This window comes from Ovis aries, chromosome 21 (assembly GCF_016772045.2).
Source record: "Ovis aries strain OAR_USU_Benz2616 breed Rambouillet chromosome 21, ARS-UI_Ramb_v3.0, whole genome shotgun sequence".
NCBI lineage: Eukaryota > Metazoa > Chordata > Mammalia > Artiodactyla > Bovidae > Ovis > Ovis aries.
The window spans coordinates 41,480,215-41,589,279 of record NC_056074.1 but is presented as its reverse complement, the minus strand read 5'-3'; the positions used below and the strand labels follow the sequence as shown (position 1 = coordinate 41,589,279).

General features: G+C 42.5%; 1 protein-coding gene and 1 non-coding gene across 6 annotated transcripts; both read right to left on the bottom strand.

The window, feature by feature from the left end:
* Window positions 1–3,067: 3,067 nt before the first annotated feature.
* On the bottom strand, window positions 3,068–94,984 carry KDM2A (lysine demethylase 2A). 5 transcript variants are annotated; one of them, XM_027959724.3, is made up of 21 exons: window positions 94,187–94,984; window positions 92,833–92,956; window positions 43,358–43,496; window positions 42,545–42,623; window positions 42,093–42,139; window positions 37,501–37,679; window positions 34,426–34,532; window positions 33,994–34,087; window positions 32,677–32,830; window positions 32,460–32,575; window positions 28,867–28,993; window positions 26,636–27,030; window positions 16,815–16,898; window positions 15,442–15,711; window positions 14,772–14,903; window positions 13,129–13,218; window positions 10,253–10,965; window positions 8,219–8,382; window positions 7,485–7,643; window positions 6,697–6,912; window positions 3,068–6,259 (listed from the first exon to the last, which is right to left on the bottom strand). In XM_027959724.3, exons 2-21 carry the CDS (start codon window positions 92,872–92,874, stop codon window positions 6,078–6,080), a joined length of 3,489 nt encoding a protein of 1,162 aa, XP_027815525.1. In that variant the 5' UTR covers window positions 92,875–92,956; window positions 94,187–94,984; the 3' UTR covers window positions 3,068–6,077. The 5 variants fall into 5 exon arrangements, with proteins under 5 accessions (XP_027815525.1, XP_027815526.1, XP_042093626.1 ...); XM_027959725.3 differs by having other exon boundaries at window positions 92,833–92,935; XM_042237692.2 differs by having other exon boundaries at window positions 92,833–92,932.
* Window positions 28,544–28,615, bottom strand: TRNAE-UUC (transfer RNA glutamic acid (anticodon UUC)). The gene has a single exon. It is a non-coding gene; the product is annotated as a tRNA-Glu (tRNA).
* Window positions 94,985–109,065: the final 14,081 nt, after the last annotated feature.

Sequence of the window (109,065 nt, the reverse complement as noted above, 5' to 3'; positions counted from 1 at the left end):
TCCTCTCTCTGAGCCTGGGCTCTGTTATCTGTAGAGCGAAGACACCTACCCACTCCCTTCCTTGGGTGGAGTTTGAGTGTGAAATGCCATTGCTTGTACACAGAGGCTAGGAAGTGAGGCGGATAGGACTGACTCTGCAGCCAGTCTCCAGGTTTTACTAGCCAAGACACTCCAGGCCAATGTCCATAACTCAAGTTTTTCATCTTTAAAATGAGGGTAGGGCTTCCCTGGTGGTTCAGTGGTAAAGAATCCACCCGCTAACGCAGGAAACAGGGTTGATCCCTGATCCGGATCGCACATGCTGTGAAGCGACTAAGCTTGAGTGCCCCAAGTATCGAGCCTGTGCTGTGGAGCCCAGGTACTCCACAAGAGAAACCTCACAACGAGAAGCCTGCACATCGCAACTAGAGAGTAGACCCTGCTCTCTGCAACTAGAGAAAAAGTCCATGCAGCAACGAAGACCCAGCACAGCAAAAAAAAAACAAAAACAAGATAACAACAGTAGAGTTGCTATGCATTTACAGTAGCCAAGACATGGAACCAAAGTAAATGTCCATTGACAGCTGAATGGGTAAGGATGTGGTGCACATATACAATGGGATATTACTCAGCCATAAAAAAGAATGAAATAATGCCAGTTGCGGCAACATGGGTGAACCTAGAGATTATCACAGTAAATGAAGTCAGGAAAAAGACAAATACCATGCGATATCATTTATATATGGAATCGAAAAGATGGCACAGGGGACTTCCCAGGTGATCCAATGGTCACAATGGGATGCTTTCACTGCCATGATTCCAGGTTCAATCCCTAGTCAAGAAACTAAGATCTCGCAAGCTGCATAGCACAGCCTAAATCAAGGCAATGTGACAAGTGAACTTATTTATGAAACAGAAACAGACTCTTAAGACCTAGGAAACGAACTGTTGTTCAGTTGTGGTTATCGAAGGGGAAAGGGGGTTGTTGTTCAGTTGCTCAGTCATGCCCGACTCTTTGACTCCATAGACTAAGCACGCCAGGCTTCCCTGTCCTTCAAAATCTCCTGGAGTTTGCTCAGACTCATGTCCGTTGAGTCATGAAAGGGTCTAGGGAAGGGATAAATTAGGAGTTTGGGATTAGCAGGTAAAAACTACTAACTATATAGTAAATATAGCCTGTGCCACTGTATAGCACAGGGAACTATACTCAATATCCTGTAATAAACCATAATGGAAAAGAATATGAAAAAGAATATTTATATATACGTGTATAACTGAATCACTTTGCTGTATACCAGAAATTAACACAACATTCTAAATCAACTATACTTCAAAAAAAAAAAAAAAAAAAGGGTTGCTGTAAAGATTAGGAGTTACCATGTGTAGATACTTAGACCAGTCTGGGTCAACACATAGAAGGCTCAGTAGATGCCCGCTGTTTTTATTTTGTTGCCTGTGAAAGGTATAATGTCCAGGTTAATCCCTTCTGATTGGAGGAGAAACAGGAAGGGCTTCTGGAGGAGGTGGTGAAGGAGGATAGGTTTTCATAGCTGTGCTGAGGGTGACACGCCCTGAATGCAGCGACCCTGGGGGCTACAGAGGCGCCTGTTCAAGGCCTCTGGAAGCACCTACCACCAGCCTGGTGCCAGATGATGGTGGTTAGTGATGCAGAGATCAGTGGTACATGACCCTGGAAAGATACACATGACAGCTTAAGATTCCTGTATACAGAAGGTGTATGGAAGGTGTACCAGCAGAAGGCCCAGAGATAGTGGAGTTAGTTACAAGGGTGAAGAGGAGTTGCTTAGCTGCCAAGTTATGTCCGACTCTTTTGAAACTCCATGGATTGTAGCCTGCCAGGCTCCTCTGTCCATGGGATTTCTCAGACAGGAAGACTGGAGTGGGTTGCATTTCCTTCTTCAGGGGAATCTTCTTGACCTAGGGATTGAACCCATGTCCCCTGCACTGGCAGGTGGATTCTTTACCACTGAGCCACCAGGGAAGCCCGGAGAGGAGGGGGTAAATGATGAGGGAGCTTGAGAACTTATCCTGAGACAAACACACCAATGGGTTTTAAGTAGAGAAGTAGTCAAATCTAAGAGAAATGTTCTGGCTGCCAACAAGGCAGATGGGGGTTGGACTGCAGGCTAAGTCTCAGGGCTCCTGCTGGAGTCTAGGTTCTGGAAAATGGTAGCTTCAACTAGGGTGGCAGGCATGAAGTTATCAAGAGGTAGATGGGTTTCTGTGATGTTTAGAAGGCAAAACAGACAGTCTGCCTTCCTTGGCAATGTCAAACATGGCCACAATGGCAGCCATCCTCAGGAAATGGACTTGGAATTGGCTGACTGTCCAGGATCCCTCTTCTAGAATGTGCAGAATTGGAGATGGTCCTTAACAGCTTGGCGAGGAGAATGGGCAGGGACCCCCCAGATCCCCTGAAGGGAGAGATGCGAGTCTTCTCTGGATCTCCTGGGTGTCATCTCAGCTCTCCTGAGATGGCACGGTCAGGTCTGAGGTCAACAGCGGGCAGCATGCAGGACACTCGTCTAAAGGTTGGAGCTTGTACTCAACAGGCAGGACCCAGTGGGACAAATGCTGATGGAGCCGGGCACAGACCTTGCTTGGTGGCCTTGAGGAGGCACTGTCCTTGAGAGGCCTGTTCTGTAGCTGCAGTGGATGGAGGTTGGCCGTGGCCTTAGCTACTGGCTCTCCAGGGATGGCCAAAATAGAAATCCCCAGGCCCGTGCATAGGGGAGCACCAGAGTCCTTCCAGCTCTCCCCAAGGACTGACTCAGCAGCACCTCTCTAGGCACTGCCTTGTGGGGAGGAGTCGGGGTCAGGTAATCTTATGCCTAAATTTCCACATCTATTAAAAAGTTCCCTTTGATGCTGTAAAATTTAAGCAAGTGCTGCCTTCGGACATTAAAAAAAAGGCAAAGCAAGTCACAGAGGCACACAGCACTTTCGCTGCCACTCAGGGATGGGGGAGGAACTGCGGGCCTCAGGGGTGGGAGGCTGCAGCACCTTCAGACTTCCTCTTTCTCATGCACGCGCGCACACACACACCAAGGCAGAAAAGTTTTTGGTATTTTTGTTTTGGTTTTGAAAGCCTTTTTATTAAAAAAAAAAAAAAACAAAAACAAAACCAAAAACAAATAAAAATATTTCCCACTGGAGGCTATTTCTTTTTTTGTCTTTAAAAAATTTTTATTACACAAATATCTCCCATTCCCACATGTCAGAGGAAAGATGTCCTTGCTCTTTGTAAAACCAATCATGGAGAACGTTTAGAAAACAAAAGTCCACCTAGCTTCCCTCCTTTCCCTGGCCCCGAATAACCCCAATGTGTCAACTGAGATAGCGTGACTTGTCCTCTTAATGCTTACATTTAATTTTTTTTAGCACAACATTGGAGATTGACTCTAAACCAGCAAGAAAAAAATATATATTTACAATATTTCTCGGAAAACAAAAACACAACCAAACCCTTTAAACATAGTGACTTTAGGAGTTTTATTTATGGAGCAGTTATTTTTTTTTAATCACCAAGTGATTTTATATTATATATATATATATAAATTTTCTTCCTTTCCTTTGTGGTTTTTCGCCCCGGTGCTTGGAAAGATGGAGGCAGGGTGTCTGGTCCTGTGGTCTGCAGAGGGCAGGCTCTCCTGGCAAGGCTGTGTCTACGACCAGATGGCAGGAAATGTGGTGGAACTCCCGGGTTCCTCTGTCCCCAGAGAGAGACATTTCTGTCCTCCACATGGACCAACCCTCACCTCTAAAAACCATTTTCTCCCTCACAGTCCCAGAGAAAGGGAAGCACAGCAAGGGCCCAGATCCACTGGCTGCCACTCCTGGGCTCCCTTTTCCTCTGACCAACTCACGTGCGCGGTAAAAATGCTTGTTTTTCCAAACGCAAAACAACAAAAATAAAAGCCAAAGCCCAAAACAAACCGTCAGCTTGGAAATCTCTGTGGGTGAGATGTCCCAAAGTCAGAGGCACTCTCCCGGAACAATCCCTGCTCTGAGGGGGTCTCTCCACCTCCCCTTTTATAAAAAGACAAGAAAGCAAAACAAAGTCATCTTTTCAGTATTTTCCACAGGAGCAACCGAAAAAAGGCAGGAAGCTTCCAATTATAGGTCATTAACAATAACATTAATAAGGTTTTTGCTCAATACCCAGGGTTCTTGACAGAGAAGTTCCCCTAACTGAGGCACTCTGGAATAGGTCACTGGCATTTCCTCAAGGCTTCAGCCCCAGGTGGCTGGGGCCTGGAGACCATGGAAGGGGCAGAGGGTCAGGGCAGCAGACTGCTGCTCTAAGGTGCAGCAAGAGAATCAGCAGATTGGAAGAAACCGACACAACGCCACCCCCTCCCAAGACCCAATTTTCTCTCAGGAGGCCAGTCAACGCCAGGGTCAAAGCTGGGCTAGGTGGCAAAGAGGGAGCCCCTCTGCCTCTATTGCTTTGGAAGTGGCAAGGGGGCACGTGGCGTCTCTCCTTGGGGCGGCTCACACTTCAGACCCCTGGTGCCTGGGCTCCTTCCCTTCCCCCACAGGGCTTCAGGAGGAGGAGAGCCTGAGGCTGGGCTGCAGGAAAGGGGCTGGGAGGGGACGGGCTGGGTTCCACATGGTGGGGCAAGGTTGTGCTATTGCCTTCCTTTCAGATGGGGAGCGGCGTGCAAACCCGCGTCTATCGTTTATCAGCTCTTGCCACAGGCTGCTGCTACTGAGCATCTCCTCACACACTTAAATATTGACCCAAAAGAAATCCCGACCTTTCGTTCCATTTTTTTTTAAAGTGCAAAAAGCTCTCTGCTGCCCTATAGAGAGGATCTTTGGACAGGCCGTTCAATGCAAAGTAAGAGGGGGCAGCTGATGGGGCTCGACACAGGGCAGTGGAGAGGGAGATGCCAGGCTCCCCTCCTTCCCTCCACACACACGCTTAATACACTCAGCCACACACACAGAGGCACATGCACACCCCCTTCCATGGCTGCAGGCAGAGGGCAGGCGACTGGCTTCTAAGCAGGACTCCCCACCCCTCCGAAGGCGCCGGATCAGTGAGCCGTTGAAGCTAGACACAGGCGTGGGCTCGGATGGCTACAGGACCCGAGGCCTGGAGCCTGCCGGGGGCAGGTGGGGACTTGGCCTAGTTCTCTGACCACCCCCAGCTGGGGGAGACAGGCTGCTCCCTCTGAGAATAGACATCCTGGGAAAGCCCTATTCAGGCGGAAATAAGGAAGTGTGAAAAAGGGCAGGGCAGGCCAAAGAGGGAAGGGATGGGGAGATCGTGCCTGTCTCAGGATCTGCCTGGGAAGCAGTAAAATCGGGTGTCCCTGGGGTAGACAGTTCCAGCTCCTCTGAAGAGCCTCAACCCCAGTAAGTGCAACAAGGACTTCATAGAAACTAGCAGGAAAGTCTGGGGTGGGGGAACCTCATTCTGCGAACTACCATGAGCATCAGACAGGATCAAGCTACAAGGAGAGGAGGGAGAGCACAGACACGGACAAGAGGTGCGGACACCTCAACAGCACCAGTGTGATCTGCATGGGCCTGGCCTTCCTGGGGCCGCTGGCCCCTCCTGTGTAAGCCGGGAGAGTGTGACGGAGGAGAGACACGCACTGGACACCACGACGAGAACCTGGCCACGGAGACAGGGCTGCTTTCTTCCCTGGGAGTTTGCTCAGAACCAGGCACTGCTGGGGACCATGGATGGGGAGGAGGGCCCCAGGGCCCAGTGCAGGTGACGGCTGCAGACACCCCAAAGTGAGAACCCGGCCTCCTGGCCGACGAATGAGTGGGCGGGTGGGCGGGCGAGCAAGCGAGCAGGCACTGTGGCAGCACACAGCCTGCGCTTTCCCCTTGGGTCAATTTGCTACTCCCTTCTCCTCAGGAGGGAGAGGAACAGGCCGCTAAGCCTGGGGTCCACCCCCTTCTCTGCCCTGACTGTAAGGGAAGGGCTCAAGGGACAGGAGAGCAGAGAGGGAGTGTGACGCTGGCCTCGGAGCCCGTGCAGGGGCGGGAAGAGAGGCTCTCCTGGCTGGGGAGTCAGGGGAAGATCGGTTTCCTATTCAGTCTGGGCTGGGTGTGTCTTAGCTGATCTTCTGTATCAGCTTCTCGTCAGACAGGCAGTAGAGACTATTGATGGACAGGTCTGAGATGAAGTGCTCGCAGGCTTTCCGAGTGATCTGCTTGCATCCTCGAAGGTCGATCAAGGTGACGTTGGCGATGCGCCGTAGGTAGATCAGGGTCTGGTCTGTCAGTTTATTGCAACCTGTGGGGAAAGTGACCACAAGGACAACACTGCGTACATACACTCAAAAGAGCCTGCTTCTGACGCTCAATTTCCCAGCTTTCCTCAAAAGGCTAAACAGAAGTCCCTCTCTTCCCCTTAACCACCGGGCTCAGAGCCTGGATGTGCTATCAGCACGGCAGCCCCGGAAGGCCCCTGCCACCTACTCCCTGCACTGCAAAGCCGCCCGACCTGCAGCTGGGTGCTGCCTGTATCCTTAGGGCCCTGACAACTGCTCAAGGCCTTGGTCCCCGCCAGTTACAAAAGGAACGGAGTTCCATGTCTTGTCCACATGTGACGAAAAGAATTAACACGGTTTAGTCAACAGCCCATGTTCTTTCTGTTCTACTGGTCAAACTCCAAGAAGGGCTGGGCTTCCAAGGGGCAGGGGCACCATCTGTCACAAAACAGTGCCATACCTGCCATGTTGAGCTCTGTGAGGGAGTAACGAGTGGAAGACCCAACAGCGGTGAGTAGATTGGAGGACTGGTCTGTCAGGTGGCTGCAGTGACTGAGGTCGAGTCGAGACAGGAGGGGCATGTGGCGAATGATGAGACGAAGCGTGGCATCTGTGATGTCAAGGCCTGCCAGCCGGAAGTCGGTCATGTTCCGGAGCTTGCTGCGATTGTCCTGGCCTGCAAAGCCAAGAGAAAGACCTAGGTCTAGACTCTTAATTCTAGTTCAGCTCAAGCTGCAGGCAGCCTCAGTCATGGATACTTGCTGGCCGGGCTGTGCAGGGGTTAACAAGCACAACTGCCCACACCCAGCCCTGCCTGCAGGGAGCGAGCAGTGTGTGGGGGCCGTTTCCAGGAAACCAGACACGTTTTCTTTCTTCTCAGCTGCTGGATTGTGCCTCACTCACACTCACACAGCAAAAGGGTATGTGTGGAATGCTCCTCTCCTTCCCACTCCCCCACACTTTTCTGAACCATCAGGGAAACAGCCTTCAACGTTCCACCTCAACCATGAAGCCTTCCCAGACTTCCTCAGGCTTATACTCTCTAACCCCCAACCTCCACTGACCCACAAAATGGACTCACTCCTTCCTTTGTAGGTAGTTATCTGTAAATAGTTAACTGTGCTTGTACATAGTCCATCGTCCTGTTTTCAACTTCCACTTTTCTACTTTTCAACAGTGTTATTTCTGGGACTACCTAAGCTTCTGGGAATGCTGAAAGGAGCACAGGGAATCAGGCCTAGAGCATACCCGGTTTATCTGCTGGTGGAGTCAGCAAGTCCCGAATTTGAGGGTCCTTGATTCCTACTGCCCACCGAAGATCAAGGGTCCTGAGAAGGGGGCAGCTGGAGGTGCTGAGGGCAGAGACTGCAGACCAGGAGCAGCCTGCTAGGAGGAGGTCTTTCAGTCCTGCAATGGAAGGAGACAGACATGCAATAATACACTCTACCAGCCATCCAAAGCCTCAGCTACCAGCTGATCTGACCAAGGTAAACAGATCCCCAGTCTAATGGAGGGAGGGACCATATCCTAAACTTATTCTAATAATCCTGCTCAAAAACTTCTATGCCCTCCTATACACCTAACTCTGGTGGTAAAATGGATTGCTCGGTTTACAGCAGAGTAACAAGTATGTGTGACTTCTAAGACCTCAAAGTGCGTAAGGGAATCCTTACAAGGGGCTAATCAAGGTGACATCTTACTCACATTCTCTCTTCAGGGACTATACTGAGAATACCTGCAGAGCTGGCGGCAGCGCCTGACCCCTCTCCATCTTCCTCAGCGACTGGCCTGCCAGCCCACAGTGGCACCTTGGGGACTGGCAGTTAAGGTGGGACCGGCCAGGTCTCTTGCCAAGCAGAAAGGCAGTGATAGCACAGACTGCTGCCCTAAATTGCCCGAAAGAAATTCTAAATAGCGCTGCCAATAATGCAGCTTTCCTCGCCAGCCCTGGGCCCCTGGAAGGACAGCGTGGGGCTGCTCACCTGGCAGCCTATTGACGAGCCATGTCAGCTGTTTTTTGGAGATATTGGTCCAACTGAGGTCCAGGCTAACTGGCTGCCTCTTGATGATGCCACTGAGAGCCTGGGGTACAATAGCCTTACACCTACTCAAGTCAATTTTTGTCCAAAGTCTCTTGTCACAGCACCTGTAACAGAAGGAAAGAGAACCAGCTGTCAAGACCTGATATCCCTTGTCAGAGGAACTTCACCACAGGCTGCTGGAGGCTTCTGGGAAAAGCAGAGCCTTGGAGATCACCCTCCCTAGATGCTTCTACATGCATATAAGGATCATACCTTGCCATTTTTTGCCTCAGAGAATAGAGATTACTTGACCAGTCCACCCCAATTTACTTTGGCTGGGTTGAGAGCACAGAGCGACTGTCAGAGACACACAGTAAAACAATATACTATAACCCCTCATTTGCATTAAAATGGCATGGCTCCCACCAAAGTGTATACAAAGGGACATTAAAAAAATTTCTTGACTTCTTACTGTTGGAAGCTACTGGGCTTCCCTCTACTCTCCTCAAAGTCTCTCCCAGCCGCTTGAGACACAGGGTGGTGCTACCTGGCACATCCAGCTCATTGTGCCTTGAACTCCAGAAAGAGCCCATTTCATGATCCGGTCACAAGAGGCTCTTTATTAAAATCAGGCCTGGAGAGTACTCCACCACCCTTAGGTTTCTGCCTCAGCGCTATCTTTACTTTCTCTAGCCAGTCTACATCAGAACAGAAAGGGAGAGGCCTGCCCTTCCGCGACAAATCCACAGGCCACAAAGAGCACTGCAACACGCGGCTTCTCTTTAATATTTTAGTCTCTGCTCCCCAGCCTGGCTCAGTGTCTGGCTGGCAGGGCAAGAGGAGATGGCACATAATGGGAGTTTTACGTGGCTCGGCCTAGAAACTGAGGGACAGAGCCACCACTAAGCCCTACAAAGACAAATTATTAGGAGAATCTGGGTGGATCACATGTCACTTCAGATTTGGGAAGTAAACTTATGGTTGCAAACAATGGAGTCTTCACTTAGAGACTAAAAAACTTCACCCAGGGCACATAAAACTTGTATGGCAAAAACAAGAGCACTAGATTTCAAATTTTTAATGTGTATCAGAATCCTCTGGTGGAGAATTTATTAAAAACAGATTGCCCAGCCCCACCCTCAAGGTCCTGATCAGCAGGTCTGAGATATGCCCTGAAAACCGGTGTTTCTAACAAGGTCCCAGGTATGACACTAGTTTGGGCATCACACTTTGAAAACTACCGCAACAGGATTTGACCCAGATATAAAGGATTTATCCTAGGGTTTAGGAAGTTAAGGAAAAACAATGTCCAGTGGAAATCTTCGTTCATCACCTCTAGGGATGCTCCCTTATGTCTTACTGTTTAACTTGAAAAGAAATGACAGGTTTCACTAAGAAAGCCAACTAAGTCTCAGGAAGCTTCAAAACTGAACCTTGCTTGCTGGAGAAAGGCATTCTGGTCTAGGTTTAGAGTATGAGATTTAGAACTGTGGAAAACTGTGAGCCTGTGAGCACCTGCTAAGTTTCTGAAAAGCACATATACCTTTCTCGGGAGACGGACACGTAACGGGGCAGGGGTGTAAAAGCAGTCGTCTGTAAGAGCAGTCGTCTGTGTCCCCAGCCCCAGGAGTGACTGGCGTAACAAATATATGATGCGTTCAACCAACTGGGGACAGAAGGATTATGACTCCGAAGTTTTAGGACACACTGTACAAACCCACCCCCAAGCCCCAAGGTACAAATCCATTCAAAGTCCAGTAAGGAAAGACAGGAAAGTACAGAGCAGGGAGAAGAGGCCAAGGGCCAGATTTCCCTGATGACACCTGCAGGTAGAACCGGCCACATCTAGAGGACCTGTGTCCGGGAAACAGACTGGGTAGATTTAATCCCTTAGGGCCCAACCAGCCTCCAGGAGCCAAGACACATGCTGTTCTCACATGGAAAGCTGCCACCTACGCCCATACCCCTGTGCCTGATCCCTGTAGCCCTGCTCACCATTTATACCACGTCTTGCACACTCGCATACATTCACAAAGTTCTCTGCGGCTGAGGTAGCGGAAGACAGACATCCAGACCTCCCGCTGCATCCAGCTTTCGTCTCCATCCTGAGCCCAACTGCCCCGGCCATTCAGCCTGGCCGCACCCCCCTCCTCTGCACTGTCATCTTCCTCCTCCTCCTCCTCCTCGTCCTCCTCCTCTCCCCCCAGCCCCTCCTCATCCCCGCGCTGGGGGGTTCGGGCTGGGCAGTGCTGGACCAGCACACGGGGGGAATGGCGAAGGTTGGCAGAGGAGGCCGTGATGGCCTGCAGCTTGGGCACAATGGATGTCCCGTGGAGCTCTTTGGTGGGCCTCTGCAGCGTGACAGTGAGGTACGATCCCCGGATCTTGGCTTTCTCAACTTCAGACAGCTCCTTTTTGCCGCTGGGGTTGTTCTCCTTTTCCCGTACCATGGTGCGCTCTGTGGCCTGCAGCCGCAGCAACTGCCGCCGTTTGAAGCGCTCATCGCGGCTGGCACTGTGGTGGTCGCTGGGGCCGGCCCCAGGGGAGGACCGAGTCACCACGCCCCGGGGGGAGGCCGGGTCGTGGATGAGCTGCAGCATGGAGGTGGGCGAGTGAGGTGGGGGCGTGAGGGGCTCGTCGCAGCTCCGCAGGGGCCGGAGGACTTTGGCTTGCACGGCTTCTTCGTCACTCTCTTCCATTTTCCGCTTCTGCAAAACAGGCAGTCATGTCAGTGCCTCCTTTCTTCAAGACCCTCTGCACATACAGGATCAGCCTCTCTGTTGCTCTTGGGGACTAGCGGAGGGCAGGCCGCTGCTTTTCTATGGGGGAGGGACCTCTGTGTGCTGCAGGGTGGTCATCTCCTCACTGCCTGCAAACCAGACTGTAACTGAGCTCACATCTGTGCTCAAGGCAGCTGATTATAGAGCAAAACCCTCAAAATGGGTTGCTTGTGAAATCTACCTGTGACAGAAAGGTCTGTGTCCAAGTGGGAATGGGATCCACATTTGAGCTACATGATTCCAACGCCTGCTTTACTCATCTCCTGTCCCAATTTTTTGGTTATAATATAATTCTCTGGATAAAGAAATCCTTTAAGGCTGCAACTCCTACCCCTACGCAATCTGACCATTTTAAATTCTGCCTCTAATTCAGCTCTTCACCCAAGAGATGCTTCTGCTGGAAGAAAAACAGCCTAAATATACATGTTTGAACTAGGATGCAGATTCTGATAGCAGTAAACCTACTGACTTTTAGCCCTATACAGGGTCTGAGTGCAACCCTGCCAGGCTGCTTCTACTCAGCACCCCACACTGTCCTGGGAGACCAACCACAGGTGAGAGATTAAGCCTAGAATGAGAAACCGCACTGCTCCGGGAGGAATCTCCTCAGGATGACAATGAGGAATTCGAGTTTGGTGAAGCCAATATTCCACAATAAAAGCACAAGCTCACCCTCTGCCACCTGTGCTCTCTGGTCTCCTGTCCCTTCCTGGAGCCCACCTTGGCTATGACGCAATGAAGCCTGACCACCATGTTCCACTAGGTATCAAAGCAGCAGTTCAGACTCCCTTAAGGAGACGTTCTATGTCCCTCTGCAACTATTCTGCTCCCTTTTCTCCTTATATTCTTAGATCACTGTGGCTGAAAGAGAATGACCAATTTTTGGGTGCTGGCTTTTACAAGGCATTAGAAGGTAACACTAAATACAGTATCTGCCAACCTGTCTGCTACAGCAAGCATCCTCTACCACCACCACCACCAGTGAAGAAGACAAAAGTAAAAGTTACTACTAGACAAACCTGCTGCTAGTTAGAAGAACTTGAAATGAGAACTCTGCTGCTGCTAAGTCGCTTCAGTCGTGTCAGACTCTGTGCGACCCCATAGATGGCAGCCCACCAGGCTCCCCCGTCCCTGGGATTCTCCAGGCAAGAACACTGGAGTGGGTTGCCATTTCCTTCTCCAATGCAGGAAAGTGAAAAGTGAAAGTGAAGTGGCTCAGTTGTGTCCGACTCTTAGCAACACCATGGACTGCAGCCCACCAGGCTCCTCTATCCATGGTTGTCACTGCCTTCTCCAATGAGAACTCTAGCACTCGTCAACTCCAGAAATCCTTCTCATCAGACCTATTTAGATTGAGAAGTTCAATGACCTCAGTGCCTGAGTGGGAAGAAATAGGAAAAAAAAAAAAGAAACAAGGAAACGTGTCCCTACTGTCCTGTACAGGGTACCTGGAGGAGACTGCCAGGGCGTGACGACTGGCCTGAGGCCAATGGCTGCCTCTGTGCATGCCCTCAGCAGATCATGTCTTCCTGGCCTGAGAGACCAGTCCTTCTGGCCCTCTGACATTACTGGCGGCCACTGACCAGCAACCATAGTAGCTTGGGGCCAAGGTCACAGCACTGGTTTCCTCTGGAAAAGGGACTGCCTCTATAGGACACAACTGGGCACAAGGGCAGGGCTTTTTGCCACAAAGGTGAAGCAAACAAAAATGTGAACCGGCACAACTGGAAACTCTAGTACACGACCATATACCAGCTGACTCAGGTTGCTGCCTCCCCTCAAGTTTCACTCCTCACAGACCACGCTCACCTCATTTCCCTCCTCAAACAGCTCAGCTGTGGCTCCTCTTTTCCCAAGGGCCCCAGGGTGTAAAAGAACACTGGGAATTTGCAGAGTCCCGGAGAACAATACTCAATAATACAAAAAAAGAAAATTCACCAAAAGAAAAATAGCTAAACAAAGGGGAAAAAAGATAACAAACAAAACAAAAAATAATCTCCTGGGTCAGAAAAAACATGCAAAGGCAAACGTTATTTCCAAACTTGACACTTGCTTTCCTCTCACAGTGCGAGACTGGAAATGTTCCCTTACCTGGGCTTTTTCTGAGCTGTCCTCTTGGTAGCACTTTGGACACTCCCAGCAATTTGGCAATTCCTCATTAAGCAACCCCTCTCCATCCATCTACAGGCAGAGAGTGGTTATTAAAAATCTGTCTCATTTAAAAAACAGACAAAACCCAATCTGTGTCTTAAGTTTCCTTTATCAAACAGTTAACACAGACATATGGTTGGTAAGAGTTACTCACTCCTAAACACATGGGTCTATAGGGGAGGGGGAAAAAAAAAAAAAACACCAAAATCAAGAGCCATTTGGCCTCACTCTAAGCCAGTGGGATACTGGCCACCCTCACTCTGATCAAATTTAGACTCCAAGAGAATATTCCCAAGAGTCTGAGACAATCTGGAGTCTCTTCCCCTGACCCATACATTCTCCTGAGGGTCCCATGCTACTCTACAAGGAACTGAACATACAGGAATGGTGCCAGTGTGATCATGAGTGTGGGGCATAATGGTTATGACGCAGTTATGGCTTTGGTTTGGAGACTAGTAACCAGGTCTCTATGACTCAACTGTTAGGTGAGGATAAATAACAATATCCACCTTACCTGGTAATGGTGAGGATTGAATGCATTAAATATTATATAAGATGCTCAGAAAAATGTGTGGCACGGAGAAAACACTTTGTACTAACCATTGTCATCATCATGACAATAATACCCTATTTTATCAAATCCAAGATGCATCTTTTTTCACATTTGAATTGTCTGAAACTGGGCTGCTTCTCACAATTAACAGTGTCTTATATAATCATTATCAGCCAGGTGGCAGTCATGACATAGCTGACACCTTCAGAAAGACCAAGAAAGTACCAGCACCAACCAATGTACTTTAGATTTACAGAAAATCTAAGATACACCCAACTTCACAGAGTTGTCTTAAAGATTAAATGAGGAGTCATACACAACTGTGCTTCTCCATTCTGGCTGCACATTAGAATCTCTTGGGGAGCTTTTGAACACACCTGAGCCCAAGGTCCATGACAGAAGAGTTGACTCAATATCTGAGGTTAAGGCTTAAACCTCCTTATTACTTTTTTTTTTTTTTTTGCTGAGCTGTGTTGTGTGGCTTGTGGGATCTTAGTTCCCGACCAGGGATGGAACCCGGGCCTTTAGCAGTGAAAGCCCATAATTCTAGACACTGGATTCCCAGGGAATTCCTATTATTACCTGGGGTAGTGCACCACCCCAGGTATGCACAGAGCCTGATACAGACTCAACACACACTAAATGTCAGCTGATAGTATTACTCTCACCATCTTTCAGGAACTAATAACCCGCAGATACAATGAAGTATGTAATAGAGACGCTTAAAAAATGTGAGGCATTCCAAAACTACGCTATTCCATGATGGCTGGGGACTCCAGACATACCCACCAAGGCCAGCCTGTAAGCTCCACGAGGGCAGAAACAAGGACTATTCTGTGTACTAGCTTAGCCTCAGGGTCTAGCACAGTGCCCAACCTGAACACAGACACTGAATCAAGAGCAGACGGTGGACCCCTCTGTGACCCTCAGCAGCCTCTCGTGACAGATGTCCCACTCTCCTCTGCTCCACTGAGTCTTTACAGACACTCTGTTAGCTGAGACCTCATGGGCCCCTTAGGCCTCTCCTCACCTGGAGGCAGCCAGGATGAACAATCTCGTTGCAGATACAGCATTCCATGAGTTTCTTCTCAAAGTCCTGTGTTTCCTCGTTTTGATCCACCTCTCCACAGAGGGAACATGTGACGGAGTGAGGCAGTCTGGGCTATAAGAGGACAAAGACAGAAACCAAAAAAAGAGCAGGCTTAGATCCTTATCATTCAGCTTCCCTTTAACTGAAGGTGGACAATTTGGTTCCTGCAATTCTCCAGTAAACACTTAAGAGAGCATGGAGATCAGGTGGAAAGAAGAGAGGTTTTGGCAGGAAAATGACTAAGGAAGAAGATAGGAAGAGTCAACTAGCTGAGGAGAGACCAACAGCGAACAGTTTATTTTCATCTGGCCTATCCTTGGCCTCCCAGGTCCTTCCTTTCTAATCCACTTAAAGAGGGAACAGACTGCAGTGATCTGTCCTTCAAACACTAGTCTCTCATTAGAAAATTAGGCAAAAATTAAATTAGATTATGTTAAATATTAGATACCTTCCTTCTAAATCCAGAGACAAAAGGGACAAAATGAAAAAAGCCATAAAGACAGCAAAACCTTTTCTTTCCAGCTCTGCGGGTCTACACTATATGTATATTTCAGCCCCACCCTCAGCACCACACCCCTCCCCCATATTCTTTACCCAGCAGATCACTCACTGCCAAGCACTGCCGGAGAACACAGGACTGCTTCATGCGACCAGGCCCCCCAAACTTCTTCATGTCCCTGCAGTAGTGACAAACACCACACTCTCCCTGCACGCAGGCTTTGCATTTTCGACAACGCACTCGTCTCCGTCTGGCTCCAGACACGATGGGAGAGGCAGCGGCTGGGCGCACAGGTGTTAACCGCGGCGCTGGTTTCATAGTGTGAGGCTTTGTGATGGGGATGGTAGGAACCCGCACCTTTGGCCGGGTTGGGAATTTAAGCTGGAAAGAGAAAGCAGTGAGGTCAAACATATAAGGTAGCCCTCCAGTATTTCCTTATCCTAAATATTATTACTCAGAATACACTCCTGAAGAAGACAGGAAACTACTTGAAGGAGCAACAAGTCTTATTCTTTATTATTCTAAATTCAACCCTACAATTTTGGCACATAGCAGACACTCCAATAACAGCTGAGCATGAATAAATTTCTCAGGTATATGTTTATAATTTTAGCAGCTGTATTTTACCATGCTGGTGATCTTTTTAAGAACAAAGAGTGTGTCTTCCACTTCTTTAATTTCCACTGTGCCTTAAACACTTTTTGGACACAAAACACTCAACAGCCAGGGCCAGAAAGGACTAAACTGTTTTGCAGCAGCCCCATGTGGCCAAGGAGAAGCTAAGTGGGACAGAAGCACTAAGGAAGGAGGAAGTGGTTCTTCAAAGACATATTTTAGACAAACACCTTTATATTTTGCCTAAATGTTCCTGGGATGTGATAGCTCTGCAAGTTGTAGCTGGAACACCAAAGAAGGGCCTAACTTGCCAGACTCACTCCCAAGATCAGAATTCTATGACTGATCTTGACAAAGGACAATATGGGATAGAATTATGTAGGACCTGACTGAAGGGACATGAAAATTCATAAGTGACAATCTATTAACTAATGGGTAGCTGTTTTCATCCCTTCTCAATTCAATACTGAAGTCCAAATCAAGGGGAACCTTGAGAGTGTGGTCTCACTTCAATGAAGAAACGTTCTAGCCTTTTAAATGTATGTCTAATTATTTTAACTAATTTTACATCAGATCTATAAAAAGAATTGAGTCACTGGAGCAGAAGGATAGGAACCGATGCACTCTGGTGAACAAATGCACATGCTGGCATCTGAACTTGGATGCAGGTCTTTTGGTTTGACAGTCTGTTAAGAGAGTCACCTCCAAAGATAGCTTGACTGAAGAGTCAAAACAGAACTGAGTAATGATTTCCTGTCAGTTCACATTAATGCACCAAAACCTGTCTGCCTCTGGTTGTTCTTTTTCTTCCTGGAATGGTAATGGTTAGCCAGCAAACTTTTTCAGCAGCTTGAAGAGTAGTTTCTTACCTTATCCCTTTTCGGCCACTGTACTATAGGAACTCCAGTGAGGGCTAACTTGGGATCACTGTTGGCAAGCTCCTCCAGCAAAACCTAAGGGTGAGACAGGAGAGAAGAGGGGAAGAGAGGACACAGTGAACAGAGAGTCAACCACTCCTAACAACACCCAGACAGACTTAGCCTCAGTTCCCCTAAGCACCAAGGTGAAGAGCAGGCTGGGAACTTTCGACATTTTCCCTTCATATAGAGACCCACTGAGAAACAAACAGGACGGAAGAGAACTCCAACTATCAGGACTTTAAACTTAGCTCTGCTTCCAACCCTGCACTTGTGTGCTCACTGTAACCACGCTACTGCTGTCAAGTGTTGTCACACAGTTCTGTACATGACAATAAAACTCTACACCACCTCTTTACTCTTCTATACCAGCTAACGAGTACCACTGTAGTTAAAAGAATGCCTTTATTCTGTCGATGTTATTAGCAAATACTGACTGGCAAAAATAACAAAAAGGATTGGCTAATACAAATAGCAGGGTCTTAACATCTTGATTTCAACCCAGGACTCCGTTCTTTGAAGGCTGATTAAAGGAATCTCATTCTCAAATCTCTCTCCCTCACACCCACATGCACACACACATGTACCCATATGCACACACACGTACCCATATGCACATATGGTCACTTATTTGCGTTTATTCCTATAAAGGGGGCAGAAACAATCTCAGGGGCAATAGTTCTCATGCCTTCAGCCAATCTAGTTTGAATACCTCAAGGAACAATTCTACAGTAAGAAACTGCCACTCAAGTGAGTCACACTGGTTATTATTTTGAAACAAATCTTTTATGTTTTAGACAGAAATTTCTCAGTCCCAAACCTTCTAGCACAATGAAATCTCTCCTCATCTGACCTCATGAGCCCTAAAGCAATGGCAACTGCAAAACAACAACGCCCCCGACACACACACAGATCCAGAACACAAATCACACGATTTCTTTCTGATTGCTTTAGATGTATACAGGATATCAACTGTTTCAAAAAAAAAGTAAACTTTGATCCTAGACAGGCCAGCATGCCTGGGCCATTTTAAATAATCATTCTCAGAATCCTGTGGGCTCTATGCCTAGAGACCAGGACTCTTGAAGCATTTCTCTACGAAGTTTTTTCATCCTTAACCTAAGGATCACGCTCCAGATCCAGAGCTGGGACTCAGAAAGACCCTTTAACTAGTACCCACCAAGCTCCTCCAGGATGAGTCCCTCTGCCAAGTCCCCCAGATGCCTCTCTCCCTCCCCCAAACTGATTTCCTCTGCAGACGTTTTATTTACTTCGAGTTGCTATGGCATCCTATTCTGGAGCCTCCTGTTAGCACCACACTGCGTGGGGGTGAAGAGGCGGGGTGCGGTGCCACGTGGGACCAGGCTCCGGCCTGCTCCCAATCTCCCTGGGGTGAGAAATTCAGGTCCATTCAAAATGTGTGCTAGGGAGTGCGAGTTCCCCTCCCCCACTTCGCACTGCTGCCGGAGTAGGACTCTGCCCATTTCCTCCGCCCCTAGAGCACTGAACTGTCCACAAACAGGGACTTTCCACTTTCAGCAAAACAGACTGCACAGAAAGATCCGCAATTGTTCAAGAGTAGAACAGGAACCTAACTATCACCAAAAGCAGTCTACCTGCAAGATTTCTGTAGGGGACAGGGAAGGGTAGGTGGATAAATTGTGTCTGTGTTGGGGCGGGGGTGGAGGGTGTGGGGGCAGCTGTTCACACAGGCACGACTCAGTTACTAGGGTCTGTGTGGGTGTGGAGGGAAATGCAGATTTCCTTCCAAGCCCTATTTCACTGGGGCCATACAACCAAGCACGCCCTGCTTTCATCAAAAAAGGCAGACTCCAGCTGAGGCCCTTCAAGAAACCATATAAAGAAGCCACCACCCTTCACCAGAGGGGGTTTGGGACAGGGAGCGGGGGTGGAGTGCGGAAAGGCTTACGCCTATCTAGCCTCCTGGCATGAGAGAATGTTCAAGCGCAAGCCCACACCCGACACAGCCCAGGAAGGGGACGAGAACCGCGGGCGCCTGGGTGGAGAAGGGGAAGAGACTCCCAAAGGCAAACGACCCAATTCGAAAGCATATCCCACCGGGACAGGGAACAAGTGCAGTGGCGACGGCAGCACCGATACCTCAGCACTAATCCGGATTCGCCGGCAGGCAGTTCTCCTGCCTCTCCGCCGCCGAGACCGGCCCCTGCAGTTCCACACACCACACACCCCAGACCAGGAGGATTCTGCCGCCCGCCCGCCCGCCCGCCCGCCTGACCTTGTGTTTCCCGTCCTCTGAAGCTGCCGAGCTCTTGGATGAAGTTTCCCCAGCGTCTTTGTTTTGCTTTCTGTATTGGAAGTTGTGCTGAAGGAGTTAGGTGTTCTGCCTCTAGGAAAAATCCCAGTTTACTTGAAAAAAACCTGAAATCTCCCAGGGCACCTAAGGCAGGGCAGTCGGGCGATCACCTTTCAGGCTACCCGGAGGGAGCGGCGCGCAGCGCCCTGCGCTCCTTCTTGAGCCCCAGAGCTCAGCCGCGGCTTCCTGTGCCTGCGAACAATGCTGCTGCGTCACCCACATGCAGCTCCCAGAAATGCTTTGCAACGGAAGATGGCAGGAGGGGAGCCGAGCTCGAGTGAGCGAGCCAGCAGAGGGCCCAGCGTCCTGCGGCAGAGTCAGGAGGGGGCGTGCTGGGCCGCACTCCCGGCGCGGCGATTGGAGGACAGCCCGCCGGGAGGGAGCCGCCGCCCCGCCCTCTCCCTCCCACCGCCCCGTCAGCGCCGGGGCAGAACCCAGGGCCGGCCCCCAGGGCTCTCGCCGGCGACTTCGGAAGGCGCCAGCGGAGGAAAGGGAAGGCTTTAACCCGTGCCGAGTCGGGTCCCGCGTTCGAACGTCCTTGCCGCGGCCCACACCCCGGCCCTCAGGGTCACCTCCCTGTCTCGGCCGCGCTCCCCTGGGCTGCACACAGGGCTCCCCCCGCGCCCGGGCAGACAGCGAGTCGCCTGAAGTTCAGCCTCTGCGGTAGAGCCCGGCCCGGAGCCGAGCGCCTCTGGAGTTACCTTCTCTCCCCACCAGCGGCCCGCCTCACCTGCCCCCGCCGCCCCTTCCCTAGCCCGGAATCCAGAATCAGCAAAGAAACAGTTTCCAGAAACACCTTGGATATGACACATACCCACCAATACTGAGGGACCTGATACCATCCGTCTGTTCATCTCAGCTACTTCCACAACGGCGGCGGCCTCTGCCCCAGCCCGCACCGTGAGAGCCGCCCCGCTGCGGGCGGCGGGCCGGCTCCCTCGTGACCAAGTCAAACAAGCGGAGGTGCACCCTCAGGAGTTTCACTCCCCTGCTTCGGCATCAGGCACCGGGAACCTAGGGCCAGCACCGCCTCCGACTCCACACCTGGCGGTCTCCTGGGGCCTCAGTTATCAGCGCGGACTATGCCTCTCACTACCCCATCCTCAGGACACCAGCACCCCCTCACTCTTCCTATTCCTGTCGTTTGACATTGCCTGGATGAAGCAACCAGTCTCCCATTCGGTCACACATCTTGGTGCCACTTCTGACAGCCACTCAAGTGACACGTGTCACCTACTCTGTACTCACCGATCCACAGTCAGGGTTAAACTCAGACTGAAGGAGCACTCTTTACTCAGGCTTCAGCATTCAGTATATTGGGGCCAGATTTATGTAACTTTTAGAGTCTAATAAATGTAAGTTGGCTTTTTGGGAAATTACAGAAGCGGCTTTGAAATAAACACCTCAGGCCACTGAGAACCTAGCTCTTACCACTGGAAACATACTTATTTATCTAGCTTATTAACCAGGACAGTTGTTTCCGTGAATTCCCCTGCAGAGTCAATGGCCGAGTCTGCTCTTTGAGGCCTGGGGCTCTCCTGCCAGGGGCAGCACGTTTACTTCTGACATTAGTTTACCAAGGGAAGGAGAGACTTTTGTACTGTTCTGTGGAGCTCTTCCTGGAAATGTGTGAATGGTCATTCTAATCCTAAACTTGTACTTTTATGATTCAAAGACTCTCTGTAATTAGCCTATTATGTTAGAAAAACATTCCTTAACATTGTGAGAGGTCCTCTTGGAAAATGCTTATTTAGGTCTTAATGCTATCCAGCCTAGAGGGATGCTAAAACTATGCACAAATTCTTAAGAGAAACAAGTTACTCCAAAACAAAGCAAAAGTCTGAGTTGTAGCAAGCACAAATTCTAGAGGCCACCAGGAAAGAACAAAAATCAGACAGGGCACTAGGAAACTCACTTCAAGTAAGTTCCCAAATCATACATTATAAATAAGGCCCAATTTTTTCCTTCTTTTCATTCAGAATAAAAGGTAGGCAACAATGATGAGAATTAGTAAGAACGTAACATTACATAATACAGGACTATAATGAAAACATTTTTAAAGAACTGTATCTGTTTTAATCTAACTTTATCTGCCTTGTAGCTGAGTTATTCAAAACTTTTTACTCAGTAAGAATGTGAATTATTACAAATATCAGTAAAAACTACAAATGAAGTTTTATTTATACAGGTTCTTTTTTTTCCCCTCCTCATCTGGCTTAATGGATTAAAATCCAATTATACTGGGCTCTCTATCAGCTCTTCTCTTTGTTAGTGTCAGAATCACTCCCAAAGTGTCAGATGAAGGAACATTTCTGATTCGTGTTTCTGTATTTATTCACAACCATAACTCTGCTTCAGTCCCATCATCCTCCTGAGGTGGAGCTTCATATAAATTCTTAGATCACAGTTACAAAATAAAATGCTAGATAAACTCCTAGATAAGAGCATCAGTAGCCAACTGTACCACAAAGGAAGAATTTCGAATTTATAAATTTGGAGTTTTTATCATTTACATAATACTGTAATCATCAGTTTGCATCATCTAACAGGAAAGGGATTTAACCGGTTAACTAAAAAGAAGGGCGCCTCCTTCCCTCAGGACAGAATCTACCACCAGTCCTCAGGGTCAGGTCCAGCACCTGTAACCCTAGAAGTCACTCACTCACTTTCTTAGCCCACTTAAAATGCCTGCTCCTCTACTGGACTTTAGTAGGCCCCCTGAGGGTTTGGTCCACAGTATGTTTGCATATTTATACCAAACACTAAGCCTGGTTCTTGGCAGAGAGCAGGTAGGGATTACTTACAGTAGTGAAATAAGTGAATTTCAAAGATTTGTAATTTTCACAACATCTCCACTGAGGTAGATGTTATTTTATAGAGGAGAAAACAGGCTCTTACTGATCTAGTATCCTGCCCGACAGTCACATTTTTGCCAAGCGTATCACAATGTCTTAGAGAAAATAGGAAAGTAGAAAAATATTCAAAAACACTGAAATTGTTTCATTAACTGAGTTGGGCAGCCAGATGTATTGATATATTAAGAGCCTCTTTTTATACATATATTAAGAGCTGCTTTATTACCAAAATAAACAGAAAACAATAAAGTCTTATTAAAAATTCAGCCTTCCAGCTGATTCCCACCACCTTGCTATGACCCACGGTCAGTAAGTGGTTAACATGCCCACTCCAGGCCCACTGTAATTTTAGCACATACAAAGATACCTTTTTTAAAACATTAATGGGATTGCACTATACACTATACATACTACTCCAGGTCCTGCCTCTTTACTCAACATCTCTCAAGGACATGGCCTCTCAATTTTAGATCAGGAGTCAAGGTTACATTACACCCCCTCCCAAACAGGACTTTATATATGCTCATTACTTTCCCCTAACTCTGCCAATAAATCAACCTTTTTTAATGCCCCATATTTCATCTAATCCCCTTGCAACTCTGTATGATTCTTTCTTCAATACTGTAGAACATTTTTAGAAGCTTCAAAGCCCCTTAACCACATCACTAGAACTGCTTCTCCCAGGGAATACGTAATTATGGGTATCTCATCCCACCAATGTTCCTCTAACCTCTTCTCCTAGTTATTTGTGAGAGCCACATCGGCTACAACAAGAGACCATCCCTCTCTCTTACAGGAAGTGTAAACTCTGGGCTTGCTTTAGTCTTTCACTGCAGTGTAGCCTTCTGTGCTACCACAGCACCAAGCTCTCTAGCACTGCAGTCTCCAGCTGGGCAGTGATTCGGCACCCACCCGATCCAACACTTTTTTTCCCGATCCAACACTTTTTTTCTTTTTGGTGGTGTTCAGGTTTTCAAAGTATTCAAGTCTGAAACTATTATCTAAAGCTCAAATTAAATATAACAGGTCAAATACAGGAATAAGCAATCCATTTGATCTTAACTGAAAGTACCTGCAGAGCTGGGCTCTAAATCCTCTGTCTTCTGTCATCAGCTGTATTTTGATATGGTATCGGGTAAACAAGGGAGAACTCAAACCCTGCCAGTCTGTGCAGTCATCCTGCTGGGCTACTCATCCTCTTATGGCCCAGTCTCTATGCCACCTCTGTCTTACTGAGCAAAGGCAGCCATGTTTTCCATGATTCCTGATAAATGGCAAGCTCTCTTAGGACACTTGTCACAGTGTTAACAGCTCTCTCAACTTTTCTTAACTCATTCCCTTTCTTGCTGCCTCCTTTTACTCTGCCTAAAGTATGACACAAATCTTTGTACATTTTCCCCTACCACTCTGCCTCTATAAATATCCTTATTTAACTATATTACTTAAGAGTTGTTGTTGTTCAGTCGCTAAATTGTGTCCAACTTTTTGTGACCCCAGGCACTGCAGCATGCCAGGCTTCCCAGTCCTTCACTATCTCCCTGAGTTTGGTCAAATTAGTTAATAGTTTGTTTATTTCTATCATGACATTTGACCTGTACAACTGATTAGCGAATTATAATATGACTTCCTACAACTGGATTCAATGAAATCAAATCTATCTATAGACATCCCTGAGGATTAAAAAGATATTTCTCTTTTTTATAAATTAAAAATGCAGATCCCCAGGCTAAAAGAACATTAGTGAGAGATTAACTTTTAAAACCTTCCTTCTTAGGGTTCCTAAAGGCAATTATACAAGTTAGTAAGTCACCAAAGTCACAATTTAATGATTTCCACATCCATGGTGGAATATCTAGGAAAAAAGAAACTTCTGGACTTTCCTGGTGGTCCAGTGGTTAAGACTCCAAGCTCTCAATGCAGGGGGCACAGGTTTGATTCCTAGTCCGGTAATTAAGATCTTGCACGCCACAAAGTAGGGCCAAGACAAAATTTTAAAAAAAGAAAGAAGAAACTTTGGGGAAGTTCCTTGGTGGCCAAGCGGTTACGAATTCAGACTTTCTCTGCCATGACCCGGGGTTAGTCCCTGGTTAGGGAACAGAGACACGCAAGCTGTGTGGCCTGGCCAAGAAGAGAGACAAACTTCCATAGAAAAAAAAAAGATGCTATACTCAAACTCTCAGGAAAATATATATGTCCCATCACAATGAAAACAAAACATATAGTGTCCTTTGTTCACTCAGGGGTGGGAAGTGAGTTTGGGAACTGGCTTGTGAATATGGAAAAGTATGGCTAAGTTTGTTCTGGTGCACTGTTATCAATCATCATTGACAGGACCACACCTACCTGGAGCTTAGTTAGTTCCTCCCATAAACAAGGCCACAATACCACCTGCCTTGTCTACAACAATGTTACAAAACTAAACTGTAAAACCAACTGCCTAGGTTCTATCACTATGGAGAGGACCAACCTCACTAGGTTACCAATACTTTCAGTCTCTTAAAGTTTTTATCATTTCAATGATGCATAAATAATAAGATATAGTCAGAACGTCAATTGAAGAAAGAAAAAAGTAAAAAATTAGAAGTCTAGGTCTTAGCCCAGTCTTTGGAGTTCTTTCCTGAGCTATCTGGCAGAACGTAGCGAGAACCTCAGCTGGTTGTTTAGTGGTAGCCAAGAAACACTTGTATAAGGATCAGGAATAAAAACGTCGTACTATAAGATATTTAGCCCATCTTCCTTAAGGTCACATAAAATTATTCCTTATAAATTATTCTGGGGCTTAAAACAATCTATACAAAAGGTTTTAAAAATAACACGTTACAAATGGTAAAAGGTTTTAAAAATAACACGTTACAAATGGTTAACCAGCTTTCTAATACACATACCGATGCTCACATACTGAAGACAATTCCAAACAGTGATTTAAAGACTTTTTTGTGTTTGTATTAATGGTTACTTTTTGGGGGGCTACACAGGGTGGCATGTGGGATCTTAGTTCTCTGACCAGGGACTGAACCCATGTCTCCTGCAGTGGAAGCTCACTCTAAACCACTGGACCTCTGGGGTAGTCCCCAGTGGTTTCATATGAGATATATAAGGAGAGATTTACTAGAACTCTCTCCAGTTCGAACAGTTCAAATCTGGATTTCCTAAAAATAAATTCATTTCTTTGAGACCAATATTTGAGGAGTGGGTTGGACTTTGACGATTACTAAGCATCAAAGCTATGGTTTTTCCAGTAGTCATGTATGGGTGTGAGAGTCAGACTATAAAGAAAGCTGAGTGCTGAAGAATTGATGTTTGTGGTGTTGGAGAAGATTCTTGAGGGTCCCCTGGACACCAAGGAGACCCAACCAGTCCATCCTAAAGGAAATCAGTCCTGAATATTCATTGGAAGGACTGATGCTGAAGCTGAGACTCTTCATACTTTGGCTACCTGATGTGAAGAACTGACTCATTTGAAAAAGACCCTGATGCTGGAAAAGATTGAAGGTGGAAGGAGTAGGGGATGACAGAGGATGAGATGGTTGGATGGCATCACAACTCAATGGACATGAGTTTGAGTAAGCTCAGGGAGTTGGTGATGGACAGGGAAGCCTGGTGTGCTGCAAGTCCATGGGGTCGCAAAGAGCCAAACACGACCGAGTGCCTGAACTGAACTGAATGCTGGGAGACTTACTGAGAAAGAAGAAAAATATACAAAATGGTGAAACTCGATTTGGCAGTAAGATGAATTACATTTAAAATGACACTTTTCTCAGACGTTGCCCCAATGTATTTAGGTCTTAATGCAGATAAATCTGAACCTCAGTTCAGTTCAGTCGCTCAGCAGTATCCAACTCTTTGCGACCCCATGGGCTGCAGCACGCCAGGCCTCCCTGTCGATCGCTAACTCCTGGAGTTTACCCAAACTCATGTCCATTGAGTCAGTGATGCCATCCAACCATCTCATCCTCTGTCATCCCCTTGTCCTTCTACCCTCAATCTTTCCCAGCATCAGGGTCTTTTCAAATCAGTCAGCTCTTCGCATTAGGTGGCCAAAGTATTGGAGTTTTGAGGGAAAGAGTTAGAAGTGGGTGACAGAGGATGAGATGGTTGGATGGCATCACTGACTCAATGGACATGAGCTTGAGCAAACTCCAGGAAACAGTGAAGGACAGGGAGTCTGGCATGCTGCAGTCCATGGGGTTGTAACAACAACAAATGTGCTTGGGATAAGACTGCTATAGATTTTACTGGCCAATTTTGTTCTGAAATAGGCCTCTTTATCAGAGTGTAACAAGTTCTAAGTAACATTTCTTAATATAAACATTTTTCTCAGGCTCACCCTTTTTCTAGGGTCAGCCTGTAATCTGCATTTTTAAGATTAGATTTAAATCCTAACTGAACATACAAATGTTCGCATTTTCCTAATAGGGACCTAACCTCATTCTAGGAACTGAAACACTGTACAGCCCAAACACACACACACACTCTTCTTTCTGGTTGAACCAAGATCACTCCAAACTCCCGAATCTTCTCTCAGAATCCAGAAACTGTCCTAGCCAGATTAGCAGCCGTTATGCAACACAACGAACCCTTACCTTCACATCAGCAATGAGAGCGTCTTCGTCTTCTATCCCTGTAGGGACGCATTTCTTGTGCAGTGGCAGAGATTCCAATTTATCTACAAGGCAACGAAGGCCTTCAAGCTCAAAATGGGTCAGATGCACCTGTCGGTCCTTTCGGGGGCTACACTGGGAATCCCACACTTGGCCATTCTGGGAACCCCGGCTAGAGTCAGAGGATGAGTCCCCAGACAAAGTTTTCTTCAGACTTGGAAGACTTCGGCAGGTTTTGCCCAGTCCATCATAATCCAGGCTGACCCCATTGGCCACAGGGCTGGTGAGGACAGAACGTCTGCTGCTCAGGCGCCGGGGCTCTCGGTCTACTGCTTCCTCGTCCCCATTTCCAGACTCCAACCCATTTAACTCCAGATCTGCCAGTATGAGGAAAAGTGCGGTATGAACGTGCCACTTGGCCATGCGGTCAACAAGAGAACTAGGTAGTACGGGAGGGGCCCTGAGGTTATGAATGACAGTCACCCGGGTTTAAAAACGGTCTTCCCTATTCCAAGCCATCTGTCTACTGCTGAAAATCAGTTATAGGTAAAAACAGGATCCTGAGTTACTAGGACAACTGAGGCAACAGTCAATTGGGTTTTAAAAGACTGGGAAGGGTGCAGTCTTTAATAAACAGTCTGCTCAAAATAAGTTACCCACGAAAATAGCTATAAGTGAGTTTCAAGTTCAAACTTAATTTAAGGATTATGATCTCATTATCTTTTAAAAGACTAGTACCAATATGAAGCACATTGGCTTCCCTGATGGCTCAGTGGTAAAGAATCTGCCTGCCAATGCAGGAGACATGGGTTCGATCCCTGGGTCAGGGAAGATCCCCTGGAGTAGGAAGTGGCAACCCACTCCAGTATTCTTGCCTGGAAAATTCCACTGACAGAGGAGCCTGGCAGGCTACAGTCCATGGGGTTGCAAAAGAGTCAGATATGACTTAGTAACTGAACAACAAAAACACGAAGCACATATATTTAAAGACCACCTTTGTTCAAAATTTTGGCCATAAAATTAAGCTTTGGAATCAAAGTCTTAGCAACATGGCTAATAAAATGAATATTTTTTAAAAGAAAGATTTTGATAGTCAAAACAAAAGAAAGTTTTGAAAGAAGAATTTTTAAATGTTAACTAGTCTTTTATTATGAAAGTAACAAATGCTGACTATTAATAATTTAGAAAATACAGGAAGGTGCAAAGAAGTAAGTCATCCTGTATTTCTCTATCCTTGGAGAAACTCAACCGTGTGATGGATTGTCTTTCCATCTTTTTCTATACATATGTGTATAACTACAACTTGACATATTTTTAAACAAAATTAGGATCATGCTATATATACAATTCTGTATCCTGCTTTCACATATTGTTGAGCATGTTTTATTTTCAAATGACAACATCAATTATCCTCAGATGAAATGCTAAGGCAAGAAGTATTTTGCTTACATGACCACAGGATATGGCAGTGTTGGCTCCTCTTTATTTTCAAGGCATAGAATAGCCTAAAAATGTATAACAAACTATCTTGACATCCAATAAAATATTTCTCCTGATGTAAGTTAGGGAGACATTAAAACTCAGAAGAATACACATTTTACAATCTTACCAACATGATTTAAGTTGTAACATTCCCATTTATTAACTCTTAGATCATGAGCAAGTTTTTTAATTTCCTTGAACCTTGATGTCACCATTTGTAAAATACAGATGATATATACACCTCACAGGCCGTAACAACTTAATGTATACCGACTGTTTACTTTGGTGCCTGAAGAGTAACTCTGATGATGCAATCCTAGTTTTGATTGTGCCAAAGACCATTCTTTACACAATAAAACATGTTAAGACTTTTTTTCTGCCCATACAGAGCTGCTTGCAGGATCTTAGTTCCCCAACCAGGAATTGAACCTGGATCATGGCAGTGAAAGCACAGAGTCCTAACCACTGGACCATCAGGGAATTTCCAACTGACTACTTTCTTGAAGAGCAAAGTACTAACACCAGATGAGATCCAGAATATTTCATTTAGCCCTAATAATTCACATCTGGGTAGGAGGATCAAATGTAGCCATATTAAACTGGTACTTCTAAGTAGATAAGTAAAAAGATAAACCATAAAAACAAAACAACTGGGGAATGGCCTTTGGAATATCCCTGGCCTTACCCTCAGTCCTGTGGAGTAAGAAAGTTCATGTAGGTGGAACACTTACCCATGCTAAGGGACTCTTTCTGAAATTCCTTAGTTAGGTGAGAGCGGTTGGTTATGCAGTACACATAGCGCTCCAACACGTACCAACACATCTCATAGTAGAATGGATAACGGAACTTATTAGGAACCTAACATGGGAACAAAATAATGAGAAAATCACGCTAATAACAATTTTTCAGGAAAGAGGGTAACAAACAATCACTCCAATAATTAGCCCAGGAAAAACTCTCTCTAGTTAACATGTAACCCTAGGTTGCCATGTGGAGCAAGAATTTAAGTGAATCTCTCAACTTAAAAAATGTTGGTCTTGGGAAATCATCACTAAAGATAACAGGTACTTGGAAAGACCATTTAGAACTATCAAGAAGCTGTCTTATTGAGTGGGAAACCATCAAAAAGAAGTTTTGAGACAGAGAGTAAAATGTTAGTAAGGCACAATATACTTATTGTATATATCAACCATTCTTGCCGGTACCTCAATCAGAAGGCCAAGAAACACAGAATATAATGGAAAATGTTTTTGTTATGTCCATACATACGTGAAAGTACGATTAGAGATGCATTCCCAAGCTATACCTGATCTACGACACCAGACTGAGTATTTCCTCCCACTATTAGCTCTCAGCTTGCCTGCCTTATAGTTTGTACTCTACCAAGATGGTATGTCCGCAAATCAGTTTACTATTCCATGTGGCCTCATCAGCTGCCATCTTTAGCTTTCTTTCCATTCTTCCCCCAAATACTATGAAATTATTCCAGGTGAATTATAATAAAGATAATTGCCCTTTAGATTTATCATGGTCAAGGAACCCGCAAATCAGCATGGATCAATCACTAAGCAAGATCAACCATGGAGATTATCTTAAATACAGGCATACCTCATTTTACTGTGCTTTACTTTACCGAGTTTCACAGATATTGTGGCCTGTTTTTTTTTTTTAAAACAAATTGAAGATTTGTAGCAACCCTGCATTTGTCAGATGATGACTAACACTGTTTAGCAATAAAGTGTTTTCTTTTCCTGTTTTAACTCTTGTCTACCTTTTGTTTTTTTAATTAATCATTTTTTAATTGAAGGATAACTGCTTTACAGAATTTTGTTGCAAGTATTTTTAAATTAAAGTACATACTTTTTTTTAAAGACACAATGCTACTGTACATTAACAGACAAGTAATGTAAAAATAACTAACAGACTATGTATAATGTGAATATAACTTTTATATGCACTGGAAAAATAAAAATACTCCTGTGATCCAGTTCATGGCAATATTCACTTTACTGCAGCAGTACTGAACCAAATGTGCCAGATCTCTGAGGTATACTTGCACATTCTGCCTGTCTTCTTTCAAAAGGATAAGGAAAACAATACTTTTAGGATTGCTCTGAATATGTAACTCCTGAGAATGTTTCCACCTACTTTTCAAAGCTCCATGTTAGGCAATCTTTCCAAATTGGGGAGACTCAGATGGACACCCCTTTTCAAAACCCTTCACTAGGTCACAGGGCATCACTGGGGAGTAAGATCACTTTCCTCATTGCAAGGCAGGAGAGATATGTACTTTTCATTAGCTTTCCAATGCAAAGGCTTTAGGTTCTGAATCTTAGTCTCTGGTGCCACTACAGCTTCAACAACTAGAAGAGGGTTCTCCTCCCTTGTTTGAAAATAAAATTAATTTACTTCTGGTACAGCAGGAGGGAACACAAGAATTAATAGATACTTGATCCCCCCCCAATTAAACATAATACAATGCACTTCTCTGTTTGCCTTTTAAGTTTTAAAAAATAAAATAAAGTAAAATAAAATATAAAATGGGCATTACACTTTTAATTTTTCACTTGGAACTCAAGAGACTGAGCTAATAATAGCCAGGACATCATACACCCCAACTACCCCATTATATTTTACCTATGCTGCCAGACACCACAAAGCACATCAATTTCTAAGGCTGGGTTAGAATTTTCAGAAAAAAAAAGTTTTTAATATTCATTATAAAATTATTGAACCTTTAAGCACTATCAATAGACTTACCAATACTCAATTCAAATAGTATATTTCTACACTGGCATGGCAAAAGTAACTAACACATTGCATTAAATTTATAACATATCTTATATTTCTTTACTAAAGCATTCTCTACACATTCTCTTTTATGTTAAACTTTGTTAAGTTTAAAGAAGTTGGTAACATAATAAATGTATGTCAGGTTGGTACCGGCAATGTAAAAGCTTGGGTGTAGAAAGCAAAAAAGAAAAAAAAGCCTCTGTGGACATGTATAGAGGACCCAGTGCAATTTCACGGAAACACAGAGAATTCCTTATTTGGAAGGAAAGAATTAAGTCATATTTAGGAAAAATGGAACAGTATGTCAGTTAGATACTGAAATTTGACATTTTCTGATAAAGTCTAGGAAAATTAGATAGACAAACCAAGATTAGTTATTACCAGTTTAACAGTCTGCAGGAGACTTTTTCATGCAGAGTTAAAATTACCTACAGTATTGAATATATATCCTCCCTTTCTTCCCTCAAACTGAGCAAACAATTAAACAATGGGTATAATGGCAATTTTTGGCCAAAAAAGGGAATGCTTTTAAAAAATATTTTCAGATTGAATCTTACAACAAGGTAGATGGTATTATTGAAAAATGATTTTGAGTTAAATAAGAGTATTTTACTATGAAATTATGTGATTTTTCTCTTTTAAAACATTTTAACTATTTTTACTGTTACTTTAACTTCAAACTTAGTAAACCACTATTATATCTTTTGTAGTTTCACTACTTTTAACAAACAAGCTATAAAATTCTATAAAATTCACTTTGATAAAATTTATTTTAAAAGCAATGTATCCTCTCTTAATTCTAACAGGGCAATCTCTATAACTCCGACAGCAACAATCTTGTCTCTTATGTATAATATTTATATAATAGGTAGCTCTAACCAAAATACATGTTTCAAAATAGGCACCAAAATGATTAATTATTTTTTGATTTTTAATCCTGAAAAGTTTTAATACGCCAAAGAGTTTATAGAGCAGTACCACTAAGACTTTCATAGCTTTTCCAAGATTCATCAATCATTAACATATCATACTTTTAAATGGTGGGGTGTAAGGCAGAATTTAACTAAAAGAGAATTTTGTGACATAAGAAAATTATATGAAATCAAATTTCAGTGTCCATAAATACAATTGTATTATATTTGAGCCATCCTCACTTGTTTAAGTGCTTCATTCCAGAAGGCAGAGTAAGTGCTTGTGACAGATACTGTATGGCCCACAACGCCTAAAATATTTACTGTCCGGTTCTTTACAAAAAAGTTTGTCAACTCTTGCCTTAAGGTATCTACTGCATGTAACTTTTCCCCTATATATCCCGGATGATTTATCAGCTATGTAACACCCTGTGGAAAACTGACAAAATAAGACACACAAATCATTTTCTACAAAGTTTAATTCTCTCATGGAACCCCAGTTGAGAAAGGCAGTGTACACATTATATGTTAAAGTATAACAGTTTGAGTGTTACACAGTAAGCAGAGTAAAAACAGATATATGAAACCTCTTCACATTTAATTCTTACATAGTTACTTACCCGTGTTCGATCTTCAATGTTGTATATTTTTAACTGCATGGGGATATTGAAGCTATGCAAAAAATTGCCTCCAAACACCAATGTGTCTGTAGGAGTATACACAGCGTGAATCCAGCCTAGGAGAAAGGGAACGGAGGGCAGAGGTTGTAAGCACTCACTGTAGTGTGGCTCTCTCAGAGGCTAGAATAGACAACTCACTTTTTTCCATCTTGCTTACCTGAGGGAATGACGAAGGTATAGCCCTGCTTTAGCTCAATGCGTTGGCAATCTGATACCCGGTCACCCAGAAAGATGTCTCCCTGTTTCCCTGACAGCAGCCAATTCTCGTACAGCTCCAGGTTGTGGGCTGTAGGGGGGATGAGCCAGAAGACCTGTGAGTTAAAAAACTCCAGTCTGTTAACAGCCATTGACATGACCCAGTCGTCTCCCTCAACTGATAAAACAGGTACAAATTTAAGACCAACAGGTACAAGAGAAGCAAGCAATCCTCCCAGCCTACAGAACTTGACCATTTGGGAAATTCTAGAGGCCTCAGGGAAGTAGACCATTTCTGTCCTCCACTTGATCAAACAGCATTAGGACTTCCCTGAGGTTTGATTGTAGAACCCGGAACCTATACAGGATTCAGGGTGAAGGAGGGCATTAAGCTTGCCACCTAGGCAGTCCCTTCCTTGCCCCTAGCTGGCTGGCCTCAGTTAGTCAGGTATACAGTAACTTCAAAAGAAAGGCCTGGGTTGCTCGATTCCAAGGTAGTAACCAAGATCAAAAGGACAAAACTCAAGACACCATTTAAATAGATTTAAAGTAAACAAAGTGACTCTGGATTTGTCGATATAGCTATTCTAATTCAGCCCTCACTTAAAAGCATCATCTGTTTTCATTCCAGTTCTACTTCTCTCTCATAAATGCTTTCATTTCTTACAAGAAAAAAAGGGTATCAGTAAGAGTGTAATACTATAAACCTCTGATATTAATTCTACATTTCCATTCTCCAACAGCATTCAGAAGCACTCTCAGAAGCTGGCATATAAGGCTTTGTGAATGAGGATAATCTTTTGAAATCTATTTATATCCCCATACAGGACTTAAAGGCTTCCTCTGGCTGCATTTCAGACCAATGCCTCTATACAGGGAAAAGTGGTCTGGATCCCAATCGACTGATTTCATTGTCAATCTAGCCGCACTTTGTGTTCCCTTCTACTATTTACTATACTTCCATGTAGACAAGTTATCTTTTCCTCTTAAAACCACTTCCTTGCCTTCATTTGGAGAATTCTCCTTTGGGAATCTAGAAACAGGACTGTTGAAGTTTTAAGTACTGGTGACAATATTGGCAAAAGGAAAATGGACGAGATGGACACCAATTTCTACTGGATTCTAACCAAGAAAGTCACTTAATCTATGATTCTCTCCAGATAGGTGTACGTGTATCTCCTAACAGACTAGTTTTCAGGGTATATGAAGCATGCATGAACTGAAGCTAAGTCATATAACCAGCTTCAGATTCCGATCCCCATCACAACTGTGACCATACCTTTCCCCCTTGATGGATATGATACCAAACAGAGGTACCACCGAAGTCCACATGGAAGTCAGTATAGCAGCCTCGAACACTCATCAGACAGTACCTGACCCAAAAAAAGCAGTAGCGTTAGTGCACTGATGAGAAAAAGGAGACTTTTCCCACCACAATGCCACACTCTCCCCTGTGTACTCCCCTCCATCTTCCACCTGATATAAACTCCCAGCTGGTGAGAGGAATGCAATCTCAAGTCATCACAATATCAGAAGAAAAGTTTGTTTTCCTTTATGTTACCACGGCTATGGGGCTCTTACATACACTCTTCCTTTGGAACTAAACTTGACTCTCTTGGGACAGGAAGCAAGGCTGTAAGGGAGGACCCATTCCTGGGTATCACTCTGGCCTCGCACAGCACACTGCGGAAACACAGGGAAAGCCACTTACTTCTGCACTTTAGGGTACTGCATCTCCAAGATGGCATTGGTTGATTCAGTCTGACTTTCTTTCAAATGCCTTGGCCACATATTGTCCACCCAGTCAATGAAATCCACCTTTAAAAGGAGGAAGGACATTTAGGTTGGGATTAAAGAGAATGCTAAAGTCAAGAAAAACAGAAATTCTCAAAACACATACTGAAAGACTACAATTCAACTTCCAGCAAGCAAACAATCTTTTGTTAAATTCAGAGTCAACAGGCAAACATTCTAGATATAATTATTAAGTGAAAATGAAGACTAATGGTTCCACGAGCATGATCACAAAGATAGCACTGATCAAAATAAAGTCACTTTTTAAGAAGTCATTAAATGACGCAGTAGTACCCAATAGAGCCCTCTCTGTGTGGCAGATCGGCCTCACCAGCTATACCGGCAGGGGTGGGGGCTGCAGGGTGGAGATAAAAGGCGCTGTCTGGAAGATTCCTGTAAACTTATTGAAAGACAAACTGCTAGAAGAGCCAAGATACCAAACATTTAAGAAAAGGAAAGGAGAAGGGAGGAGAAAAGGAGAGGGGAGGAGGAAAGGATAGGGGAGGAGAAAAGAATTCCATAGGGATTTGCAGCCTTATATGAGCAATGTGCTATAGAACCTACTGGGTTAGGAATCAGAAGTTCCAGGTCTATCATGTTTTCTCAAGATCTTTTGTGAGGCTCTGAAACTTATCTGTAAAATGAGGAAAATTACCTCAAAGGAATATTGTGAGGATTACATGTAAAAAGTATTAAAATTTTCTGAAATAATGTTATCAGAGTTTAGGAATCTGGTTTTTTCCTTTGGCCACTCCATGCAGCATGGGGAACTTCCCCCACCAGGGACTGAACCCATGCCCTCTGCAACGGAAGCATGGAGTCTCAACCACTGATCACCAGGGAAGTCCAGGAACTTGTTTTAAATAATATGTGCTGAAAGAAATGAGAAATGAAAACTGTATGAACTTATTTAAACACTTTACACTGAATTGTAACATGTCCTATATCTTCAAATGTCTGCATCCAACCACTGAACTCCAAGAAACACTTAAGTAGCTAAGTGTGAGTCAAACAACCATGGATTCAGCAAAGCACTGGTGCTGCAGGTATCTAACATGGCTATAAAAAAGATGTACCTGGTAAGCTTTATAACTTACGTCCATATATATTCCATCATTTATTTCTTTACAACATATATCTAGATAAATGCATACAATCTGTGTGTAATGATGTAGGTGAATGTTGAGTGGATACTCAGATGTAAACCGTGAGTTTCTGGAAGGGGTCACTGATGACACGCAAGTTTAAATGAGCAAGATGAACAACTATGAAGATTCAGTTTCTGTCCCATTTCAAAGAAGTTCCACTCAGGGATCCAACAGCTTTCACCAAACACCCACGGGGCCTAGGAAGACGGACTGGGCTCCAGGTTTCTTTCTTCTCATCCAACAGAACCTATTTTCCGCTCTCTTAGTGTAGTGGCCATGATCTCCCATCTCCTGGAACTGTCCTTTGGAAAGCCTTTACCAGAGTAAAGGATAACTGACTTGTTCAATATACTTACTATAAGTTCTTATGTTTGGACAGGAACAGAAAAATTAGGAACACATGAGTGTTTTTTTGTTAAGTGTTCACTCAGAGATAGTTGGATCTTTTTGGCTAGAATCTCACCTGCAGCAGTAAGTCACTCTGTCCTCTTTCTGTTTGATATTATTGGGTATCATCTGACTACCAAAAGAATACTGTAGTAAGGTGTTCATACCTTTTTCTTAGGTTACTCTTTAGGCTCTGGATAGGCCTTTTGCTAAATGGTCACATCCGTTTGAGAACAAGTCTCCAGGACGGATAATCACCAGTTTCTACCTGTTCTGTACCAATACAGGGCCTAACTGGGACATAATCAAATCATACACTGCAAAAACAGCCCATGGCCTTCCATGAACTAATTTCCCCATCACCAAACAAACTTGCACATTATATCTGCTACTTCTTCATCTACTTCTAAGTTACTGCTGGGATGATAGCAGAAGCCATCTCTCTCCTCTAGAGAGAATCTCACTTCATGCTACCACCCACAATGGACAGTTCAAAGTTGCCCAGCTTAATCTCCTTGCATCTACTTTTGCACATACTATTCCTCCTGCCTGGGATTCTGGTCTTTCTTCTCTGCCTCATTTCTTCTTTCATGTCATGACCGGGGCTCTCTTTACATCACACTGACAGAACATTTTCCCTTGGTCTGTACATACCAATGTGTTAGTGATAATAATGCAACTACCTAGTAAGTTGAAGGTATGTGTGTGTGTGTGTGTGTGTGTGTGTATTTATATATTTATATATATATATAAATGACATTATTATAACCAATTAACCACATTTTAACTTTGAAAGTCAAAGGGTACAATTAGGATCATTTAAATGAAAACAGGATAAAACACTGAGACTTTAATATGATGTTTAAAATAATAGTACATTCCAAATGCCATTGTTCCAGATGGAATACTTGACTCAAGTGAGTTCTGAGACAGGAATAAAAGTGGTCAAAAAATGACTAAGGATATTTTAAAAGTAAAACCAATCCCCCTCAAGGAAAGGATCTTGTAGATAGCCACTTTCATAAGAGAGGGGTTAAATCAGTATCTACCTCAGGAAAGCTAAGCACCAAAAACTAACTTTCCCCCATGTTGGGTTGTCAATCTGTTGCTACTAATCATCCAATAGCATCTACTCACCTGCCTCTAAATCATTTTTCTCCCAAGCATCTCTACAAGTATAAACCTATAGGATAGAAATTTACTTGGCAAACTTCCTAGTTACAGTTCTTATCAGAGTGAACATGCAAGTGACAAAGTTCTAAAATTATCAGAATGGCCTCTCCCTATAAAAAAATCAAGTGATGCTGGAAATGATAAACCCTCAAAAAGTACAAGTTACTCTTTTTAAATTTTCTTGTTCATCTTCATCTTTATCCCGCTATGTTTAAGAACTTCTCCCAGTGTATAAACAACCGTCCTGGTGACAAAGACAATGTGGAGACAATGATTAGACTAACCGTGGAGGGCCTCTGCACCATGTTCTCCAGCCTGGTGTGGCTAAACTCTAAGCTGATGACATTATAGAGTTTTTCTCGCTCCTCCTCTGGGGTCTCATAGTAGCGTGTCCACTGAGCCATAGTCATTTCAATGCCTTTCTGTGTGTTCACATCCATGACATCCACCATACGACGACTCCCTGCCATGAAAGATGCATTGATCATTTCTACTGAGCCACTGATATCCTTAAATATATTAAGAATATAAGATACAAATGAAAGTAAACAAACTATTCTTTTTCCTTTACAGTATTCAGCAATAAATAGACAGGAAATAGCTGTCACTTGAAAGAGGTAATCAACAGAAAACCAAATCAGAAAGAATGAGAATGACAATGATTAATACCAAAAACAATAATCACTCCCTATGGCATGTTTACTACATGGTCAGGCACTGAATCTTTATTCAATATCTCAATCCTAACAATTTTAAGTACTAAGTACCATTCATAGATGATAAATTTCATACATTCCATAAATATTTACTGAATGATAAAGACATCTTAATGGACACAACCACAACAGAAGGCAGAATGCCAAAGAGGCCACATGAAATAGCAGGGGGAGAAAACAACAGCCTCAGAGTCAAAGAGACCGAAGTTTAAATCTCAGCTCTAATATTATTTAGGCAAGTTATTTAATTTTTCTAAACCTTAATATTTTCTTCTGTAACTAGGGGATAATATCACCTTGTGGGCCAATGTGAGGATTCAGTCAATGAAGTAAAATGTTTGACATAAAATAGATGCTAATTGATTAAATGGTAGTAAAAATGAAAAATCAAAAGAAAAAAATTGTTTTAACTAGACTGATCGGAGAAGGCTTTTAGAAAAAGAGAGGGAAGAGGAGACATTTGAGTTGGGCCTGGAGGACTAAACAGAATTTCAGTAAGATTCAACACTGTGAATTCCACACAGAGGTAATAGCATAAGAGAAGATACAGAGAGGCAGTCCAGCTAAAAACTTAAGAAAATAGTGGTTAAGGAGGTGAGAAAAGGAAAAGCTGCCATTGGAATATTAAAAGTACTATTCAATTTGTAAGAAACTAACAAATACCTACTATATATACCTAGCCTTGGAGGACAGACCAAGGATACTGTTAGGATCTGGTCCCCTGCTCTCAAGGAGTTTACGGTCTAGTTAGATATAAGAGATAATAGGCAAGATGACAAGAATATGGTCACAACAAAGCAGATATGGCAGGATACATATAAAAAGATAACTGATAATGTAAGGCAACAGACTAAACCTTCATTACTTGGAAGAAAAGGCGAATGCTAAATCAAAACTGCCTTGGGATACCACTTCACACCCACTAGGATGGCAATAATAAGAATAAAAGGAAAATAACAAGGGCTGGCAAGGATGCAGAGAAATCAGACTGTCCTGGGTGGAGTGTAACATGGCACAGCTGCTATGGAAAACAGCTTAATGGTTCTTCCATAAATTAAACCTAGAATAACCATATGACCCAGCAACTCTACTCCTAGGTATATATCCAAAAGAATCAAACACAAATGTTCAAACAAAACTCACACATTAATGTTCTTAGCAGTTCTAATTACAATAGTAAAAAGGTAGAAATAACTCAAATGTCCACAAAGAGATCAATCACTTAGCAAAATGTGGCATACCCACACAATGAATGGATTATTCAACCATGAAAAGGAAGTATTGTTATATGCTACAATACAGATAAACCTCAAAAATATTATACTAAGTGAAAGAAGTCAGCACAAAAGGCTACATGTTTTATCATTCCATTTACATGAAATATCCAAAATGGGTAAATCTATAGATATAAAGCAGATTAGTGGTTGCCAGGGCCTGAAGGAAAGCAAGAGCAGGGAATGACTACTTAATGGGTACTGGGTTTCTGTTTAGGGTGATGAAGGATTTCAGAAAGTTGGTATTAGTGATGGCTGCAGATTGTGAATATATTTAATGTCACTGAGTTGAATACTTTAAAATTATTACAATGATAAATATTAAATTATTTGTATTTTACCATAATAAAAAAAAGTAAATGCTCTTCTTTAGGAATTTAGATCAAAGCAAACACCATTCTGCCAAGGCTACCAGAGCACTTAAAAGAATGACAGTCAGTCATAGTAATAGCTAACATTAACTGAGCACATACTATGTGCCAGACACTGTTCTTCACATTTAAGTAACTTCCCCAATGTTACAAATGTAGTAATTAGTGGAACTGGGATTTGAAACCTGTCAGTTATGAGTCCACACTTTAAAAATCAACATATCCCCTTACATTAAGTTTCCACGATAGAATGCGGAAGCTTTTCTTCTTTGGGGGACATGAACTGACACTGGAGATGTAACATTCTTTAGGTAGAAAAGAATCAATTAGCCAAAGTATATTTAGTAATAATGGGTTATGTAATCACCAATATGTTGTTCACTGAATTTTAACAATCATCCGTTATCCAAGAAAAAACTATCCACACTTCAAACAATTTGGGCACAAAGCATAAAGCTGAAATTTCTGATAAGTCTTGCCAGTTTAAATATAATCACTGCTTTATTTAAATCACAACAAAGTTATCTATGACCATCCACAGGTCTAGCTGGAATATAAGGTTAGGAAGGGCTCCAACCATTTTTAGCAGTATACATACAGAGGACACGAGAAAGTAGTAGGAAGTAGGAAGAAATCCACAAGAAAACTAGTGAGTAAATAAGTCTCTATATTAGTATAGCTCAGAAATGTGGATCCTTTAAGTCTATCCTATCCTAGATAGGATCTAGAAGTCTATATTTTTAACAAGTACCACATATGATTCTGATGCAAGTCATCTGTGGACTATACTACTGCTGCTAAGTCACTTCAGCCGTGTCCAACTCTGTGTGACCCCATAGACAGCAGCCCACCAGGCTTCCCCGTCCCCAGGATTCTCCAGGCAAGAACACTGGAGTGGGTTGCCATTTCCTTCTCCAATGCATGCAAGTGAAAAGTGAAAGTGAAGTCGCTCAGTCATGCCCAATTCTTAGTGACCCCATGGACTGCAGCCTACCAGGCTCCTCCATCCATGGGATTTTTCCAGGCAAGAGTACTGGAGTGGGGTGGACTATAGACCCATAAGAATGCCTGACCAATAGAGAAAAGCTGTGGTGGCTCATTAACTTATGGATCCAAAGAATTACTTCCTGGAGGTCATTAGGAAAAAAAGTCAAGTAACAGACCAATAAGTACTCTACTATTAGGTTTTCTGAAGCCCCCTGAGAACCCTGCCTTGTGAAGAGTAACTACTAAACAGATTTACTGAGTATCTACTACACCCCAGAGACTGTGCTGAGTAATAGGAAATACACAGTGACAGGAAGAAAAGCGGCATCTAACAAAGAAACATGTAGGGGAGTGAAAAATACAGCGATTTAGAGAACCTTCCTCTACCTCTGACATTCACCCCTTGGATAAAAAGTTTTTCAGCTGTCTAAAAAAAGCCCTCAAGTGGCCAAGAGACAGTACTGCAATACTTCATTTCAAAGGGAGAGCCTGCACTGAAGCTTCGGCACAGAGGACGAGGCACAACAGAAGCTGTCAGGGGGAGAGCATCCAAAGCTCCTTTCATTTCACGTTCTGTTAGAAATACTTCTAAAACATTTTAATCCACTTTACTGCCTGATCATGTATATGAGAGTAACAATCTCTGAATTCCTGAGGATCCTGGCATGTCTCAGGGCCACACTGAACTCCAATGATGTGCAGAAAATTGACCCAAAGCCTTTCCTGGTGGTTCAGATGGTAAAAAATTTGCCTGCAATGTGGGAGACCAGGGTTCAGTCCCTGAGCTGGGAAGAGCCCTTGGAGAAGTGAACAGAACCCACTCCAGTATTCTGGCCTGGAAAATCCCTGGAGTCTGGCAGGCTACAGTCCATGGGGTTGCAAAGAGTCGGACATGACTGAGTGACTTCACTTAGTGACACCAGAAGTTTTCTTCTTTAATTACACTGCTCTAATTTGCCTTTTCCCCCCTAAATTTTGAATATAATGAAATACAAATCTGATTAAAGACTCAAGTTAACCAAACACTGATGAAGAGATATTTTAATGTATTTACTTCGCAGTTTACGAAGTTTCAAACCTTAGCCATGTTGCCAAATGTAGCGTTAGTGAAAATTTTCTGGAAATTTCTCTATGGCTTTTAGGGAAGGACGAGAATCATAAATGAGGTTTCATTCTTGACTCAGAGAAATACAATTCTACTTTTGAAATTTTACCCTGGAAGGCAGGCTCTTCATGGAGAGAAGGAAGTGCACAGTGGTAAAACTGGAAGGCAGGAAAGAGGCAGATGTTCAGATGCTGTATGTCTCATGAGAAGTACGTCTCAATGAAGCAACTTCGGTAACTCCCTTTGAGAAAATTCTCAGTTGCTAAATAGCAGTATCTAATCAAGACACTATTTCAAGTAGTATATACTTCAAATAAATAGTTTAATGCTCTTAAACCTTAAAATCTCAGTAAGAGATTTAAGACTCAGCTGTAAATCTTATATCTTTGCCTCAAAGACAAAGGCCTCGAGTGTAACACTTACCCACACACATTTTCACATCATTCACAGTGAAGTCTGGATCTGGCATCCTATGAAACAAACACCAGTAAGTATAATGGGAAGCACAACTATTCTAGTCAGGGTGAGTTTTTTCTTAAAGAACTAAGAATTCCCCAGTCAAGCCCCATCAATCTTCAAATTGAGGATTAAAAAATATATTTTAAATATAAATGCTTATATGTATATAAACAGATGTACATATATATGTAGGAAAAAATATATGAGAAAAGGTTAATAGTGATTATTCAGGGTGGTAGATTTCAGGAGATTTACATTTATTTTCTTTATAGTTCATCTATATTTTCTCATTTACGTATAACAACACACTTCAGACAGTTTCAATGATCTATGCTTTGGATTATCAATACTGCACTGTCTATAGCCCTGGGTGTAATGTGGCCACTTTGCAGCCAAACCCAACAGTGAACACTTACTTTATTCCAAGTCCATCGGAATTCTTAAAAATCAGAGGATCTCTTAAGCCACCCCGCTGGATATACTCTACATTAAAATCTGTCACCATAAGAAAACAATTGTTAGAAAGGCCAAGAGGTTTAGCTGGAAAAAGATAAAAGGAGCTATGTAATACAATAAGAGATGGTGTTTGCTATTTCTGTGTATACAGTTTTGCTGTTAGGTAATACATGCTTGTTACTAAGAAACATCTCTTGAGGTATAGGGAGAGCACACTGAGAAGCAGGACTCAAGGGCTTTGCTAAATCTATATTCCCACAATAATTCAGAATTTAACCAACAGGGGATAGTACTATTGAGTCATCTCATAAATCCCAAGCAGAAATCACATCCTGTGCCTTAACAGCCTAAAATTTAATTCTGCCCATTGCAGTACGTATCATGACATCCTTGTCAGTTTGCCCAAGAACAAAGCTGCATGACACACATGGAGCTCAGTCATGGTGGCGCAGGTACATGCTTAACTCTTCTTAATTAAACCCAAACCAAGGGATGAGAGAAGGGAGAGGCCTTTAGGAAAAAAATCCCAACATTCCTGTCCTAATAAACACTTGCTTCTTCCAATATAGCAGAGAATGACTCATGGGGTAGGACTGGGGGACCAGGGGAGGCTGGTGCATGAGTGGCATTGTGTAACAAGAGAAAATAAAGATAAACAGCATCACAGCATTAACAGGCAGTATTTTGGCTGCAGACATGCTGAGCCCACAGCTCCCAGAATCTACAACCTCCTACATCAAGTGGCTGCAGGTCTGAATCCAAATGATACTGACCTTTTCCTTCCATAAAAGTAACAAAATTTGCATTATATTTGTTGGTGTGGAGTTTCTCTTCCAAGTCAAAAGTTCTTTTCCCTTCAATTTCATCATCTGAAATGCCATCATCTTCATAGCGTCGTCGCATGGTACCACGCTGGGGAGAGAGGGACAGAAGGATGAAATCATATACCTTTTCAAGATTTTCAGTTGCTATGTTAAGCATCCATTTGCCTTGCTTTGTAGATCTTTTTCTCAAATAAAGGTCAGCTAATATTCTCACAATGTACGAAATTTAAAATGAGTCACTAAGTTCCCCACTTGTAAATTTTACACTGCTAACTCTTTGAGCCTATAGATAAATTTACAACAAAAATATGACCAAATAGGGTCTACTAAACATTTTTTTTTCCTGGCTGCACCACACAGCATGAGATCTTAGTTCCCTGACTAGGGACTGAACCCACACCCCTTGCATTGGGAGCACAAAGTTTTAACCATTAGACCACCAGGAAAAGTCCAATGAAACATTTAATTTATCTACCATCGTTTATCAGAGGGTGGACAAACTGTCTTTATAGACTTTACAGACCAGGATACAAAACATAATTTTTTTATGGGGAAGTCTACTTCTGGATTAGCTTTCTAAAACAACCTTTGGGAATAGACTAAAACATTTTAATTAATGAAGCAAAACCTCTTTTACAGCAGATAAAGTTAACCTAAGCAACAGCATTCCAAAGAGCAGACCATCAATACTTAGCATTAAAGATAATGTCTTCCCAACGAAAACATACGAATGGTCAACAAGCACATAAAAAGTGCTCAGGATCACTGGTCATTAGGGAAGATACAGATTAATACCACAACAATATACCACTTACACCCACCAGGACGGCTATTACCAAAAAAGGCAGACAATAACAAGTGTTGAAGAGAATGTGGAGAAACTGGAACCCTAACATAATGTTGAAGGTGAAGGTGAAGTCGCTCAGTCATGTCCGTCTCTTTGTGACCCCATGGACTTCTCCGACCATGGGATTCTCCAGGCAAGAATACTGGAGTGGATTGCCATTTCCTTCTCCAATGTTGATGGGAATGTAAAATATTGCAGCCATTCTGGAAAAGTTTGGCAGTTTCTCCAAACATTAAACAGTAAATCATGATTCAGCAATTCTCCTCCTAGGTGTATATCCAAAACAATTAAAAACATATCTAAAATGCAGATGCTCAGAGCAGAACATTATTTATAACAGCCAAATGGCAGAAACAACCCAAATGTCAGTCAGTTGATGAATGGATTAACAAAATGTGGTATATTTACACAATGGAATATTATTTGGCCACAAAAAAGAACAAACTACTGTTATGTGCTACACATGGAAGAATCTTGAAAACAACATACTAAGTGAAAGATGCCAAACACAACAGATCCAGTATTACATAATTTCATTTTTTATTTTAATTTTCTGCTGTACAAATGACCTTTACTGTGTACAACAGGAAGTGGAAGAGGAGGAGATATAATAGCTCTGGCTCATGGGGCAGCTCCACATACTCAGTCACTACCCTCAAAAAGCCATTTTCATTTTCATGAAATGTCCAGAACAGGCAAATCCACAGAGACAGAAAGTAGATTAATGGATGCTAGGGGCTGAGGAGACAGAGGGATAGAAAGTAACTTAACAACGTGGGCTTCTTTGGGGAACAATTAAAAATGTTCTAGAACTAAACAGTGGTGACATCTGCACGACCTTGAATATACTAAAAACCACTGAGTTGTACACTTTTAATTTTTTTCTTAAGATAACATGTTGCTTACGCTGCAAATTTACCTTTTGGTATAGTTAGTTTAGTTTAGCCAGTATTAAAACTTGCTGAAATTTCTGTAACACATGCACATGGGACTTGTGTGGGCGGCAACGGTGAGGCAGCCCAGCTCCAGGCTGGGCTGTGCTTAGTCGCTCCACTGTGTCCAACTCTGTGCAACCCCACAGACTGCAGTCCACCAGGCTCCTCTGTCTAGGGGGATTCTCCAGGCAAGAACATTGGAGTCGGTTGCCATGCCCTCCTCGAGGAGATCTTCCCAACCCAGGTCTCCCACAGTGCAGGCAGATTCTTAATCACCTGAGCCACCAGGGAAGCCCTGTTAACATAAAACCCCAGGGTTCAAGATAACTGGGGAAAGATGCGTGTGTCATGGGAGAAGATCAGAAGCCAAATCTCAGAAGGCAGACTAGCAAAAGAAGGATTTTCAGAGAGACATTCCATGGCTTCCTTCCAATCTACAGCTAAAGATACCTGCCACTGCTTACACAAGGGCCTGCCTAGCCCAGACCCTACCACCACCTGGTTACACCCAAGCGGAGCTCCTCACTTTACCTTTCCCAGATCCCTCTGAGTATTAAAATAGTTTAAACGAATAAAAAAATATCTACCACCCCACTCAGAACACCCCTCTCCCTATCAACACAAATAGAAGAAAACAGGGAGCACAGCATGCCTTGGGTTAAAAAATAAATAAAACTGGGAATGGAAAAAGAGGCTGGTTTGATCCTTAGTTTCCTGGTGAGGTTCCCAGGGCCCTCTGCTGCCCATCATCCCCACCCCCGACCCCCACCTGCTCATCAACTGAGGTTCCAATGGGTGGGGGAGGTCTGGGTGAGAAGGAGTATGTGCTAAGAACAACCAAACCTGGAATTTAGATACTGATGATCTAGAATCAATTACACAGCACCAGAATTTATATAAACACGTTAAGAAAATGAGACACTGGAGAAAAGTCTCTTAGGGAATGGGACCAGGGAAAGAGCAGAAATAAGAAATTAAAAGTAAATAAAACTGATGGTTACACACCAGAGGAGAGCGAGATTCAATTTACCAGTTTTAGGTAGAAACACTGATGAATACCTGTTATCTTTCCCAAGTTCGGCAAAAAAACCCCTTATAACACTCTTACCTAGGAGTTTGTTGTCATAAGTCACAGCTTAAAGGCCAAAAGATCTATTTTTAGTAGACCTCTTACTCTAAAAATGCCACCAATGCTCGAAAATACTTTTAGGTACCTTTATATTTGAAGGGAGGCTGGTTATTTTCGCTGACAGATTTCTTAAACGGGTTTGTGTTTTGAAAGCCATCACTCAGTTCTCTTCCTCACCTCATTTCACATATGTGTCTTAGAAAATAACTCCAAAAGATGAGTTCCAAGCATGTCAAAAAGCAAGAGCAATACCACTGAAATAAATATGGTTTTCCACAACAATCATTTTTAGAAAGCATTCATTTGCACACAGAAATAACCTCCTCACATACAAGGTCAATTAATTTATGACAAAGGAGGCAAGAACATATAACAGGGAAAGGACAGTCTCTTCAATAAATGGTGTTGGGAAAAGTGGACAGCTACACACAAAAGAATGAAACTGAACCACTATCTTTTACCATACACAAAAATTAACTCAAAATGGATGAAAGACTTAACCTACTAGGTAATAAGTGCTGGTGAGGATGTGAAAAAGCAAAAGCCTCATACAGCCTCCCATAGCTAGTGGGAATATAGAACAAGACAACTCTATGGAAAGAGAGTCTTGCAGTTCCTCAAACTGGTTGAGAGTTACCATATGACCCAGAAATTTCATTTCTAAGTATCTATCCAAGAAAATGAAAACATGTCCACACAAAAACACACATACTAATGTTCACAGCAACATTATTCACTACAACCAATGGATGATGACAAATGGGAAAATAAACTATAGTCTATATCCATACACTCTCTTCCGACAACACAAGAGATGACTCCACACAGGGATATCACCAGATGGTCAGTATCCAAATCAGACTGATTATATTCTTTGCAGCCGAAGATAGAGAAGCTCTGTACAGTCAGCAAAAACAAGACCTGGAGCTAGCTATGGCTCAGATCATCAGCTCTTTACTGCAAAATTCAGGCTCAAATTGAAGAAAGTAGGGAAAATCACTAGGCTATTCATGTATGACCTAAATCAAATCCCTTACAATACAGTGGAGGTGCTAAATAGATTCAAGGGATTAAATCTGGTAGACAAAGTGCCTGAAAAACTATGGATGGAGGTTCTAACACTGTATAGGAGGTGGTGACCAAAACCATCCCCAAGAAAAAGAAATGCAAGAAGGCAAAGTGGTTGTCTGAGAAGGTCTTACAAATACCTGAGAAAAGAAAAGTGAAAGGCAAAGGAGAAAGGGAAAGATATATCTAATTGAATGCAGAGTTCCAGAAATAGCAAGGAGAGATAAGAAAGCCTTCTTAACTGGCCAATGCAAAGCAACAGAGGAAAAAAACAGAATGGGAAAGACTAGAGATCTCTTTCAGAAAACTGGAGATACCAAGGGAACATTTCATGCAAAGATGGGCACAGTAAAGGACAAAATTGGCAAGAACCTAACAGAAGCAGAAGAGATTAAGAAAATGTGGCAAATATACACGGAAAAACCGTACAAGAAAGCTCTTAAGGATTCAGACAACCATGATGATGTGGTCACTCACCCAGAGTCAGACATCTTGGGGTGTGAAGTCAAGTGGGCCTTAGGACGCATTACTACAAGCAAAACTAGTAGAAGTGATGGAGTTTCAGCTGAGCTATTTCAAATCTTAAAAGATGATGCTGTTTAAGTGCTGCACTCAATATGCCAGCAAATTCGGAAAACTCAGCAGCGGCCACAGGACTGGAAAAGGTCAGTTTTCGTGCCAATCCCAAAGAAAAGCAATACCAAAGAAAGCTCAAATTACCACACAATTGCACTTCTTTCACATGCCAGCAAGATTATGCTGAAAATCCTTCAAGCTAGGCGTCAGCAGTACGTGAACCAAGAACTTCCAGCTGTACAAGCTGGATTCAGAATAGGCAGAGGAATCAGAGATCAAATTGCCAACATCTGTCAGAATCATAGAAAAAGCAAGGGGATTCCAAAAAAAACATTTAATTCTGGTTCATTGACTATGGTAATCCCTATGATTGTGTGGATCAAAACAAACTGTGGATATTCTTAATAAGATGGGAGTGTCAGACCACATTACCTGCTTCCTGAGAAACCTATATGCAGGACGAACAGCAAAAGTTACAGTTGGACATGGAACAATGGACTGGTTCAAAATTGGGAAAGGAGTACTTGTAGGCTATATATTGTCACGCTGCTTATTTAACTTATATGCAGAGTATATCATGAGAAATGCTGGGCTGGATGAAGCACAATCTGGAATCAAGATTGTGGGGAGAAAAAAATAAATAAAAAATTTAAAAAAATTGTGGGGAGAAATATCAATAACCTCAAGTATGCAAATGATAACACTTTAAGGGCAGAAAGTGAAGAGGTACTAAAGAGCCTTTTCATGAAGGTGAAAAGAGGAGAGTGAAAAAGCTGGTTTAAAACTCAACTTTCAAAAAGTGAAGATCATGGCATGTGGTCCTATAACTACATGGCAAATAGATGGAGAAAATGTGGAAACTGTCAGATTTCATTTTCTTGGGCTCCAAAATCAATGCAGATGGTGACTGCAGCCACGCTTGAAATTAAAAGATCCTTGCTCCCTGGAAGAATAGCTATGACAAACCTAGACAGCGTATTAAAAAGTAGAGATAATCATTTTGCCAACAAAGGTCTGTATAATCAAAGCTACGGTTTTTCCAGCAGTCACGTATGGATGTGAGAGTTGGCTCATAAAGGAGGCTGAGAGCTGAAGAACTGATGCTTTTGAACTGTGGTGCTGGAAAAGACTCTTGAGAGTCCCTTGGACAGCAAGGAGATCAAACCAGTCAATCCTAAAGGAAGTCAACCCTGAATATTCATTGGAAGAACTGGTGCTGAAGCTGGAGCTCCAATACTTTGGCCACCTGATGCAAAGAGCTAACTCACTGGAAAAGACCCTGATGCTGAGAAAGATTGAGGGCAAGAGGAGAAGACGGCGTGAGAGGATAAGATGGTTGGATGACATTACTGACTCAATGGAAATAAGTTTGAGCTAACTCAGGGAGATGGTGAAGGACATGGAGGCCTGGAGTGCTGCAGTCCATGGGGTGGCAAAGAGTTGGACACAACTTAGGGACTGAGCAATACATCCATACAATGGAGTATAGCTAAGCAATAATAGAAGGGAGTGAAGTACTGAGAAATGCTGCAACCACAGATGAACTTCGACAAAGACACTAAGTGAAATAAGCTAATTACAAAAGACCATATATTTTATGATTACCTTTATCTGAAATGTACAGAATCTATAAAGACATAGGCTGGAGAGAAGAGAGATGGAGAGTAACTGCTAATGTGTACTGGGGTGATGAAAATATTTTAGAATTAGATACTAGTAATGTTTTCACAGAGGACTTCCCTGGTGGCTCAGACGGTAAAGTGTCTGTCTACAATGCGGGAGACCTGGGTTGGGAAGATCCCCTGGAGGAGGAAATGGCAACCCACTCCAGTACCCTTGCCGGGAAATTCTGTGGATGGAGGAGCCTGGTAAGCTTCAGTCCATGGGGTCACAAAGAGTTGGACACGACTGAGCGACTTCACTTGAATGTTTTCACAACTTTGTAGATAAAACTACTGAATTGTGCACTTTATTATTATTTTTAAAAATATTTATTTGGCTGTGTTGGGTCTCAATTGACGTATGTGGCATTGTCACTCTTTGTTGCAGTATGCAACCTCTTAGTGGCGGCATGTGGATCTAGTTCCCTGAGCAAGACTGAACCCAGGCCCCCTGCGCTGGGAATGTGGAGTCTTAGCCACTGGACCACCAGGGAAGTCCCTGAGTTGTACACTTTAAAAGGGTGAATTGAATAGCATATGAATTCTATCTCAATACAAAATAATGGTGGGCAGTCTATAACAGAAAAAAGGTTAATACAATGCACATATTAAAGGCAATGTATTTTTATAATAAAGACCAGACCAAATCTTGCCTAATAACATTTTTTGAGAAAGCAAAATTTTCTTCTAAATTTTCATAGCCATTTCAGTTGACTTTATATGAAAGGACACATAGATAAGTGACTTAAAAAAGTCCTTAAGTATTTCATGAACCACCATGCTGTGCCAGAAATGCAAAAGCAGTTTGTTCTAAGAATTTCAACTCCATCGACTAATGTCATTTACCACATTAACAGATTAAAGGAGAAAAATTAAAGATCAGCTAGATCTGAGCTGTCCAAAATGTTAGCTGCTAGCCACACGTGGCTGTGAGATTTAAGTTAAAGATTAAAAATATTTTCAACAAAAGATGCAAGGGAAACTAGGTATCTGCATTCAAGAGAATGTGTCAGACCCTTACCTTAAACCATTTCATTTGGTACAAAAAATTAACTCAAAACACATCAAAGACCTAAACTAACAGCTGAAACTATAAAATTCTTAGAAGTAAACAAGGGAAAATCTTCACAGCATTAGCTTTAAAGAGGATTTTTTTAAATGACATCAAAAGCGAAAGGAAAAAAACAAACAGGTAAACTGGACTTCATCAAAATTTTTAAAATTTGTGCAAAAAACACTATCAACCGAGTGAAAAGAAACCGCAGGAGAAAATATCTGCAAATCATACATCTGACATGGGATTAGTATCTAGAATATATAAAGAACTCTTGTAATTCAACAACAACAAAAGAAACCACCCAATCCAAAAATGGGCAAAGGACTTAAATAGGAATTTCTCCAAAGAAGACACCCAAATGGTCAATATGCACTGGAAAAGATGCCAAACATCACCACAAATCAAACCCATAGTGAGATACTACTTCACATCCTTTAAGATTCCTATCACCAAAAAAGAAAAAACAAAAAACAAACAAACAAAAAAAAAACACCCACAAAATAACAAAAGTTATCAAGGAAGTGGGGAACTAAAATGCTTATGCACTGCTGGTTGCAGCCTGTGTGAAAAAAAAGTACAGCAATTCCTCAAAAGATTTAACACAGAATTGCCATATGATCCAGTAATTCTACTTCTAGAACCAAAAGAAAACAACCAGAAGCAGGAACTCAGACACTACAACACCAGTGTTCATAATGCCATTATTCATGATGGTCAAAAAAAAAAAAAAGGAAACAGCCCCAAATTTCCATTGACAAATAAAATGTAGTATTTATATATATACAACGAAATATTATTCAGCTATAAAACAAAATGGAGATCTGACACCTGCAGCAACATGGGTAAACCCTGAAGACATCATGCTAAGTGAAACAGGTCAGACAAAGATAAAATATTGTATGATTCCACTTATGAGACACCTAAAATAGACAAATTCATAGAGACAGAAAGAGATTAGAGATTACCAGGGGCTGGGGGGAGGAGGAAAGGGAAGTCACCATTTTATGATTACACAATTTACATCTGGGGTAATGAAAAAAGTTTTGGAAACAGTAATGATGCCAACACCACACTGTGAATTAACACCACTGAATGAATTTGCTTAAAATGGTTAGAACCAGTTTTGTTGCAAATATCTTCCAATTTCTAAAAATAATGCAATATATCAAAAATCTCCCGTTAAGAGTCACTGTACAATTTCTTCATTTTATATCAAGTAGTTTTTGCCTACGATAACTTCTGAGAATCAGGAAATATGATGGAATTATTTTACAAAGAAGACAGGTAAAACTGACCTAAGTTTACCCTTTTAGAAAACAGAAAAACAAGAAAGCTAAACTATCTAAAAGGAGAGCTTATCCCTTGTCAATTCTACTACAGACACTTTACTGTGTGATCTTAGGCAGTTAAGTGAATCATTTAACCTCTCTAGATCCTAATTTTCCCTTGGAGGTAAATAATACAAGGTCCCTTTGTGCTCTACAATAAAGTCCTCACCACCTGATTCTCAGCCTTGCTCTCTCTTACATTATATTATACTGTGTTGACATTTTGCTGACCTATAGCCCCCCTCTGTCCTGACTAGGGACACTGAGAGGCACGAGTGGTGGGTTGGTAGGGCAGCCCTCCAAGGGACTTCCACATCATCCTCCTGTCCTCCCCACGGCCCCCCCATATTAAACAAATCTCCATGTATCTCAATCAACCAGATGTTAAGGCAGTTATTTCTGGAGAGCTTAGGCAATTACCATTCCCCAAGGGATCAAAGGAGTCAGAGAATGAAGAAATTGTATGAAGTATGAAAAGGCAGTTGCTTTTTTATTAATGACACCCAGAAGGGCTACTGGTTTGAAGGTGAACTATGATGCCAGGAAAAAGTAACAGTAGTAACAGCAGTTAACATTCCAGTGTTGACTATGTGCCAAGTACTGTAACAAGCATTCTGCATGTATTAACACATGTAAGGATACTATCCTCTCTTCTCTATGACAAAAGGCAAATGAAGGACAGAGTAACCTGCCCAAGTTACAAAGCTAGTAACTGGTCCAGCTGGGACTGGGACCCAATTCTAGAACCCATGGTCTTAACCACTACTCTCTACTACTGAAATCACTAAGCAACGAACTCTGGCCAGACCAGGGGCTTGGGGCAGCTTAAGTAACTGTCAAAGGAGATCCCAGAAAACTGAAATGGCTCCGGCAGAGCAAGGACATGAAGTGGTGGGGCTGCTGGCAACGAAGCAGTCTATAAACCAGAACACCATGCCTGGAAGAAAGATGAGCAAAATATCTTCCCAAGGGAGGGAGGTTTCTGATACGTGCTAAGGGATACGACATTTCCCTTAAATGTTATTTAACATTTCACCAATCCTGACTTCTAATTCTAGCTTTTACTGGTTGTCTTCCTGGACATTCAGTTATTTTGGCTGAAATAAAAATATTGCAATTTCTAACCAGAGACCACTTTACATCAAAGAGTGCTTTGAACCTAGTATGTTTATTATATACGCTAATTAAAATTTGTTTTCATTCTCTGTATTTGTAGTCAGGGACATTTACCACACACTTTCTGTAAAGATGATGTTGCCAACATTTTTTTTTAACCGAGATTCATTTCTACATTTCCTACTGTCTCTAAGTTCTGATCTGAGATAGATCTACCTCACTACCTCAGAGAAAAGTTTTAATTACACAGCCTCTTCGCTGGTGATGGTATAAGAAGCCAAGCAACAACTATATTTTCACGGCCCACATCATGCTATTGCTTTAAACAAAAAGTTTGGGGGCATCTTTTTATAAGTATATAAAGTGATACAGATTACATCTGAACCTTTCCAACACACACCAAATCCCTACTTGATAAGTGCTTAATAAGCTCTTAAACATCTTCAAAGAAAGAAGCAAGCTCAGGTTCTCAACTGGTCCCCTTCACAAAAGTATGAATCCAAAAGTGAACTGAAGTGAAGTTGCTCAGTCATGTCCAACTCTTTGCGACCCCATGGACTGTAGCCTACCAGGCTCCCCCGAACCTGGGATTCTCCAGGCAGGAATACTGGAGTGGGTTGCCATTTCCTTCTCCAGGAGATCTTCCCAACCCAGGGATCGAATCTGGATCTCCCACATTGCAGGCAGACGCTTTACCATCTGAGCCACCAGGGAAGTCATGTATATGAATACATATATATCCTAAAAATCAACTAACCTTTAAGGTGTTGTTCTCATTTTCTTTCTTTCCATATTTTTGAAAATCCACTATTACTGTAAGATCACACACTGGGGCAGGTACATATGTAGATGAATCACTGCCTATCACCTTTCTATGTGTGTACATGTGTTTGTGATATAAAAGTTATTTGAATACTTATTCATATAACAGGGCACTCATTATGGAGTTATAGCCAGATGCTCTGCATACAAAGATAAAAGGCAGAGTCTAGAGCTAAGATTTCTGGCCAGTAGGGGGAGACAGACATGTAAATAAGTGACAGTATTACCATTAATGTGATATGTATTAAGACAGGTAGATACAGAATTTATTCAAGTCCAAGAGGAAGGAGTAGTAGAATGGTTGATGAAGGCTCCACTTAAGAGTAGAAATGTTTTCTCATTCAATATAACTTTACTGAACATCTACTAAGTGCCAAGGACTATGGATATAGATTCTATATTGCTCCTCTGTAGCAGTGACCTCTGTAGCTTTTGAACTGAGAGTATTTTGGACTGAAAGGAGATTAAACCAGTCAATCCTAAAGGAAATCCATCTTGAATATTTATTACAAGGACTGATGCTGAAACTGAAGCGGCAATACGTTGGCTACCTGATGCAAAGGGCCGACTTATTAGAAAAGACCCTGATGCTAGGAAAGACTGAAGGCAGGAGAAAGGGATGACAGAAGATGAGATTGATGGATGGCATTGCTGACTCAATGGACATAAATTTGAGCAATCTCCAGGAGATGGTGAAGGACAGGGAAGCCTGGCATGCGGCAGTCTATGGGGTCGCAAAGTGTCGGACATGACTGAGCAACTGAACTGAACTAAACTCCTTCCCACTGGATTACTGAGGCTCTCCTTAACAGAAGGTGAATAACATTTTTCAAAAATAAAAGTAATTTGTTTAGAAAAATGTGGTAACTTCATTACATCTAATGAGAAATTTAGTGGCAATATCCTAAGGTAGTACAAAAACAGTAGGAATCACTGCCTTACAGTGACTAAACCTTGGGCACAAGTTTTTACCTTTAGATGTTAACACCCACTGCCCTTAAAATACTAAGAGGCTTGAGGACAAGGATAAAGGAAGACACATGCTTAATTTTAACACAACTGCTTTACTGTATTACAAAGAAGGCGTACTTATCAACTACACAGCTGAAAAGCTTGCATTTCTTTCGTTGACAGTTTAGCCTTCAAATATTTCTGGGCTAACTGAAGATCAACTTATGCAGAGACCAACAGCACAAAGAACACTTTCTATATATACAAAACATTAGCAGATCACAGTAATTCCAACAAGACAGAGTAATCCATAAATAGAAATTTGGCAAGAAGCATATTCACATCTAAGTCTCTGATTTTAAAAAAAGAAAAAAAGACAGCTGAGAAGGCAGAATGCTCAAAAGCAGAGGGGTATACAACACAAAGTGAACTTCTCCCCTAAAAGTTCCCTCAGAACTAATGTCAAATACTTAGTGTGTACAGAATGAGCCCCAAATCCTGAGTCAGGATTCACTCCCTCAGCCACAAATATGTCCTCCAAAAAACTAACTGGCTGAGAAATAAGTTACAGTGCTGGATCTCTTCCATCAACGTTCCCTGCTTTTCTGCATACTATTTGGTATAATCAACTGTTCAGGGTGCCTGCTGCACAATTAATCATGATAGTGCCACAATTCTATAAAAGACAAAAACTGCTGTAAGTAGCAAAATCAGTCTATGAAATTCAGGATGAAGAGAGGCATCTCAACACCATCCTGAAGAGAAATAATGTGAGTTCAGACACTACAAAAAAGGCACATTTTCATTCCCCTAAAGGTTTTTACTAGAATATACATACACTTTTCCTCTTGGATACTGGCAAAAGCAATACTCAGCAATATTACACATTCTATCAACATGCAAATGTTCGATCAGTTTATCCTCCAAAAGAAGCCCAGTCAAACCATCAGAGAAACTGGAAATAACAGCATTTGTCAATGTCCAAGTCACCTTGGGAGTTTTACTTCTTAAGTAGCTGGGGAAAAAAGATGTGTAATTCCTCACTCTACTTTCTGTACCACTCTCAAATCTTCACCTCCTTTTTGTAACCACAGAATACTTCTTAAACTTAGCATTCTTACTACCTGACATTCAAAAGTTACTCTGAGTTAAGTGAAATCATTATCTAAAAGGAATATAAAATGTTTGCTTTTTCTAATTTTTAATCTCCCAGAGCAGAAAAGGGAATTTTGGAAGGACTGATCACTAGGAAATAATCTTCAAATTACCCACACATAAACAAAATGGAAAATACCACCCATTAAAAATGGAAACAGTAATGAACTCAGAAATATTCAGTTTGTCCCTCAACTCAACAAATGTCTTAACTTATTTTCATTAGCCAATGAACATCCTCTGAGATTCAAATAGTCCCTGAACACCTATGTTTACTGCCTGGTTTGTTTCTATAGCAACAGACACCTAGAATGCAGAAACAAAGATAATGCCTAGTTTCTTCACCATCTTCTGTAATTGATGCAACTGTAAGTCATTAGTATGATAGATGGCACAAGCAGAGCCATTTCCAGTTCCTAGAAGGTGAAGATTAGTGAAGCTGTTGGGCAAAACAATTTATAGAAAAAGATAAAGCCCCTACAAGTTTACCTCAAATTTAAAAGGGAAGTAAGAACCATCTGCCAGTCACTAAGAAAGGTAAAGTGAACCTGAAAAGACAGTTGATTTTGGAAAACATTAACTCTACTTACTCAGTCAATGATATGAACCATTAAAGGTGTCACACATACTGCTTCTCCTAAATTTTAGGTGAGTTAGGGGAGACAGCAAGCAGTCACTTGAAGCCAGAAGATATTCCATAAATGCACCTATTTCCAGCCTTGCTATATCCCTCTGATCAACATGTGTTCCTCTATGGCCTTCCTCTCTGGAGCTCTGACTAATGCTTTGATTCATAGACAAAGGTCAATCTCTTAACCAACAAATGACTTCTTTCAAACTGTCAAACCTTAGATTTAGAGGAGTCATGAAATTCCATGTTAAGGAGCAGAACCTCTGGAAGGAACTGGCAAACAATCAAGAGCTGGTATTTGACAATATCCCCCCCAGACACATATACTCTTCCCCTCCCCCACTGCCATGGCCGCATTAGAATCCTGGCAAGACCACTTCCCATCTTTCAGTCATTCATTCGTGTCGACTACGATTAAGGCACAGAAAATTGAGTCTTCACTTCTGAATTGACCTAGGAATGTAGTAGAAGAGTGGCAAAGTAACCTACTGCACTAAGAAGCCCAACAGCAAAAGGAATACTCAATAAAGCAGTTATATTCAAGCTAAGAGAGAAACCAATAATGCAAGTTAATGACCAGGTTTGCCAAATTCCTCCAGACATTTAAAACATTGCCAATCACCTCCCAACCAAGTGAACATTCTTGGAAAAATTTACCTACAGGTATGACTCCATTTATCACTTATTATCTTCAGCAAAACTACATAAGGAGAACAAAGCAACCAGAGTTGGAGTGGGTATCAGCCTGGGTCTAGATACTGGTACTTTGAATTTTGAATTCCCTAAGCTTTCATTTTCTTGTGTGAATATGTCAACAATTTCACTTAATTCTTGCCACCACAGGATTGTGATGAGGTTTAAATGTACATATGCAAAAACACTCTGCAAACTGTGAAGTGCCCTATCAGTTCAGTTGCTCAGTTGTGTACAACTCTTTGCGACACCATGCACACCAGGATTCCCTGTCCACCACTAACTCCCCAAGCTTGCTCAAACTCATGTCCATTGAGTCAGTGAAGCCATCCAACCATCTCATCCTCTGTCTTCCCCGTCTCCTCCTGCCTTCAATCTTTACCAGCATCAGGGGCTTTTCCAATGAGTGCCCTATACAAAGAGGCTAAATGGAGTAATGGCAGAGCCTAGGGTTCAAGTAACAGTTCTGCCTCTCACTGTGTAAGAGCCACTTAACGAACAATTGTTAACAGAAGCCATGGCACAGGACCGGATGAGGACTAAGTGAGACAAAAGACATAAAAAAGCCGGCATGAGCTCAAAAACTATTAAGAATTGTGGATTTGAACAGGAAGCAACACTGGATTGGGAAATAACCATCTTTCCCAAAAAGAGTGATTTGGTTTACGTGGCTAGAGACAAGTCCTACTTGACATGCCTTTTCTCATATAGCATTAAACACTGGATAAGGTTTTCTCCTTCTTTATCATCCCAGGTGGCAGACTTCTAGTAAGTTTTCTAAGCCTAACCCTCTCAGGAGCTCTTTCATGGTTCCACCATCTCTAAATCCTCTTATACCAAATACCTAATCCTAGGGATAAAATTTCATGAAATCCAACAACTGTAACCTGGTCATCCCCACACTGCCAGCTCTTTTAATTTAATATAAGTGGTCATTCCTGGAAGGTGTTATTTAGAAGCCTAAGTGGTAGAGTTGATTCTACTGTTGTTGATTTCTGGGTAAAGGAACCCAGAAATCAACATTTCAGGAATAATATGACCATTAAAGGAACAGTCACATGGGAACAGGGGAAGTGCAGAGCCAGAACAGAGGAGCTACGTGCTTATTTATACAAGAAGAAGTTTTCGGACATCAAGACAGACTAGAACAGAAGACTGAAGAAGGAAAAAAGAGAAGTGACCAAAAAAGAGAAGGTTTAGAGCACAGTTCAATTATTGACATAAAATAAATTTCACACCTGCCTGCCTGTGTTGCTCTAAAATCTCAGAAGATATTACAGGAGTAATAATTATATACATTTCTAGAAAATAAAAATTAAATCATGCCAATCTGAATTATTTGGCATCTACTGCTATGATTCTCTTGTATTGTTGGGATGTAATGAGAAAAAACCCTAGGGAAAAGTAAATTATGTTAAATTTTATACTGCCAAGAGAAAGGGGAATAGACAAAGAAATTGAAGGGATTTGATAAACCATACTTCATCCTTCATTGTACTTGTTAGAAAGCTTGTTCAGTACTGAAAGAAAGTTTCTAAGAGAGACAGAGTAAAGACTTAGAACAGAGACCTAACAGCTCTTTCCCCACCATCATCCTCATAGAGATTCTAAGCTGGTGAGTCCCATGGCTTTTGTACCAGAATTTTCATGTCCTGAGTACTTATTGTAGGCTGAGTTCTGTCCAAGACAGGAAATAAAATATAGAAGTGAGTGGCTGTTTTCCAGAAGCTCATAATTTGTTTAGAAAACAAAACTCACTTAATTAAGAAAAGACTAGAGGCATAGGCAAGAGCAGAATGCAAAAAAGAACTTAGAACAGGTTTAGACAGTCCACTTTCACACAGGTGAGTGTTGCTATGAAATGCTACAGCTAAATATCAATGTGACTAGATGTTATTACATTTTCTATTATAATAATAGCTAACACATGAATGCCTCCTTGTGTTAAGCATTTTCAAACCCACTTTTATAGTTTATTTATAATCCTTACAATAATCCAATGAAGACAGTAAAATGTCAATTTTAGTTATGAAGAAAGAATCAAAAAAGTTAGGTAACAAACCAGAATTACTTAACAAGTAGCTATTCTTAATCCCTACAACAGAAGTTCTGGAATTTTCTGGTCTCAATCCCTTACACTCTTAAAAATTACTGAGGACCCCAAACAGCTTTTGTATATATGGGTTATACAGGTCAATATTCAGTGATTACAAATTAAAATGGAAGAATTTCTAAATATGAAATTGCAAAACAAGCCTTGAATTTCCAAAAAGGCTCAAGAAAAACTTCAGGATTTCAAAGTAATGTTTCACTGGACCATGATGAAGTTACAAAGATTAGAGCAGGTGTAATCCCCAGATGTTTAAGCTGGTTTCAGAAAGGGCAGAGGAACCAGAGATCAACATCCGCTTGATCAATTAAAAAGCAAGAGTTCCAGAAAAACATCTATTTCTGCTTTATTGATTACACCAAAGCCTTTGACTGTGTGGATCACAGTAAACTGTGGAAAATTCTGAAAGAGATGGGAATACCAGACCACCTGACCTGACTCTTGAGAAACCTATATGCATGTCAGGAAGCAACATTTAGAACTGGACATGAACAATAGACTGGTTCCAAGTCGGGAAAGGAGTATGTCAAGGCTGTATATTGTCACTCTGCTTATTTAACTTATATGCAGAGAATATCAAGAGAAACGCTGGGCTCGGGGAAACACCAGCTGGAATCAAGATTGCCGGGAGAAATATCAATAACCTCAGATATGCAGATGACACCACCCTTATGGCAGAAAGTGAAGAGGGACTAAAAAGCCTCTTGACGAAAGTGAAAGAGGAGAGTGAAAAGGTTGGCTTAAAGCTCAACATTCAAAAAACTAAGATCATGGCATCTGGTCCCATTACTTCATGGCAAATAGATGGGGAAACAGTGTTAGATTTTATTTTGGGGGGGCTCCAAAATCATTGCAGATGGTGACTGCAGCCATGAAATTAAAAGACGCTTACTCCTTGGAAGGAAAGTTATGACCAACCTAGATAGCATATTAAAAGCAGAGACATTACTTTGCCAACAAAGGTCCGTCTAGTCAAGGCTATGGTTTTTCCAGTGGTCATGTATGGATGTGAGAGTTGGACTGTGAAGAAGGCTAAGTGCCGAAGAATTGATGTTTTTGAACTGTGGTGTTGGAGAAGACTCTTGAGAGTCCCTTGGACTGCAAGGAGATCCAACCAGTCCGTCCTAAAGGAGATCAGACCTGGATGTTCATTGGAAGGACTGATGCTAAAGCTGAAAATCCAATATTCTAGCCACCTCAGGCAAAGAGTTGACTCATTGGAAAAGACTGATGCTGGGAGGGATTGGGGGCAGGAGGAAAAGGGGACGACAGAGGATGAGATGGCTGGATACCAACTCGATGCATATGAGTTTGGGTAAACTCCAGGAGTTGGTGATGGACAGGGAAGCCTGGCGTGCTGCAATTCATGGGGTCGTAAAGAGTCAGACACGACTGAGTGACTGAACTGCATCAAATGCAGCTAGTTAAGAGCACAATGCTGCTGCTAAGTTGCTTCAGTCATGTCCGACTCTGTGAGACCCCATAGATGGCAGCCTACCAGGCTCTGCCGTCCCTGGGATTCTCCAGGCAAGAGTACTAGAGTGGGCTGCCATTTCCTTCTCCAATGCATGAAGTGAAAAGTGAAAGTGAAGTCGCTCAGTCGTGTTCGACTCTTCCCCACCCCATGGACTGTAGCCCACCAGGCTCCTCCATCCGTGGGATTTTCCAGGCAAGAGTACTGGAATGGGGTGCCATCGCCTTCTCCGAAGAGCACAATGAGTACCAAAAAATGAGTTAATCTCTGAAAAAAACACACATAAACCCTACTACTTTACAAAATTTTAGAAAACAGAGGAACATACAAATACACATTCAATTAATCCTGAGTGATATCATCACACATCAAATAGTTCTGGAAAACTCCACTGTATTTCTAGAAAATCTTCACTTTAATTAGAGAATGAGACAGAAAAAGGCAAATAACATCTTAGTATTACTACAAAGACAGTTTTGACCTCACAGATTCCTATACTTAAAAGAATCCTGAGTATATACCATACTGTGGGAACCACTGTTTCACACCAATCCTGTTTAAATCCTGGGTCATAAAAATTAATTTAGGTCATTTATGCATTTTTTAAATGAAATAGTAGGAATAGAATGAAGTGGAGAGTATCAGAAAACACAGTATGGGTTACCATTTCCTGAAACTTTTGTTACAATTATGTATACCCAAGTGTATGAGTGTACTGGCTCCTAACTGAAAAAGGTGTTTCCTACTGCAGTCAAAAACTGAAAACACCCTCCCACATGCTAATTTCCCTACACTACTGCCAAGCCAAAGGCTGTGTGCACATAACCTATATCTGTATGCTGAAAACTGAGAATCTGTGATATTCTCTGATATATTCTGAGAATCTAGATATTCTCCAACATGAAGGCAACTAAAGGTTTCAGATGGATAAAATGTCTACAGAATAGGTTTAATTTACCTTACCATGGTTTCATGCTGTTGCCACAGCCATCTCTAATGCTTTTCTACCACCTCCTCTTCCACAGTCAGTTCAGGTAAATAAGAAGGCAAGAGGGGTTATCCAAGCTCCATTGCCACAAACAAAGGTGCTCTTTCCTTCCCTCTAAACAGAGCTCCTGCTCTTAATATAGGTTTACTTCCTAAATGAAGGGCCTGCCTTCACAGCAAACTGGTCAACAATCACTTTGCTGCTGGCATTATGGTTACTGCTCTCCTCCTGAATCTACAGGATTCCCTGGGTCAAAACAGCAGTATTCAGACAATGGTTCAAGCTGTAGATGTCTCTCCATATCCTGGCAAAGGCAGGCCTGCATCTGGCGAACTGCAACAAATGGAAACAGCAGACAGTGAAAGGCAGAGCCTGTCTGCACCAACAGCTGAAGCTCCACCCACAGCCTGGGCACAATCCACGACACCCAGCAATCTCAACAGTGGACTCCCTTAGAGGCTACAAAGACAAACTCTACTGGAGGCAGTGAATGAAACATGATATCACTGCCTCTTCCTTTCTACCAGAACTGAACTACAGGATTTTATCTCAGAAGGTGCTTCTCAATTAGTCCAAATAAGAAGCCTGAGGAAAATTATCAGAAAAAAGGCAGGGAGGCAGGGCTAAGTTCAATGATGCATCATAATGGCACATATTATATTTTTTAAAAAATTGTAGTAACCTACACATAATGTAACATTTTTAACCATTTTTACATGTACAGTTCAGCGGCATTCACACTGTTATACAACCAACATGACTACCGTTCTCCAGAAGTTTTACATCATCCCATACTGAAAGTCTGTCCTTACTGGTTGAAACTTTTTCAATGATCTTATTTTTCTGGTATGAGCCTACCCTAAATTGCAAGTGTACCCCTCTCTAGCATAGACCCAATCCCACTACTATCTTCAAACCTGGAGGGGAAAGGGCAAATTCCGTGGAGGCAGAAATCTTTTTACTGCTGCCTTCCAAGAATCTAGCGCATGTCTGACAAATACAGATTCAAATATTCATTTATTACATGTCCAAAGTACTATTCCAAGAGAACTTACTAACTACAAAGGGAAAACATATCTTTACAATGAAGAGTTCTGCTTGTTACCACCTTAACCAGTCTTAACCATCACTACCAGGGGGGCAACTGAGCACTGTGCCCCTTCTGACTTGATCCAATATGAAGTTCTCAATCACCCAGGAAGCATCCTTGCCAAATGTTTAACATGAATCCTCTAGACTCAAGTTCTAGTTTACAAGGAATACAGTTTAGAAAAACAAAGTACACAAGGAGGGAAGAGACAAATCCAGAATGTGTGACATTTTAAAAAACAATGTCACTCACATGAGTACAGTCAACTGATATCTGACAGAGGACCAAGGGCAATTCAACACCTTCCTGTGGAATGAATGCAGTCTTTTCAACAACTGGTGCTGAAACAACTAGACAATCATGCAATAAAAATATCCAAGCAATAAACCTTATATATTTCACAAATTAACTCAAAATGGACCATAGACCTAAATAGACAACAGAAAGCTTCTAGAAGATAACAGGAAAAATCTGAAATGACCCCGGGTTTAGAATTTTTAAGACACAGTACCAAAAGCACTATCCACAAAAGAAAAATTTGGTATATTAGTCTTCATTAGAATAAAAAAAACCTCTGCTCTGTGAAATACATTCTTTAAGAGAATAAAAAGAGAAATCACAGACAGGGAGATAATATTCACAAAAGGAGCTGAAAACTTATGTCCACACACCAAAATCTGTATACAAACACATACAGCAGTTTTACTCAGAAGTGTCAAAACCTGGAAGCAACCAACATGCCCTTCACGAGGTGAGTGGATAAACAAACTATGGTACAGCCATACAAGGCAGTGTTGCTGCTGTTTAGTCGCCAAGTTGTGTCAGATTCTTTTGTGACTCCACAGACTATAGCCCAGCAGGCTCCTCTTTCCATGGGATTTTCCAGGCAAAAATACTGGAGAGAATGCCTTTTCCTTCTCCAGAGGCTCTTCCTCACCCAGAGATCGAACCCACATCTCCTGCACTGGCAGGCAGACTCTTACCACTGAGCCACCAGAGAAGCCCCACAATCGAGTATTATTCAGCAGTGAAAAGAACTAGCAAGACACAAAGAGATGCAGGAAACTTAAATGTGTATTATGAAGTGAGAAAAACTAGTCTGAAAAGGCTACAATACTGTATTTGGATTGCAACTATCTGACATTCTAATAAAGGCAAAACTATGGATATAACCCAAATAACTATAAATACAAAGAGGGAACCCTAATATAAACTATAGACTTTGGGTGATAATGTTTTATCACTTTGAAGTGAAGTTGCTCAGTCGTGTCCAATTCTTTGCGACCCCATGGACTGTAGTCTACCAGGCTTCTCCATCCATGGGATTTTCCAGGCAATAGTACTGGAGTGGGTTGCCATTTCCTTCTCCAGGGGATCACCCCGACCCAGGGATGGAACCTGGGTCTCCCGCATTGTAGACAGACACTTTACCGTCTAAGCCACCTGGGAAGTCCTTTTATCACTTTAGGTTCATCAATTATAAAAATGTACCACATTAATGCAAGATGTTAATAACAGGGGAAACTGGGAGGCAAGGTGGGGGTATGTGGGAACTCTGTACTTTCTTCTGAATTTTTCTGCAAATCTAAGACTCCTTTAAAAATAAAAACTTAGTAGTTTGGAAAAAAAAAAATCTACGTCACAAAAACAAAGAAGACAGAGGGACTGTACAGAATCAGCAAACTTTTACTGTAAGGGGCCAGAAAGTAAATATTTTAGGTTTTGTGGGACATAAGGTCTCTATCACAACTATTTCAACTCTGCCACAGTAGCATGAAAACAGCCAGAGACAACACAAGAGCATAAACTTGGCTTCATCTACAGATACTGAAATCTGAATTTCATATAGTTTCTATCTTTCATAAAATACTGTTCTTTGGATTGTTTTCAACCATTTAAAAACGTAAAAGCCAAAGAACTGAAAAGACGTATTTAAACAACTACTTATATACACAAATGTTCACAACAGCACTATTCCAAACAGCCAAAAGGTAGAAACCACCCAAATATCCATCACTGGGCAGATAAAGTGTGAATCAAGGAAATATTATTCAGTCATAAAAAGGAATGAAATATCGATACAGGCTACCATGTGAATGAACCTCAAAAACATTCCGAGTGGAAGAAGCCTGACACAGAATGTCATATATTATTCCAACTATATAAAACATCCAGAATAGGCTAATCTACAGGAACAGATAGTCAACTAGTGCTTCCCAGGAGCTGAAGGGAGGGGCTGATGGGGACACTGCTTAACAGTACAGGGTTTCCTTTTTGGGTGTTTAAAATGTCTTGAAACTAGACAGAATGCACTGAAGGTATTAAATGTCAATACACTGCACACTTTAAAGTGGTTAATGGTTATTTATGAAAATTTTACCTCAATTAAAAAAAAATACAGGGGGGAAATGTAAAAGCTATTCCTACTTTGGGGGCTGTACAGAAACAGGTGGCTAGTCAGACTTGACACATGAGTTATAGTATGTCAATCTCTATCCTAGATTAAAAGAGACTGAAGAGCTATAATTAAATGGAATGCATAAACTTGGAATGAATCCAGAGTTTAAAAACCCAGAAAAGAGCCATTTAGGCAAATGTGAACATTAGGTAACAGGGAACTGCTGTTATTTTCTTAAGAGTATGACAACAGATTTGTGATCAGGTTCATAACCTTATTTAGGAAAGACATGCTGAAATATTTAGGGGCTTCCAAGTGGGCTTCCCTGGTGGTTCAACTAGTAAAGAACCCGTCTGCCAATGCAGGAGATACAAGAGACACAGGTTCCACCCCTGGGTTGGGAGGATCCCTTGCAGGAGAAAATGGCAACCCACTCCAGTATTCTTGCCTGGAAAATTCCACGGAGAAGCCAAGTGGGCTACAGTTCATGGGGTCGCAAAGAGTCGGAAATGACTGAGCACACACACACACAAATATGTCATGATGTGCATATTACTTTCAAATAATTCAGCCTTGAGAAAGTATATACAGAAATAAGATGGCAATTTTTAGAAAACACTCGGGACGCTAGGTGAAGAATATACAGATGATTGTTATACTATTCTTTAAACTTTTCTGTGTTAGAGTTTTTCCAAACTACAAAGGTTTGGGGGTGACTGCATTTTGTGAAGGTAGACAGCTGCCTTCAGTTGGAGAAAGCTGAACACAAAGGTTGACAACAGGCAGCTTCCTTACCACCCGGGGAAGCTCATATACTTGGATTACTGAGACTATAATATATAAATTCTAATAACTAGTACTCATAATATTTACAAAATTACTAAATATTATCTTTTTATACTGGGTCTATGAAGTAGAAAATACATTTACCTGTATATTATCTGTATACATGTGTGTGCATGTATAAAGGCCAATAAGACAACACGGTAGGATACATGTACTGAAAAAATAGTTCCTTTGGTGGAAGGGATCAGGGCTAAAGCCATTAGAGGCTCTTCAGCCTTATCTATAACACTTTAACTTTACATAATAATGTATTCTTTATCTATAATACTTTATATAATAAGATATTCCTACTCTATTTGTAATTAAAAAGCAGTCATATTTGAAATATATAGAACTAGCTGGTTATATAACTTAAGTTTTGAAAATCATAATAGATACCATTTATTCAAACTTCATTGTTTGCAAAGCAGTCTATATTCATTATCCTATTAAATCCTCAAACAACTCTAAAAAGGCAAGTATCATTATTACCCCTAATTTAGAAATGACTAAACTGGTCTAAAGCTCAACATTCAGAAAACTAAGATCATGGCATCTGGTCCCATCACTTCATGGCAAATAGATGGGGGAACAGTGGAAACAGTATTAGACTTTATTTTGGGGAGCTCCAAAATCACTGCAGATGGTGGTTGCAGCCATGAAATTAAAAGACGCTTACTCCTTGGAAGGAAAGTTATGACCAACCTAGATAGCATATTAAAAAGCAGAGACATTACTTTGCCAACAAAGGTCTATCTAGTCAAAGCTATGGTTTTTCCAGTGGTCACATATGGATGTGAAAGTTGGACTGTGAACAAAGCTGAGTGCTGAAGAATTGATGCTTTTGAACTGTGGTGTTGGAAAAGACTCTTGAGAGTCCCTTGGACTGCAAGGAGATCCAACCAGTCCGTCCTAAAGGAGATCAGACCTGGGTGTTCTTTGGAAGCAATGATGCTAAAGCTGAAACTCCAGTACTTTGGCTACCTCATGCAAAGAGTTGACTCATTGGAAAAGACTCTGATGCTGGGAGGGATTAGGGGCAGGAGGAAAAGGGGAAGACAGAGGATGAGCTGGCTGGATGGCATCACCGACTCGATGGACGTGAGTCTGAGTGAACTCCGGAGGTTGGTGATGGACAGGGAGCCCTGGCGTGCTGCAATTCATGGCGTCGCAAAGAGCCGGACACGATTGAGCGACTGAGCTGAAACTGAGACTCAGAGAGGTTAGGAAGTGCCCTATTTAAGGTTGCACCATGTCAGCATCTGGAAGGAATGCCAAACCACACTAAAGCAAATTCACACAGAAACTGACAGATTAGTTACAGCCTTGCTAAGGGAATATTCAGTTAATGTAGGAGTAAAGAGAACACACTCCTTCATTTTGCCACTGCTAAAGAAAAATATTTGCTTATTTATCTGCCAGACTCAATAAAGGAAGCCGTAAGACCATTTCTTGACTAACTACACTGAACATGGTTGTGGCATTCCAAACCTACCAAAAGTTTAACAGATTTAGGTAGAACTGAAGTGACAAGCCATGGACGACCAGCCTCTGCCTCAGCTCTTTTGGTTCATTCTAAGTAAAGCACAGTAGATAAATTCATCTGGACTGCACTTTAGCGTGTGGGTTATTTGTTTCTTTTGTTTTTAACTGGAGGGTAATTTGCTTTATAATGCTGTGTTGGTTTCTGCAGGGTAACATCTTGAATTAGCTGTAACTACACACACGGGCACATGGGCACACGCGCACACACACGCAAACACAGCCCCTTCTTCTTGATCCTCTCTCCCACCCCATCTGCTATCCTGGCCCCTTAGGTGGTCAGAGCACCAGGCTGGGTTCCCCGTGTCATACAGCAGCTACCACTAGTTATCCATTTTACACATGATCGTGCATATATGTTAACAGTACTTTCTCAATTTGTTCCATTCTCTCCTTCCCCTGCTTGGATTATTTGTTTCTGATAAAGAAAAAACCCTACGATTTGAGTTTTATCTACCAAACATCTCATGTTTGTTTTTTTTAAAGGACAGCAATAATGGCAAGTATTAAAGCAACCATAACTGATCTAGTAAAAACTAAGTTAATAAGTGTACACTCGGTCGATATTTACATTACCACTAGAACAGAGGCTTGCTACAAGAATCTCTAACATAAGGTAACAATGCAGTGTCTCTGAAGCTCATGATCCTTGAACTTCTCTTCCCTTTTTACTTTAATAAAGTTTAGCTAGGTTCACTGACTTCTGAAATCCAGTGAAAGGTATCTCTTTTAACCTGACCTTTCCCAGGATGGCACAAGGAGCTGTGGTTAAGCCTGGATGAAATACCAACAAGACTTACCTCTACTCTCATATGCCAAATCTTCCATAACAGCATCGTTTTTAAGTTGATTACATACTCTGGAGAGTAAGAATAAGGAGATCAAACCAGTCAATCTTAGAAGAAATCAACCCTGAATACTCATTGGAAGAACTGATACTGAAGCTGAAGCTCTAATACTTTGGAGACCTGATGCAAACAGCCAACTCACTGGAAAAGACCCTGATGCTCAGAAAGATTGAAGGCAGAAGGAAAACGGGGTGACAGAGGATGAGAACTGGGGTAAACTCCAGGAGATGGTGAGGGACAAGGAAGTCTGGCATGCTGCATGCAGCTCATGGGGTTGCAAAGAGTCAGGTACCACTAAGGTGAACAACAATAACAACATATTCTGGGCTTATATGTCAGACACTGTCACAAATCTTAGATGTTTCAACTTCCATCTTTCATGGGATATTTATATCTGGTTCAGGAAATCTTTACTGCTAGTGCTACAAAGTAACTTTAGTGCTGGGCCAGGTTCTGAGGAAGTTTCAAACATACTAACATAATTCCAGATGATCTAAAAGAGCTACCTACTTCTAAAAGCTTTTACAAAACATCTTATACTCAAGAAATCATTAAACTCACTAAAATGAGGGCAGAAAGCATGGAACTATAGTTTATAATCAATATTTTTTATAGCCAGTATTAACCTGAAGAGTTTTTTCCTACAGCAAAAAAGAGAATAAATGGTTCTTTCCCATTCACCATTTCAATACTGCTCATTTTGTATTCAGTGACTTCAATTCATATTACACATGCTGTTTCAAGCTTCTTTCCTATACTGTTTCCTGTTCTATCACCTTTCCTTACAAATGATGACCTCATGACTATAAGGAACATAAACACTTTAAATGCTAGCAATTATAGTTTGCCTCTCTCACAATGTCAGGCCAACCCTCTGCTCTCTATCCTACTCTAATTATCAAGGTAACTTCTCACCCTCTCATTGGGTCTCAGTTAATTTCACTCAAATCTCAAGACAACTAAGTTCTAAAATGTGCCTTTTGCACTTTACTTTTTAAAATTATTTATCTGGCTCTCTGTCCTCAATAGTTTAAGATCCAGCATTTCCAGAGAAGCTATTATTTAATTCTGATTCTTGAATATCAGATATTCTTGAATATTAGAATATCAAATATCAAGAATACTGGTATTCTTGAATATCAGTCTCCCAACAACATAGTTCAAATTTCAGGAACCACGGTATATGAACCGTGGGTACCTGCCTAAGTACAGATTTTACTGGTCGAAAAAGTGGCTATGAAAATGACAGATGTGTATTGTGTCCATTGACCAATCACACCCCTTTCAAAGTCTGTTGATGAGTCACTGGGCATGATATTCAGTTCATACACAAATAGCACACAGTGCTTAACTGTATTGATGCCTAGTCTCCAGGAATAAACCCACATGCAATTTTACAAAAACAGACAATCAAAAGAGGGAACTGGCCTTCAGAGATAAAAATAAAGGAAGAGATAAAAAGTAGAAATGCTGGAAGTGAAATCTGAGTTATATGTGTCAGATGAAGTTAGTGCAAGCAAACTCTTCGACATAGACATTAAGGAAAGTGATGATGGTGATAAGGATGAGGCTGTCCCAGAGAAAGAGACAGCAGCAAAAAAGGAACTCTCAGTGATATTCATGACATTGAAAGTACAAAGGATAAAATGTTGGAAGCCAAGGCATCCAGAAGATGTTTGCTCCATATCTAATGTTACACAACAAGAAGCAGGTAAACACTGTTCAAGCTAAGGTAAGTTTTTAACAAAGATACAGAACAGTTTAATATTCAATGTTTCTAATGCTTTAAATTATAGTGTATCAACCAAACACCTTCCAGACCCAGGGATCAAACCCAGGTCTCCTGCATTGCAGGCAGATTCTTTGCTGTCTGAGCCACCAGGGAAGAACCCCAGAAACGTATGTTTACTATTGTTTTCACTTTCTCATACATTTCTAACCAATGATGAAATCATTTTTAATTTTGACAAAAATTTTAAAGGGCACATCATTTTTCCCATTGACAAGGATCTTACGAGTATGCAGGGTCATTTTTACAGTCCCATACTACCATGCAAAGTGGGGGGGGGGGGGTGTGGATATATACAAGAGTGTGTGTGTGTGTGTACGTACAGGCATGGAATTTATTTACTGAAGCATGGTTGATTTACAATGTGTTAGCTTCTGGTGTACAGCGAAGTGACTCAGTTACACGTATATATACACATATTCTTTTTCATATTCTTTTCCATTATTATTTACTATAGGATATTGAGTACAGTTTCCGGTGCTGATACAGTAGGAACTTGTTGTTTCTCTATTTTATATATAATAGTTTGTATCTGCCTAATATATCCGCCCCCACCACCACCTTTCACTTTTGGTAACCATGTCTGTTTTCTGTGTTTGTGAGTCTGTTTCCATTTTGTAGATAAGTTCATTTATGCCGTATTTTAGATTCTACATATAAGTGATAGGGCTTCCCTTGTGGCTCAGCTGGTAAAGAATCCACCTGCAAGGCGGGACACCTGGGTTCAATCCCTGGGTTGGGAGATCCCCTGGAGAAGGGAAAGGCTATCCACTCCAGTATTCTGGCCTAGAGAATTCCATATAGTCCATGGGGTTGCAAAGAGTTGGACACGACTGAGCGACTTTCACTTTCACTATAAGTGATATGGTATCTCTTATTTCACTTTGTTTGATAATCTCTAGGTCCATCTGCTGCTGCCGCCAAGTCACTGCAGTCACGTCCAACTGACTCTGTCAGATGGCAGCCCACCAGGCTCCCCTGTCCCCGGGATTCTCCACGCAAGAACACTGGAGTGGGTTGTCATTTCCTTCTCCAGTGTATTAAAGGGCAAAGTGACAGTGAAGTCGCTCAGTCGTGTCCGACTCTTAGCGACCCCATGGACTGCAGCACACCAGGCTCCTCCGTTGAGAGCACTGGAGTGGGCTGCCAGTGCCTTCTCTGCTAGGTCCATCTATGTTGCTATAAATGGCATTATTTCATTCTTTTTTTTGGCCAGGCCAGGCAGATTGTGGCATCTCAGTTCCCCAACCAAGGACTGAACCTGCGACACACAGTGAAAACACTGAATCCTCATCACAAGAGCAGGAGAAGGCGATGGCACCCCACTCCAGTACTCTTGCCTGGAAAATCCCACGGACAGAGGAGCCTGGTGGGCTGCAATCCTCGTGGTCGCTAAGAGTCAGACAGGACTTCACTTTCACTTTTCACTTTCATGCACTGGAGAAGGAAATGGCAACCCACTCCAGTGTTCTTGCCTGGAGAATCCCAGGGACAGGGGAACCTGGTCGGCTGCCGTCTATGGGGTCGCAGAGTCGCACACGACTAAAGCGACTTAGTAGCAGCAGCAGCAGCAGCAGCAGCAGCACAAGAGCCCCGTTATGTCCTTCTTTTTACGGCTGAGTAGTGCTCCACTGCATGCATGCACCACATCTTCTTCAGACATTCCGCGGGATGTTCAGGTTTTGTTTCCCTGTCTTGGTTACCGTGGACAGTGCTACTGTAAACACTGGGGTACATTTCTCTTTTTGAATTACAGTTTTCTGTGGATATATGCCCAGGAGCGAGGCTGCTGGATTATATGGCAACTCTTTTTAGTTTGTTAAGGAACCACCATATTGTTTTCCAAAGTAGCTGCACCAATTTACATTCCACAGGTGTGTATTTTGTTGCCCACTTACTCGCAAACCATCTGAGAATAAGTTGTATATATGAAGTCCCTTTACTCCTAAATACTTAAGCATGTATTTCCTAAAAATAAGGATTTTTTTCTACCAAACCATAGAACAGCTGTCAGAGATAACTTTTTAAGAACCTATCTACTCTTAAGGAATAAAAGATGGAATCAATGCCTGCTGTTCAATGTCAAAGATAGCAGCTGTGAAATGTATAAATGAGTTTTTCATATGTAGTATCTTTCAGGCAATAATATAGTTTAAACTTTCTGTTTAAGACACTGTCAACAGTAAAAGTAAATGAATAAAAGTAAAGTAAATGGATAAAAAAACTCCCTAAAGCTAGTCAAATATTCAATTAAGTTTTAATACTCCCTAGTATGTAGGGAATAAAAATAAATTTTCATAATCTTCCCTTTAACATGTTACAATCCTTCAGGTACTCAGCAATCACAAGTGGAGCATCTTAACACTACACAAAAATGTTAAATTAAATACACTATAGGGTTAAGAATACAGTAAAAAAAAAAAAACACACACTTGTCACTAGTAGATAAGGAGAGAATTCTATATAATCAAATTCATTATATTTTTAATCATCTCCCATGTGCCATACATTATTAATATTCTGATAAATAAAACTGTAATGGTTCCTGCCTTCAGAATCTAAAGTGAAAAGACAATCAGGGTATTATTTGCTATGACAGCAGAAAAATCTACTGTTAAAGAAATAGGGAGAAGACGTACCTTACCTGCAGGAAAAGGAGATGTCAAAATTTCCCGAAAGGATGAAACATAGAAGCTGAAATCTGAATGATAAATTAAATTCAAGAGAGGAAGAAAAGAATTACATATGCAAAGGCCCCAAAGTTAAAGAGGACACAGAGCTTTAAAGAAAGTAGCTGAGTACAGTATCATTTTCAGGTAATGGGAAACAGAAATGGAGAATATGGTGTGACGGAAAGAAATTCAACCTGAAAGAAAAAGACCTGGTTTCCAAGCTTGCTCTATTAGCTGTATAACTTTAGGACAAGTCATTTTACCTCTCTGGGCCTCTACTTCCTAATGAGCAAAATGAGGACACTACCATATTCCCCTTCAAAGCGTCATCTCAAAAATCAAGTTTTAAAAAGCATGTTACAAAAAGAAAAAAAAAATATTTTAAAAATTCTGTTTACCAAAATATACTATTAAGAAAATAAAATGATTAAGTCACAAACTTTTGCAAAAAAATATTTGCAGCACATTGAGTCTAACAAAGGATTTGCATCCAAATATATGTTGTTTTGTTGTTGTTTAGCCATTTAGGTAACTGTGTCCAACTCTCTGCGACTCAATGCACTGCAGCCTGACAGGCTCCTCTGTCCATGGGATTTCCCAGGCGAGAATACTTGAGTGGGTTGCCATTTCCTTCTCCAGGGGATCTTCCCAACCCAGGGATCGAACCCAGGTCTCCTGCACCGGCAGGGCGGGTGGATTCTCTACCACTGAGCCACCAGGGAAGCCCCATCCAAATACAAAAAGAACTACAAATCAACAATTAAAAGATGAACAAACCAATAAAAAAAAGGGGGGGCGGGTGAAAGACTGAACACTTTTTTCAAAGAAAATACACAAATGCCTAATAAGCACATGAGAAGGTGCTCAACAAGACTAGTTATCAGAGAAATACAAATTGTAATCATGAGATACTCCTTCACACTCATTAGAATGGCTAATGTCAAAAATGTTGGCTAGGTGACTTTCCTGGTGATCCAGTGTTTAAGACTGTACTCTCAATGCAGGGGGCAAAGGTTCAACTCCTGTTGGGGGCACTAAGATCCCAAACGCTGCATGGCATGAACAAAAAGTGTTGGCAAAGATATGGAGCAAAATGAAGATCTCACACGCTGCTGGCAGAAGCATAAAACGGAACAGCACTTTACAGGTACACAGACATTTGCCATATGATCCAGCAACTGCTCCTTTGTATTTCCTCAAGAAAAAATGAAAACATGTCCATATCAAGACTTAGAAGAATATTTACCACAGCCTTATTCGCAATAGCCAAAAACAAAGCCACCTAAATGTCCAATTAAAAGAATAAACAAATTATGGTACGTGTGGACAATGGAATATATTCAGCAATAAAAAGGAAAAAACTATGGAAACACATGGACAAATCTCAAAACCATAATGTTATGTGAAAGAAGCCCCTCAGAGAAGAGCAAATGCTATGATTCTATATTTATGAAGACTGGCAAATTTAGTCTATGGTGACAGAAGTCAGCTACAGGGACAGAAGAGGCCACTAAAGACAAAGGGACACAAGGGAATTTTCCATGAAGACAGAAATGTTACATTGTGAAAACTCACCAAACTCAACATAAGACCTGTATATTTTACTGTATTTTAAATATTCACATATCTCAATTTAAAAAATAACATGGGTATGAAATCAGCACAATCCACAAAGTAGGAAATTCTATAGGACAAGCAACCAGATCTTTCTACAAGAAAAAGAAAAGGCGGAAACAGTGACTTATGAGGTTAAGAGAGGCTTTAAACACATCAACCATGCACAACACGTGGGCGGACCTTCTCTGACTCCCGACTCAAACAATCCAATTATTTAAAAAAAGGGGAGAGACAGTCATTAGGAAAATCTGAACAATGAAGATATTAAGAAGCTGTTCATTTACTGAGACACCAGTAATATGCTTTTAAAGCCTCCATATTACAGAGCAACATAGATAAATCTCCAAATGTTGCGTGCAACAAGCCAGACACAAAATACACATTCCAAAGTTCAAAATCGAGTAAAACTAAATGAAAGCCCTAGAAGTCTTCACTGGAAAAGAAAATCGAGTTAGTGTTTGGGAGGGGCATGAGCAAACTTCTGAGGTGACAGCAACTCCAAATCTGGATGAGCGATGGTTACAAGAGGACTCATTCTGCGATCATGCACTGGACTAGAAGTTAATATGTTTTATGTTCTTTTCTGTAGGTGCTTTATATGTCACAAATAATAAGTTTTACTAAAAATTCAGATATACATAACTGACGTATGTTACAGATGAAATAAATTATTCAAATAAAAGTATCTGGGATTTCATTTAAAATAATTTTGAGGGAGCAGAGGATACGGATGAGAGACTTCCATATGCTGATAACTGCTGTAGCTGGGGATGGGTATAGGGGAATACATCCACTATTATCTATTTTGTGTATGTTTAAATTTTTTCACAGTTTTTAAAAAATGTTCATAACTTTAACTACTGTACTTCTAGGAATGATAAGGATATATCCAGAAACATTTTTTAAAAAATTAAGTTCACCACTTTTTCTTTTTGGCCGCATTGTAGAGCATGCAGGATCTTAGTTCCCTGACTAGGGATTGAACCCGCAGCCCTAGTAGGAAGTGGAAGCACAAGTTCTTAACCACTGGGCTGCCAGAGAAGTCCCTGCACTTTTATTTTCAATATTCCCCAAATGTTCGATAACAGAGAAAAGGGCAAATAAACTATAGGAAATCACAGTCTACCTTTAGTCAATGAAAACTTTAATAAGAATTTTTAGTGACTGGAAAATGATTATGATAAAGTTAAAAAGCAAGATATAAAATGGTATCAAGCATAATCCCAGCTACACAGAAATACTTTTATGCATGGGGAAAAAAAACTGGAAGGAGATACGTTAAAATAGTAATGATGGTTAAGTTTAAGATTATGAATGATTTTCCTGTATTTTTCACAGCCAGCATGTGTAACTTTTATCAGTCGACAAGGTAAAATCCTTTAAACATGTTCCTCATTCACTTACCCAAAATACGCATTCTATCAATGCTGAGGGAAGAAAGCAAAAACACTAACAAATTGTGGAAGAGTCATCATCATCAGTATTACATTCCAAAAGACTGATCAATATTGGAAAAGGTAAAACAAAATTTTACCCATGGGAAAATCTTATTTGAATTTTTCTCAAGTTTTTGTATTATTTTTGTATTTAATTATAATGTTAATAGGAATCTAATTATCAAATTATAGTTTACTGATTAGTTGTACTGTGGGACTAATTAGTTGTCCCACAGTACAACTAATCAATAAACTATTTTTAGGATGTAATAGTATACAAAAAAGCACTGTCCCAAAAGAACAAAAAGTATACAAAAAAGCATTGTCCCTTTTCAGAAATTGAACAGAGCCTATTTCACAGGTAAGCAAGCCACTGTGTCTAGTTTAAAGTCCTGTGGCAATGAGCCTTTCAGACACTTGTGAAATGAACAGACAGGTTTTGATTCAAATGGTCAGCTTGTCATTCTTTTGCCATTAGTGCTTTCACAGAAGTCAATGAATTTAACTAATATGAGTGGGCATATGTAAGTCATTTCAATAGTTATGATCATAGAAGAGGATTTGAGAAATTTTAGCCAATAGTTTTTAGTTTTCAGATGGATCTTAGAACTAAGTCATCAAATTAAGGAGCTGTGTACAGGTGATTGGGCTTCCCAGGTGGCCAATGCAAGAGGCATAAGAGACATGGGTTCGATCCCTGTGTCGGGAAGATCCCCTGGAGGAGGAAATGGCAACCCACTCCAGTATTCTCGCCTGCAGAATCCCATGGACAGAGGAGCCTGGCAAGCTACAGTCCATGGGACTGCACAGAGAGCGACTTAGCATGCACGCATCCAGGTGATCAGAAAACTCTCAGTCTATAAAAAATGAGAGAAGGCTGTTCTTACACAGGAAAGACCAAAAGGCCTAGAGATGTGATGCCTTCCCAGATCTAAAACTACCACCACCACCCACTTGACATCTGATCATAGCACTATAAATTCCTTTTACCCAGTGAAAGTAGAGCTTGTTGGCTCATGGATGGTAACTGAGAGTTCCTCACATCTCCACCCTGACTTAAGATGGCCAAGTATCAACAAAGCTTTTCCCAAATGTGCTGTTAGAATGGCCACACGGATTCCATGAAGGGAGAAACTCAAGAAATATAATTTAGTTAGAATTACAAAAATTTTTAATAAAGTTTCTCTACAGAATTTTAAAAACAGAATTTGAAATAATTTTGTATCATATATGGAGAACTGGTTTAAAAAATTAAATAAGGAACAAGAAGTTGGATGTTTCCATGTTTTCCACAATAAAATGTTTGGGACAGTTCCCAATGCTTTCATAAATGACAGAGAAGATAATACAGAGTAATATTTCAAACAGAGTGGGATAAACTGAGAAAAGGGCTTAAGCCATGTGAATGAGCATAATATTATTAATCTTTGATTTAGGCAAGTTAAAAGCAGAAAGCCTACAGGAAAATTAAGTAATCCACATAGTAATTAAAATATAATGGTTGTAGACTAGTTTCACCTAATAAAAGTCATCCCAATACATGCTGGTACCTCACGACACTAGCCCGGAATCTGATAGGGTTCTTTACAGAAGAGACCCAAGAAATAATTGATTATTTCAATATGCTACTGTAGACATAAAGACTAACAGATTAGTCACTCAGGCACATCTGACTCTGCGACCCCATGGGCTATAATTCATCAGGCTCCTCTGTCCATGGAATACTCCAGGCAAGAATATTGGAGTGGGTGGCCATTCCCTTCTCCAGGGGATCTTCCCGACCCAGGGATCAAACCCTGGTCTCCTGCACTGCCAGCATATTCTTTACCATCTGAGCCACCAGGGAAGCCCAAGGACTAATACAAACATACCAAAATTACATTCTTACCTTTGCAAAAACCCATGTATTCTCTTTCAATGAGTGACACACCCAACAACTGGGAACAAGAACAAGCCAAGAACTCAGGGGTCATCTTCCTCTCCAAGGGCATCTAATAGGATCATCAAGTTCCACCAACTCTGTCCTAAACTATCTTGACTCAGTCACTTCTCCATGTCCATTCTTGGTACCAAGGCCTGGTTATCACGTCTTTCTAAGTTATTATAGTAAATTCTTATCTGATTTACTTTCCTAAACTTCTCCATGTCCATTCTTGGTACCAAGGCTTGGTTATCACTTCTTTCTAAGCTATTATAGTAAATTCTTATCTGATTTACTTTCCTCTGCAATTCTTCCCTCACTAGTCTGTCCACCAGGACACCCTCCCAGGGCGGTCTTTCTAAAGCAGATACCATCAAGTATTCCCGTGTTTCTAGTTTCTGTCATGTCTCCTCACTGCCTATTGCATAAGGTACAATCAACTTAACGGGATTCAGGCTCTTCTGATCGCGGATCCTCTCCAGTCTGCGTCTGCTGCAGCGCTGAAGCACTGGCAATGCTGTAATGCTGTTCCCTGTTTCTTTGCCTGTCAACATGCTGGTTCCTCTGCTTGGAATTTCCTTCCTCATCCTCTGGCTTCTTGAACAACCTTAACGTCCCAATATCCAGTTAGTTTACCTCCACTTTTAAGACTTTCTTTCCTCAGTCATACCCTCCTTTCTCTTGTCTCTTTACTTTATACCTCCTAAATCTCATTTATCACAGCAGAGCACAATTCTGTGAGCTCCTGACTACGAGGACAAGATACAGATACTTGTTTCTGTATCCCCAACACATGCATTAAACATCAGCAGTACACACGACGTTTGTTGAATAAATAAAAAAATGAGCTAAAGACCAAAAAGAACAAAACTTCTGAACCTACGACAATTCTTACAGTTTTGGTAACCACACTAAGAAGCAGTTAAACAGGTAGAAAAGACTTAGAGAAAGACAATTACAAAAAGTAAAGAAAGAAAGAAAAAAAGCAACTTCCATGTAAGGAAAGATGAAAGAAAACAAGCTTCTTCAATTTACAGAGTATGAGATGGGTAATAACTAAAGGTAAAGTTACTATGTATAAAATAAATAAGCAACAAAGATATACTGTACAGCACAGGGAAATACAGCCATTGTTTTGTAATAAACTTAAATGGAGTATAATCTATAAAAATATTGACTCTCACACACACAAAAAGCACAAAAGATAAACGGAACAAACATGATATCGTTTACTAAATCCGGGAAGTGTGCAACCAGGTATACTAAAAAGAGTTCTTTTTAGGAACTCTATTATTTAATTTAACAGAGAGTAAATTTAAACTCAAGGCAGTAAGCCAAAACAACAATGGTGGAAGTAGACCACATGGAAAAGCACTTAGCATAGTGCCAAGCACAAAATATGCATCTGATATAGGCTATTATTATGGTTTCCAATAGTCAAGTGTGCAACTCCCTCTATAGGAAGCAAATGAGTATCAACAATAATCAGTACCTTTCAGTCCACAGCAACATCTCGTTGCAGGTAACACAGAGGCAAACATCTATTACCAAGAGACCTCCTTGTTACAGGAAGTAAATACAGTCCCTCAGCATCCACATGGGATTTGTTTTAGGAACTCGCTTACCCTCTACCCCTGCCACTGGAAACCAAAGTCCACTGATACTCAAGCTCCTTATAAAATCGTGTAGTATTTGCTTATTATCTATGCACATCCTCCCATGTACTTTGAACCATCTCTAGATTACCTATTACAACACTATACAAATGATTCTAAATATGACGTAAATGCTATGTAAGTAGCTGCCAGCATAGCAAATTCAAGGTTTGCTTTTTCAAACTTTCAGTTTCCCCCCGGATATTTTCAATCCATGGTTGGTTGAATCCATGGATGCAGGCTGCGGGAACAGTGGGCTGACTGTATGTGTATCTATTGCAGAAACAGCAGCCTTTACGTTTTGATGCTTCTTATTCTGCCAACCACTCACTAGAGTCGGCTCAAGAAAAGCCTGTATTGTATCTTTCCCTTCTTTTAATCACTCTAATTTTAAGGAGAATCTTCCACTGATAGAAAGCATGTATGCATGCTAGATGCATACACACAGATATGAGCACATACACACACTCATTCTTTGTTTTGTGCAAGCACCAGTCTTCAAACACTTCTCAATCTACTGCCTCTGATCCAAAAACCTCACCGCTTAGCTACTACCAGTTTAGAAAAACGTCCTCAAAGTCAACTGGTAGGAAACACATATGAAGAAAAGTTTTAAAAATAACTTTAAGTTATAAAGTTTAAATAAAGGTAATTAACTCTAATTTCTTTTTGAATGAAGAGAAAAAAGACTGCTAAAATAACTCTAGCACTTCTCTTTACCATCGGTCAGAATCACTTGGCAGACTTGTCGAAACAAGTCTGGGTCCATTCCAGTTTCTGATTCAATTAAGTTTGGGTTTAGGACCTGGGAATCTACATTTCTAATAATCTCCCAGATGACATGGTCACCTGGATCACACTTTGAAAACAACTGCTTTAAACTATTTGAAATGACAAAGACCGTGCAGGTGAATAAAACAAAGCTGAGATAACTGATAGATATCTGATATATATCATATTGTAGAGATTCAGATATAAAAGTTATGTTTATATTATGTCTCCTATGCATACAAAAGTATTGTCTAAAAAAACGAATATACCTTAATTTCAAAATATTGCTAAAAACAATGTTAACCATCATCTGACAATGCAGAGTTGTTATAAATCTTCAACCTGTAAAAACTGTAATATTTGCAAAACACAATAAAACGAAGCAGACATCCAGGCAGTCTTTAGCAACTGATTAAATATGGAGAGTAACAGAGAAAGGAGTAACAGTTTATAATGCCATTAACAAAAAATGCAGTGGTCTCTTCCACCTTAAAACAAAACATAACAAACATTCAAGAGAACATCCTCTGGACCCTACACTTGTAGCTAATGACCTGCTCCCCTTCTCTTCACAGCCAAACTTCTCTAAACTTCTCTTCATTCATTCACTGTCTGTTTCATCTCACATCTATTTTGAAGAATGTCTTTTTCCCTCAAATGCCACCGAAACTCCTGTTTCAAAAGTCTCCAGTAACCTCTATGTTGCCAAATCCAACAGAAATCTCAGTCTTCAGTATACTCAGCCTCTAAGGAGCAACCACTTCAGTTTACCATTCCCTCCTCTTTGAAACACTATCAGTGTGAAGAATACAAACTGGAGTCAGACAAACCTGGATTCAAAAACTAACTTCTCCGGTGGCTACTTAGTGGTCTTAAGCAAATTATATAGTCCCTTCTTGGGTCATTTCCCTGATCTATAAAAGAGAGATAATAAAAGCACCTACTTCACACATTTGCAAGCATTAAATGAGTAAAAATACACTAATGCTTAAAACAGTGCCTGATAATCACAGGGCACCACAGTCCCTTGGCTTCCAAGGCACCACTACTTTTGATTTTCCTCATATTGCTCTGGTCCCTCTTTCTCTCCCTCTTTGCAAGTCACTCCCAGTCTGAAGTGAAGTGAAAGTGAAAACTGCTTAGTCTTGTCCAACTTTTTGAGACTCCATGTACTATACAGTCCATGAAATTCTCCAGGCCAGAATACTGGAGTGGGTAGCCTTTCCCTTCTTCAAAGGATCTTCCCAAGCCAGGCATCAAACCCAGGTCTCCCGCACTGCAGCTGAGCCAGGAGGGAAGTCCATGTGTGAACTACCACACATGAGACCCTGCTGTATGCTAATAAGCTCTTCTTAAAGCCCAAAATGGGCTTTCCTTTGTAGCTCAGATGGGGAAGAATCTGTCTGCAATGAAGGAAACGTGGGTTCAATCCCTGGGTCAGGAAGATCCCCTGAAGAAGGAAATGGCAACCCACTCCAGTATCCTTGCCTGGAAAATCCCATGGAATGAGAGTTTGGCAGGCTACATATAGTCCACGGGGTCACAAAGAGTCAGACACGAGCTACTAACACTAACTAAAGCCCAGAACCACAGTCAGTAACCTGCTCAACGGTTCTACCATGACGTCTCATGGATACTTCACCCTCAATCTATCCAAACTTACTCAAAACTGAATGTAAGCTCTTCCCTTCAATCTCCAAACCTGCTCTTCCTTCAGAGTGACTTGTATCTCAGTAAAAGGACTCCAGCACAAACCATTCACACGAGAAAAACTTGGGAGTATATGCTTGTATATACCCATTAACTGTGCCCTTCATACAACCAATGAACCAAAGTCCTTTGACTCTATTATAATTCCACTGTCAGCCTCTCAAGCATACTAGCATTTTATCTTACCTAAACTGTTTTCATTCCAATCCCAAAGAAAGGCAATGCCAAAGAATGTTCAAACTACCGCACAATTGCACTCATCTCACATACTAGCAAAGTAATGCTCAAAATTCTCCAAGTCCGGCTTCAACAGTATGTGAACTTCCAGATGCTCAAGCTGGATTTAGAAAAGGCAGAGGAACCAGAGATCAAATTGCCAATATCCTCTGGATCATCAAAAAAGCAAGAGAGTTCCAGAAAAACATCTACTTCTGCTTTACTGACTATGCCAAAGCCTTTGACCATGTAGATCACAACAAACTATGCAAAATTCTGAAAGAGATGGGAATACCAGACCACCTGACCTGCCTCTTGAGAAATCTGTATGCAGGTCAAGAAGCAACAATTAGAACTGGACATGGAACAACAGACTGGTTCCAAATCGGGAAAGGAGTATGTCAAGGCTGTGTACTGTCATTCTGCTTATTTAATTTATATGCAGAGTACATCATGAGAAACGCTGGACTGGCTGAAGCACAAAGCTGGAGTCAAAGATGGCCGGGAGAAATATCAATAACCTCAGATATGCAGATGACACCACCCTTATGGCAGAAAGTGAAGAGGAACTTAAAGAGCCTCTTGATGAAAGTGAAAGAGAGTGAAAAGGTTGGCTTAAAGCTCAACATTCAAAAAACTAAGATCATGGCATCTGGTCCCATCACTTCATGGCAGATAGATGGGGCAACAGTGGAAACAGTGAGAGACTTTACTTTTTTAGGCTCCAAAATCACTGCAGATGGTGACTGCAGCATGAAATTAAAAGACACTTACTCCTTGGAAGGAAAGTTTTGACCAACCTAGATAGCATATTAAAAAGCAGAGACATTACTTTGCTGACAAAGATTCATCTAGTCAAAGCTATGGTTTTTCCAGTAGTTATGTATGGGTATGAGAACTGGACTATAAAAAAAGCTGAGCACCAAAGAATTGATGCTTTTGAACTGCGGTGTTGGAGAAGACTCTTGACAGTTCCTTGGACTGCAAGGAGATCCAAGCAGTCAATCCTAAAGGAAATCAGTTCTGAATATTCATTGGAAGGACTGATGCTGAAGCTGAAACTCCAATCCTTTGGCCACTTGATGTGAAGAACTGACTAACTGGAAAAACCCTGATGTGGGAAAGACTAAAGGCGGGAGAAGGGGACGACAGAAGAGATGGTTGGACAGAGGAGATGGTTGGATGGCATCACTGACTCAATTGACATGAGTTTGAATAAGTTCCGGGAGTTGGTGATGGACAGGGAAGCCTGGGGTGCTGCAGTCCGAGGGGTCACAAAGAGTCGGACACGTCTAAGCGGCTGAACTGAACCACAGTAGCTTCCATCGGTCTCACCAAATCCATTCTTGTCTCTCCCGATCCTTTCTCTACACGGCAGCTACTGATACTAGTCTACTGATACTAGCATGTTATTCTCCTCTGCAGCATTCACAATAAAGCCCTACTTGACCCCTGATAACCTTGTCAAGATTTTAATTGTCTCTACCATTCACTTCTCTCCAGTTACACTGTTCTTTCTGGTTTTATTTGGTTGGCAGGTTCCTCAAACATGTCAGATTCCTTTCAACTTCGGCAGGGTGGTGGGGGAGAGGCGGGGGCTTTGCTTATGATAATCACTTCTCCCTTTTGCCTGGTTACCTCATGGTCAGCCTTCAGGTGTCAGCTTTAAAAGCTTTCTCAAGAAAAGGTGTTCTCTAATGCATGCTGGCACTCTTGAAGCTTAGATTACGTCACTCTATTATACACCTTCATTGCATCCTATATTTATCTTTATAGTCCTTTGTGTAACTATAACTAACATCACTAGCATTAAGTATTTAATATCTGACTTCCCTAACACTGTAATCTTGTGAAAGAAGGACCATGCCTCTCTGGCTCATCACTCTATCCCAAGTGCTCTGCCTGGTGTGTGACATGTGGTTAAGTGCTTGAAACATTGTCTCATTTCTTTTTATTATTATTATTTTTTTAATTTTTATTTTTACTTTATTTTGCTTTACAATACTGTATTGGTCTTGCCATACATTGACATGAATCCACCACGGGTGTACCTGAGTTCCCAATCCTGAACCCCCCTCCCACCTCCCGTCCCAAGAACTTGAACTTCACAGGACTGGCTCCGCATCACTCAGATCTGTTATAAAACACCATCTTCTCAGGGAGCCTTTAACCCAAGCTCAAGGAGTGATCCCCACACTACAAGTATTTCATCCCCCCTCTTAATTTCTTCAAAGTATCCAGCACTACCTGAAACCACAGTTATTTGGAAGTTCTAAAAAAGCAAGGCCCAAGTTAAGTGTCTGACACAGATTAAGCATTCAGCAAACATTTAAGTGAATGAATCTCCTGAATGAGAAAAGATGACTTGGAGAACATCCTAAATAGCAAAACATTTACAAGCTCTACTCTGACGAAGCTGAAGAAGAGGCAGTGTGTCTTAGACTGCCTTCTGTGGATCCCGGCTCTTTCCCTAGTTAGCTGTATGCATGCTCAGTCGCTCAGTCGTCTCTGTCTCTCTGCAACCCCGTGAGCTGTGGCCTGCCAGGTTCCTCTCTCCACAGGATTCTTCAGGCAAGAATCCTGGAGTAGGCTGCCATTCCCTTCTCCAGGATCTTCCTGACCCAAGGATTGAACCCGGTCTCCTGCACTGCAGGCGGATTCTTTACTGTCTGAGCCACTGGCTCAGCTTATTTAGCTTTATAACCTCTGGTTAAGTTACTTAACTGTACCATCCCTCAGTTTCCAAACCAGAAAATGGGAATCATAGAACCTACCTCAAGGGGTTGTTGAAAATTAACTTAGTTAATATGTGTAAAATGCCAGTACTAAGCACACAATATACACTCAATTAATGTATACTATTATCTATCAGATAGGACTTTTTCCCTCTGTTTCAAATATACATGGTGACTTTTCCTTTATCTCATCCACCCAAAAAGCACCCCTTTTGGTTTATTTTTCTTTTGCACACTGTGCAACTCCAATGGCATCTTTTTTTTTTTTTCCCCCCAGTGGCATCATCCACAAAGTTTAAGAAATGTGAATGATACCTTCTGGAATTGCGTAACATGGCAGCACCATCCCCATTTCCTAGCAACTCCCAGAATTGTAATTATCAAAACAATAAGATGACCAAAAGTCAAAAAATAGAAACGTACTTTGGAAATGATTAAAATACTACAAAACAAGCACTATATTTACAAATCTACATTCTCTCGAAGTTACTGTCAAAAAAAGGAAGGGCTGGCTAGATGACACAAAAAAGTTTTGACACAAAAGCATTTGTAACTTCTGTGATCCAGGGATATAAGGAAATGAATAAGGTTGGGGCTACCTTAAATTCACACTGAGGGCCACAACCAGTTCATCAGATTGTTTCTCAGGAAGGGCCATGGGTATTCAGCCACAGGGTAATAAACAATATTTCAATATTCGCGCGTGTCAATACCACACCTTTTATCTTTTTTTTCTATTCTTCAAAGAGAGTATCAAAATATTTATTATAACTTTATTATTGATCTCAAGACATGAGTATTTACTTTGGTTATCCACATTAGTTGATCTTAGAATACATAAGTGACATGAAAGTTGCTCAGTGGTGTCCAACTCACTGTGATCCCATGGGCTGTAGCCTGACAGGCTCCTCTGTCCATGGAATTCGCCAGGTAAGAATACTAGAGTGGGTAGCTGTTCCCTTCTCCAGGAGAATCTTCCTAACCCAGGTCTCCCACATTGCAAGGTGGATTCTTTACCATCTGAGCCACCAGGGAGTAAGTTAAAAGGAGTAATAAAGAAATCTGCAACTAGGTTGAGGGCTTGTCATGACCATGAAGCCACTTCTGTGAAAATTCAACAACAAAAACACCATTTCATGCTTATTTGGGCAAAGCCCTAAAAAATGGAATCTGAGATGATTTCAAGATTTTCCGCGTTGGACTTAAACCTTTAAGATTAATAGAAGATAATCAGGATGGAGACCCAGAAACCACTGACTGAATCTCTCTTTAAATTTGAATTTTCAAACTCCCACTATTAACACTGGATAATTCTGTTATAGGAAATGTTTAATGGAATGTTTTAACAGCATCCTTAGTCTCTACTCACTAAAATACCAGCAGTACACCCCTAGTCTGACAATCAAAAATGTCTCCAGATATTGCCAAATGTCCCCCTTGACAGGGCAAAAATCAACCCCAGCTGAGAATCTCTGCTTTAAATAAATCTGTCCCAACTCTCTAAAATATCCACCAGTATTCTCACCTCCCTCTTTTAAAAACCCTCCCACTGATCTTCCTAATAATCAAGATCATCCCAGAGCCCACCTTAATTCATTTGTCTTTGCCTCCAGAATCCTCAGAATTCACCAGCAGTACAACTCCCTCAATAGCAGGTCAGTTCTCTTATTTAACACTAGAGTTGGTAATGCAGTTTGTACAAAGATTCTGGGCTCATGATCCCTAGTCAAGCATTCTTTTCCATCAAAATACACTGCCATCCATCAGACAGCAAGTTTTGTCAGTCCTTCACTGCCCAAGTGTCTTGCTTCTATCCTTCCTTTTCATTTCTACTATCTACACCCCAGAGTGGTGGTTCTGAAACTTCTGCACACATCAAAACCACCTGGCTTGTTAAAAAACACAGGTCACTGGGCCCCAACCCCAAAGTTTCTGATCCAGCAAAAAATGAGGCAGAGTCCAAGAATAAGCATTTCTAAGCAGCTCCCAGATTCGCAGATAAGGTCTACACTGCTGGTAAGGGGACCACAGTTCGAGAACCACTGCACTTGAGTGCGGTACCTATCACCTCAAGAGGTAATCTATTTCAATCTTCTTTCAGACACCTTCCTGACATAAAACTACAAAAATATTACTCCGAAAACACCACTCTGATCAAATTAGTGCACAATTAAAAACAAACCATAACTTTAGTGGCTCTCTATTTTTCATACCGGGCTTTCATAATTGTTTAAAATGTGTTCTCTACATTATCAACACTACCTCCCAAAACAAGTCTTCTACTTCCTATTAACTTAACAGCTTATCAGACCCCCCACTCCAAAGAAAGGCTTATGCTATCTTTACCTTCTGCAAGGCCACCCTCTTCCCTCCTCCTCTCTACCTACCTGAAGGAGGCCTTCCTTCACCACTGTATTTGTCAAAACCACTGGTTTGGTCACTATCTGCTGCCTTTTATCTTTATGCTTTAAGTTTTTACCAAGTACTCACAGATAGAGAAAACCCCCAAGAACCTAAAATTTAAAACAGAAAACAATGATATGAGTGACATGCATAAATAAAAGGCTTGACATATATACAAACTATACAAATATTGCTATTTTAATAGACCAAGTGCAATAAGTTCAGAATTGACAAAAAATGAAAGAACACACTCACTTTTAAGAAACATGATCAAATGTTGGCTGTCAAGTATTTGTAGCCATCTCATTTAGGATGTTAAGTAGTTACATTAACTACTTAAAAGAAATTGCAAAAGTAGCCTCAAAAAAAGATAAACTACTCAGTTTACAACTTCCTACAACAGGAGTACCTATTTGTTTTCTGTATGAAATACACTGCAAGAGAGATGATAAGGAATGAAAGGAAAAACAGGGTTCAAGGTCTGGCTCCACCCCTTATCAACTTTGTGATCCTGGTCAAGTCAAGGCAGCTCCCTAGGCCTCTATTTCCATAATAAAAACATTAAGGTTTAAAATTATACCATCTATTTTACAGAGTTGTTTTGAGGATTAAACAGGGTAATGTGTTTGAAAGAACCTGGCCTAGTACCTAACACATGATAAATGTTTACTGAATTTTAACCTGTTTTGCACAATGCAAAAACACAGTATTATCCCAAAAGTGAGACCAAGAGAGCAAATTAATAAAACTTGACTAAGGACGTCCATTCCCCAAGAGGAAAAATAAAGAGACGTAAAATAAGAATGTTATGTCCCTCTGCATGGTATATACCAAATGTATCCATTCCCCAACTTAATAGTTAAAACCAAGACGTGAGATTAACACAACCACCATCACTTTCAACTTCACAACCGTAAGCTTGTCTTAAAAGTCAGCAAAAACCTTAACACAGAAGGTTTAACAGGATTTGAGGGAGAACTTAAAATTCAGACTGAGCTTTTACAGTTAACTAATATTTTCTTATTTTAGTAGCCTAAATACTATTAAATGTGTTCATGTGTGCCAAACGTTTTTCATTTGTTAGAGCTTAGGCATTCTGGTTCTTATGTATATACTACAGAACCCAAAACCCCAATAGTGTGTTCATCCCTGTACACCAAACTCTCCTCCATTCTTGATCTATTCCTAGCAGTCAAGAAAACTCATAGAAAAGAAAAGTATTTATGAGGGGTTTCCACAGTATCAACAAATACTTACTGAGCATTTTCTATATATTGCAGACTGAGAGTACTTTCTTCTCTTTTTGAGGCTACTTATTAAGTACTTTCTATGTGTCAGGCACTATTCAAAGCATCTAGTAGATAACCACAAACAAAAACTGTCCCAAATCTCAAGGAGCTTATACTCTAATGGAGATATATGCACAAACAAACTTAAGTATGATAGTGATGAGTGTTCAGCAAAATAAAACAAGTAATAGGGCTTAAATACAGCCCTCATTCTGTATTTGGGTCCTCAAAATATAGGTCACTGTGGAAGACTGATGCTTAAGTATAAAAAATTAGCTCCCTCATCATCTGCATTTTGAATACCAAAAATAGGCATTAAGATTTTCCTATATTACTAGGAAAGAGACTGCAACAATGTACTCTTTCACCAATAGAGACTGACAGTTAAGTCTAATGAAATAATTATAAATAAGCAAATTCATCAATTTACACCATGCTATAATTTTTTAAATTGTTAAGCTATGGGAAAAAAAAATGGCTTAAAATTAGGTTTTTGTGTTGCCTGGTCTATTCCTGGCTAGAAAAACCTTATAGAGGGTACATTCAAAGTGGGACTGTTTGTAAAAGAGTGAATCTGTTCATTCATTGCTCCTGAATCGGGGGGTACAATTTTAAGGATAACCCAAAGAAAGGTGAGAATATCATAAGGGCTTGGTGCCCTCAGTTTCCTACAACAGATAAATGATTCAGCTACTTCAGAGAATCATATATAAGGCACAGTAACAGGATTGAGCATCCAATAGTGTAATAACATCCTTTAGAAAATCTCTTAATTTCATCATCAAGATTGACAAGCAAGCTGAACTCTCAAGTAAATCAGCATCTTTCCCTTCAGATAACAGTACTAGCTTAAGTCAAGAGAAAAAAGTATTCAGAAACATAAAAGAGAAAAAAATATAACTTCTTTTACCCTGAAGCATACTGCCTGAAGTATAATGTCTTTGCTTTCTTTTTACACTAATTTAGTCATTCATTTTTTTCTACAGTTGCCTTTGGCAGGGGCTAGTGAATTTTTTCCATACCAAATGTACCTACACCTTACTCATTTACTTTAATGCACATTATTTTGCCCTTGACTTTCTATGCAATAGCAAGAACTACTCAGAATTGGTGTGACTTCAAAAACCTAAAAGATCATCAACTACAACTGCTAAGGATTTAACTAATATCTTAGACTAAGAAACTCTAAAAACTATGTAGAACATTCCTTGTAAATGAACACTTAAATATACATGGCTGTGACAAGCATTCAAAACTGCTCCAACGCTTTGGCTCCTGAAACCAAATTAAGGAACAAAAGTTCCATAATTAGTACCTGACAATGTTTCTCAGTAAGGTCCTACATCCAAATTACTAGAAATACAGAAATAAATCATCTTTACCTCAGGACACCAAATAACCACCCATCACCAAAACCGAAGGTTCTATTCCTCTCACTTTAATACCTCCTTAGGGATGTCAACTTGCCATGGAGAGTATCTGGCTTTCTTCTAGAAATCTATACACAAAACTACTAATATTTTCATTAAAACAAAATATTTTCATTAAAAACATACATACCATCTTCAGAAGTGTAATTCTCCTCCACAAATACTAGTTTGACAAAAGAAAAGCCAATTTTTAAAAACCATTTCTGATTTTTTAAAAGATGACTTGTCACAAAGATGATATAAACATCATGAAGTTATCTCACCAAATCCAAGTCAGTTAAAAGCATTAAAGAGGATCTATTCAATCATGAATAATACATATTCTTATTAGTAGTAAGGATACAACTTTTTTTTTTTAAGATACGTGAAAGGTTCTCAATATAAAGAAGTCTTGTTCCAACATGAGTCTGGACTCAGACTGTTAATACTGGTACTACATTTTCTCTCCCAAGAAGCTGTTTTGAAGATATGTCACAGAGGGACTACCATTTAGAGTCTGTCCTCTAAACCAACGTGGAAGTAAAAGCCGGTTAATACTATAATCAATATACTAGGTGATTCAATTCAATTTGACAAACATATAGCATGAAACCAAACTTTAATCACAAAGCCAAGTCAGTATACCTGTCATTTATTCTCTTTCAAACTTTATGTTCCATGGCCAGTAACTGCAAAGCAAAACTAAATCCTATACTCTGACCTACTTTAAAGAGTTACAGTGTTATAACTACTGTAAAAATTAGCCTTTATGTCTTCATGTTAGTCTTAAAATTCCTCAAATAACTAATACAGAATTTTGTAATTTAAGTGTCTGACACAGTGCCATTAAGAGCTCGGTAGGCACACTGCCACTCAAATAAGCCACCAACATCATATCAAAAGTTATGTTAGGGAAGGGATTTACACTTCAGATATAATTTTGTCATTTAATTTTGAAAAGGAAAACAAACATCAGTCACTATAAACTCCAAGATTATTACCCAAAATTATAAGAAAGATTCTCCCAAAATATGTGCTTTATCCTCTTACACAACACTTTTACAAAATCACAAACCAGAAGGAAAAATATGCTACATAAAGAAAGGTTAATGTGTGCAACAGGTAGCAATCATTTTACAATTAAAAAAAAAAAAAACTTACCAGGACAAAAATCACACTTACCACTACCTTTCTACCTTGTTAAAAAATGTGGAAACTAGTTTTGAAAGACTAGATCCCAAGATCTCTTATTTACAGAACAGCTCAGCAATCCTACCAGCTGACAATAAAAACGAATTTCAAATAGCAATAACTGGGAAAGTTTTGCAGCATCTTCTTTCTTTTCCCAAAGAAAAATTGAACTCAAGAAATGTCAGAACAAAAAATAAATCCTAAATGTACAAAATTCCACTAATGATATACTTTATTTATAAAAGTTGGAGATAAAGAATTATAGTCTCAGCACAGATTGGGAAACAAGAAGTAAAACTCTGAAATAAGGTTTACCAGAACATTATTGTCTACTGGACATATTAATACTTGCCAACATACACCACACCTTTCCAACAGTCACATTAAGGGGATGGGGGAGGGGGGAAAACAGCCTATTCTCAAAAAGTCTGGAGATCAACAGAAAAAGCTTTAAAGAATCATTTTTTTCCCTCCAGATTCAATCTAAAATGCAGAGCCAAGTAAAACCAGCATAAATTCCTTTAGTTAATCTTCTAAGTCTTTCAGTTCACCAAATTTACATAATACAGACAGTTCTGTGGCTTTCCTCATTCCCCACTCTACAAACATAAATTCAAAATTCTGAAATGAATATATGGTGAGTATTAATAAAGCTCTCTTTGATGAAGAAAAACAAAAATCAAATTCTTTAACTCCAGCAGGGAAACCCTGAGAAGAAAACAGGGCCTAAAGGACAAAGTATTCACATGCAGACACAAGCCAATTCCCTCCAAATCATTACTAAGTAGAAATTTATTTCCATAAGAGATCACATACATCCCTCCCAAAATACAAAATATAGAACTTTATCAGCAACCAGTATTCTACCTTCTCTTAATCAATACCCTTCAACACTATCCATGTTGATTTGTGTTTAAAAAAAAAAAAACAAAAAACCTTAGTTCTACTCCCCAGCTCAAAGCCACAGATCTTGGTACACCATAATCAAAGAAAAAAATTATACAGAACTACCCTTCCTCAAATAGCTTTGCCCCTAACATTTACATTCTAATCTAAATCAGATTTATTACAATTTCAGTATTTTGAGATTAGGAATCCTTGTCACACTGTAATTCACAAAATCTTCTGATTTACAATCGTTTTGGCAGAAGTTAAAGGCTACCTATAAATTCATTTCCAAATAGGATGACTACTAGGGCTGTAACTACTTGGCCTAAAACCCACATGAGATATTATCTTCCCTCCTCCTCTAGGGCAGAGAAAAGCCACCTGAAAAGTTTTAATCACAGTATGTTCACAAATGGAAACAAAATAGTTATTCTGCTTCAAAATTGAAGGGAAAAAAAAAAGGCAAGTAAATACTAACCAATCTCTGGCTGTAACGAATCCTTTCTTCTTCGGGTTCCATCTCTCACTCTTCTGTCGAAATTACAGAAAGAAACCACTCCAGGGCTGCCTTCCTCTTCCTCCTTAGGAACCAGATTGCAACACTGAAGAACAATGATAGGAGCAGAGATGAGAACTCATCCTCAAACTCAAGCTTTTTCTCCTTGGAATGAAGTATTCAGGATATGTGTAAGTTAAAAGTTTTCCTAAGAAACCGGGTTCCTCTTCATCAGTTTGGGAACTCTCAGCTTTGGGGCAAGTGGTTCCAAACCAAGATCAACAATCACATTACAACTGTCTGAGGCCTATAGGCAAAAGATGGTTTCAGTTCCTTAAAGTCGGGCTACACCACTTGTTTCTCCCCACAGGATTACCATAGGCAAGGCTCCCCTTCATGGCAACATTAGCAAAAAAAAAAAAAAAAAAAAAGCCGCAGCGGGGGAGGGGGGGGAGCGGGGGCGGGTAGGACTTTTCTCTCCTAGAGCTGACCAGGTAAATCAGCCACTGAACTAATCCAGATCCTAACCAAAATAGTTCTCTTTCACCCCTAATTAGAAACTAAAGAAAAGGACAGACTAACTACATAAAGAGAACAAGAAATGAGGGTTGAAATGAAGACTCCAAAACAATTTCCTATACACCTCTAGTAAAATCCGTATACAGTCGTCACCGTCCTTCCTAAATTCCCCGGATCTTTTCATTTCCAAACCAACCCTCCACCCCAACACAAGATGCGTACAACTCTGAAACAAATTCAAGAGAGTTGCAAATCAGAAACAAAAATTGATCAGCTCTTTCTGTTTAAAGTAATCAGATATTTTACTTAGACATATAAGTCAAATTCATCTTTTCCAAACATTAAAGACCGATTTGCGCGACGGTCGATCCCTAATACCAAGGTTTTTCTTTTTCTTAAATAATTCTCAGGGATAATGGCTTCCACAGAGAATGCAGATTTTTTTCCTTTTTTGTAACTACATTATGGCCACGTTAAAAGCATCCTTTCAAAACTGCTACGAGACCTGAGGACCCGATGACACAGTTTGCAATAGCAGTTCGTGGCAGAGCCCTCCTGGAAGAAGCCGTCGCCCCAAGTCGGGAGGCAAACCGTGTTTGCACCCCCTGGACGAGGACAGCCCGGGCTTGGGAACAGTCAGGGCCAGAAAAGAAAAAAATGGCAAATCTCGCCGGGTTCCCCCCGGGAAAGGAGTTTCACTGGTTCGTTCACCCATCAGAAAAAGAAATAGAAACTTTACATTAAGTCTTTAGATAACACAACAAACCAAAACTTCCAAAGGGGGAGGGGGGTAAACGATAGGAGGGGGAAATCTCACCGGGGATTTTGCTCGTGAGTTCTTGTCCAAGTGAGAAGTGAAAGATTCCAAAAACTGAGAGGAAAAAATTAAATCCCAAACGTCGTCTTCGGTTTTTTTCCGTGGATCAATCCAGTATCCAGAGGGTCAAAAGCGACCCGGAAAAGAGAGGAAACAGTTGCTGAATCAAACCTCCTCTTCTGGCTTTGGAAACCGGGAGTCGGAGGCGTCACGAGAGGGGAGCGCGACCCCTCGGCGCCGAGCCCGGGGCGCCCCCGCCTCCCCCGGGCGGCGGTCAGCAGCCCGAGCGCAAGCCCCGGACCAGCCCCGGCCGCGGGGAGCGCCCTCTTCGCCGTGCCCTCGGCAAGCAGCCGCTCGGCCGCCTCCAGAGCCCGGGAGCGACGACCGATCAGCTGAGACCGGCCGACCCGAGGCTGCCCGCGCCGCCCCGGCCCCCCGGAACGCGGGCCCCGGCCCCGGGGGGCGGAGAGGGCGGGCGGCGCGGCGCGCCGGGCTGGGGGCCCCGGGTCCCCTCGCGTCTCCCCCTCAGCCCGAGCTCCGCGCTGCGGGACGAGCCCCCCGGCTACTCCCCAGTCGCAGAAGAAGGATTCCGGGGGATGGGCCCCCTTGGCGTTGCCCCTCCTCCCGGAGCGCCCCCTGCCCAGGATAGACAGAGCGGCGACAGGCCCAGCCGCTGGGAAGGTGCTCTGGGAGCCGCAGCCGCCGCCGCCGCCGCCGCCGCCGGGGAGGGGTGTTGTTTCCCTCACACAGGAGGAGCCGCTGAAGCAGCCGCCGCCATTTTGAACCCGTCAGACTCTCACATACACACAGCTCCTCCGCGGCGCACTGCGCAGGCGCCGCCTCCCCACCCCTCCTTCAGCTCGCCTCTTCAGCCCCCACCCCCCTTCAAGCCTCTCTTCGCTCCTTACCGCTCTCCGGGGTGCACGTGAACGCGCACGCGTCACTCCCCTCTAACGCGGACACTTTGCCGGCGCGCGCACGCGCGGATGCGTCGGCCTCGAATCGCCCGCGCCCCGCGACGCCGACGCGGCTCCCCGCCCCGCCTCGCGTCAGCCTGCCCGCCCTCCCGCCGGCCCACCGCCCCCGCTCCCCGTCGGCCTTCTTCCAGGGCTCTGGCTCGGCCCGCTGCTCGCGCCTGCGCGCAGGCCACGGATCCTCCTCCGCGCGCGCCCTGCCCCCCACACGCCCTCGCTCGAACACACACTTCGCCTCTGTGACCCCGCCCCTCACCGGCCAGCTGCGTTGGCGGCCCTCCCCCACCTCGCCTGGGAGGGTGGTGACCCCCGACCCCCCAGAAAGCACAACACCCCCCAAACAGTGGGGAGAAGCGCCCCGGTCCCCTTCAGCCGCCCTCTGCCCCAGTCAGCCCGTTACAGTCACACAACCTGAGGGCCGGGCGGCCTGGGCGAGGGCAGCCGTTGCCCGCCTCAAAGCGGGGGTCTCCCAGGGTCAGGCCTCTGGGCCGGGTCGGCCAGACTGCCCAGGGCGAGGGGGCGCAGGGAAGGGGCGCCTTCCCGCCGGCTGCCCTCCCCTCGCGCGCCCGCCGCTGGGCCGAGGCCGGCCTGCCCGCCATCCCCGGGCAGGCCCTTGGCGCCCCCGCCGCGGGGCCCGTCCGCCCTCGGCTCGGGGGGCTGCTCGGTGCAGCAGCCCGGCCCCGCCTCACCCACTCCTCGCCGCTCCAAAGGGGCAGGAAACGGGAGTAGCATGTCTGTCCTGGGCTCGCCTCCCCTGGGGGGAGCTCCGGGCGCTTGACAAGGGCGTCCACAGGTACCAGGCTCGGGAATGGTCGCCGCGACGGCCCGGGGGCGTTGGCGGCTGGCGCGCCCACCGCGGGCCCGAGGCGCCCTGGGAGGTGGCCCTGGAAGCCCCCGCTCCTCGGCCACGCTCAGGTTTCCGCAGCGCCCGTGCCCCCGGCGGCCCGGGTGGGACGTGACCCCGCCCCCGGCGAGTCGGGGCGCCCCCCAAGGAGGGGTGCGCGAGCCGTCCTCAGCCCCCGGGCCGACCCCGCCGCCCCGGGCCGCGGCGGGCGCGGGAGGCCCGGCCGGGAAGATGTCGTCTCTCGGTGCGCGCAGCTTCACGCGAGGGTCAGCGACGGGGCAGCGGCCGCCTAGCCGTGCCAGCCCTGCCCACGAACGGGCTCCCGCGGCTCGACAGCTGCCCGACGGGCTTGCAGGCTGGGGACGTCGTCGGAGCCCGGCCGGAGGTATCTGAGCAACGCCATGCGAACAGCCCAACTGCGATCAGGGCATTTCCCCAGCCAATCTCGTGCTTTGGGGCCCGTTTAAATTATAAATCCCGTAAAGGACGGTGGCTTGGGCGTTACGCACCCGGGTCAGCTCTACTGGCTTTCACTACACCCTTGCTAAGAGGTGTCACACAAATCTTTTTTCCTCTCTGCCTTGGTTTCCTACCGTTTAAACTCTTGATTCCTGGAATCGGGATGGAGAGAGGAAGGCATGCTGTGAATCATACAACTGCCATAAACAATCTCAAACTCTTTTAGGAAAACGTTAGAGGAAGACAATAATTGAAATAATGGTTTAGAGTTCGGTTTGAACTCTAGGGTAAAGGCAGTATGTAAACTCAAGGTATTTATTAGCACATGAGGTTTTTCTACATGCAAACTTGGGGAGCTTTACAGATATTCTCCGCTTTGTCTCAGGACATCTTTGGAAATAAGCTAAAGTGCCCGGTAGCATTATACTCATTTCAAAGATAAGGCACTTGAAGTACAGAAAGCTTGCATGACTACTCATAGAGAGGAGTTCAGCTCTGCCATACCAGACCTCAGCACCTCACTAACAACAAAAGGTTTGTTAATACGGTATTGCCCTCTTGCATTCCAGTCACTGGGAGATGTTCTTTATTCTAATACCAGCTTTGTTCAGATGTCTTAGATTTCCAGAGTAAATGAAGGGCTTCACCCAAAATTATCAGGCCTAAAGCCTAAGTGTTTCCTACTATAGTAAAATATATTTAAAAGGCAGCAGTCTAACACTGGCACTACCAGATGGGATCCCATAGGTATCTGGATCTCTGCAGGTAGACGAAAAGGCAGCAGCTTGCTTGTTTTGTCTTTAAGGAGAGATTTTGCCATTGTCAGATTGAGTGTGAGGCCTCATTGCTATTTGCAAAATAAATGGCTTTATTTCCTTCCCACATAGCCCTATAAATTCATGAAATATTTACTTGGGGACAGAGAGAGAAGGAGGTCTGTAGCGGAAGCTCAACTTGGTCTTGCCCTTTGGCTTAAGATCCAGGACTCCTTAAAGAGATTAACCATGCCACCTTCAGATAACAGATGCCTCCTGCAGGTTTAACTAAGGTGCCTATGCTGGGAGGAAACCCACAACAGCTCTAAGAACAATAATAGTAACACTTACTTTGAACAGGACTTTGAGTAAAGGTTTGTCAGATTGCAGCCACCTCCTTTCCAGTTGAAAACCATTTGTTAACTAGTCTGCACTGGGGGACATGATGTTTAAGCAGATACCCACAATGGTTTCTCCACAGGCTGGCTTTGTTAATATTCCAAGGCAGATGTGCAGGGTGAGATAAGAGATAGGCAGATGGCTAGTGATTCCCCTTACAATCACAGTGGCTCTGGTTGGCAAGGGCATATCATGAGACTCACTGCTTTGCCCCAAAAGAGCCATTTTCAAGGAGAACAGAGCTTGGGGATGCCCCAAGAAGGCCGCTAGAACTGTGAACAGCTAGCTATACATATTCAGCTGCAGGGAGAAGGCAAGAGTAGTAGATGGAGAGAAAGAAAGAAAAATTCCTTCTAGAAGCATTAAGAAGAGACTCTCTGACTGGAATAAACTGGTGTCTTGGTAAGATATTAACAAATATCTGCTTTCTTAAGCAAAGCTGGTGGTTTAGCCACTAGTCACGTCCAACTTGTTACCCCATGGACTGTATCCCACTGCGTTCCTCTGTCCGTGGGATTCTCCAGGCAAGAATATTGGAATGGTTTGCCATTTCCTTCATCCAGGGCATCTTCCCAACCCAGGGATTGAACCTGGGTCTCCTGCACTGCAGGCAGACTCTTTACCAAGTGAGCTACCAGGTTATATTAAGCAAAGTTAAAACCCAGCAAATACTGAGAACCAAAATCTGTATCACCTTCAAAAAGAGAACCCTGTAATCCGATCAACTAAGTTAAGCTATTTCCAATGTCATTGTACTCCCTAAATATTAAGGAGGAAGTAGGGATGTCCTAAACAGTGTAGATCAAAACCAAAATAGAAAAATTGGTCTTGAAGATTTCCTAAGAGCTACCATGCATGTGTTCTCAGTCATGTCCATGCACTGTAGCCCACTAGGCTCCTCTGTCCCTGGGGTTCTCCAGGCAAGAATACTGGAGTGGGTTGCTATTTTCTCCTCCAGGGGATCTTCCTGACCCAGGGATCAAACTCAAGTCTCCTGCATTGACAGGCAGGATCTTTATCGCTGAGCCACCTGATAAGCCCACAGGAGGCAGTGTGAAAGTGAAGTCGCTCAGTCGTGCCTGACTCTTTGCAGCCCCATGGACAGTAGCCTGCACCAAGCTCCTCTGCCCTAGGGATTTTCAAGGCAAGAGTACTGGAGTGGGTTGCCATTTCCTTCTCCAGGGAATCTTCCCAACCCAGGGATAAAACCCAGGTCTCTCACATTGTAGACAGACGCTTTACCCTCTGAGCCACCAGGGAAGTAAGTGATTTAAAAGCTTTGGCATCAGAGACTGAAGGTCTGCTCTTCGGGCTACCAGGTACTTGGTCCTAATGAACACCTCAAAGCCTGGGTTTTTCTTCTATACAGTGGGGAAAATACCTTACACTCAGGGTGAAATGAGTAGTGTCTTAAAGCCCAATGTCTGGCACATAATAGCCACATATTACGAGCATTTACTATGTTTCTGACCTCCGGTTTTAAGGAGAGATGGCTTCAGTGTTTAAGCAGATTTACGTATCATGTAAGGAGTGACTTATTCATAGCTTTTCCTCTTTCCTTTCTTGGATCCTAGTCTCCTCTTCAACCCCTGACTGTAATCTCTTTTTCTATCATCCCTGACTCTGCCTCTCCCTGATCATCACTCAAGCATCCTGAAGTCTCTTCCTTTTGATCTTTCTCTCCATCATTCTTCCACTAATCACCTGCTGTGCTCATTCCTCTCTCCAGGCATGCCCATGTCATCCACTCTCTCATCATCAAAGTAGACCTTGCTTGCCCATTTCCCTCTACTCATTTTTGGTGCGCCCTAATCACGTGTGCTCTCTGGTTTTGTAACAATCACTTCCTGAACATCTTCCTCCACCCTCTCTACTGGACTGTAAGTTCCTTGAAGGCAGGGGCCAGGCCCCATCTGTATCCCTCAAAAGACCTTCCAAAGTTAGTATCAGGTACTTACTGTGTCAGCCTTCAGTTCAGTTCAGTTCAGTTCAGTTCAGTCACTTAGTCATGTCTGACTCTTTGCAACCCCATGGACTGCAGCATGCCAGGCCTTTTTGTCCATCACCAACTCCTGGAGTTTACTCAGATTGATGTCCATTGAGTTGGTGATGCCATCCAGCCATCTCATCCTCTGTCATCCCCTTCTCCTCTCACCTTCAATCTTTCCCAGCTTCAGGATCTTTTCCAATGAGTCAGCTTTTCACATCAGGTGGCCAAAGTATTGGAGTTTCAGTTTCAACATCAGTCCTTCCAATAAACAGTCAGGACTGGTTTCCTTTAGGATAGACTGGTTGCATCTCCTTGCAGTCCAAGGGACTCTCAAGAGTCTTCTCCAACACCACAGTTCAAAAGCATCAGTTCTTCAGTGCTCAGCTTTCTTTATAGTCCAACTCTACTTAGGAAGGATAAAAATTAGGTGATGGGTGATTATGGATCTTAAGAGATAGAAAGTTTTCTTTTCAGTCTGAAAGTAAAATCTTAATTGATCAAAAAAAGAAAGGAAGACAGAAATGCCCTGCAAATTTTTGTATCATTGAACATTGATAACGTGAGATTCTTTTAAGTTTCATGGAACATGGTTGACCTTTTCCTTGGGACTATGGGACCAAAACCCTCCCTGGCCCAGTCTCTCCTTGCTGCCACTTTCCCCAGGCATTTGGCCTGCCTTTGTGCAGACCCACCTCTCTTGAATGGTGGGGTTGGCTTCGGCTGTGGGACAGCTGCAGCAGCATCTGGGATCCACCTGCTCTTTTAGCAGTCTTAGCTTTGCCTGGGAGCCAGGCCACCCTCACTTCCACATCTGAAAGGGAGAGACTTCCTGCTCTTCCAGAGAGTGGGGCTGAAAGAGGCTGAGCCCTATGTCTCATGACACCTATGTTTAGTAGGGGGAAGTTTGTGTCACCCTAGGGTTCCAGGGTCTGTTTGCAACCCTGTGCTTGTTGGCTGGCTCAGCTGGTGATGGCTGATAGCTGTGGGGTGCCCAGCCACATCCCCAAAGGGCTAGTTGCCTAAAGACTTGGGCCTGTTTCTGTATCCTCCCAGAAGTTCTAATCTTTGCACATCTTCAAGGCATTCACTGCGTTTTGTCAACTTCAGAGTCTGGTACTCTTTCAGCTGTTTTGTAGGGGGCCTTACCAGCTGTGTGTTATTAGTCCGTCCAGTCCCTTAGCCTATGAGAAACTTCTTTCTTTTATAAAACAGAGATCATGACTCCCTCCTCTGTTTCCTCCTAGGATTATTGTGGAGTCAAATGGACTAATCAACAACCTCCTATGGAAGCTGGAAGACAATGTATTTACAAAGGATTGCTGGTTCTCATTTCTTTTTATTTATTTTCCTATAAGAAAGATTTGTTACCAAGTACCTTGTGCTTAACACTAAATTAAGTGCTGGGATGGAAAAAGGAGATTTGAAAAGTTAGAAAGCATGGATTTTGCTCTTGAAGACTTTGCACCATGGAAGAGATGCCAGGAAGATGCGACATACTAAGATAACGGTGGTCATGACCGTGAATTGCTGGAAAATACTGTAGGCAAGAAGAACTGGATATAGAATTCCACTGGGCTGTGGGCCCCACGGGACAGGAAGTTTTGTTCCTTTTGTTTATGTTTGCTGATACCATGCTGGGAGCCTAGAACAGTGCCCGGCGGAGTTGGCCCTGACTCAGTCATTGGTGTTTATTGAACCAATGAAGATCAGTGGTGCTTTGAGGGACAAAGAAGCATGAAGGCTGGGGGGCTTTGAACGCTTGCAAAGTTTGATTTTGACAGAGTAAGAAAGGCACATATGTTCTGCAGCAAAGGTTTGATATACTATCGATTATTCCAGGTAAACTATTCCTGCAGCTGTCACTTCAGCTAAAGTAGAGGTGATAGAAACTGAAGTCCTTACTACTGCAAACCACACCGTGAGGCAAGTTTGCAAATTTTAGGCCAAGTACATCATTCTATTGTAGCTTCTCTTGTGATCTAGTCTTTCTGCTCCACTTATCTCTGCCGTCTGCAGTTTCTGGGTGTCGTCCGTAGAGTCCATATCAGAGCACAGCTGTTGATATGACATTATAAAGTTAATATCACCAGCCGACTTTTTTTCAAAATGCCTCTTTAATTATACTAATGTTCATTATCTTTGGCGTGTTTAGTTTTAAAATGACAGTCTCCCTTTTTTCCCCAAATGCTTGCTAAATGTTTAAACTCTGAAATGTATTCAGTCTTCTTTTTCTTCCTGGCTAAATCTATTTTTGCACCCTCTGGGGGACTGCAAAAAAATATTGACTGCAGTTAAGGTGAGATTTCCACATCATGTTTTTTTTGCAAATATACTTGATTTGCCACAGCTTGCCGTTCATGTTTTGATTTGGTCATAATTACTAGGTCTGCTTCTATTGTTGATCTAATTATCTTCTTATTGGTAAATTACGTTTCCTTAGTTAACTTTCAATTCTTCTATAATTTTATTGGTATAAGGAATGTGAGAGATATAAGAGCTATACCTTAGTCCTTTATTATTAAAACTGCTTACAAGATGTACACATCTGTTGGGAATTCCTTGGTCGTCCCCTGGTTAAGACTCTGAGTTTCCACTGCAGGGATGTGGGTTCAGTCCCTTCTGGGGGAACTAAGATCCCACATACTGAGAGGTACCGCCAAAAAAAAAGATTGACACGTCGATGTTTTTAATGCACATTTTATACTGGTGAAGGCTAATGTTTTGTATACATGTTAATATTTTTATGATGTATTTTAAAATTTTCTATTTCATTTCAGTATTTAGTGCTTATTTGCTATTTCCTGTATTTTGTGCGTTACAGTTGACAAATTCAGAAAAGTGGGCAAATTGAATTCCCAGTTCTGGATTGCTGGAAGATAAATATAGACTTGGCAGAAGCTTGCTTATTCTGAATTCACATTATTCCTCTTGAAGGGACCATATTCATTTCTATATGCATTTAAGTTGCTCCTTAATACACAGGCCTGTAATTCTGAAAGCTATTGATAGTAAAACAATATACTACTAATTTCCAGTGCTTTCTCTTCATTCTCTGGTGTATTTCTGATTAAGTCTGCAAATGTCTGTCTCACACTTGACTGGATCTCTATATGACCATTATCCTCATCAACCACAAAATGCATGCCAATTTCTGACTGCTGGCTGGGTCTTCAAGATTTAAAGTATAAGACTTGGACCCTGCCCTCAAGGAGCTTACTATTTAGAGAAGAAAGGAAATGACCACTTTGAAAATGCCAACCTTCATAGACAAGCATCAGCATGGCAGAGTTTAGGAAGGGAGAAGTAAAGAGGATTCCCACAGAGCCCCAGGGGAGGTGGGAGTACCCCGCTCTCTCTTCATGCTGCGTTTCTCAGTGTCGCATTAACTTTTTCTGTACAGTGCCTGCTAGGTCCTCCTCTATTTAAAGGGGATATTAGTATGAATTACAGAATCTTAGAGTCGGTTGGCATGGAGCTCAGAAGTCATTTACCCCGACCTGCTCAGTTAAAACCTGGCAGTCTGAGTCCCAGAGATGTTAAGCAGTTTGGCTGAGGTCATACAACTAGTTTAGTAATGAAATTGGAACCATAAACCATGTCTTCTCATAGCTGCTTTTCCTGCTTCTCCTCAAACTGATGACATTTTTCACCATCAGATCAAATGTTTGCTCGTTCATTCCTTCCTCCAAGAGAGCACCTGCCTGTTTGAGACAGTGTGCTTGGCACAGAGGTTGCAAGGTGAGTGCGAATGAGATCTCATTGGGGTGGGGCAGGTGACTGTATAAATTAGCCTCCAAACTGAGACCCTTTGAAACAACGAAAGGGTCTAATAATAACTATATGCACATCAAGTGTAAACCAAGACGAGTGTTGCAATGGACACCATGTCTACACAGGATAGATAGGAGGTCTGTATGGGAAACTGTGGAGGGCGTCCCCAGTGGCTCAGTGGGAAAGAATCTGCAATGCAGGTGACACAGATTTGATCCCTGGGTCAGGAAGATCCCCTGAAGAAGGAAATGGCAGCCAACTCCAGTATTCTTGCCTGGGAAATCCCATAAACAGAGGAGCCTGATGGTCTATGGTCCATGAGGGGGTCACAAGAAGAGTTGGACAGGACTTAGCGACTAAACAACAGCTAGGACAGGATACTGTGAGGGCACAAAGGTGGGAGGGGCCAACTCTGCTGTGGGGGAGGGGTGTCCAGGCAGGGAAGTTGTCACGGAGGAGGTGATGCTTAAAGTTACTGAGGTTTTGAGGTTCACCAAGAATATGGTGGAGGAAGGGTGCTTCCCATACCTGGCATGCTCTAGACATGCAGGACAGCTGGCAAGGACTGAGCCTACAGAGGTAACCCTAGCCTAGAGGACCTCTCCCACCAGATTCAGCAAGTGGGTGGGGATCTGGCCTTTGTAAGGGAATGGGTGATTGGTTATCCAGGTAGAAAATACCAAGTATCTACTAGGCAGCAGGCACTGCTGTAGGCCCTGGGAATGCCGTGGACAAGACAAGAATTCCTCCTCAGGGTCATTGATATAGGATCTGATTTCCTGTTTAACATAGTAGATGCTTATAAGCAAGTTTGTGAAATAAACTGAGCTTGCTGTTAGTTGGGAGCCCCATAGCAAATTTATTAAAGTTTATAAAGAAAATAGGAAAGCTTCTGTGAGAAGGTGACATTGGAGTTGAGACTGTATGACAAAAAAGGAACATTCCAGGGAGAGACAACAACTTGACCAGAGCCCTCAGTGGGAAAGGGCATCGGTATGTTCAAAAAAGCAGGCCAGAGTGGCTGAGGTGGCGAGGCCAGTCATACAAAGCTGAGAGTGCCCTCCCCAGGCAAGGGCAACCCACGGTGGTCATGGAAGCAGGGGAATGACAAGGTGAAATTTAGGTTTCAGAAAGAACTCTGAAGTGGGAAATTCGGGTGGGTCAAGTGATGGGGTCAAGGCTGAGAGGCTCTGTAAGGACTGTGGTGGAGAGCAATCTGCATCCAATTTGGAGATCCAAGAATCAGCAGCACCAGGTTAATCCCATGAAAGGAACAAGATGGCCCATGGAAAGTGTAGAAGGAGTCTGGAACTCCAGGGACAGCTCCATCCGGGAGGACCGTGCCTGGCCCGTTGTGGGCGCTCAGTTACTGCTCAAAGAATGAATGAGTGTAGTTCGAAGCACTCAGGGGAAGAGGAGCCCATGGAAACAGCTGAGAAGGAAAGACCAGAGAGGTAGGACAGAGAGGATGAAAGCAGCGTGGAGGAGAGCTTCAGCTGGAGGGAGGAGTTGAAGGGTGAAATGAGACGGGAGGACCAGCCCTGGATGAGGAGCCACTGTGATGTCACTGGCAACCTTTGCCAGCAGTGGCAGCGCAGCTGGGGGCGGCGGAGTGACAACGCAACTAGCCAAGAATGACTGGGAAGTAAGAAAAGAGGGGGCGCCTACACCCTTCTTTCAAGAAACAGGCTGTGAAGGGAAGAGAAGGAAAGAAACATGCTTGTGTGTAGCATGCAAGAAGATGCCAGGAGAGAGAAAGGGCTTGAAAATGGAACCTGGAAATAGGGATAAGGGATGGAGCAGAAGGTACTCAGTGGGGGACAGTCAGGGTGGCCGACTGGCCCCAAGATGAGTGCCAGCTGAGAGAAGACACGCCTTCCTCTGACCCCGGAGAGAGGTCGTCAGGGAGATCATTGGCGGGTATGGCAGCAAGAGGCAGGATGAGTTTACACTTGAAAACTGGGGTGAAGAAGGCAGTTGCTGTCTGCTTTGAATTTCAACCCCTTCCTGCCTAACAGAAGCCACGCCTTAGTGCTCTTCGCTTCCCTGGAAGGAGAAGCAGTGCCAGTGATAGAGGGAAGCCCACTTCCTGTGACCACAAGTCAAGACAGAGGTCAGTGAGGACCCAGGCAGGTGCCCTGCACAAAAACGGAGAGCCTCGAATCCGGAGCAGGGCACAATGCCCCAGCTGACAGATGAACAGAGCCTCTGCCGGCACCACCTGGCCAGCAGCTTCCCTGTCAGAGCTTCCCCTGGACCCCGCTGTGAGGTGAGGTCTCCTACCTGATCCTCCTCTCCAGTCAGTCTTTGCTATGCCCCTCCTGCTCCCTGCTCTGCCCCCAAACCTGGGCACCAGGCCTCCCCTGCGGCCCCCTGGGAATTCCCACAGCACCCACCCGCCTGAGCGGGCATATTTTTACCGCATGCCCTCTCGGCGCTAAAAGTCTCCAGTGTATCTGATTCTTCCCTCCAGGGGAGGAAGCCCCCTGAAGGCTGCGTGTACTCGTTTCCTCCACTGTGTCTGGAATCAGGCCTGGAAAATAGCCATTTTTGATACATGTATACTGAGTATGGCTGAGTCCTTTCACTGTTTAGCTGATGTTATCACAACATTGCTCATCGGCTATACCCCAGTACAGAATAAAAAGTTTAAAAAAATAAAGGTGAAAAAATAAACAAAGCCATTTTCTCACTCACTCAATGTTAGTGAAGATAATGTGAGAGCAGGACCCTGGTAGATGAGGATTGCCAGGAAAGAGGTGAAATTGGCAAGAGTAACCATCAGCTATCAAAAGTAACTCAAATGGGATGACCTGATGGGAGGTGGGGGATGTTGAGTTACTTTAGAAGGATCCAGCCAAGTGGGTGGGGTTGGAAGAGGACGAGGAAGCAAGAGGGCCTGAGGAGAAGGAGCTGGTGGCAAGTTTAGCTCTGGGTAGGAATGGGTTAGTCACTGATAGGCACAAAAGATTTAGAGGGAACTTTATCCTGTGCTCCAGGCAAGAGCTGGGAAAAGCAGCTTTGGCAACAGCACCAGGCAGGCAGCAGGCCATTCATTGCTGGAGGCTGGATTCCTGCAGCAAAACTCACATAGTCAGTGCTTTGCCCTGTGAGCAGGAGAGAAGGAACAAGGAGAACCTGGGGAAGGGATTTCCCACTGGACAGTGGCTAGGACTCCACACTCCTGAGGCAGGGGTCTCAGGTTTGATCCCTGGTCAGGGAACCAGATCTAAGAGTTTGCATGCCACAACTAAAGATCCTGATGGCTGCAACTAAGACTTGGCGCAACCAAATAAAATTTGAAAAAAGCAAAGCTGGTGAACATTGCATTTCCTAGTGGTCCCCCTCCAACCCTATTCAAAGAGATTGTTCCTAAATGTACCCCAGGCTCTCTATCTTGGAGACCCCTCGTTTATGGTCTTCCCTCTGTGAAAACCGAAGGGGCCAGGCCCTCGGCCCCTCACCTTGTGCTGCTAGGGGTGGCTTGTGTCGTAGGTTTGACCCAGCAGACCCTCTCTTGCACGATGTGGACATCCAAGCAGCAGACTTTAGGATGTGGGGTAAAGCGGAGATCATTCCTACTAAGTCACTGGCAGTGGGGCCACAGAGCTCCAAAGCTTCCTACCAACCCAAACTTGGTCCTTCAGGCCCCAGTCCATTCTGGGAGCCACAGCTACCACCACCTCCAGCTGTACCCTTGCACGTGCTCACAGCCATTAAATTCCTCTCTGCTTTGGTTAGCTGGAGTCAATCTCTGTGGTTTGCAACCAGGAACTCTGACAACCTGAGGGTTTCATCCTGTTAATTAAAGGCTGAGAACACTGTCAGGCTCCCATGCAGATGCAAAATCCGTGGAAGAAGTTGGAAGGACTGCACTGTGGTTCGTAGTGCCAGGTGCTGTACTGAGCACTAGGCATGGAAAGGCAAGCACAGTCGGCCCTGGTCTTCACGTAAGCACCTGTGTCTGTCTGAGTTTGAGTTCATGCTAAATTGATTGATTCATATCCAACTCTTTGTGACCCTATGGACTGTAGCTCGCCAGGCTCCTCTGTCCATGGGATTTTACAGGCAAGAATACTGGAGTGGGTTGCCATTCCCTTCTCCAGGGGATCTTCCTGACCCAGGTATCGAACTCACGTCTCTTACGTCTCCTGCATTGGCAGGAGGGCTTTTTACCACTAGCACCACCTGGGTTTGAATTCACCTGGAAGCACACCCTGAGACAAAGTTTCAAGTATAAGTTTATTTGGGAAGTGCTTCTGGGGAGCCTAGACACGGGGGGAGGAGTATGAACAGACAAGGAAGGGAAGAAGGCCCTTAATAGAGGGCCTGTCATCAAAACCACCACACAGGGGATGTCTCTGGTGGCCCAGTGGTTAAGAATCTGCCTGCCAACGTAGGGGACATGGGTTCAATCCCTGGTCTGGGAAGACTCCATATGCTGTGGGGCTACTGGCTGTGTGGCGCTAGAGCGACTGAGGAGATACCCCACATCCGAGGGCAAAGGAGAAGCCCCAGCAAGATGGTAGGAGGGGCGAAATCACGTTTAGAATCAAACCATACCTGGCAGAGACGCTCAGAAGGCTCAAACAAACCTTGTGTGCACCAGGACCCAGAGTCCCCACAGAGACTGAGGTGGAACTCTGTTTGAGTGTCTCCTGTGGAGGGTAGGGGTCAGCAGTGAACTGCTCCAGAGGCAGGGGCTCTGGGTGCAGCAGACTTGGGTATGGCATAAGCCCTCTTGGAGGAGGTCGCCATTAACCCCACCCTGTTTAACCACCATTAAGCCTTTGCCCTGCTTCATTCTGTACTCCAAGGCCAAATTTGCCTGTTACTGCAGGTCTTCCTTGACTTCCTACTTTTGCATTCCAGTCCCCTATAATGAAAAGGACATCTTTTTTGGGTGTTAGTTCTAAAAGGTCTTGTAGGTCTTCACAGAACCGTTCAACTTGAGCTTCTTCAGCGTTACTGGTTAGGGCATAGACTTGGATTACTGTGATATTGAATGGTTTGCCTTGGAGACAAACAGAGATCATTCTGTCGTTTTTGAGATTGCATCCAAGTACTGCATTTTGGACTCTTTTGTTGACCATGAAGGCTACTGCTTTTCTTCTAAAGGATTCCTGCCCACAGTAGTTTATAAAATGGTCATCTGAGTTAAATTCACCCACTCCAGTCCATTTTAGTTCACTGATTCCTAGAATGTTGACATTCACTTTTGCCATTTCCTGTTTGACCACTTCCAATTTGCGTTGATTCATGGACCTAACATTCCAGGTTCCTGTGCAATATTGCTCTTTACAGTATTGGACGTTGGTTCTATCACCAGTCATATCCACAACTGGGTATTGTTTTTGCTTTGGCTCCATCCCTTCATTCTTTCTGGAGTTATTTCTCCGCTGATCTCCTGTAGCATATTGGGCACCTACTGACCTGGGGAGTTCCCCTTTCAGTATCCTATCATTTTGCCTTTTCATACTGTTCATGGGGTTCTCAAGGCAAGAATGATGAGGTGGTTGGCCATTCCCTTCTCCAGTGGACCACATTCTGTCAGACCTCTCCACCATGACCCATCCGTCTTGGGTGGCCCCACAGGGCATGGTGTAGTTCATTGAGTTAGACAAGGCTGTGGTCTGTGTGATTAGACTGACTAGTTTTCTGTGATTATGGTTTGTGCATCTGCCCCC

Bases quoted from the DNA above. Each gene is read 5' to 3' on its own strand.
- KDM2A (XM_027959724.3), bottom strand. From the start codon at position 92,874: ATGGAACCCGAAGAAGAAAGGATTCGTTACAGCCAGAGATTG. The intron at 43,497-92,832 runs GTTAGTATTTAC...CTCTCTCCCCAG, and splicing joins TTCGTTACAGCCAGAGATTG to CGTGGTACCATGCGACGACG. The intron at 16,899-26,635 runs GTAAGGGTTCGT...TCTCACCCTTAG, and splicing joins CTCTCATTGCTGATGTGAAG to GTTTTGCTGGAGGAGCTTGC.